This window comes from Cygnus atratus, chromosome 6 (assembly GCF_013377495.2).
Source record: "Cygnus atratus isolate AKBS03 ecotype Queensland, Australia chromosome 6, CAtr_DNAZoo_HiC_assembly, whole genome shotgun sequence".
In the NCBI taxonomy this organism is placed as follows: Eukaryota; Metazoa; Chordata; class Aves; order Anseriformes; family Anatidae; genus Cygnus; species Cygnus atratus.
The window spans coordinates 4438507-4582685 of record NC_066367.1 but is presented as its reverse complement, the minus strand read 5'-3'; the positions used below and the strand labels follow the sequence as shown (position 1 = coordinate 4582685).

The following is a 144179-nucleotide window of genomic DNA, read 5'->3' as shown; positions in this document are numbered from 1 at the left end:
CTTTCTGCATTCACTTTGGAGTCTCTCAAACTTGTAATTAAAGCTAAATTGCTAAAACTGCATTTGTAACAAAACCTGTTTAAGCCATCTTATTTGGAAAATAGCTCTGTATGTTCTGATTCTTCTGATTATCAGTAAACTGTTATATGGAATAAATAAAGAACAGAGGTTAATTAAAAATAGTAGTTTGAAGATTATTTTTTTCAGCTATATCTTCCTGTTTGAGGAGCAAAGAGTAAAGAAAAAGGTGGTACTTGTTCTGCATTCCTTTCAAATACTGTAATAAAAGCATTTAGCTGCATTATTGAAAAAGTATTAGTTTGTGAAATTGGTGCCTCTGAATATATACTTATTTTTTTTTAATGTGAGCTTTCTTCCTAGGTCACACAAAATCCTGATGTGAGAAAAGCACTGGAACAGAAGTGTTGCAATTTTCAGGCCTCCCCTTCGTTAACTCCGATGGCTCCTCAGCAGAAACAGCCAAGTTTGCTGCTACACAGCTGAGATTTTTCAGTTTTGGGCGTCACATCAGGTACTCACCTTTCATCTTTGCTAGGAAGCACTAGGAAGCACTAGGAATTAAAAATTGTGTTTGGGCTGTATGACTGCTGATTTGCATGAGAAATGCGTTGCCCTGGGCAGGCTGCTGCTGGGCTCCTTTTTTCCCGTCCATACATCTCGCACGCAGCACACACTAACTGTGTGTATATAGGCTTGATGCGCACTTCACACATGCACAAAAGCTCCAGATGTGCTGTGTATCTTGTTTAGTTGACTTTATTCTTCTGTAAAGCCAAGAGAAATATTAATCATTCATTTACTGTTAGGGGATGGGTCGTCTTCTCATATTTCAGTTAAGGGGGTGGAAAAGTAAAGTAAGCCAATTTTTTTCCTATTTAAGGCCAAAGCTGGGGAATGCTTGCGGCTGAGTTCTGTACATGGCCCGGTGCTGGAAGGGCAGGGAACGACCGATGTTGCTATTTTGAATAGATTTTTCTTTCCCCCCCATTTTTTCTTTTTGCACAGAGATTCTCATGTCTAATATTTAGACATGATGAGCTTTGTGCAAAAAGTAACTTTGCTCATTCTTGCCGTGTTTCAACCCTCAGTTATTTTGGCACAACAAGACGGTGAGTAATTCAAGCTTCTTATGATTTAATGTTTTTGTTTTATTTTTTATTTTCACCAATCGTTTAATAGCTGGTAAGAAATGCGTACTCACAGACCTCACCAGAACACTTTTCCTTCGCTAATCCAGTAGTAACGACAGCGAATGCTGAAGCTGAAAGCTGCGGGAGCATGCATTACCCTCCCAAAGGTTGCTCTTCGCTTTGCTGTTTGCCGGTGGTTAAGGGGACTGTGCAGTGCTCACTGCTGTGCTGCATTTCTTCTTGTTCTTACTTGTTTTCCTATTACAGACACTGGAGAGCTTTTCAACTGTTTCCTTTAACTCTTGGAATAGCGTTTCAACTGCTGGCTGGGTGCTGTCTGGAAGTTATTTGTCACAAGCAATAAGTCTGCTTCCAGCTTTGTATCTGGAGCGCTCCTTTGTACTTGCCTGTTTCCCCCCAGCAGCATGGGGCTGTGTTTAAACAATTTGTGCGCGGAAAACAGCCTGAAAAATTCTCCTCAGCTCTGATGAAACAGTTTTTAAGAGCGATATGTGAAAAATATGTCAGCGCGTGGGATTTTTCCTTTGACATAAAGCAGGGGGGTGACTGAATTCCCCTAACCACGATGGTTTCTGTCGTGCGTCTGCAGGCTGCTTTGGTCCCTCCTGGGACTGACCAGCGGCTGGCAGTGTCTGCGAGTGCCTGAGAGTGCTTGTGTGTGTGTCTGCCAGACAGCAAGTGAGCGTGGAATTTGGAGAGAGGAAAAAAGTCCTTCATATAGAATAATTCAGCTTACTGAGGAGATAAGTGTGGTATGGTGATTTAAGTTATACATTCCCAAGTGCATCTGACCTTTTTTGGATGTGTCCTGGTCCTGCTTGCCAGGCAGTTGAGACCAGACCTTCCTTAAGATAGAGCGTTTTTCTTTCTTGTAAATATAAAAGATCTGCAATGTATTTATGCCTGCACTAGGGCAACAAATAACTTCACAAATCACCGGATAAGTGGCAGCCAGTTACACTGCAGCAAAGGAGAGCCAAACGCCTTTAAAGCCACACCCTAGCCCTGTCTGTATGCTGCAAATCAGGAAAACAGCTAGCCAGCTGATAGCAAAGCTATCTGCCTAAGCCTGGCTAGAAAGCAGGAGCTTGCCGTGAGACCAGCAGTCGGCTGTGGCAGCCAGGTAGCACCGCCCGCAGCAGCAGCAGCGTGCCCAGCACCAGCCCACCTCACCACGCGTGGGCATGGGCGAGGCACTGCACGGCACCTGGAATTCTGTAGAGATGAAATGTGGTGTGCTGCAGACCGAGGCTTTTCTATTTCTGCTTTTCCAGCATATATGCTGTGCTTCAGTAATCCTCAGTGATGGCAATATGGGAAAATTTGAGCTAACACATGCTGTGAGTTCTTTCTCTGCTTACAGCAACAAACACTATACATATATAATTTGTATTAAATATTTATAATATATTTCCTCTCTCTCTCTCCAGAGGGTTAAGGAATGTCCAATATGAAAAGAACAAACATCAGTTTTATTTCTCCCAATAAACTGAGGCCAGGTCTCTTTCCTTCCCTCTGGTTGCTTCCCTGGATGTTTCTGAAGTGCAACACATATTTGACTCAAGAGATGGTAAATCTGGGGTTAGAAGAACAATATACAAACGAAGTGTGAGGGAGTATTCTCATTTCTCTGCCACATTCCTGTTTCATGGTGTAGTAACATTTCCTTCCTGGGCTCACTTCCATACTACTTACAGAGATGCAGTTACACAGAGAGATTGATAAAATGCAAGTTAGCCTTTCATATACCCAGTAATATCCTCTCCTTGGAATGCTCCTTTCCACACTGCTCAATTTGCTTTTCTCACAGGGAAAGAGATAATTGAAGTTGTTGGTTATTAGCATTGCGAATCTGTGTGCAGGGCAATGATGGACTGGGAAGCCAAATTTTCCAGGATTCAAAAGAGAATTTCCAGACATGCTAAAATGCTCTCTCTTGTCAAGAAAAATGTTTATATGGTTAGTATCAAATGTAAGTCAATATAAAATTTTCCTTGGGAAAGCCTGCCAGGAGACAAGACTTGGCAAGATATTAAGGAAACTGCTCAGTATATACTAAGCTTAGGATAGTCAGATGTACCTCTGGGCTACGTGTTTCTTTATATGGCTATAATAGCTAGGAATGGAGGTTTGAGTACAGCCTCAGGTCGAACTTCTTCAAAAGCTTGGGCTCTGGATGTTGTGGAATAAGAAATTCTCTGTGACTTCCAAGAAGAAAAGCTGAGTACCCTGGTAATCCATTTCAGCCTGTAAACGAAGTCAGCTTGAGACAATTCAGGTTTTCTGATGTGTGCTGAGAGTCGTGGTGTAAGGAGCTGCCAAGCCCTGAGCATGTTCAGGATGAAATGCCTCCTGGTGACTGACAGCTGGCCTTCAGGTAGACGTGACACATTCTAGAAAGCTGTATTAATTTCCACCATCTGCAGGCACCTTTGCATCCTGCATGCCAAGCTACCAAATAGCAAAAGAACTCTGAAAACAACTTCAGGAGAGAAATCCATCCTCTACCTAGCCCACATGACTTGTATAGTTGTGTAGTTTTCAGGCCTACGTTCATCTCGTTTAACCTGAGTTAGCAGAGTCAGTACAGACAGCAACTTCCAGAAGACGGCTTTAATTTTAGCTAGACTGGCTGGAGGTACTTGGCAATGTACACTGGCTACACAGGAAGCACATGCACAGCCCCGCTCATGTCGGGGCCAAAAGCAAGCTGAAATGGACCTGGGCCTGCCTCAGCTGTATCTGAAATGAGTAAAGGCCATCACCTGGAGCGTGACACTTCTCATACATACATCCAGCAGTCCATGAGGGACTTCCCTGAGGTCACCAGGAGAACACTGCTGCTCTAAAAGCAGGGTGCAAGCAGAGACAGAAACCCATTGTTTTTATTCCAACTAGATTTTTTGCTCTAATGTAATTTAGTGTTTTCATTGTAATGTATTATCTTGGATGTCCAGTCAGGAAGTTCATTTCTAAGATAATGACTGGATCTTAAAATATCACTGGGAAGACTTATTGACCTTTCCTATTAGTTTGAGTTCCAAGTTACGGTTTTAAAATGAAGGAGGCTTTAGGGGGCAACATGTAAAGAACTCTTTATGCTGAGTACTGATTTCTGATTAAAATACCCAGAAAGAAAGGATGATATTTTAGGAACACTTGTAAATAGGTTGATTGAACTATTTTGCTTTCTTCTTTTAATTGGAAGGGATTAGATGGGCAACGGAATAGACAGGTACTGCTCAGATACAGTGGTACTTCCAGACTAGCATTTTTAGCACTTAGCTATATGCAACATTGCACATACTCTTTTATTTTTTTGTTGATAAATTAGCTAGTTTAAGGGTAATGTTAATGACAGTCAGAACTATCTTTCCTGAAAGGTTATGGTAACACAAGCAAAACCTCCTCCAGATTTTTGAAGGTAAAAACAGACAATGTATCTGTGGTGCACTTACTGTGTGTTAACGTATAATTACATACTCTTAGGTCATCTAAACTATTGAAGGTACAGTAGGTCAGGGGTCTACTACTCTTCTTCCATTTCTCCTAACTAGTTTATAGCAGGCACTGTTCTGCTTAGGAAAGTTGATACATCTCTTTCTGGTTTGGAAAAATCATGCTAAATGAAAGCCTGGGGAATCCACCCCCTCTAAACATTATATATATGTCCTTGGAAATATGTCAAATTTCATAAACACATTTCAGATCACACATCCCTGGAAGACATTAGACTTAGGAAAATGAGACCATTAAATATCCTTTTCATTATTTTCCATATTTGTTTTTGATTTGAGACCAAGTCTACACAGACTGCATTTTTAAAGGAGAAGGAGGAGTTGGTTTATTACAGGGAGAAAAGGCAGAGGTAGAAAGGTGTTGTCTCTGGCACTGATGTTATTGGTGATGTCTCAGAGCCATTACAGTTGCTCCCTCCTTTGTGTTGCAGATTACAAACTGGTCCTATTTCCTCTTCCAGCTTCTGCCAAAATTTTGAGGCTTGAAATAGGCAGGCAAAGCGTCACTTGCAGAGTCATACTTGATGCCAACCTTACAGAACAGCTGTGTTAGCTTTAATTAATGCTGTTGAAGAGAAGGAAAGGAATTAATTTCTATTATTTTATCAGACTGGCTGATAAAGCAGGCTGACATGGATCTACTAGTTATTGTCCTGATTATGTGCTAACGTTGTTCATTTCTTGTTTAGACCAGAAATGTGCAGAAAATCGGACATACCTAGCTTTACAAACAGGAAAGCTTGCTGTAGATCAGTAACAGCAGTGATGCAGACAGTCACCTAGCATTTTGGATAAAAAGCAATCTCTTCAGAGTTGAAAGGTTCAGCCTACCAGTAGGGGGAAACAACAACAAAGTGTGCTTCCCCAGGCTAGCCGGTGACCTGAAAGCTACATTGCTCGATGCTCTTACGGCAGGTTAGCAGTCTGGAGAAAAGCACAAGCCACAGCTGCTGTAACAGTTGCATGTTTTAATTTGTCGCTTAGAAGTAATGAGTCCTCAAAAGTCACAGAACTGGAAATTAGCACAATTGTCATGTCCATTAATACTCCAGATTGTGTTATGCTTTAGTCATGCTTAAGCAACAAGGCAAAAGATCTCAGCTGAGAAAAGGAAAACTATTGGTAATAGCAAATACATGTTGTTAGCAAAGTGTTTTGTTGAAGTAACTAGATTAGATTCCCAGTTCACTGCAGAAATTTGATGTGATGGAACAAAATTCAATTTATTGTTGGCAATGCCCAGAAACTAAAGCTCAAACTTGAAAAGGACAGAGTAAAATCCTTTCTAATGCAACACAAAACCTGTTGGTTCATTCTCTTTGAGGTAGCTTGATAAATTGTACTTGCACAACCTTCAAGTGGCTTAGAGTTCAGTACCTATCACCTACCTGTATGCTTACGGTTTAAGACTTTCTGGGTTTGATTTTTGGCAGTCAGGTAAATAACCTTCAACCCGAGGTGGAACAAAAAGGGAGCTATTTTAGTGTCATCATTTTACCTTGAAGTAGCTGCTACAATACTTTACCAACTTGTCCCTCCTTCAATACATCCATGATGATATGTCTTGCGCACATGGAGAACTGAGCATGGATGTGATTCCTTCTTCAGGAGTTATGCACAGAGAGAGCTATTTTGTCCCTGTTCCTTTGGGAGAGGCTGTTGAGGAAGGTGTAGATGGATGCAGAAGAGCGTACTGCAGCCCCAGCCCTCCATGTGCTGCCCATCACCAGACGGGGACCCAAGGGACTGCTCCCGCAGAGAAGGTTGTCTGGGGCCATGCTGCTCATGGTGATGTTCTCTCAGTTACAGGCCGCATGTTGACTCACTGCAGTTCTCTCCCAGGACCATGCTGTTAACAGACAGTGCTCTGGCTTAGTAACTGTTGTGGGACGGCTACTCCTGTATGGAGTTTCTTTCTTCCATTGAATCTGTTGATGCACAGGGGTTGTGAAGCTTTGCTTTCTGTCCTCTCCGTGGTTTCTCTGACAAGAGGTGCTTTGTGCCTGCAAAATCTAGAAGGAATCCCCACAGAGTTTTCTGAGCCTTCTGCATTTAGCCCAGTCAGACACTTTGCATTTCAGGCAAATAAGAGTCCCATGCATAACTGTAGGGACAGTGTCATTAATATTTCTTGCATTGCTTGACGCTGCATAGTAGCTTCAAAGATTAACCCTTACTTTACTCCTGGTTGTGGCTACCGGACTGATAATCCCCACAGACATTAAAAAATAGAGTATTTATAACACCTTACAGGAGTCAGAAAGTCTCTTCTGTAAGTATAATAGAGAGGTGTGCTTATCCTGTCTTGAATGCCAGAAGGGTGCAAGGAGGAATGAGTTCCATTGCCAGCAATAACCAATACATCTTTTACACAAAGGCACAGTACATTGTACGTCACATTTATACTTTCAGACAACCATTTCTCTTTCTCATCTTGTAATGCACAGCAAAGGTTCTCCCCTTTTTGCTTGAGAAAAGCTACCCTAGTTCCAACCACTATATATTTATTTTCACTTCAGACCCAATATCCTCATCTCTGAGTGTGCAAAGTTGAAGTCTCTGCCTGCTTCTTGTCAAAATGACAATGGAAAACATGATATAACCCCCTCCAACAACAATCGTTTGTTGGCTTTAGTTTGGATAAACTTCAACTCTGGGACTTCTGGCTTTGTTTAGTGAAAGGACAGCAGAAGAGATTCCTTTCAGATTAACTAAGAGTGCTTCCATTTTCCCTCATTTACGTCAACCCCTTCATTTAAACATGAACTATCAGGATGAGAATGGAAGCGGTACCTCATTTAACAATGTCTGCACAGTTTTGTCTTTCTTTGAATCACACAAATACTCCATGAAGAGATGGCTGTCAGGGGAGAGAAAGCATGCACAGGACATTGAACAGGAATGATGTGAAGATAACGAGAAGATGCATGTTTTAAAGCTGAATGTGTTGTGTTATTTTGGAAGCCCAGGGCTTCTCTTACAGTTAAAGGGGGGTGACATTTGTAAATTTAAGACTAGCTGACTTTGTACAAGAATGGCCTGCAGCATAAGCCAGAGGAACACAAAGATATCCGTAGCCAAAGGAGACCAATCCCTGTCTGCTGCTGCTTTTCTCTCTCAGTTAATGTGCATCCTGCCTCACAGGGTGGCACAGGCACCTCTGCTCTCCTGCCAGGACAGCCAAAGGTCTGCTTCCATGCGGAAAACTTCTGTGGGCTGCTATGGTGGCTTCAGGGTCTGTGTTAGTCCCAGCCTCAGCACCGTGAAGGGCAGCAGAACCCAGGAACAACCCAAGCATGGTTGCAGCAGTAGATATCAAAGGATGATCTGTGTCTGGAAACTACTTCTCACAGCAATTCAACACTGGCAGGTCTTGGAAAATTTCTGGACGTAATTATTTCCCACTGAAATTCATGCCCAATGCCCAGGCATCAGCAGGCCATCTGCTGCAAACCTCTATTTTCCACCTCTTCTTTCCCGTCCCCTTTCTGCTGCTGCTTTTTTTCCTCTCTTTTCCTTCTCTCCATTTTCTTTTAGGAAAAGAGGCAAGAGCAAAGTTGCAGCTCCTTTTTCAAACAGACACGAGAGAAACAATTGCTCGCTTGGATACAGCTAATGGAAAATATGGGCAGCATCACTCATTATTCCTTTGATGTTCAGGATAATAGCCACACTGAGCATCAAAGGAGAATGAATTTCATCCCCCATGTTTTTCTTCAGTTATAAGCAGTGAAAATAGCCTTCATATTATCTTGGAAAACACTTCTGCATTCACGAGAGGCTCTTTTAAAAATTTATATTTTTTCTGGGCTTGGCTTTAAATCTGCTGTATGTTTCTAGCTCGTTTCCCTGCAGAGCAGTAGTTGTTCTGTGCCAGTTGTTTAAGAGAGGAATGTTCTAGTGAAAGCAAACAATGGGCTGTGTGGTGGGAATTGCAAATCTTTGAAAAGAGTAATTGAAATCTGCTCAGATAGTTGCAAGATTTTTTTGTGCAATGTTCTGAGCCTGTTGGTGGCTTCGCAGTTGGCAGGGTGGTCCTCTCGTTAGAGCACTCTTTTTTTTTTTTTTGTGCATAGACAGAATAGCATAAATATGGAGGGGAAAAAAAAAAAAAAAAAAAGAGTTTAAATCCAACCAATTCTTTTGCTGCTAGAGTAGCTGCAAGGAGAAATAGTGGCTTAAACTTCTTTCAGTGAAAAGGAGGAAAAAAAAAAAAAAGAACAAGAGGACAGAGCCTCTTCATTTATCAGGTTTCCTCTGGCTCAAGCTCTTCCACTCATACCTTTTAAGGACTCCAACAGATTAACTGGTGCATCTGGCTGTGTCTGCTCAGGATGTTACAGCCCTCCTCTGCTCTGGGGAGCTGCCTACCCTCACTCCATGCCAGCTGGCTCTGCGGCTGCGTGGGGCTGGGCGAGCAGGATGCGTGCGAGGGGCCAGGCAGGCACCGCAGTAAGCGATGCTGCTCAACTCTTGTACGAACAAAAGTCAGGTCTGGCCTTGCAGGTGCTTTGCTACACCTAAAGCTTGGCCTTCACCTGACAAGGGCTCTAGTTTGGAAGATGCTTAGGGATTTAGAAAATAGGTGGAGAAGTTGTAAGTGTCTTCAGAACCCTGAGAAAACCCTCGCAATACCAGCTTTAGTAGCCGTAGCAAGTTGACAATAAGAACATCGTGCTCAGCATACAAATAGCCAATTAATGTCCTCTATGAGAATCAAATACTGCCATCTGTATCCAGCAAACTGTCCAGAATGGCTGTGAGGTGAATTGGTACAAATTGGAACGAGGAGTGAATGAATACAGATCCTTTTGCAGATGAAACTAGGCTAGTGATGTTCTAGGCATTCAGAAATGCCTGCTGCATTTTGTTTTTCCCCTGACCTTGTGAATTACAAATACTTTTAATTTATTGTCAAAGGCATGATTCTTTTCTGTGGACTGTATGCCAGAGTTCTTTAATCCATCACTGGAGTATGAAATACAAGAACCAAAGCCTTCATTTACTTCCAAATGCTGAAATTACAGGGAAATCAATAAAACTGTACAGGGAGTTATGTGAGCGTAGAATTTGACCCCCTGTTTTTTTACTCATCTCTGATGCAAATCCACTACAGCCACAGAGCTATAAGAGGGCTGACTTTGCCCAACGTATCTGAAAATATAAATGTTATTACCATATGTAATACACTGCACTATAACATTTCCCATCTGTTCCAGCCTCAGGAGAGAAGTATTGAATCAAGCTGGTCTTTTCCAAGGAAAAGCAGAGAAATGGCATTGCCTAAAGTCATTAGCCCTCTCACTGAGCTAAGGGGGAAGAGAAGATCATGGGCAGCTCAAAACTTTAATTATCTGGAAAAAAAAAAGTTGTTTTAATTTTAAACTTAGGCAATGAAAAGCAAAATCTGGTTGCACAGCCTGGGCAACTTGCTCATACACAACAACTTTCCCAGATTTTCTTTATTCTTCCCAGAGCAGGCCTATGGCAAGAATGGTGCAAAGAATCCTTCAGCATTATAAACAATTTGTGATCTGGTCAAAAACAGAAATGCAGAAGAGAATGTCTTGGAGATACACCTTCACCTTGGGTGATTTTTATCTCTCTGATAGAATGGTGTGCTGGATTTTGGTAATTTTTTCCACTTACTTAATCCTAGTAGTAGTGAACATGAAGCTATTGCTCTCTTTTAGAAAAATGTTAGGCCAGTTTTCGATGGGATTAAATTGAGATTAACTTGACACTTGAACTCTGACCATACAAGCATTCATTGACTGCCCAAAGACGGGGCAGGATGTATGTTTAAAGAAACCAATAAATCCATAAAATCACATCAGACCTTGAATTTATGTCAGCTTCCGTCTGGTTGAAGTTTTAGACACGGGTCTTTGTGCCATTTGGCATCCTTTGCTCTAAAGACAAGGAGCACATCAAAACAGATTACTGCAGAGCAGTGAGAATTTATACCAGCACTACAGCTAAATGGCCACAGATAAACTGATTGCAGCCTGCTGTTTATTTTTAGAGTGACACCAAATGGCACAAAAGGTTATGTGCAAAAAACATTTTAATATAAGAACAGGAGATGGAAAAACCTCATAGGCGTTTTACCAGTAATGGTAAGAATGACTGAGAAATTATGCAATGGCCCTCCAAAAGACACTGACTGCACTGAATTAAGATGAAATTTTTACTTGCTATGTGCCCTCCTCTAATGCAACCAGCTGATCTTGTCAAAATGCTCGGTAAAAGCCCAGTAAAATCAAGGGAGTTTCTGATCAGATGCTGTTTACCCTTGATCAGGAATGAATACACATTGCAGATTATAGCAAAACAAGTCTACCTCTACTTAAAAAACAAGTAAAAATGTAATTGGCTGAGTTGACTTTGGAGAGGAAATCCAAGATTAACATCCCAATACAAATGGTCATTCAGAAATATATTTCTCCGTTACAAAAAACAAACAAACATATATATAGGCCATGAAGTTGTCAAGAAATAGTTAACAACAGAATTGTTTCTTGTGTCCGTCAGGTGGTTTTCCCAAAACAACTCTTACCGATCCAGAAACAGGAAAGAAACAATTCTCAGGACAACCTTAAGAAATAAAATTATTGACCCAACAACACAAACTAAACCAATTTGTTTTCCCATTAAGAGCTTTGAAACAAGAAATCTGTTCTGCCATTGTCCTCCCTGCTGTCCTGCAGCTGAAGGCAGTGGGGCTGTTGAGCAACAGCATCCATGATGGGATGTCACTGGTGCCTGTTTCAAAGCAAGGCATCCGTGGCAGGGTGACCTTTAGGAGTTGCATGGAGAACATCATTCAAGGATGTCACCACATGAGACTGAACAGAGAAACATAAATGTTGAACACAGGGCACTGTGACAGTCCCAGTCCCTTCAGATCACATCACCTTCGAGAAGAGCAGCAGCCTTCAGAAGATATGGAAGAAAAGTTGGAGCCCTTAACATCAATCAAACTTTGAAAGATTAGGAAAGAGCTATAACCTGTGAGGAAATTAAAGCATTTTGAGTTTTACTTGGTCACCAATTATGCCCATAAGGATATTGTTTGGCAAGTGTTTCAGAAATTTCTAAACACCACAGAAAGGTTGCAGCATTTGGAGCTTACAAAGAAGAATGAAGGACACAAGCAGTGATTTGCTTAAAACACAAATACTTGTTTGTACTTGTGCAGGCCTGTTGGGTTTTTGTTTGTTTTTTTGTTTTTCCCGTTTTGTAATGTGACAGACTGGGTGGGTCTCAGAGCAGGGACAGTCTGGCTACATGGCATAATGGACCTTTGCTTGAGAATCCAGCCTTCTCTATACATTGCCAGTGAAACAGAGAGAGTTTCCTTTCTCCAACACTTCTGACATAAAAATACAGCATTATGGTTAACCAGCATTGTTTTATGCTGCTTTCTCTTCCTTGCTCTGCAGCTGAATAAAGAGGAAAAGAGCTGGGAGTGGATCAGTGGCACTGTCCAAACGCCAGCTTTTTTGGCAGATGAGCATCCCTAGAAGCTTCACTTTCAGTCTAAAAGTCTTTTTTGCTGTGAAACTTTGGAAATCTGGGAACCATTCAGTTGCACTCCCATCCTATTGCACCCAGTAACAGCTCTTTCTCCTGCAGGCAATGGAGAAGGAAAGAATTTTTAAGACGACACCTCTGATTTTTCACAGTCTGCAGTTGGTGTTTTGTCAATGGAGGTTTCATCCCTGACGCTTCTATTCACCCACACAGGCAGTACAAAATTCGCCAGCTGTTTTAGGACAATTCCAGCTGAGCAAATGTCTGCAGGCTCAGCAGTTTAAAAACCATGTCATTAACCCACTGCTTTTCTTATATTTCTGCCTCTTTTCCTGATGCCTACGAAACACAAACTACTTCAGGCTTTTCGAGTACTCAGCACTTACCTTGCTGGAGTCCACATGGGCAGAGCAGGCCCGTCTGGCTCAGCAAGCCAATTAGTTGATGAGGAGAGTCCATTTGTTTCCATTAGTGATCACACCATGGAATGAGCATGTTTGATTTTGTTATAAACACCGCCCTAATACCAGACAGCAAGGCCAAACCACTTGCTTTGAGGTAGACACTGGCATTATTTTTCTGCTCAGTAGATGGAAAGCAGGGGTGCTTCAGGAGCTGGGATGGATTCCTCAGGCTCCTTCAGTGTAGGGGAGAATGGGGCATTTCCACTGAAAATGAAGTTTGTCCTCGTAAATTGGCCTCTTGGTTGAATAACATACAAAGTATTGCTGGAGTATACAATAAATAGATGCATTTAGTCTAGAAGAAATGCAAAAATACTTTCTGAAGTAGTCATACAGTAAAGCAAATAACCCAAACCAGGTCAGCGTAAGAAAGCATAGGCTTTGTACAATTAAAGTCCCTTCCTGTCTCCAGCAGGCTTTGGATCCAGTCAAATTTAGGGGCAAGGACTCCTTCATTTCAGCCTGTTAGGGTTGACTAGATCCAAGGTAAATAAATGCAAAACTTTTGCTTGACTGGTGGTGGTGGTGGTCACCAGATTCTCACAGATCAAAGCTCCTCAGCTCTGCTGGCAACTGGGCTCTGCTGTGAGTTTGCCACTAATGCAATAGCTGGTCATCTGCTTTGTCCAAAGTGGAAAAGCCTGTGGTGTTGGAGGACGCTGTTAGGAGATTTTTTTGTTTGCCACATAAATGTGGTCAAGTCATAATCACAGCACTTGCACAGGTACAAAGCCGAAAGCAAGTAGAAAGCAGGTCAGCTTCTCAGGTCATAGCACTTGCTAATAGATTTCCCGGTATCAATACTTATGTAATGTATGACATCTGTCATCCTCCAGGCCTAAAATGACCGTATTTGCTTCCTTCTCTACCTCTCTGGGCTCCTTAATGTTCCACTCTTAATGTTCACTTTCCTTCAAGACAGAATGGTGATTTTCCTTTCAGCTCTGCCTGATTTGTCTGCTTCCATATACAACTGCTAGTCTGCTCAGAAAATGGGAAATAACTCAGAACCAGCATATGACAAAGACTGTTACCATTTTTTTCTCCTCCTTTTTTTAGGCTGGTCCAGAGAAATACTACTCACAGCAAAATACAAAAATATTTTTAAATGTGAATGCTCAGTAAAAGTAAAAGGCATAAAAGCCAAGTTATTCAGGCTTTCAGATACTCTACAAAATTAATGATTTTTAAAATTTATCATAGATTGACACAGCTCCCAACAAGCCATCGCAATAACTGTCACAGAAACAAAGCTTTCCAGAGCCACCGCATTCAGGGCTTTCAGGAGCAGAATAAGATTTTGCATTGCCTTAGGCCAACGCTATTCAGTTCTAATATATTTTTGAAATCTTTGGCTTATATATATGTTGAGGAATCCATCAGAAAAGCTGGTTAAGGCAAGCATGCGACTGTTTTACCACAAGTCGAGGAGCAGGCAAGTCAGCTTTTTTACAACCTTATGCTTCCTATATGTTGCTTGCCAGTGCTTTAGCACAAATCAGCTTTCCAAAGCATTTCAGAGCTAACATTCAATTTTTATGAGCAATGCAAAATGCATTATGTCATAACATGCTGACAAACGGATCTACATCTGAGCACAGAGGGGGTGTCTTGAATGGACTAAGTCTTCCCAGATGCAAGTTTCCTTTGGAAATCTATTTAATACTTTCATTCTGCCAAAGGCCACAACGATTTTCATTGCAACTCTCCTAGCTTATTTCTTAATTCATTTAACAATGTCCAGAAAGTTAGAAGCAAGTATGAATGTCATTACATCCAGATGCCTTCAAGCTTTATTTCCTCTTTCTTCCTGTTGAATGATGCCATCTACTGCAGAAAAACTGAATGGCAATCTTGTAAAAACAGAAATTTGCTTTATTTTTTTTTTTCTTGTACAATGAGGTTAGTCATTTAAGTGTACATTACATGTACACACAATAACAGCATTAAATTCTTCTAGATCTGAGTAATGGTGTTTTTATTTAATAATTCTGTGCAAAACTGTGTTTTGCCCTAAGCTAAACAAAACTGGTCTCTTCCCTTGCTCATGATGTTTGTAAATGAGAAGGACATTTTAACCTGTGGAGGTGGAAAGTGTGTAAGTTGAGGTGATGCTGAGTACATTCCTGTTCAGCAGATCCATGCTCAACTGTGATTTCAAGAGCACATCCATCTACCTACTTTCTTATGGACAGCAAGCTCTGGTCTTCCTATTAGATTTGAATTTATTCTACTCCATGCAATATAATGCCTTCTGGGTCTTCTTGTATACAGTGAGCCACTCACTCATACACTGACCTACTCAGCTTCTGGTACTTCTAATTCAGGTTGGTTTGTTTGTTTGTCTTATGAGTCATTAGATCCAAAAAAAAAAAATCATTTGTAATGCTGCTCTTGTTTTGTAAAGTACTTTTCAGCCTTCTTGTTTATTGGGAAGCATTTCTAATTTGTCTTGTCAAGTTTGGTATTTTTTGTTTGTTTGTTTGTTTTCAACACAGTGAATTATTGGTGTCTTCGAGGAGGAAAATGTTTCTTAGAGAGACAGTCAGCAATTAATCAAGCAGAGAATCAGTTTATTTACCTGAGACGCTGACGTGATTATGCAGGATGAGAGCTAGGAAACCAAGCAACTATTTAGAAACTAAATCTAGCCTGAGAGACTAATGATGGATGTCTGGATCCTACCCTGAAATAAATATGACACTTCTTATCAGATATAGTGGCTGTTAAATGTTGTCCTCTGAAGCAGCACCTGATGCTGTGACCCTGTGTCCTGGAAATAAGACGTTCTTCATCACCTCTCAGCCAGACAGGAGGTCTTGGTGGGCTTCCCCATTGCCCTCCTGTTTGAGCCCAGATAAAGTATGAGTATGATGACATGAACTTCATGGGTGATACAGAGGGAAAAGTCAGGTCAATAGGGACAAGGAGATGCAGTGTCTGAAAAACTCATTTCAGTTGAGTGCAGGGCAGAAAAGTAGGTAGACTGTTCAGCTCTAAGACAAGAGGCTGAAGGGAAGATGGAAAGTAAAGTTATGTATTATGAGAAAGATAGACCTGAGCAGAGAAAACAGGGAAAAAAAGAAAGAAAAGAAGCATGAGAAGAGTAGAAATGTGACCAAGAAAGACAGAAAGAAAAGCAAAGAATATAAACAGAAAATTAGGCCAATGTGCCAATGTGGTAGTGGTACAGAGAATTAACAGAGATGAAAGATACTGCATCTGAGAAAAGAAAATAGGGCTGCATGACCAATAGTAATAAGCTGCAGTATAGATTTAGACTCAGTCTTGTCCTACGTAATTAGGACAATTACAACAATTTGATGGTATTCATAGTTTTCAGTCCGGAGCCAGCAGTAATTTTAATGTCAGAACTCTAAATTACATGTTTTGGTATCTTTTTGTTTTTCTTTTTGAAGAATGATGCATAGTAGGCAACTTTTCCTGGTACCAAAGTCTTAAGGACCGTGTAGGTACACAGATAGCTATTTCTCTATCACTATGTGCTTGCAAACAGAATTATTTTGAATTATTCATGGAAAAAAAAATCTTATGTCATTAACGAAGGCATTCACTGATACTTATATTTGCAGTCTGAGAGTCTAATACTTCTACAAAATTTACAAGGAACTTTGTTGATTATCTAACTTTGTAGCGTTATTTGTATATTACTTTATTAAATGGCTGAATTCTGGATCTGGTTTCTTAAAGAATACACAAACCCAAAGTTTAATGTTCAAATCTGTTTCCCATTAGTCTCCTCAAATTCATTATCTACAACAAATTTGATCAGTGGAATAACTGCTGGAAGGAATTCACATAGCCATGGATATTACAGATGAACAACTTTCTGAAAATAGAGACAGCATTTGAGCAGTCCAGATGACAAATTTATGGCAAACCATTTGAGCAATTAATGCAAACATTCTTTTAGATCTATTGCATATGTCAGCTTTCAAAAACCATTTTGAAAACTCTTGATGCTCTCTATTAATGCAAGATGCTAGCAGCAAGAGCTCATGATGGACAGACCACTTATTCTGCATCCATGTGCAAGTGCACTTGTTGGCACCTGGGTGCCAATGGTATGCTCATTTGAGAGATTTGGCACACTTCCTTTTTATCTGCATCAGAGGATTCAATTGCTAATTACACTCAGTCTGACACTGAAATTACTCTAGACAGAAGATTATCACAGATTTAATTGGGCTTTGGATCAACTCCAGGAGGTTTCTATTGATGTCTATTCATAGATTCAGAGCAGACTCTGTAGTTAGTGTTACAGATCCTCCCAGTGTCTGAAAAGAAGCATTTAGCCTTTTACTGTACACAGATAAACTATATTACAGTAGAAAACAGACTATCTGAAAGCTTTCATGTTAATCCTCTTTGATTTGTAAAATACATCTGTAATAATACTGAACATTATTTTTTTCTTTCTTTCCCATAGTCCTAGGAGGATGTACCCATCTTGGGCAGGTTTATGCTGACAGGGATGTTTGGAAACCAGAGCCGTGCCAAATCTGTGTGTGTGACTCCGGATCTGTTCTCTGTGATGACATCATCTGTGACGACCAGGAGTTAGACTGCCCCAACCCAGAGATCCCCTTTGGAGAGTGCTGTCCAGTTTGTCCACAAACAACACCACAGCCTACAAAAGTAAGTCCTCAATACAGTTACTTTGATGTCACCTTCTTCTTGAGCTAGGCCAATCTCAACTGATTTTCTCTTAGATAGTTTTAAATACTTTTCTTTTAAATACAAAGCATGTCACTTTATGACTCCAGGCAAATACTTAGAATGAGCAAATTTTGCCAAATCAAATAAAAAACACTGAACTTTCACTGAGTTTTATCTTTATTTTGGTAAATTCAAGAATATATCACTATGTCTGTATTCCAGCAGTGGATTGGTACCAGATCTGATAAAATACTTGTTAGCCCTTTGGATCATGCAGCTGAAAGCCTGAAGTCCTTCAACCCACTTTTCCATAGCCAACAGGCAAATAGAAATAGAAACGAAGAGGGTTAGAGGGCAATGATTAGCTATTCATTTTTTCATTTTATGGCAAAACACAAGAATAATGCAAACAGCTTATTTGTCAACATCATGCACAATGTAAATTCATGAAACTATTGCCAGCACAAATTTCACAGCATGCTGTGAGCCTGCATTTCTTATCATCTCAATTCTGTATCTTTGTATAGTAAATTTATTATTGCAGAGTTATTGCGTGACTTACTGCACTGTAAAAGAAAGTAAGCAGTATTAGCTAAAGCAGTTGCATCAACTTAACCTCATGAAAAAAAATATTGTTAGTGCATGCCAAATCTACCTAAACTGCCTCAGTCCTTGAGCTAGCTATACTGAAATCTGCACTGTAGAAATACTCAAAGGTCATCTGAACATTTCATCCTTGTTCAAGATCCGTGAGATCTTAAAAAAAAAAAAAGTATTAAAAAAAAAGTTGAAGTATATTGAGTTCCACAGGCACATTGACAGTTCTTAACCAGGCATTTAAATGGGACAGACTCCTGAGATTTTCATTGCTTCAAGGGTTGGGTTGTATTAAAAGAATTCTAATGAATGATCTGTCAGTATTTCAGTATCCCATCTTCCATTACGAATAAGAAATACAGACTCCTATAGAGTGATCTTTGTGTTCGCGTATGGATGAGAGGAGAGACTGTGTGTAAGAGAAAAAGAAAAGGCTGAACAGAGATGTGTAGACAGAAGAGGAAGGCAGAAGATACACAATTATGGCTTTATAAATAGTGTTTCTCTTTAAACGTGAAAAGTAAGTCGCATACAAATGTGTATCCTAGTGTTGGTTCCATTATTCTAGTGCACTTATACGGCTTCCAGAATTGCCTGAGCTGCTTCACTGAACAGTTTGTAGCTGCACAAATGAGTGGTCCATACAAGCATGATGGAGATTCAAGCACAGCTTCCTTTCTCCTTGAGTCTTGGAGCTGCTTTCTGTTCAGTTCCTGGAGTAAGGGGTTGTCATTTCAGGACTGAAATCCCCAGGCAGGTTCAAACCCTATTTAATCAGTTCTGTGGTACCTTGTAACAAAGGCCATGTGGACTACTTCCTTCAGTCTTCAATTTGCAAGAGTTTGGTCAGCACAGTGGAAGCTGTCCTGCTGACCTTGGGTAATGGACAGGAAATCTCCACCTTGAAAGATCCAAGATCGTTTCAGCTGAATATCCTTTGCTATCACTAGCAGCTGAATTCAAGAAAAAAAAAACTGTTCTAAAATGCTAATTGAGAATCCAGATTGTAACCTATAGATGAGTTACTGATTGAAAAATAAATTAATTGGGGGAGTAGGTCTGAAAGAAAATGAAAGTTAACTATGTTATCACATGTATTAATGTGCTTTTTAGTAGACAAGGATGCACATAATTTGTCCTTTACAGACTTTCACAGTGGACATCTGTCCCTATCGTACTAAATGGTAAAGCTCTACTGACTTCATTAGCACCAGATTTTTGCCTGCAGTAGATGCACACACTTTATGGATGCACCATGAATATAAAGATGAAAGACTGACTGGAAAAAAAAAAAGGCTTTTAAATGTTTTGAATAAGAACAATTTTAATTTATTTGATAAAACTATATTTCAGTATTTAAATGTATTTTCCTCTTGTTTATTTTTTTCATATATATATTCAGTTTTCAGTTTGACTTTGTTTTTCTTTCTTAATTTAATTGCTTTTCCTTTTTTTCTAGCCTCCAGTCCCACAAGGCCCCAGGGGAGAACCTGTAAGTGCAGCTTTTTTTTTTCTTTTTTTTTCCCAAGAAAACTAAAAAAATCAAGAGCCAGTTCTTACAGTGCAATATATACCATTCAAGCTGCTGAGATACCCGGCTTTCCTAGATGTCAGCGCTGTCTGCAGCAAATCTGTGCAGTGTTGTTACTTTGAAGTAATCTCTTTAGCTTCAACAGAACTCTTAATGATTCCAACTGGGGAAAAATACACAGTGAGGAGAGTTTAGTCCAAACTGCATTACATGTTATTTTTGTTGTTGTTGTTGTTTCTTCCCAGTAGAAGGAAAATCTATGGTCTCCATTTGCAGTATTACTTTCATATTCAGGAATGGACCTGTTTAATATTTCTGGTGCGCTTGATCAAATATTGGATGCAATAAGGCTCCAGCAGCTAATAAAGGTTTCCTCATTCAAATTTGCCTACTGTCTGCATCTTTCCTGAATGATCAGGCCTGTCCCTAATTATAGTTAATAGAGAACGCTTCCCACCACCACAACCCCACAGACTTTGCTACAAATAGAAATATTCGTCCCACGATGCCCTTGCACTTCGAGGCAAGCTTTGATGTCTGTATCTGCTGTGTTTGTGTCCTTGCAGGGCCCTCCTGGTCCTCCAGGCAGAAGTGGTACCCCTGGATCCCCAGGACAGCCAGGGAGCCCTGGAGCTCCTGGTCCCCCCGGCATCTGCCAGTCATGTCCCAGCATCAACGGAGGTGTAAGTCATCATTGTGTTCAGCTTCTACTTGTTGCCCATGAGCAATACTGTCCTGTGGACACCCACAGCCCTTGCCATAAAGCAGAGAGGCTGGGCTCTTGGGCTGGTGATGACTTCCAGAGATGACTAAAAAGTAGATGGGGAGGGAGAGAAGCTTGACTGTCTCTCAGCCTTTTCCAGTCCTCAACAAACCATCAGGAAGGTAAATCGACACAGTTGTGGCAAGCAGTCTGCAACTGGAAGGCACCCATGCTGAGGAGAAATTTTAGGCATAATATAGTCAATAGCAGCACTTCATTGACTTCAAAGGGCCATTATTTCACCGGGAAAGCTTGGGGTGAACTGGAAATAGGAGACATCCTGTGTCATGCAAATCACAGGATTGCCCTGATTGTTTTTGTTTTAAATAATACATAGGAGGGGGATTTTAAAAGGCAGTAAAGAATTTATCGCTTGTACCTTCACACATATGTTGTTTTCAAAGGCATCTGTCTCTCATTTGTGCCTTTGAAAAACACAGCTGAGTAATAGGTCAAGGTTTTGTTTCTCTGTAGTTTATTTGTTTTTCCATGAAATTTGGCTGGAGCACAATTAAATCTCAGTCTTATCTTATTTTTAAAACTTTTGGGCCAGATTTGATGAAAGACCTAGATGACTCAGAAATAATCTGACCAGAAAGAACTGTGCTGGAGAAGTGTGTCCCCTCAAGCTTAATGACAAAGGAACTCTCTCACTTTCCTTTATTTTGCATGTTTAACAAAGAAACATTCCTAGGCAACTAGACTGAAACTCATGTCCCCTGCTTGCAGAGAAGTCCCATTTTGGTTGCTATTTGTTGTGTTCCCTCTTTATTTTTGGCTCACCAAATCTTGAATTCTCTTCTGAAGAGCTGGGCAGACACAGAAGGAAAGCTCCTGAGGTCTTATTGGGGTGGTGGTCAAAACCCCTGAGTCCCCTGTGCAACACCAGCATCACCAAGATTAGCTGGCTAGTAAAGAGGAGACTTTAATATTGCAATTTCATCTTTAGATGCCTAAAATTCTGTCCAAGCCCCATTTTGGACACCTTCCAGATGTACAGGCCATGATTTTTAGGCACAAGTGGCCTTGGTAGTTATGCTTAGCACTGTAGTATAATTGAGGAAAATATTTTCTTCATCTTAATTTTTTCTGCATGGGGCAGTGTTCTTTTTTGCACTCTAAGTGGTTCATGTTGTATTGCGGAAGATTTTAACTGCAGGTACTGTGCAGCTTGATTTTTAAGGTTGTTGATTCACAGTTAGCACTTAGTCAAGTGGTCCCGTTGTCTCCCGTGCAATTGAGCAAGCCCAACCTTACAAGATGGAATGGCTTTAATGCAAAACTGTTAAAATGTTATGATAAAACAGTTACTTTTGAACACACGCCACTGTTCATCTGTTCATAGCTTCCACATACTCTTCCCACTCACAGGTGAGCCAAAACACTGAGGAAAGATGTCTTGGTTTTATTTAGTTCTGAAAGCAATCGTCAGGGAAGGACTGAGCTGCTGCAAGATGTGCTGTAGGTCAGCTAACCAGCCTCAGTGGACATCACAATAATATACCAAGATAACTACCACTTTTGGCTTGGCAGATGCAGATACAAGAGAGGCTGAACTAGTCTCCAACTCCAATGCTGTTAAATCCTGGCCTGATGGCTGATATCAATAGCACAGGATCCTTCTTGGGCCTGGCCAGTGGAAGAGCTGGGTCCAAGGTGGTTTGGGTTATCAGACAGAACTCTGCATGTATCTGCACGTCAACCACCTATGTGCACTAATGCCATGTTGTTCAACTAAGTTCCCTAATATCTGCATAATAAAGTCAATGTTAAATAGAAGACTTACATAAGATCTCCCTGAAAAACTGATTGTAAAATTCAGTGGTTGGGGCTTTTTTAAAGCAGTATTTTATGTAAGTGGGCATGTCAGAGAAGCTATCTGCTGTCACAAAGCCCCACAAGACATGTTTTCTCTAAATGCTTTTGACTGAACTTGCATTGGTTTCCAGACAAATTGTCAGAAGTGTTTAAACCAAGAACACAAAAGTTATTGGCTGGGCTTCTCTTATGGATGATGGTACTCAATGTATACAAATGAGTTCTTTCTATTACTTTGCCATATAAATGTAAGAAAATACTTATTTGATTTGTAGCAAACATTTTTTCTCTCTTTTTTTTTCTGTTTTTCTCTATTTCTTTTACAGAGTTTTTCTCCACAGTATGACTCCTATGATGTGAAGGCTGGCTCAGTTGGCATAGGTTACCCCCAGCCCATTGTAAGATGATAAAGCCTTTTATCTGTCCTTTTTTTTTTTTTAAAGAACAAACTTTTTGCTTGTAGATTATGCCTTGGATGTCTATGTATCCTGATTATAATTTAACAAATTATGTTTTAATTTAATTATTGCCTGCAAGTGGAATGTGGTGTAAGACAGGAGTTTGCTTGGCAGCGTCATTCTAGAAAGTTACTATAGATTATCTGTGGGTGCTTTGTTTTGGGGGTGTTTTTTTCTGTTGTATTTTTTTTTCTTTTTCTCTCTCTTTCTTCCTTTTCATCTTTCTAATCTCTCTCTGATTCATTTTCTCATCCTGCCCAAGAGTTTACTTCTTTCTCCCTTCCATACCCTCCTCATTTATCTGTTTTGGTATCTACTACTGATAGCTTCCCCCAACCTCCACCACATTTTTATCCCTTCTACTGTCCCAAATCTTCCTTTATTCTTTCAACAGCATCCTGTCCTTACTCAGTGTGATTTTCCATACTTGTTCACATTTCCACAACTCAAATTTGCCTGATAACAAGTGAGAAAACCCCTGCTATAATCTCCTTTTCATCCCAGGCATCAAAGCTTTTCACTTTTTCTATTATTATGATTTTTTTACCCACAGCTATTCAGACTGTGTACTAAGGATGCTGTATCTCCCTGCTATGCCTGGCCCAAGTTTTTCACAATTTTTCTAGTGAGCTAAAGCTTGGATTGCCTGAAAGAGTTATGCATGAGCTATGCTTACTATATAAATTAAATGGTAAAGGTGTACCTCATGACTTTTCTTTTAGGCAATAGGATTTATAGATATTCACCACCATTGACATGGATCGTTCTTGCAGCAGTGATATCATACTGATATCTTTAAGTGTCTTTCTTGATTCAGGCAATCTGCTATGTGATGGATGTGATGAATTGCTATTATTTGAAATAGGCTGCTGCTTTGTTTAAATGTAATCGTGATTGCTAATCTTGTGCTGCATAGCAAGGTTTGGGTACCATATATTGCAATATATCCAGGCATTCCCAAGCAAACGTATTGTTTTTCAGGGTTCCGTCAGATCATCTTGTGCAATAAATTTTACTTAATCGTTGGAGCTGTTTGTCCTGAACCGTAGTTCGTTATTTTCTCACTTTTATATTCATCTCTTTATTTCTACCTCATTCGTTCGCTGTGGTCATTCATCCATTTGTCTTATTCAGTCCTTTATTTTTGTATTTGTTTGTTCATTTATTTGTTTTCAGCTCCTTATAGTTTTTGCCCACAGCTTGTTGCATCATCTACATTTTGCTACTTGGTGTCTTAATATGGGATGCGCTGAACCATGCTTGTTACCAGGGTTTCTTTCAGTTAACAAGCATGGTTACTCCTCTCTCTTTTGGCATTTTTCCCTGAGGTGTTTACTGCTTGTGCTTTGATCACAATTAAATTAACAAATCAAGTCAAATTACTAAACTAAATTAAATAATAATTTAATTGGGCATCCTAGAGTGTTTTCAACCAGAATTTTCTATATACTGTCACCTGTTTTTTTTTTATACTGCATCATGCAATACATGACTGCAAAGTAAGTAGCAGAGCAGTAACAGGCAGATGTGACTAAATTCTCTAGAGCTATGCAGCATTTAATGTTAACATTACATAGATTCTTCCGGTTAATTTTAATAAATATCCAAACTGAAATAAAGTGGATGCATAATAAAATGAAAAATGTCATTTGTAGCACTGACATTTTCCAATGGGTGGTTATTATGCCTTGTATTTCCTCAGTCACACATCTCCATTCCTGTCTTTCCAGTGGCTTTCTACTGCATGTAGACTGATTTTGTATTTTACATCTCCGTTTCTGTGTACTTTCTCATATAACCTCCACATGTTGGCTTTGACCCTTTCCACCAGTACACACCCTAACTAAAATCCGCTCATTTATCCACAGTCTGGAGACACTGGCAGTGAGCAAATGCCATTCCTAACAATGAGTTTATCTCTCCAGTGTGCACCCTGAAAAAGAATGACATCTCATTTGTTTGTAGCCGTATGTCTGATGGACGGATTGCAATTGATGAGTTGATGATTCCAATCCATGCTGAATCCAGACTGAGTCTGTGCCAAATGGGTTGTAACAGTGAACAGAGAGGGGCTGCCTGTTGTATTCATGTACTGAAGGCAACCCGGTTTAATATATAGCTATACTATTAATCTTGTATTACAAAAATAAGTTTTGTGTGACATCTGTAATGCCTGACCTATTCTGACACCATATAACAATATCCCATGAAACAAACACTGTGCCATATTAAGGTACAGCATGTATTTGCTGTACTGCAGCACACTGTTTCTCATATAATGCCTATACTTCATTTTTTGGGCTGTATCAAATCCACAGAGTTAAATTTAGCAAAAGCATTTTTAAAGAACCACATACAGCTGCAATAAGTCACTGTGCTAGTTTTTAAAAAACGTTTGCATATCAAATGCTTTTGTGGCTGTTGCTACTAAAAGTAGAAATATTAACACTTTTCCCAAATTGCGAATTTCCTTAGTTTTTTTATTTTACTCCATTTTTACCAATTAAATAAGGAACAGTGTTGCTGATTTGAGTTACTCCATGGGTATATTGAGGTGTTATCCTCTGAGTCCTTTGGTTAGTCCAGGTATAATTTATGCCTTATGGCTTTGCACTGTTAATGTTCAGAAAAGGGCTCATTGGCAAAAATGCTTGCTTTGCTGACAAGCAACAAAAATATGGCCTTAATTCAGTAAGTCCTATGGTCATAAACAGAGTTCACTAACTGCACCAAGTGGATTTTTCTCAGTACTAATAAGCATTCACATGTAAAAATTTATTTCAGTTGTTGGTGAATATTGCAGCTGCATTAAGCTTTGTAAATATATTACACTGATATAATGACTATTTTTGAATCTACAATATAGAGTGGCTTTCCAGGACCCCCTGGCCCCAGCGGCCCCCCTGGCCCACCTGGTCATGCAGGTCCCCCTGTAAGTAAAATTAATCTTTTCATAAACATCTGACTCTTCTATCTTAGCCTCTCCTTTTCTCTTTCATCAGTATTTGGTACATTTGCAGCCATTAAATCTAGATATTAAGCTGAAGAATTTTATGGATAGATGTAATTTCTTATTAACGGGGCTCTACCATCTCTGCAGCACCAAGACTCAATGGCTGAGGGCTATTCTCTGTGTTTATGCCTAGGGCTTACTGTGATTCTGTGGAGCGTCACCTAAAGTTGAATATTGCCCTTAAAATATACCACTGGCTATGAGTCTCTGCTAATATTCCCAAATGTTTGTTCACACAAAAATTTCACATGAGAAAAAGGAAACTGGAAATCCTAGTGCACATTCGGTAAACACACAAAGGATTTGAGGTTTTCAATGTATATCCCCTTTTAGAGGAGTACTTTTAGTTCTGTTTTCATGGAGGCATATTCTGCTTGGTAATAAGATCATTACAAAATACAGTAGCACCATGGTACAGTGCATGGAGTTATTCACATCCTAAACTGCTTTTTGCTGCATCGTAGGGTTCTAATGGATACCAAGGTCCCCCCGGAGAACCAGGACAACCTGGCCCTTCTGTACGTATACACTACATATCATTATATATGTCAAAGGCATGCTCCTACAAGCATGAATCTGTGTCATCACTGGAGTGGATTGAAATCTGGCAGTTCATCCTGCCTGTTTACTATTGTCTATGTCAATAGTACAAATATTTTATGGCACTTAATGCATTTTTAATTTGAAAGAGACTTAATATCTATTATTATATTTAATATTCATTATTTTTTTTCAGGGACCTCCAGGCCCTGCTGGCATGATAGGCCCAGCTGGTCCACCAGGAAAAGATGTAAGTTCACTACTAATTAAATTATTTATAGATTTAAAAATAAGAAAAACAAATTTCATTAAATGTTAAGTTAGCAGAGCACATTGATACCATTGCATTTAAGAATTTTTAACGTCTCCCAGTTTCTCAATTAAACAACATGACTCTAAGAAACTGGATTTGGCTTACGTCAGGTATAAGTGTCTATTCCAAAAAAAGTTTCAATTTTAGCAGGATATTTGACTAACACAATTAGGAAAAAAAATAAAAAAGCAGACAGTAATGGTGGTTGCCTGCTCCCTTCAAGTCTTGCTGTGAGAGTTGAGGTTCTTAAAACCATCTTTTGACTCACAGCTGGAAATCCTGGATATGTATAGTACAGGGAGAGACAATCAGCTAAAGTTTTTGTCCATTTTGAGTGTTTCACCATGAAAAATATTTTTTTCTATGTTGATACAATTTCTAAAATGTTGGCTTGAAATATATTAGTTGTTAATCAAAATCTTGATTTTAAAAAAAAGTGAGTTGATGAATTCTGGCAATGTTTTTCAGAAGGCAGTCATAGTGTGTACCTTCACCCTAGAGTAATTTTCCTTGCTGTCTTCAGTGGAAGTTTCACCTCCTTATTCCAACTCACCTTTATCTCTCAGGGCCAGATCTTTGCCAGTAACTGAAGCAATAGCAAAGAAGTCAGCAATTTACTTTCTTTCCACAGGGAGAACCAGGAAGACCAGGCAGAAATGGAGACCGTGGAATCCCTGGATTACCGGTATGAAAAAGCCCCCAATAACAGTGATAATCTAATGATAGGTTTTGTTTTCCCATTTTGTATTAGTAAAGTGAACATGATACTTAATGAGCATCGGTTTGTGCCCTTCATACAGTAGGTATGTAAATTTACTCATCTTTCTGTGTTTGTGTGTTTAGGGTCACAAGGGACACCCTGGAATGCCTGGAATGCCTGGAATGAAAGGTTCACGAGTAAGTATTTATCGACTGTACTGGGTGCAATGGAGTCTGTTGCTCTACATGAGCCATGGTATTGCATTGTGCTCCTTAAGTCATCAATTTCCAGCTAACGAGATTGAATCATAGTAACACAGACCGCTGAATTTTATATAGTTACCTCAATTGTACTGCTCCATACTGCACGTTGGGTTAAAGCATGTGTTCCAGAAAAGCATCCACTCTTAAATAATGCAAATAGAGACACGGAGGAATAAGAATTTTCTTTCAAAGACTGTTCCACTAGCTAATAGCACTCATTATTTAAATGTGCTCCTTTATGTCTAACATCAAGTAATGATGACTGAATGTGTTATAACATGTTTGTCTGAAAGCTCAGCAACGTGCTTCCTTCTATGTCAAGTAATGTGAAAACAGGAGTGCTACTTAAGTTATAAAATCCTAGTATCAAATACCATGTCTCCATCTCTACAGCACCTAGCCCAGGACCCCAATCTAAATGAAATTATTTCGGTAATAAAAACATAAGTATATGATATGATAATTCTAAGTGATAATTAACCATTTAATAAAAATATTATTAAACATTATTCAAATATTTGATAAAAAAGAATAGTGACAGACATACAATTTATGCTATTCTGTTAAAGTCAACAGTAAGAAACCAATGTGTCAGCAAGCTAACCCATTGTGATATCATTTATTAAATTATAAATTGTAGAAAGTGTAAGACAGTATACAGTCTAAAACTATTATAAAAACAATTGCAGTAGCAGAATAATTAAACAGTATACTGTATAAACTTTACTGACAAGGTGAAAGCTTGATTTAGATTAATAGCTATTTTATAAACAGCTGTCTGTTGTTTATACAGTCTGTTTCCATCCACATCACCGTTTCTTAACATTATGACATTATAGCTTTAAGTATAAAGGAAAACAATATAAATGTATGTAAAAGGTAACTGAAGTCAAAGATAAATTAAAAGCTCTGTTTCCACTTCTACTGTTTATACTTTGGAAATTAAGATTAATCAATCATAACTATAAAGTTATTCAAGATTTTAGAAATAATTGTTTGTAATCTCTGCTCTAAGTACTCAGCTTGCACCTGTTATGGTAATAATATAATGAATATTTGTATTCAGCATTTATACCATGCATCTTTATAACAGGACTAACAGGATTCAGTCAACAGTATTTAAACATCTCTTTTATCATAAATTTTAGATCTGTGTGAAGGCTAGAAAACTAGCTGAAAAGAGACAGAGTTCTCAGCCGTGTAAACTGGAGCCCACGATTTAATCCATGTACACAGAGATTCCTGTCACTATTTTTTTTCCCTGTAATTCTTTCTTAAACAATCTCAAATTTCCTACTGCCGTTCTGTAAGAATGTGTAACATACCTTCCTATGGTTCAAAATCATTTTCAATCTTCTTCAAATTTAAAATATTCACAAAAACACAATGTACTTGAAGCTCAATAATTGGCCAAGGGGAATCAGATTTTCTAGACCACAAGAGAATTAGTATTCACAGATACGGTTTTCCTTTCCCACAGGGTTTTGATGGAAAAGATGGTGCCAAAGGTGACAGTGGTGCTCCTGGTCCAAAGGTAAAAAAACTGTAGTGTAATCTTTTTAATAGGTGCAAAAATACCCTCCATTATTTGTTATGTAGCTATGCATCGCATATTATGCTATTCTGAAAAGCCATTAAGCATTGAAGAAACTGACTGAAGATCTCCATGAAAAGAACCATTCCAAAGGAGTTAGACTTTCTGATCTATGTCATGCCCTGATCCTATAGCTGTAACAAAGATGAGATTCTAAAAGGACAGGACATGCCCAGATCAGTTGACTATATTGCATAACAGTAAAGGACTGTGTCTTCCTAATTTTTTTTTTTCTGTTCAAATATTTTCTTTTGGCATTTTTTTTGGTGGCTCAGGCCTCACAGATGTCTGTTCATGCTGCAGACACACAGTACCACACAGAAAGGGGCAAAGGGGTGGGCTGTCTCTTCCTCTTGAATAAACCAAAAAATGTTCTCACCAGAGTTGATTCTGTAATTGTTTGTGTTGTGTTTTTTTTTAATTTACATAACAGGGTGAAACTGGTCTTCCTGGAGCAAACGGATCACCGGGCCAACCGGTAAATATGTGTACCCTGTAGCATCTAAATGGAAGGGCCACTGGCACTTTCCCCTTAATAGATTTGTTCATCTTTTCATTTTCATTTTTTATTTAATTATTTTTTTTAACCTTAGTTACCTTACCACATACATTGACCAATAGTAAGGTCTGCAAATAAAAGCAGTACCAAGCCATATGTGTTTAGGAAACCATGTCACAAACTAGTTTTCTTATGTTTTCTAGGGGCCAAGAGGACCAGCTGGTGAAAGAGGAAGACCTGGGAATCCTGGTGGCCCTGTAAGTAATTAATCGCAGCTGTTGTTCTTATCAGCAAGCAGCATATATCTTGTTTCAATATGTTGGGAATTCCTTGCTTGTTTTAAGATTTATCTTAAAACATCTGTAATGCAAAGGATTAGAAAACTGCATAGCATCTGTAAAATCATATATGAAAACATATCTGTCCCCACCTAACCAGCAATGTTTGCACAAATACTAGATAACCTGAGCAGCGGACCTGGTCTAACATGTCTGTAAGACAGGCAATTTATGATTTAAATCATACTGTTCTGGTATCATATTCTGTTAGGCTTTTGGAGTGATCTTTTTGTCTTTTATGTGAGTTAGAAGTAACTGTTATTTTGATCTTACTTATTTTTACTTTTTATTTATCAGCGAAAACTGGCCACAGGAGATTCTTGTAACTGTTATTTCCTAAAGAATTCTCAGAAGAATATATTTTCGTATCTTGCTGTCTCATCATTACAGTGCAAGTCACATAAAGTGATGGATATTCCTTCAATAACATTTAGTTAATTATTATTCTAGAATTTCACACTTGAGGAATCCTTGGGGTTTGGTAAACTAAGTGGGACTGTACAAACACAAAGAGATGCTTTGTGAGTCATGGGTGTTAAGGCATGTGGGTTCTGTGCCCAGGTAGTGCTCTTATCAGACCCCTCTGTTTTTTCCATAGGGTGCCCATGGCAAAGACGGAGCTCCAGGAGCAGCAGGCCCACCTGTAAGAAGACCTAGAGTTGTTTGAATTTGAATATTTGTGTTGATCAAGATGCTTGAGCCATACAGTGAAAATAGGAGATTTTTAACACTTTAAATCAGAATAGAATTGCTGTTCTCTATGCAGATAAAATTTTGAATGCTCTTATCCAAGACATTATTTTGCTGAGGTATGCAAAAGGTTATTTATCTTTTCCATCTGCATGATGAAACCTGAGCATGCCCATTTGTATGTGTAGCACCTTTATGGGCTTATTTTTCTCCTACACCTGTTTTTTATAATTAAAACAAATCTGGAACAATTTTATAACTTTATTTCTTTAATGATAGCTTTCATGTGTTTTTTAAATTGACAACGAAGAAATTTAGCTGAACATGAACATGAAAGTCAGGATAACAACATAAAGTGTGATATGTTAGGACTAGCCAAACTTCATCTTCTATAGCATAATTTATATTTGTTATTTTGCCAGGTGTTTCCTTATTCAGAAAAAAATGTCATAATCAGGCTTTTCTTTAACTTAAGATTAATTCTATCCATATGGCTTTCACCTCTTGTATTAATAGGATTTCTTTTACTTTTTAAGGGTCCCCCAGGCCCCCCTGGAACTGCAGGATTTCCAGGCTCTCCAGGTTTTAAGGTATTCAGCTACAGATACATGATAATACAGGATTTAGTGTTTTATTTTGTATTATGGGAGGGTCTCGAGTGAACTTTCAGCATCTAGAAGAGCTATGCATCATACATTTGATGGATTGCACTGGGACCATGTGTCTCAGCATTGGGTAGCTGAGCTGATTTGGCTCTTGCACTCAGGTGATGGTAGTGGTAACGTTTTTCTCAAATCACGCAAAGGAGAGGAAGAGGCCGTGACATTAACACTGATTTCCATGGAGATATGGCTAAAACGCATTCATTTTTCCCTTTTTTTCCTTAGGGTGAAGCTGGTCCTCCTGGTCCTGCTGGTGCTAGTGGTAGTCCTGGAGAGAGAGGAGAACCTGGTCCTCAGGGTCATGCTGGGCCACCTGGGCCTCAGGTATGTAAATACCACCTGAGAATGGGGAAGTGGAGTGCCAGCTGCTCTTCACAAAGCCTTACAGCTCCTTTGGTTTAAGGATGATAGGTTAGCAGCATCAATTCAGACATTTCTTTTTTCCAGGGTCCTCCTGGAAGAGCTGGAAGTCCTGGCAACAAGGGTGAAATGGTGGGTACTTTTCATATCAGTGTCTTTTACTACACGAAGTTCATGAGGGTCACTGATGACCTGGGCAGAATCCAATCGTGCTGAGCTCTGTTCATCCCGGTCATCTCCTTTTGGCTCTCCACAGGGACCTTCTGGTATTCCTGGTGCTCCTGGTCTGCCAGGAGGCCGTGGTCTTCCTGGCCCACCTGGTGCAAGTGGAAATCCTGGAGCAAAAGGCACTCCGGTGAGTTACTAATATTCATTACACTGTTTGTACAAAAAAGCATGGTGGAAGTACTTCTGATACTGTTAAAAAAATAAATAAATTGAATTTGTCCTATTAATTTGAGATGGTCTCATAAATTATTTTATGGTAACTATAGATAATTATTTTTTATAAATATATTATTTATTTTTCACACATTATCTTGTATATTGGTATATATGAATTAAACATATCAATAATACTTATTCACTTTCCTAAATCATGTATCAAATCAGAGACACATAACAAAACAGTATCTTGACTAAAACTGTTGCATTAAACAAAATCTGTCATGTTAAAATCCCAGTTTCACCTGCTAAAATTCCCATTGTCCTGAGTCTGCAGTCCACTACACCTAATGAGTTGTATCTACTCTTACCCTGTCGTTTACCCTGATATGCTCTCTCCTGGCAGCTATACACCACACATAGTTCTTTCTCAACAGACATAAAATTCTTCTCAGTGGTGCTTAAGATTACATCACTTCTTTACTGAATTTTCAAAGAACACCATACATTCAACATCTAGATCCAATTGGTTTCTACTAATTCTGTTGCAATGAATTACTAAAATAATAAAAATTAGTCAATATATTGAAATATGTCTATTTCTTAGTATTTTAGTACCACCTGATAGCACTGGAATAATACCCTGTTGCAATCCATAACCCTAATGAGATTTTCTTCTGTTTAGGGAGAACCTGGTAAGAATGGTGCAAAAGGAGATCCAGGCCCAAAAGGCGAGCGTGTAAGTGATTTTTATATGCATTCAGAGACTTCTTCCCAGGAAGTTTGAACCTTGAATAATTCCACGCACAAAACTAGGGGGTTTCTTTTGGAATCGTAAGGTTACTGGTGGCTTTTGTTATTGTTGCCAGGGTGAAAATGGCACCCCAGGTGCTCCTGGACCTCCTGGTGAGGAAGGCAAAAGAGGTGCAAATGGTGAACCTGGCCAGAATGGTGTCCCTGGAACACCTGGAGAAAGGGTAAGCCACTGTAGATGACCATGCATACTAGGTATATTTTGAGTTAGTACAAAGGTGAAAAAAGCTGGTATTCAAAATTCTTTGAGATGAAATTTGATTCCATATCAATTCTCACCAAATTCAACATGTGGAACAGGGTTACAAAACTTGGGAGTATTCTTATCTAGTTCCTAATCTCAGCTGCAGAGTTTGTCTCTATCTCAGTCTGAAATACTTTAAATTCTTTTTTTGATATTGAAGAACTAAAGTGGAAGTCATATCTAAAGCTTCGTGCTGAAAAACAACTGTAAACACCACATAAGAATTGGAAACATTTTTTAATTTTTATGCTACTTTCAAAATGTCTTCTCAGTTTAAAAAATAAAAAACAAACAACTATTTGTGATAGCCATCACAAAGCATTAGCTTTGAAAAGTGAAATTTGTGCAAATTCTTCTACATTCGGGATGTGTCATTATATCATCATCTTTATTGTCAATATGTCTTCAAGCATTGATAATGTCAATAACAATGTGGTCAGGATATCTTATATCTTATAATGTCATTATTATCAACAGTTTTTCAGCTACTACATTCAGTAACTTTCCAAAGAGCATTCTCACAAAGGAGTTCTTGAATTGATTTATTGAATAACACAATAGCAACAACATCACAAATTTTATATTTCTGTTCCTATCTACATCAAAGGAAATTGTATTCATTTATTTATAACACCTAATTTAAGAATCGCTTGCAGTGCTTGCTGAAGCTATGAGGAAGCTATGATCTATGTGATGCACAGTGAACAAATAATTTTAAATATATAAATTAGGCTGCAATTTATATTTTATAATTAAAATTCTTTGTGAGCAATAAAGATAGTAGTAAATATAATTATTGCAATAACACAGTAGAGTACTTTTCAGTATTGAATTAGAAGAAAATAGTTCTTCAATACTGACCGTGTTGTTTTATTTTTTATATGTATTTTAAAAAAAGCTCATGAATAAAGGGACTAATGTAGGGCCTGTTGAAAGAAAATGAAGGACTATCTATTATATCAGTAGGGTTATGTCCTTGAGAAAATTCTTCTTCAGACTTTCTTACCACAGTGAAATGTCATTTCCGTGCATTTCTTTCATTAATTTTCTGAATGTCTAAAGGTAAATAGTTTAGAGAACATATTTCCCATTACCCAAGTTATATTGTCTAAGATCCATATTTTTTTCTTTTATTTCACAGGGCTCCCCTGGTTTCCGTGGTTTACCCGGTAGCAATGGACTTCCAGGCGAAAAGGTATGAGTCTTCCACTAAAACCATCCCACGCTTCTGTTGAATCCATGTTAATTTGAATGGACAATTTCAGATTGAATATGATTCCAATTTCCTTCCTGATTTTTTTTTTTTTTTTTTTTTTTTTTTTTTTAGGGCCCTGCAGGTGAACGTGGCAGTCCAGGTCCCCCTGGCCCAAGTGGACCTGCAGGAGACCGTGGACAAGATGGAGGCCCTGGTCTTCCAGGAATGAGAGTAAGACAAGATATCTACAGAAGATAAGATAAATTCTATTAAAGATGCCTCATCTGAGCTGATAAAACAGAGAAGTCCAATTAGAGAACAAATTCTAGTGATGTTATTACTTCCTTTGAATCTGGTACATACATTCATAGTGCTATAGATAACCATGCAGGAATGTGGAGCTTTCAGAAACATCTGTCACAAGTGAATGTATGAAATTTATATGAAGCTGAACATGCTCCACAGCTCTCATGCATTCTTACGAGATATGGCTTTAATATGAATTAGCATTGGATGAATTTCTGTATTGTCTTTTTATGTTTTAATGAATATTAAAGTGTATTATAAGATGTGTTATGCTTATAGCATTTAATAGATAGTTGGTTTATTGCATTTGATATTGTTTTACTTATTTAAATAGAGCTAAATTTGAAATTTAAATACATGTTTAAATTATGCATTAATATGCGTGTTTTAATATACTTAAATATTTAATGCTTTATATATAGTTTATTTGCAATTAATGCAAATTAATATAAATCTGATCAGATTTTCATAGGATATATATCAAGAAGACTTTCAGAGGTAATTTATAGTATAATGCACACAGAACATAGTAACATTCTGTGAACTGTACTAAGAATTAGAAACCGCCGGCAAGAAATGCATTGAAATTTGAGCTTGAATGCAGGCTTCTGGGAGTTAAAATTTTATTGGAAATGAAAATAATGACTTAAGATATAACATAAATAATCTTATTTTAAAATATAAAACAAAATATGTAAAAATATATTATAAGTTGTGCTGCTTTTAAGTACAGGGCACAGTGAAACTTGTTTCATTCTTTGAATTTTTACCCTCTGAAATGAGTTTTTTCTCAAATAATGAAATACTATATTTTTGTGCATGTTGTTTGATGGCTTGATCATATACTATGAAAATCTATGAGAAAGGGATTAAATCATAGCAAAATTATTTGTTAGATTTCTTCAATTTTCCCCTTAATGAGAGGATTTTAATAAAGAAGTTAAAAACAAGAAAATATTTTTAAAAATTATTTATTTATTTATTGTAACTCAATACTACACATTTTAAACTGAAGAATAACAATTTTTTTTCTTCTATTGCAGGGTTTGCCTGGAATTCCAGGAAGTGCTGGAAGCGATGGGAAGCCCGGCCCTCCAGTATGTACAACGTGCATATATTTTATACTAGTCTTCCTACTGGCCTTACCCTGATCCCACAGTATCTACATGACACTTTGTTGTCATTGTCAGATTGTCTATTGTTTGTTTGTCTGTTTGTTTTAATTACCAGAGCGCTTCAGGTGCTGTTTCATTGTAATAGCTTTGTGCAGATCTTATACTCCGTATTTCAAATATATTGAATTATATAGAAGCTTGGTTGAAATTCAAAGTGCATGAAGTCGTGAATACAAATGTCTCTAGCCTGATCTCACCTTGACTATTTAATGACTCATAGATAAGCATTTATTTCACCTAAGAGATGCCATGTCTTAATTTCTTTTCTGCTTATCCCAGGGTAATCAGGGTGAACCTGGCCGTTCTGGTCCACCTGGCCCAGCAGGCCCACGTGGTCAACCAGGTGTAATGGGTTTCCCTGGTCCTAAAGGAAATGAGGTTAGTGGTATTTCTCCACATCTGTGCTTGAGCAATCAACTGTTATGATTGCTTCGTAGTGGAGGAATTTGGTGCTAGAACTTTGAATTTTTGTATTTTGACCAGAACAGGTATTTTAAATGTGATCTTACTCTTTTGTAAGGGTGCACCTGGTAAGAATGGAGAAAGAGGCCCTGGTGGACCACCTGGAACTCCTGTAAGTTTTATTCATAATTTTTTTAATAATATAACAAAAATATTAATTACTAATAATGTGGTGATTTTATAAAAATATCAACTCATAACCGTAGCCAATTTTGCCTTTGTTTAGGGTCCTGCTGGAAAGAATGGTGATGTTGGCCTCCCTGGTCCTCCAGGACCTCCTGTAAGTGTGGGACTCCCATGACAGTCAATTATCAGCTATTGCCAAGGTGGTCTGCAACCTACAGAAAGAGACTGTAAATTTAGGAGGGGGGGGAATGTTTTTATGATATAAAGAAACTTCCTTTTATGAAGACAAATACCAGAGCTCTTCTTCCCCATTATTTCCATACATCAAAACTATGTTGGGAAAAACCTGAGGCAGGTATACCTGGTATGAGTTGAAATGAAAAGTCAGTTCACAGCTGTTACGGATATATCTTCTCTAATTAAGACATATTAGTGCTCCCTTCGAAGTTTATCAAAGCTAGCAATTTTGGACTAGTGTCAAGTGACACAAATATTAAGTGAGATAAATATTTCTCCTAAATTACATCTAATGGTTGGGGGTGAAAAGAGCAAATACCAGAACACTGAGATACATTAGCCTTTAGAATTGTGAAGTATCTTCTCCAGCTCAGGATAAGGAGACATAGATTAGAGGTGGTGTGGAGGCGTTTCTATGTTGAAATATTCTCAGACGGTTTCATTTTTTCCTCTTCTCTTTGATTCTAGGGTCCTTCTGGGGAGAGAGGAGAACCAGGGCCATCAGGTTCTCCTGGCCTCCAGGTACTGTGCGTTTGTAGTTAATTTCTTTCTGATTATTTTTAACAGACAAACAAAACAAAACAAAAGAGAGAGACAAAAGAGACCTCTAATCACTTTCACTAGCATGCATGTCATCATACTTTGAAGTAAAACAAATCAGTTGATAAAATGTATTGCTCAGTATTTCGTAATTGCAAACCAGATGGCTGGCTCAGTGGATATTAAACTGCTGACTATCAAATTAGCTCCTCCTCCTTTGTAGAGGATGGGAATGAGTAGGGTCCACGTCTTTGTGTCAAAACATTTTGCTAAGTAGGAGAATGCATATTTTATCTATGTAACCTAGACTTACATTATGATACTGTTCCTTCTTATAGGGATTGCCTGGTGGTCCAGGACCAGCTGGAGAAAATGGAAAGCCTGGAGAACCAGTAAGTATTATTTCCTTTCAAAGCTCTTCCCAGATATATCAAATTTCCAAATTCAGACAGTCATCAACATTCTTCAGAGCAGAGAAATCTGTTTTCAGGGATAAGAAGAGGGACAAACAGGGTGCCAACCTTACAATGCAGATTTATTAAATAAAGTGCATGGATAACTTGTGTTTATTTTCTCATAAACAGGGGCCAAAAGGTGATATTGGAGGACCTGGATTCCCAGGCCCTAAGGTAAATCATACAGCATCATTTCTACAGTTACATTAATAAATCGACAATTATGAACCTGACAACAAAGAATAACATATTTCTTTGTCACAGGGTGAAAATGGTATTCCAGGTGAACGTGGTGCACAGGGTCCTCCAGGACCTCCTGGAGCGAGAGGTGGGCCAGGTCCAGCTGGCTCAGAAGGTGCCAAGGTACCCACAGACTTGCCTGCCTTGCTGTTGCTGTGTGCAGCATTCAGTCATGCCCCACAATGCTTTTTTTTTTTTTTTTTCTCCTTTTTCTAATTAGTTTTGTCACTCTTTAGGGTCCTGCTGGCCCCCCTGGTGCCCCTGGAGGCACAGGGCTGCCTGGCTTACAGGGAATGCCTGGGGAAAGAGGACCTTCTGGAAGTCCTGGACCGAAAGGGGATAAGGTAACGCACCCATCTCGCGCACCCTGCCAGTTTTATGCTACCTCAGTGTCAGCCTCCCATAAGGCACGGGGTTTGTTCACGTGTTCACTTTTGGCCTGATTTCAGAGGTACTGATTGTGCAGTATTGTTGATTTAGCAGTGTTATATGGACCATATACATTTTTAAAATACAGCATTTTACAGCTGATGTAATTTGCTAGCTATTTTGTTCTGCTCCTTCTCATGAGGGAAGGATAAAACAAAACAGGTCCAACGAAGCTAATAAACAACTAGAATAGTTTATGCCAAGTTGTCTGCCCGTAGTATGGACTCCATTTTGAATCAGTCTGGAGTTTTTGCATCCAAGTATTCTGTATCTGATGCTGAATACTGCGCAGAATGTCATCTTGTTTCAGATTTGTATGACCACAATAAGGAAATATGGTTATTTGGATACCCTCAGTAGGAGATGCTCTCCTCAGTAATGTGTGGTGTTTTTTTGTTTGTTTGTTTGTGTTTGTTTTTGTTTTGTTTTTGTTGTTTTGTCTTTTGCTTGCTTTTTGCTTATGCTTTTTACATCTTCTGCTTGCTAGGGTGAACCTGGTGGCAAAGGTGCTGATGGCCTTCCTGGTGCAAGAGGAGAGAGGGTGAGTAGTCTTTCAACTTCTAACAGTTTATGAATTAGCTTAATACAGTCTACGCTTAGAAGGCGAGTGCACTTACAGTGAATAAATACGATCTAGGAGAGGTAAAATAGTAGCCCCATTGTATTTCATTCTGGCTGTGTGAATCTGGTTTTGTGAACTAAATTAGACATACTACTATTCTTTGTGATCATGGCTGCCCAAGTAGATATAACAGTTTTTGCAAGTATAAGATTATAGTTAATTGGTGCTTTCCCTCCAAAGTACTGTCCCACTGCAGAAGTAGGAAAAATGTTATTAGCTTCCTTAAGCTAGCCAACTGAGAAGAATGTTGGTTATAATGAAGAACAAGAAGACACTGTGACAGCAAGGGCTCTCATACAGACTACAGTTTACTATGTATGATATATTTATACGTCTATATAGCATATGCACTTGAACTGTATACATAAATCCAACAAGTACATGCAAGCAGTATATACATCAAAATAATAAGGGATAGCAAAAATATTAACGCAGCTTGTACGAGTGGGAGGAAGTAGAAAAATAGATTTCAAACCATAAGGTACACATCCAATTCTCAAGGAAAAAAAAATGAGGGCATTGGTCAAGAGATGTTGAATTTATCCCAAAGAAATATGGACCAATTATCTATATAAGAAGTTAGAGCAATAGGTGACTTTTATTGTCTGCCATTGAAAGAGACTTACTGACTTCAGATGGCTTTGGATTAGATTTATATGGGGGGAAAAAAATAATGAGAAATGAATTGGAGATGTCTCACATCACAAAATAGTGTGATGTCAGTATATCACTCCAAAATGTAGTGTGCAACTACATGCTGGCACTGTAGAGCTGCTTTCATTTAAATATCATTATGAACATGTTTGCACTGAAACACATATGTTATTGATCAAAATAGATGAGATAACACCGTCATATTTTGATACAAAATTAATTATTTTCTAATTGTTTAGGGTAATGTTGGTCCCATCGGTCCTCCTGGTCCTGCCGGCCCACCTGGAGATAAGGTAAAGTATCCTCCATAAAGATGTGTAATACCATGAACAGTAGCATCACTGTCTCCTGGGAAGAGGAGGAATTCCTGGTAATCATTCTTGTTCCTTACAGGGAGAGACTGGTCCAGCAGGTGCCCCAGGTCCAATGGGTTCCCGTGGCGGTCCTGTAAGTGACAGTCGTTTTCTTCCAGCGTAACTTTACTCAGCTAGCCTGGTTGTACAGGTTTACACCCATGTTGTAAACTGTCCCTATCAAGAACACACTCAGTTGAGTCCATAATAAACTAAGTACATTCAGCTCTCATTGACTCTTGGGATTTACACGTGCTAAGAGCTTCAGAAAGTCAAAGCTTTTAACGTTGTAAAGGGATTGGAGGGCTGCAATGACAGATCAGAACAAGAGTTTGAACCAATAGTTGCTAGATAAAGCAGAGGGATGTCTTTGATTTGTTTCCATCTTGCCTTATGGTTAAGTAAAAAAATAATTATATATATTCTTATATTTTAATATATTTTAGATTAATAAAACCACTTGTGGCTCTCAGTTGCATCTAAGAAACAACATGGACTGTGATCAGGGTTTATACAAGTGTAACTGAGATCAGTTTGTCACACTTTAGACAGTTATCATATAATTACTGAACAGTTGTTTTTAGAGCTCAGGAGCAACTGCTGGCTTTGGTTGTTTGCCTTTTGTCTGGTCATGTGTCCATCTGTTCCCCTACCCTAACCCTCCCCCGATCCTCCCCCTGTTAAGGCAAAGAAACTTCAGCTGTATTCATGAGTGTTCTCTAACTTCTAATATGAAGCCTATTTTTCTGACATCTTCCATTGCTGACTTGTTGCTATCTACAGGGTGAACGAGGAGAACAAGGTCTCCCTGGACCTGCTGGCTTCCCTGGCGCTCCAGTAAGTATAAATACTTAAAAGCAATTGAATATGATTATCAATTTTTCATATCTCTAAATTAATTTTCATCTCAGAAAGACTTGGCTGTAACCACTTTAATGTTAATACTTACTGCATACATTTACTTTACTTGCTACTCTCTTTTGTACTCAGTCACACAAAAAGCTACATTTTCTTTACCCTTCCCTTCCCATGCCAGTAGACCAATAAAGGTCATCCCTTCAGAAGAGTGTCTAGATAAGGTTTCTCATTACAGTGGTATTGTCTGCATTGTTTTGTTGTCATGTCATAATATAACAATACAATTTTTCTACAGGGCCAAAATGGTGAACCTGGTGGGAAAGGAGAGAGAGGCCCACCTGGTCTAAGAGGAGAGGCTGGACCCCCTGGAGCTGCAGGTCCACAAGGCGGCCCTGGTGCACCAGTAAGTATGTGCTGTTCCTTACTGCTCCAAATGGAGACACTTCTTCAGTTCTCCCTCAGCCTCCAGGTGGCTTGGCCTAAGTGCAAGCATTCAAACCGCCTGTAACTTAATGGTGCAGCCTATAGTTTCTTATTTATTTTTCACATGATCTGCTTTACCTATTTCTTTCCATTTAGGGTCCACCTGGTCCCCAAGGAACAAAAGGAGAACGTGGATCACCTGGAGGCCCCGTAAGTGTTTCTTTGATTTAGTAACTGATGAATGGTTCTGTCTGTTAGAACAAACATGATGTAAATGAACCACAAGGCCTTCAGTGACTTTAATATTTGTATTTCAAGAATAACTAAAGCCTTCCACAACGAGTAATAAAGGCTGAGGCGTTTGTGAGCAGGATTTCATAGATTTTAATATAAGTAAGGTGCCAAAATGGCTTTTGGGACAACAACACAAAGCTATAAAGTGGTTTATCTCAGCAGTTATCAGATTTATATGATATCTATGACAAGTTTCTCAGAGATGATTAGTTCACCTTTGAGGGACATGTGGGACCTTACCATGAGGTATGGGGGGGGAAATTCCGCACAGAGTTGATAGTCAGTTGCAGGCTGTTTAATTCAGATTTTATTAAAAAACAAATATAAGTAAATGATTTCTGTACAAAAGCTGACTTTAATTGGATAAATTGCCATTTTTCTAATCTTCAGAAACTGTTATTGGTGTCTTACAGGGTGCTGCTGGTTTCCCTGGTGCTCGTGGTCTACCTGGTCCCCCTGGTAACAATGTAGGTTGTATTCTTACCTTGCAGATATCTTTAGATTTATTAATCTTGATTAATCTGGATGTACCTTGATATGAATAGTGCACAATCAAAGTTATCTTCAATATGATGTTTGTGCTTAGAGAAAAACTTCTAGTAAAGAGAGTTTACTCTCCCTCTGTAAAAAATCAATCTGTTTTTATTTGCTTTAAAGATTAAGCAAATACAAAGAATAAGATGTATTTATCCCTTTTTAATAAAAATTACAAATTATTCATTGTACTGTAACTAAGACCTGAGAAAACTTCTATTTTATTTGAATAAAATAATTTTATTTCGGTTTTATAGTTAATGACAGATGCAAATATTGCTAAAGTATAAGTAGGGTTTTATTTAATGTTAACATTAAAGTCAATGCAATTCTTCCCATTGATTATCTAAGCTAAGAGTTTTAATGAAAAACATCATTCAGCACACGTTCGCGATAGCAGTAAAGTTATCTGGCATGAGTGACTCTAGAAATCAGCTAGGACTGCTACTATTTAGAATTGCTGTGGCAGAGCCTTGGGTAAGGAACGTGCATCCTGTCTTGGATGCATAACAACCACTGGACATCCCAAATAGGCAAGTGTTTCCTTATGCCTTCTGAAAGGGTTGTTAGGCATTGGAATAGGCTGCCCAGGGAAGTGGTTGAGTCGCCATCTCTGGAGGTCTTTAAAAGACATTTAGATTTAGAGCTTAGTGATATGGTTTAGTGGAGGACTTGTTAGTGTTAGGACAGAGGTTGGACTAGATGATCTTGGAGGTCTCTTCCAACCTAAATGATTCTGTGATTCTGATTCTGTGAAATGCAAATTGTATGTCCAGACAGTTGGGAGAAAAAAATGTGGCTTGAAAGCAGTAGACAATGGGACTAATTCTCTTTATAAGAACCAGGTCAGAGTTGGGTGCATAGGGGTTGCGCCTTAACTCTACCTTTAGGCAACAAACCAAGTTTGATTTGCTTTTGTGAGGAAAGATCAATGCAGTAAGTGTGTAGTGCTGTTTCAGATACTACAGCTCATGTGCTTCTTTTTAAAATGTTTAGGGTAGCCCAGGTCCCCCTGGTAATGCAGGGCCTGCTGGCAAGGATGGGCCTCCTGGACCCCCTGGTAATGCTGGTCCTCCTGGCAGTTCGGGATCTCCTGGAGCAAGAGGTGAGCCTGGCCCACCAGGTGAAAAAGGGACACCAGGCCCTCGTGGAGAAAGGGTGAGTACGTGGCAAGCTAGGGCCTGTTATACCAATAGGTAGGGATTGTGTATTGTCCCCTTGTACTCAGCCACACCTCAAGTACTGTGTTCAGTTTTGGGCATCTCAGTACAAGAAGGACATTGAAGCTCTGGAACATGTCTAGAGAAGGGCTACGAAGCTGGTGAAGGGCGGCTGAGCAAACTGGGGTTGTTTAGTCTGGAGAAGAGGAGGCTCAGGGGAGACCTTATTGCTCTCTACACCTACTGGAAAGGAAGGTGTGGGGAGCTGGGGGGGTCGGCCTCTTCTCACAGGTAACTGGTGATAAGACTAGAGAGAATGGCCTCAAGTTGCACCAGGGGAGGTTTAGGTTGGAAATTAGGAGAAAATTCTCCTCAGAAAGTACAGTCAGACATTGGAATGGGTTCCCCCAGGGAGGTGGTGGCATCACGGTCCCTGGGGGTGTTCAAGGAAAGTTTGGATGTGGTGCTTAGGGACGTGGTTTATTGGGTGACATTGGTAGTAGGGTGAGGATTGGACCAGATGATCTTGGAGGACCTCTCCAACCTTAATGATTCTATGATCAAGAACCAGAAGCCACCTTCCTGAATGTCAAAGATGCACAGTGTTGACTGACCTTTCTCTTAAACAGGGGGCACCTGGCGACCCCGGTCCTCAAGGTATCATTGGTAGCCGCGGTAACACGGGTTTGCCAGGTCCGCGTGGCCTCCCTGGAGCAGCTGGAATGGCCGGTAGCAAGGTGAGCGTACATTCACTGAAATGATAGCCTCCGAATTAGTGTAATGACTGTAATCCAGCAGTCAAAAATAGTCTAGAGTCACAGTAATTAATATGTTGTACTTCTTAATGCTTTTTAATCCCATTATTATTTGCATTTACAACCATAAGGTCAGGCTTTAAAACATCCATTGGACAGCTATGGGATGTGAGGTTGTCTTTAGTCTCTATTACCAAGACTTTTGGACCAGATTACTTAGAAGTATATAACGAGACAGCAAATTTAACATGAGTCAGCAGTGTGCCTGGCAGCCAAAATGGCCGACTGTACCCTCAGGTGCCTCAGGCACAGCAGTGCCAGCCGGCTGAGGGAAGGGAGTGTCCGGCTCTACGCTGGTGCGGCGTCACCTCGAGCACTGTATGCAGATTCAGGCACTAAAGTATAAGAAGGACATTAAACTATTAGAGAGGGTCCAAAGGAAGGCTGCAAAGATGATGAAGGGTCTAGAGGACAAGGTGTATGAGGAGTGGCTGAGGCCCCTTGGTTTGTTCAGCCCAGAGCAAAGCATGCTGAGGGGAGACCTCATGTCTGCCTGCAGCTTCCTCATGAGAGATAAGGGCCTGCCCCTCTGCTCCCACTCTTTGGGGACAGTGACAGTACCCAAGGGAACAGCATGGAGCTGTAACAGCTCCATGGGAGGGTCAGGCTGGGTCTTAGGAAAAGGTTCTTCACCCAGAGGGTGGTCAGGCACTGAACAGGCTCCCAAGGGAAGTGATCGCTGCCCTGAGCCTGCCACAGTTTATGAAGCATTGCCCCTTTAAGGAGAGTAATGGGCCATAACCACTCCTTGAGAGAGTTTAAGTTACAGTTCTGCCTACTGCCACTTGTTTATCTTTGCTTAATTCCCAATATGCTTCTTGCTTAAACTTACAACCCAAACAGGAAAATACTTACACTTGCCACCAGAAAAGAAGGTGTGAGGCTTGGTTTGTGTTGTACCACTAATATTGTGATAGACGGTCTTTTTTTTTTTTTTTTGTTAAATGCTTTAGCAATTGTTTTTGGGCACATAAGAAGAGACACACCTACTAGTTTTCTAGTTGAGAAAACGGTAAAGTACACTGCTCAGGTACAATGGTCTTGCATAAATATTACTAATGATGAAAAGAAAGTTTGGGCAAGCTGTTTTCTTTTTCTTGTTCCAAGTATTCAAAATCACCAAAGTCACACTGGCACTTCATTTTATCAGGTCGCCATCATAATCACTGTATATTTCACTAAAGATGTATAACATGATGGCATTTCATAAGCATATTATCTACAATTAAATTTCTTCCCTCCTTCTTTAGGGTGAAGACGGTAAACCAGGCGTCAATGGTGTTCCAGGAGAACGTGGTGCTCCTGGTCCACAAGGTCCTATGGGACAAAGAGGCTTACCTGGAGAGCCCGGCAGAGATGTGAGTGGATGTGTTAGGCCTTCCTGATAGCTTGTGAGTTATATACAGAAGACTCAGGAAGTAACTATGTTTGAAGGTTCACAAAGCTTCCCTCAAGCACCTGATGGACAATGTCCTGTACAGATTACCTTCTCATGTTAGGAGAAAGTACGATCTCTGTTTTTACCTTTTCCTACCACTAGATCATGTCTCTGTCTCACTTGGAACTGAACAAGAGACTTCACTGCCCATGCACTTACAAAATAAAATGTCCAATAAATATTTTATGGGCCCCTTCACCTCCAGAAACACTTCGTTTTTGAAAACCCTTGCTCCGATGAGCACTATTTCAGTTTACTAGAAAACATGGTCGTTGTTCATAATCCAGTTTATAAACAAACTGTACCACACTGTGTTTTTTCCAGGGTAACCCTGGCTCGGATGGCTTGCCTGGACGCGATGGATCCCCAGGAGGCAAAGTAAGGACTGAACACTGTCTTCAGATTGTCATCTCTGTGTAATATTGGCAATATAGATAGCTAGTTCTGTGCCGCATAACTTGTTCCTCAATCCTCTTACATTCCAAAGAATGCAGTCTTTACGTTGAAATTCTGTAGAACATTAAATTTCTTGCTCTATTTGCTGTCACCATCTGCAGGGTGACCGTGGTGAAAGTGGCCCTCCTGGATCTCCTGGACCTCCTGGTCACCCTGGGCCTGCAGGTAACAACGGTGCCCCTGGAAAAGCTGGTGAAAGAGGATTTCAGGTAAAACCAAAACAAATAGCCTACTGCTTATTTATATACCTTTCCTGTGAAAAGTCCATTTCGTACAGTAATAGAAGCGGAAATTTGGAAGACTGATACTATAGCTATCTGTATTTGTTCCTGCCCTCTTTTCTTGTCATTGAGGGCCACTTTTATCAAAATATCAAGTGGAAAGACATCACAAGTTATATTGCAGATAACTATGTATACAGTAAACTCAAAATTCACATACTTAAGATGCCAAAAAGCACATCGTCCCACCAGGCCATTAATTTTCATCCCATATGATGCTCATTCAGCATAAGCAGCCTTATTTATTAAACTAAGGAAGTAATTTTGGAAGTATTCAAGTTATTTTTCTGAAGTGCTGACACCAGCACTGGGTGTACTGAGCACCTCACAAACTGAAGTAGTAGTCTTCTGCACAAAGTATGCATTAGTGCATATAAGCAGCTGAGTAAGACTAACTTTGGTAGAAAAAGCAACTGATCAAAATTCTTATTGATTATATAGTGTATGTAGCTTTTCATTGTCTCTGAACAGTTTCTGGCTTTGAACATACTAATCTGGAAATAAAAAGGTGGTCTAGTCGATTGCAACTGATCCATTCTATCTTGTTCTTATTGTGTCACAGGGTCCGCCTGGCCCTCCTGGCTCTGCTGGTCCTGCTGGTGCTCGTGGTCCTGCTGTAAGTCATATTTAAAGTATTTGTGATAAAACACATCATTCACTGTTTCCTGAGGTTTCGTCATGTTTCTCATTTCTTTCTATGCTCCTTTTATTGCAAATCTACTCTTGAAGGGTCCTCAAGGTCCTCGTGGTGATAAAGGTGAAACTGGTGAACGAGGCAGCGCAGGCATCAAGGGTCATAGAGGATTTCCTGGTACCCCTGGTCTCCCTGGTCCTCCTGTGAGTATTTTGCATTGGATTGGGAATTTTATCTGTGTTCTTAATGTATGTGGTTTGCATCTCAGGTAACTAGTTGGCTTTAGCTAATTCACAGAGGAAAGAAAAAAATGCAAAGAAGAAATGACTTGTGTAATTTAATTGTCATACATGTTGAAAAGTTCATGTTCCTGAATCAACCTGAAAAAAAAATATTAAAAGAACTGGAAGAAGCTGCTAGGAGCTAGAGCTGAGTTTGCTAAAATCCCTTTTAGTTTTGTGTCTTTCTGACTAAAAAGAAAAAAAAAAAAACGCTCTTCGTATTCATTTATATAGGCTATTCCTGATTAAATTGTCAGAGTTAAAAACCTATGCTAGACAGGCATCTAAATCCGTTTAAAAAAAAAAAAAAAAGAGAAAGCTGCTTGGAGTTTAAAGATGTCTCTTCTGTCAGGCATCTTTCACAGTAATTAATTCCAGAGCATAATGGGCATGAAGTTGTAAACTACTGACTTGTAAACATGCATTACCATTTGGAACAGTTCTTAATAGCTAAAATTGAAGGGTAAGAGACAAGCTTGCCCTAGGTATTTATGACAAGTAAAAACTTACAGAGGTGGTTATAGTGGAAAGAACTCTTAGTAGCATGCATGATAGAAGTGAGAATCAAGAAACCAAAAAGCATCTAGTTACTCTACCAATGATGGCAAGAATATGGAAGTTTTAACTATAAATGCCACCTTTATAAAGCTATTTAATAACACACCATTACCCTATTGAGTCACTTATGAGTAAAAAGAAGTCTGATAAATTCTCAATTATCCTATGACAACAAGATGAATCATTTTAAAACACATGGTTTAGCTCTTTGAATACAAGATACCATTCAAAGCTTGTTGATGTCCGTTGGCTCTCTTGCATTTTGGATATCACTAACTTTTTTTTCATTAAGAGAACATTTGGTAACTTTTACTGGTAAAAGAGTGACAACTATTCTTTCTCATATCTGACGTAGTCCTTTCATAAACTTGTGTTTCATATAATCATAAAGATGTTTTCAGTGTATTTTTTTTAAGGCACATCCAGCTAGTTGCAAAATATTACTGGAATGACTTACTTACCTGTTCCTCATAGGGTCCCCTGGGTCCACAAGGTGCAATTGGAAGTCCAGGAGCTTCGGGTGCAAGGGTAAGAAAAACTCCTTACTTAGCATAACTGGAAGGAAGATTCAGCATGTTTGAAAAATAATAATAATAATAATTTTAAAATGACCATCTTAACAGGCAACTGCTGAAGAAAAAGAAAACACCTGATAAACTGTACAGAAATTTTAGAAAGCTCTCACAAATATTTTTGAATTAAGACTATCTGGTAAGCTATTTTTACCATAATATATTACCATAACCTTTGTTCTAGGGTCCCCCAGGACCAGCTGGGCCCCCTGGAAAAGATGGTACAAGCGGCTATCCAGGTCCAATTGGTCCTCCTGGCCCCCGTGGTAACAGAGGTGAAAGTGGCCCTGCAGTAAGTAGACTGTGCACACTCAAATACTTCTTTAGTGATTGTTCATTAAACAAAAGCTCTCTCCCATTTAAATATCTCCCTCAGAAAATTCTGTACTTCATGGACTGAGCTTGTGGTAGGACAGATCTAGCTATCAAGGCTAAGTCCAAAAAAATACAGATAACTTGTAGTTCAGTGTAACTACTGATGCGTTGGGTGTTGTTAGTCCCAGATAATTATTGACTTTTTCTTGTACAGTGGGAAGATAGAATCTCCACTTCGGAGAACAGCTTCCCTTTGTGTCTTAAAAAAGGGCTTTCTTAAATTCCTCCAAAGAGACCAGCGCTGCAGAGGTCACCAGCACAGCTTATGGCACTACTTACAAAGCCAAGAAATACTCCATTCTCTGGAGTTTGGTGAAAAGGGTTCCACCTTCCTAAAGCTTAAGTAGAAGGAGGACAGTCACAGCCTGACAAAATCAGGAAAAGAAAATTCCAAGTTTAGGAAAAGAAAATTTGTCTAACAAATATTTATTCATAAACAAATATTTTCCTGTAATGTCTAACATTTATTCATAGCAAGTGACATTATAAAAAAAAAAAAAAAAAGTAAATGAAATGAGGATTCTTTTTAAGATTAGGATTCACACAGATTTATAGTTTTAACCTGTGATCTCTACTCAGCATCATGTTCCACTGTTTCTGTTTAGGGTCCACCAGGCCAACCTGGTCTTCCTGGGCCTTCTGGTCCTCCTGGTCCATGTTGTGGTGGTGGTGTAGCTTCCCTGGGTGCTGGTGAAAAAGGTCCAGTAGGCTACGGATATGAATATCGAGATGAGCCAAAAGAAAATGAGATCAACCTGGGTGACATCATGTCTTCAATGAAATCAATCAACAACCAGATTGAAAACATCATTAGTCCTGATGGATCACGAAAGAATCCAGCTCGTAACTGCAGAGATCTGAAATTCTGCCATCCTGATCTTAAGAGTGGTATGCTAAATTTTTATTTGCGCTAATGGTAGCAGATCTAGATCTTTCCTGAATACTATTGTCTCTGAATATTTAAATACTCAGAGACATGCTATAAAAAGTATTTAATTTGTTCAACAAATGTCATGATAAAGTTGGTAAACACAATAATCATTTAAATACCCTGCATTTACACAGTATATACACTGATTTCAATTCACTCCTTACATGCTTATAAGTGAAAATTTTTTTAAATCCCTTTCAAAAAAAAAAGTTCTATATTAAGTCTTTTTACACTATTCACATAAAATCAGTGTATTTTTATATAGTCTTATTTTCTGAAACAGAAATAAGCCTAATGTCATACAGTCGCATTCTTCTCCAAATATACTAAGTCCCTGAACACCCTTTTTACCACCTGTAGGAGAGTACTGGATTGATCCTAATCAAGGCTGCAAGATGGATGCTATTAAAGTATATTGTAATATGGAAACTGGTGAGACATGCCTCTCTGCTACCCCCAGCACTGTGCCAAGGAAGAACTGGTGGACCAGTGAAAGCAGTGGAAAGAAACATGTTTGGTTTGGAGAGTCTATGAATGGAGGCTTCCAGGTGAGAAATTAACACTGTTAGTAGCCGAAAAGGTAGTACATATAATGTACTAGTACACATCACAATTTGCTAAGAAATAATCCTGAAATTAAACTGAACTAAACATTTAATGGGTAAATAGTAACTATATAAACCAGCTCTAGGCATGACTAAATGAAAACCTTTTGCTTACGTTTTGTGCTCTGCAGTTCAGCTACGGCGATCCTGACCTTCCAGAGGATGTCTCAGAAGTTCAGCTGGCATTCCTCCGCATCCTCTCCAGCCGTGCCTCCCAGAACATTACCTACCACTGCAAGAACAGCATTGCCTACATGGATCAAGCCAGCGGAAACGTTAAAAAAGCTCTGAAGCTGATGAGTTCTGTGGAAAGTGAGATCAAGGCTGAAGGAAACAGCAAATACATGTACGCAGTTCTGGAAGACGGCTGTACTGTAAGTAAACAAGACTTTACTATGGTAGTCTAATAAATAACTCCTGCTAGAGTACTAGGCCCAGAATAAAGGGGGGGAGAGCCTTGAAAGATCTTGGTCCTTGGAAAGGAGACAGTTACAACTGTAGAAAGTTGCACGCGCTCCCAATTAAATCTGTACTTTACAGACATCTTGCTCTAGAGCCAAAGACATTTAGAGGCCCACAGTGAAGTCGTGGGTACCAAGCTTTGATCCCAATCTCATGTCAACTCTAAAACTAACAGCAGCAGCAAGTGAATCATCTCAGTCATTCAAGAAATTCAAGGCTAGCGGAGTCAAGCCAGTCGCACAGGCTATGATTATGAGAATGCGCAAACCCTAGTATTTTGCATATTCAACTGTGCCTCCCTCACTGCAGCAGAAAGTACTGGAGAAAAACAGTAACATAAATGAGCATGCTCATCTCTCACTATCTGCTGCCTTTTCAGTAACAAATACTAAACACGAGATACCATTTCTGCCTCCTGCTAGGATCCCAAAACACTAACAACCTGTAGATTAGTAACATACAAGGATACCTGCATGCATCTACTTTGCAGCCATTTTGTGACCATTTTTAAAATATGAACGTGAAGAGCTACTTCATTACTGCTAGCACTCTTACCTGTGGCCAAAACAACTTTCCAAGCTGCATAGCCATTTGTACAACCTCTCAGCACACCAAGCGTATTTCAGTATTAAGTCAGGGCACTGCTCCAGAGTACCCAACTGTCATCAAGGATCCCATCCATTCTTAGCAGAAATGTCTAGAACACCACAATACCACAGAAGTGTCTGACCAGAAATTGAGAATGTCTATCAATGTATTAATTTCTAAGGAGATTGTGGGCTGTTTTTATGATGCTGAAAGGAATAAATTAATATGGAAAGCTAAAGTAGAAAATGCAGTAAACTATAGGATAACTCTTGTATAGCCCAACATTGATTTCTAACGTTTTTCTACCTATTTCATTTCACAGAAACACACTGGTGAATGGGGTAAAACAGTCTTTGAATACAGAACGCGCAAGACAATGAGGTTGCCTGTGGTTGATATTGCACCCATAGATATTGGTGGTCCTGATCAAGAATTTGGCGTGGACATTGGCCCGGTCTGCTTCTTATAAATCGAAGATCCTGCTCTTTCTGAAACCCCAGCAAACAGATTCACACTCCAACTGTGCTCCTTTGTTTTAACCTTGTCAGCTAGTACAGATGACCATCTGTATCCCAGTTATTTATTAACAAAATTTCTGGGGGAAAATTAATTTGATATCAAGGGTTATTTTTTTTTCGCTATTACACAAAGTACAGTAAAAATGCTTTTTGCTCTTTTTTTTTTTAACCAAATTCCATCTTCAGAACATGTCTCCGTGGTGCTATAATAAAACTTCAACACTTAATAAAACAACACTGTGTTCTATTAGTTGAATGTTAGCCAATTTACAAAGCACTGATTGCTCCCAGTACCAAAGTTTACCCTTCTTTCTAAGATGCAGTCCATAAAGCTAGAAAGATTTCCCTGTTTCAACTACCTCAACATGGACAGAAACTGGGATGTCTGATGAGTCAAACCAAAAAAAAAATCTCCATCAAATCAGTCAAAACACATTAAACCCATTGGTTAAGTCAGTGGAATCATTTGGTACAAAATTGTGTTGTTTCTGTACTGATTAGCTGTGAAAAAGTACAGTGTATTTTAAGAGTTTAATACCTTAATGGCAGTTGTCACCGTAATTTTATTGTTGGATTGTATTCTGTTATCAAAGGTGCTTCTCTACTTTCCTGTCATTGCTGGTCAAGACCACTAAAATTAGGGAAGTGTAAAAGACTAATATGATGGTGCTAATGTATTTTTTTCACTCCTAACTCTGCAAGTCAGGGTTATTGACTTGCTTTTTTTTAAAAAAAAAAAAAAAAGTAAAGGATTAAAAGCAATTGTAAATGTCTCCTGTCAAAGATTGTCATTGGCATGTCATAACTCAGAATTTTTTTTCCCTTCACTCTGTAAAAGTCAATAAAAAAGCAAAATTGTGAACTTCTTTTTTCACATTAACACATTTATAGTGTTGAAGGTTAACCATCTTTGTAAGCTTTTATATGGTTGTTGGTCTATTCCTTACAGAGACACATAATAAAATATCTTAATAAAACTCCTTGTTGTTTCATAAAACTGACTTTTTAATTTTACTGTTTGTACTTTTTTCCTCAAAAAAATTAATAAGGTAGGACACAATTCTTGTGCTACTTTAACTGTTTTTCTCAGATAATTTTGCTTAAAGGAGAACTTTGTAATCCTAAGGAATGCAATTTATGGCATCATACAATGTAAGTTTCTTACTTTTTCCACTCTTCTTCCAGAGGCTCATGTTTTCAAGCATGGTGAACTTCTCTGCCTATCAGCCTGGATTCAATTCTGACAGAAAGAACCAAAACAGTACCCATGCACCTAGACAGTTCAGTTTGGAGGAAACACAAGAGCTTAATTACTTTTCCCCTCAAAACCATGCCTCAATCTAAACAGGCCGTTGTAGGCTGCTTAAATAAAATGGCCCAAGGGTCTTCTACAGTGCAGGCTAGTGGCATTGGTTATTTTGATACAGCTGACAATCTAAGCAGCTCCATATTTTTTATAGCTGATAGAGATGCACAGCTCAGTCATCCCTTGACCTTAACAAAAGCTCAAGTAGTTGCAATTACCTCAATACTTTGATGGTGTCTGAGCTTCAGGCCAGAAGAAAGAAATTAGCCGCACACCAGAATCCTGGCTGTGAAACCTCTCCCAGAGGTAGATGCTGATAGACGCGACTCAGTCTTTAGCATGAAAGAGGATCCAGAACAAACAGCCAGAATTACTGCACCACCATGCATCATCTCAGAGTCCAGGGTGATGAAGGCCCCCTCCTACAACAAGGTCAGACAACAAAACTTAAGGGAAAAAAATTATAAAGTCTTAAATGCTCTTACTGATGACTGCAGATCTGGCATTCTCTGAAAATACTTTCTAGATTGGACCAAGCAGGAAAAATAAGTAGAGAAATGCTGAAGGTTTTTTAAGAAACCTCACTAGGCTTGGGGCTGAGCCAAGACACCGGCCTGCTCTAGCTTCACAGAATTTGGACAGGCCCACACAGAACCAGAGCAGTGAAGGTCTGGGAAGACTTTGCCAGCACAAATACAGTATCAATGCAGACATGACTGTACTTACAACACAAAAAAATAGTGCCAGCAATTCATAAAAAAATATTGGCTCTCACAGGAAAACTCCCCATTTTACGATGAAAATAGCTACCGTTTGTGGAAGATGAGAATTACATGTAATATTAGTCTGACATACATTACATGGTGGGAAGGCTAATAATTGGAACTGAACTTTTACAAAAGCAGTTCGTAAGAATGCTAGCTGATGGAAAAAATGCATTGGAAAAGCCTGTTCTCAATCAACATGGCAGAAAAAAAATAGCCTCTAATCTCCAGTACTACCATGGCTGAGTGTATGACGACCAACAATTACTCAACATAAGTAATTTACTTAATTCAAATAACCTTCATTTTTTTCCAGAAGGTCACTAATTAGGCCAATATTGATTCTGATACTTCTGCACTTTTATAGGAAGGCCTTTGAGACAAGGGAAATATGAAATAGACTGCGTTAATAAAAAGAGTTATCCTAGAAAATAAGGATAGCCTTTGGAAGACTTAGCTTTCTAGTCCCATTTCTTACTCTTATTTCATCACTCTGCAAAAGGCTCCAATTTTTATTTTACATGGTAAATATAATAATAACAATATGACAATGACAACAACAACAATAATAATAAATCTTATCTGACACTTTAAGGCTAGCAGCACCGTTACTCACCACTATAGACAGCGAGCGCATCAAGATCACAGACTACAGCAGTTCTGGAAATAACCCCATTTTGCAGAGGTTACAACAATTAGAGAACTTTCAAAGATGCACGGAAACACCAACACTTGCTTTCAAGCTCTAAATTGATTTTAGCACATATTCAAGCATGTCTTCATTTGGTATATAAATTTCAATTTGTACCAGGGTCACCAAATAAGAATGTTTTGCTTGCAATGGATAACACACCCATTTCAACCAAGACAGAAACCTTAGTGGCTCTTTGAAAAATCATATAAATGTCTTGTCACCTTAGAAAGCACAGGAAAGAAATCAGGTCTGACAGGTTATGATTTTTAAATTAAGTGCTTCTCTTCCAGAACTGTGAGTAAGGAGGCACTTGTTGCACAAATCTTAGACTACAAAAGTGTATGAAATCTTTTTCCTCATATTTAGCATTTTAATTAAGCATGTGGTTGTAATTATATCTTATGATCTTAAAGACAATCTACAAACCTAGATTTAAAGTACTGAGAAAGATATTTTGAAGGATATTTTGGGAGATAGGGAACCTTCTCAGCATAACATCTTCTCAGCTGTTTCTGCCCACCTGCTTACCATGAGGAGGTAAGATGTCATCCACTCTGTGCTGAGGGATTGCCACTCCAGGATGAATTAAGTCTCATAGAAAAAACTCCTGGTGCTCGTCTTCTTACCCATACTTTGTCCTGCAATAACTACAGCTTAAAGGGTGTCTTCTGGAAGCATTGACTGTAACCTGCCCTCCTGCTTTCCCATCACATCAGCCACTCTGCTTGTGACATCTCCTGCCTAGCAGGTCTGCGGTCATCCTCTTTTCTTTTCCCCCACGTTGCCTGTGACAAAGCTATGCTCATTCAAAATTGCTCTATTACTGCCAGAGGAGATTCATGAGATAAACTGCATAGTCTCCTTTCAGTTTACATTTAGCCACGGACACCTCTGGATTAAGGATCAAAACTTGCATTTTGTTGCTGAATTTCAGGTCCATGTTCATATCCACTAAGAACACAGTTAACAAGTTCCAATTCCTGAGGGGTTTTGTGAATATTCCTGTCATGACTCACATTTCAGCTTTACTGTCTTTGTTACAGTACCTCCAAGGTACCCGAAAAAGCCTACTGATGCTTCCTTGTTCGTTTGGTTGCATCTGCAAGGCAGAGAATAGGATTGCTGCCAGGAAATGGCTGAGTTGATATGGCAGCAGTAAATGCTTTGGGTTTACTCATTTTTTATGTAGAATAATATATGTTCCTTAGAGGACAGAGGTTCCTAAATTACCATGATGGATCCTATAATTGTCACAATGTTCCGTGAATGTTGTGTTTCTGTGTCTCTGGGAAGATTGCTCCCTACCATACAGGGAAAAATATTTGACTGGAGGTTCCAGAACTACAGAAGTGTTCTTTTATTACAACCAGCTGGATTTTTGACTCAGCTGACTAAGGTCAAAGGGCAGTTCTTTGATGCTTTGTCAGACACAAACTTGCATGTTTTTTGTGCACTAACATTCCTAAATAATGCTGCAGTTTTCTCTGGAGGATGCATAACTATATCTCAATTAAGGAATAAAGTCTACAATAGAAACATTTGATAGTGCTCCATCTTCAAAACTGAGAACACAATAGATTGTAATGATTATGAAATATTATTATTTAGAGAAACCTTGAGCAAGAACTTATAAAAAGATGATTTCTTATTCTAACCACAAGGAAACAAAAATGTGCAAGAAATTAAGGTGCAGGGGACAGAATAGAAAGAAACTCCTCTATAGCCTTAGGTTCAATTAGAATGTTGCACGATACCTTAGTACTTTCCCAGATCTTCTCCCAACAAATGGTAAAGCATACACGATAGCACAAGAGGTATACTAGCAATTAGTCTCTCTGAATTTTCTCCTATATTGGGTACACATATAAAGCATCTCAGTTTTAATCTTTGCATCATTCTGCTCAGGTCCTCCCCAAAACTCACTGGTTTTACCACAGTATGTCCTGTTCCTCATGTTTGACACTGTGTCCTTTCTTATTCTGCTCACGGAAAAACAAACAAACAAACAAACAAAGGTTTCTTTATCTATTCCTACAGATATTTTATTTTTTCCTATAATCAGCTCCTAGGAGTGAGTAACAACTTCACAAGAGAGCTGGTCTTTTGTACTTAGTTTTCCCTTTGCAACCATACATATGCTTTTGGGGCAGTCAAGGGCTCTTAATCATAACTCATTATATTCTTCATAATGGTTCTCATGCTATTTGATACATTAATAAGCATTACCTCCAATTTTAACAGTAGCTAAATTACTGAACTACAAGACAAGTAAAACATGTAGGCTAAAGATGATATACTTTTTAAGAAACTGAATCTAACTTTATGGTACCCATATCTATGACTGCATGAAGTCACAGGCTTTAACAAAATCTTTAAACTCATAGCAATAAAATAATGATCTACTGGACACGGTAATCCAGAATCAAAATCATATATTTTTTTCTAGCATAAACACACTAACCGGGTCTATGGCTCCACAGTTTCTTTAGCATTTCTATTTAATGTATTGAACTGATGGTTTGCTTTTACCTTTTGTCGTGAGGGGTGTGTGATAACACCATCATTTTCTATTATAATTTTTACCTTGTTTTCTGTATGGTATTTTCCTGCTTGATGGGGAATCTTTTTCTTTGCATTGCTATTTCTACATTCACGTTTAGTTCTGCTATTAGTTTTGCATCTGTTTTGACATCTTCCAGACTGCCATTTTTTATTATTATTATTATTATAAATATAGCCTCTCTCATTGAGTCCAACTGTCTAGCAAGTATTAAGCCTTTAGTGTATCCTCCCTTTCCTGAAAAAAATAATAATAAAAAAAAATTAATCTGTAGATTGAGAGATTTAGTCAGTGAGTAGATAAATTATCTTATCTGTTATTTTAAAACCTTGCACATTTCTGAGCAAAAGGCTGCTGAAGGCCACCTTTGTATAGCGGGTTCTGCTGTCTGGAAAATCCTAATCGCTTTCTTAAATTTCATGTAGGATTCGAATAATTTTTTACCCAGTTTTAGAACTGGGAATTCCCTCTGGAATCTCATCTGAAATTCCGAGAGCCTTCCAAGGGATATTTGACTAAACTAAATCAAATTCAGCAGGTCACAGGAAGTGATCCTGCCTGCCTGTTCAGCACTGCTGAGCTCACACCTAGAGCATTGTGTTCAGTTCTGGGCTCCCCTGTACAGGAGAAATACGGACTTACTGCAATGAGTCCAGCACAGGACCACAATGATGATGGAGCATCTTTCATAGGAGAAGGAGACAGAGCTGGGACTGTTTGGCCTGCAGAAGGCTCGCCTGGGGCTCTGGGGAATTTATACATTCATGTGTATAAATAGCTGATGGGAGGGAATGCAGATGAGGGAGCCAGACTACTACTATTTTTTATTTTTACTGTGATGGTGTTCAAACACTGGTACAGGTTTCCCAGTGTCCACCCACAGAGACACTCAAACCCTGACTGGACACCTAATATAGATGATTTCTTGAGCAGGGTTGGACTAGGTGTTCTCAGGTGCTCCCTTCCAACCTCAATTCTGTGATTAGAGCTTCAAACTCTTCCTTATTTTTCTAATTTCCAACACATACCTCATATTCTTCAACCGTGTCACCTCTCAGCGTGCAATACTCTTCCCACATTTACCAGTCTAGTAACTGTTTTGCTCAATCTCAGCCAACTACAGAAGATAAAATAAACCTCAGGGCCCTTACCCAGCAGTAATAAGAAAAATAATACATTTTGCTTTTAATCCATTTTTAGACTCTTTACTTGCCTTCACAGAGAAAAGCTTTTCCTCATTCTCCTCTCTTTGATTGCTATGCTCTGCAGACTTCGATTGTGTTGCCTCTAGATACAATGCTATCAAATTTCCTTTCTTAAATTTCCATGTTGCTTGGTGCATTCTTCTACTGCTGTGTAGCACCCTGGTACTCTACAGAATGATTTCAGCATTAAAAACTTAAAGTCGAATGTTTATCGTAGTTACTAAGAAGCTAACAAATAGTTAAGGAAGCAGCTTGAGAGGGAGAGGACATGAGATTTGAACTTCTGGTCCCATACACTCAGAGACAAGAGTAACCACTGAGCTAGAGGGCGGTGCCAGAGCAGGGAGAATTGAAAAGGTCTGTAAGGAAGGACAGTGGAGGGGAGATACCTTAAGCTGCCTTTTAAAAGGGCAAACAGTTCATGCTAAAAGTAAACTCCTTTTCACAGTCACTCTATAACTGAGGTGCATACATCCAAAAATGCAAGCCAAAAAACCTGTCTTATTCAGGCAGAATTAAACCATCAATTCCTTTTCTGCCGCACATATTAAGCATACAGAACTGCTCAATATAAAGAGCTCTCTGTGAGAAGGCTCTGATCACATTTGACACATGCATTCAGAGCTGGGCTCATCAGGAAATACAGAAGGAATAAGAGCACTGTTTTTTAAAAAGCTATAATATTATTCATTATACAGTATACAAAGCAGTATTAATATAGCTCAGCTAAACCACTGGGCAAGTTGACTGATATGCTCAATAAATTGTAGCACCACGATCAGTCCTTCTCCGTGACCCTTACCGCTCCCAAAAAATTAGGAAGAGATGTCAAGCAGCAGTAAAGGAAAACATCTTGGAGAAAGCATAATTAAACTCCTATCAAAGTATAAGATGAAAGCTTACTAAAACTAGTCAATAGCAAAATAAGAATAGGCTGAGTGATACTTGAATCTCAATTCCTTGTACATTATGCTTGCAGAGAAATACACTTTTTCATCTCTGGGAATATTTACCAGACCCTTCAAGGCCTACTGAAGATATCTGAAAGATCTTTCACATTTTTTCATACCTCAGAATGAAAATATTCTCTCAAAGATTTAACTTGTAAAAATCTAAGTTAAATACTCCATAAAAGTCATCAGTGTTAGGAGTCACTGCTCAAGAAAAGACATCCAAAATGGATTCTATCGTATAGAATCAAAGCCCCAAAGGTGAAAAGTTAAAGAACTCATAGCTCCACAGACCAAAGCTGCTCCTTTTCTTACTCGGCTGCTTTTTTCTTCTCAGTGAGATATTAAAAAGGATGGGATCCCATTGCACTGGTAAGGCCCCTCACAACAGACAAGCTCTTCTTGGTCTCAAGCCTGTAATAAGCTGCACAATTGCACAGAGTCAAGTCGCATATTTTATAGCTATTGTTCAGTGACACGGGGATAAAAGCTTAGCAGTGATGATACGAGCTTAAGAACAATCCAGACAAGTTGTTTAAAATCAAATTTGAAAAAAAAAAAATAATCCAAATAGGTCTTTCTCTGAACATTCAAGCTAAACTATTGTATCATCAACTCCACCATTCTCAGCATACAGTAAAGTGCCAATTTGTGAGTAGTGGATAACAAAATTTTACCTTCTAGATGAGATTTTAGTGACTATTTGCCACACTACTGCTGTACAGCTGCTATTGGGAGGTGTCAGCTACTGGAAGCACTGGGATTCCTTTCTCACCGAGGACAGCACTCTGCGGGACTGGCAGTTATGAAAAGCAGAACAATAACCAATTCTTTTAATTATAAAATTGATTTAAATGCAGCCTCTGACATTTTACTGCCATAACTGTTTTAAAGTATCTTTTCTATCATCCCTGAGGACATTAGCAAAAAAGACAGGAGAATTGCACTAAATGCCCTAAATAGCTAATATTTGATTAATGCTATTTTAGAAGCAAATCAGCATTTTGCAAATTATCAGCTCTTTCATTCTACATTCATGGAATTAAATCTGTATTTATACAAGGCTATGCCACGTGGCCAGATGAGAAGAAAAGTAACATCAAGCAGAGAAATCCTGCCCCAACTCCTCCCATCCACTCCCCCACCTTTTTTTTTTTTTTCTTTCCTTGCTTAAAAAGGTTCTACATTACTTGGGGAAAGTTTAAACAATAGAAGAGAGGTAATACACACGTACAAAACAGACATTGCTATTCCAGAGCAGAAAAAAAGCATGTCCAACTATTTGCATTACAAAGACTCTTTAGTTAACTATTTTGGTTTCCTGAGAGCTCACACTTCAAGGCTTTGCCTCAGCAATTCTCCAATGATGTTTTTTACAAAATATTATTTTAGGGTGCTTCCTAGTCAAAGCTCTCTTTCTGTGCTTGAGGCACCCTCCTGAGGAAATATTGTGCATTTTGTATGGAAATAGAGATGCAAAGAGAGAGACTTGAAAAGAAAGAAAACATATATCCCTTACAATTAGCTACTTTTCTACTTCAACAACCTCGCAAAACATTTATACTAATCATGGATTATGATATTCTGATGATGAAAATCACAAATTAAAAAAAAACAAAAACAACAAAACTTTCAAACGTGCTTTTATCCTCCACATGTTCTTTACTTTGTGCTTCTGGATAAATGTCCCTTAGAGACACGATCATCGCCATCAGATATCTACCCGTCCCCAAGCATGTTGGAGTGAGCCATCATACCTCAGATCATTCCCTGTAGTTAATATTATCTAAACATTTCTTAAGGCTACAATATGATATGCTGACTCCTGAGCCACATATTAACAGAAATCATTTCATAATAGTAAAAAAGAAGTCCTAAGTGTTCCAGCATGGGTAATAAAACAACAGATAATGACAGCATGGGTAATAAAACAACAGATAATGACAGCATGAATCTGATGACTCCCAACTCCTATGGATGCGCCTATGGACAATAAGGGAACTTCCAAAGCTCCTGCCCTTTCAGGAGGAAACAAACAAATTCTTGCCTGCCTTAATAAAGTGCAACTTTATGGCTTGTCCAGAAACTGTTTTCTGTCAGAGATAACTTACATTGACACTTGGAATCAGATAAATCACATTTTGCTCAGTTTCAAATAAAAAATACAAATCTCTGGTGTCTCAGACAACACAAGTTTGGCAGCCTTAGTAGTAGTTCTTGTGACTACTCCAAACAAATCGACACCTACCTTGTGAAAACTGTCACAAAGTATTATTCAATATACTTTCATATTCTTTGGTGTAAAATACTTCAGGTGAACACATTGCAAAGGAGTTTTTCAAACAGCAACACAACAAAACAAAAGTTAAATACTTACTATTTTTACTTTGGAAACAAACTGATATGGGACACACTGGAAGGAATTCTACAAAAAGGAAACCACTTCCATAGCGAGAAGCATGTATTTAATTAAATGCTTTGCAAAGATACATGAATAAAGCTATGTGCATGACTTTCTTTAGGGATGGCCCCAGCTGTTTATTTTTATTTTTTTTAAAGAAACAAACAAAAAACTTGGAGAGCACAGATGCAATAAAGAAATAATAATAATAAAAAAAAAACTACGTAAGTTTGTATCCACATACTTTACAAAATAAAGCATGCTGGTGGCACAAAACATTTTATATACTGCATGACCAACAAATAAATGCACTGCAACATTGTTCTCTCAAACACCGTAAGCCTAACAGCTAAACTCTGAAAATGACATTGACAGTCAGCATCTTTATTTCATCGGCCTTCTACAGAGTCATTTAGCACCATCACTTTTTTTTTGTTTTTGCCCTGCCTATCTCCTTTCTCAAAATAATAACAGAAGCATAGCACCTTTTAATATCTAAAATAAAAATAGGAATATTAAATGCATCCCAACTTCCAGAGATGAGGTAGCTCATGCTAAGAAATGATGGAATTTTCTTGCCTTGACAGCTCAAGACCAGTAAGACAAAATTACTGGTGATGCATGTCTGGATGTCAGCTAAAACCAATGAATTTCTAAATTTTCTTTCTCTTTATTAGCAATTGGTCTGATATACATGTAAATGATTTGCAACATACATAAATTGGCACCATATATAAGACACTGGTATAATTTGATATGTAGTGGCTTATTAGATGGGCAAGTATCGGAAAATCGACAAGTATTGGGTTTAAAATGTATTTTGAAGCTTAATAATTTTTTAATGGAATTACACAGATACATTGTGAGAAGTGAAATCAGGCCTTACAATTTAAGATATGGGACACCTCTACTGAAATCTTGTATTTACCCCAGTAGTATTTTTGCTTCATAAATTAATCATGGCTGTGGAATACTCTTATGAGCAGACTATTATATAGGAAAGTGCAGGAAAGACAATGCCAGATTCAGATGATTTTGTCTGAGAGATTTTCTTCTACAAGAGACAGATATCTGTGAATGGCTAACACACTGGCAACCACAGGAAGATAAACTGGGGTAGAGAGAGTAGATATGATTGAAATATTGCCAACAGTTCACAAAAGTGCTCTACTTTTCTGTTATTCAGTATGCATCCAAGCAAAAGAAATTATTAGAGCTTTACATAGTCCCACATTAAAACTATCTATTTTGAATACCTGTAAATTCTGAAGTTATCTGAAACAAAAGCAAGGACAAATATTCATGTAATTTTTAAAAGGTGGTCATCAGTTCTCTTAAAATCGTACTGTTGTACTAAAAAGTTGGTTTCAATCATTTAAAACGGAACGTTTATAAGTAAAATAAATATTCAAAAGGAGGCCGGGCATTTAACAAGAACTGTATATACAATGCTGATCCAATATCAGCCATTACTTCAAGAGTCTCAGGATTAACTTCAATCAGTCTAAGTTCATGTGTTTAATTGCTGCTGTGGCTGTGTAGTGTGTTAATCTCCCCCCTTCCTCTTACACAAAACAAACTGGCCCAATTTCAATTCCGAATTCCTGGTCAGTGCTGCCAACATCCACTGGTGCAATATCTATGATAGGTAAGCGTGCCACATTTTGTGTTCTGTACTCAAAGACAGTCTTGCCCACGTTCCCATTACGTTTCTGGAAAAAAAAAAAAGGGGGGGGGGGGGAGGGGAGGGTGGGAATTAGTCCAAATCTCATCTGAGAAACAGCCTGAATTCCAGCTGGTGAGTCAATTGTCCGAGATATGTCAGAATTATCTCATTGCATCTCTGCTGAGTAACGGCATCCCCTTCTGCACTGCACCTTGATTATTTTACAATGCGTATGTCTTTCTTTTACAGTGATGAACAGATCCTTCCGACTGACAGCAGGATTCCTCCCTCAAGCTGGATTGATTGTTCTTTTTGATATTAAATTTTTCTTTATGTGACCTGCACTCACATTCTTGAAGTACATTCCTTTAAAGTACAGAGAGTAGTCTGATATATATAAAGGGCAAAACAAATTTTAGGCATATTTTGCTGTATATCTTGGACTAGGCTGAGAATGCTATTGAACTTGACAAAATTTAAACAACCTCTACTTTCTGTTTTTAAGGCCACTAAAAAGTTTTGGGGGGAACATTTTCCTTTCCTATTCAGTCAGCCACAATACCAATGAATTTCCTCCAGGGTATTGCTGCAATAATCCTACCCAATTGGTAGACAGATGCTTGAAATTAACTGACTTCTTTGTGTGATTTAACACAGAAGTAAACAAATATTGGGAAATGCAAACTCTGAAGATATCTATTTCCATATGCTCACTAATAACTAGTAAGTTATAAATATCCTCTAAATAATGAAGACTTCTATTATATAAAATTGGAATTAGTAAAATACCTATGCAATCACTTACTTCTATAATTCATGGTGAAATTCTGCAGCATTGTAGTCACCCTATTCTATGGATTTTTTTTTTTTCCAAATTAAGGAAGAACTGCCATTACTGCCATTGTTAGAAGCCAAAAGTCCTTTTACCCCATACCAAGTGACAAAAAGACAGAACTTACTGAACAGCTGTCATGAAGCACAGTGTATCTGAATCGGCTGTTTCCTTCTGCTTTGATCTCCAGGTCATTGGCCCCTTTCAGAATTACTGCTTTTTTCAGGTTCTTTGTCTGGTCATCCATGTACCCAACACTGTTCTTACAAAGGTAAGTGATATTCTGGGATGCTTCCTTTGATAAGAGGCGCAGGAATGTCATTTGAGTGACAGCTGTATCCCCATATACAAACTGTGAAGATATGAAATAGATCACCATTTATTACATGAAAATTGATTAGGATCTTGTAAATTTTATAAACGTTTCTGAAACACTATGACACACATGACAACAACTTTATTTTCTTTAAAAACAGATTAGGTGACAGAATTAACAAAGTAAAACTTGTAACTTTAGCAGTATGGAGCTTTCTGAAAGAAAGTATAGAATTCAATTAAACAATTACAGCAGTGATTTCAATCATATATTAGGGTAAATATACACCCTAAATACAAAGATAGTGAGTTACTAAAATAGGTTGTTAAAAAAGCTGGAATTTTTAGGGTCAAGAGAAATAAACATCTACCAGAAGTGGTTTATTTATAGCCAATCCTGCCTCAGATGTTCTTTCATTGTTCCTCCCAGCTCCCTTTCCTATAATTTCTGTATGATTACAACCAACTGTATATAACCGAGTCTAATCAAGAGTTAAAATGTTCTGACTGTTGCAGAATCTTCTCAGTAGAGCAGACGAAATTCTAAACCAGAAGGAATCAATGTTCACAGTAGTTAATTCTTGAAATAAAATATATTTAGTTACCTGTGAACCCCTGTTCATATCAAGGCCATACCAAATGGGCTTCAAGTCAGATGATCTGCTGGTCCACCATGTTTTACGTGGGATAGCAGATGGATTTGCAGAAATGCAGGTCTCTCCAGTTTCCATGTTGCAGTATACTTTTATAGCATCTTCAACACATCCCTGGTTAGGATCAATCCAATATTCACCTACAAAGAATAATAAATGAAATATAAAATTCTGTTATGTTACTAAAATTCTTGAAATAACAGGGGAGTTATATGAAAAAGTATGTCTTGACAGTACAAAAAACAAGAAAAAGCATGCATATCTTTCATGTGACAATCCATTGTGTGTTTTGATGTGTGCTTCGGATATACACAATAATGGTGCTTTAATTGAAAGCTGACAAGTATTTCAAATATTTCCAAATTGGGGAATTCAGACTTGAAAGTTGTTTAAGGTTATTTAAATCCATTTCAAAGCTCCTGAATGCTCCAAGCACATAAAGTACACAAAAAATGCTAGAAGATATTTTTCTCTGCAGATTCTGAACTGATGTCAGCCACTCCTAAGCTGATGCTGGAGGCAACGTATCAGGAAACAGGTGAAAAGTTGTTAAGGCCTGCAACAAATTGTCTCTACCTTCCAGTCTGTTCTGATTTATCACTGGTAACCCATATTAATTAGGAATACTCCTAATTTGCATGTTAGAATATTGCCACCTATGAATTGCCAGTATGGAGCAGCATCAGAGAATTCTGGATGGAAAGCATTCATAGGACATCAATTCACAGGTAACATTTTGAGCTAGTAACAATTAAGCCACTATTCACAACTGATGTACCAACTTGCATCTATCATCACGTAAGTGGTACTCCATTGTGCTAACACTTTCAGAATTAGTAGTCCATGGAAGTATAAAACATTTCAGATGTAAAAAATACATCTGAATATATATTGGATAAATGAATATGCAGCACAACATAATACATACTTCATAGGGAAGAAGAAATAATTTTTATGAGAAGTTTTTGAGTACTTAGTGTTAATGTTGATTTAGACCATCAAAATCTGTACTACACTTTTTTTCAGTGACCAAGTATATATCGGAAATAAGACGAATCATATGGCTCATACAGAAGGTGGTGTGTTTATACGCACCACTTGTCTTGGATGGGTGACACAGCTTCAGGTCATCACAAGTCCGTGCTGGGTGTTTCTTTGAACCATCCGGGCTGCGCATAGTCTCAATCTGGCTGCTCAGTGACTTCAGTGTGGCATGGACTCCTGGGTCTGTTTTATTGTGGTCATCTGGAGCTGCTTCATCTTCAGTAAACTCTGGGAGTGGATCTGCCATAGCATCATCATAGTGTCCCATAATGTCACCAATGGCAGCAGTGAGGTGGCCTGGAGGGCCTGGAGGGCCTGGAGGGCCAGGATCACCTGGTGGACCCTAAGATAAAACAAACAAAAAAAAGGCAATAGAGGCACAGCAGAGTGAATACTAGGCAAAATGATATAGAAACTAGCAACTAAACAAGCAAAACTTCAAGGCCAGTCACCTTGATGTGCAGGGAAAATTCAGATATAGGTAAGCAGTTTAAATTTCCAGGATCAGAGGTAAGAGATTAGAATGACACATGAGGTACCACGCTCTGAGAAGAGATTAGAACTGCACTCTGCTTCATGTCCTCACTGACTGTCTTAATACCTTGCTCAATTTTTTCTTACTCTAGCTTGCAGACAACAGCTGGAAAAAGTCATCAAGGAACAGCCTCTTGATTCCAGTTTTTTAAGCCATCTGTCCCTCCTTGTTCTCAAACCCCAGCCTAATTGCTTTACTTCATAGAATCCCAAACAGTTGCAAGTAATTTTTAGAGCAATCTAAAATTCCTGCCTCCCCTGAGTCACCTCAGGCACACTTGCAATTGGTAAACCTGGAGGGAAAATTTGGAGCCATCTATACGTTTTTCTTTCATAGCGCTAAGCTTTCTGGCCCCAGGTCACCAAAGATGTGAAACAGAATTCACATCATCCTGATTTGACACAGCAGGTATTTTCCTGAATAAGAAGATATCCCTGAGTGGCAGGTTTTGAGGTCCTTCTGTTAATCTGGACTGTGCTATGTGGGGAGGTAACTGAGCCTTGAGACAGAAAACATCTGTCAATAAGCATTATATGTCCATGTGCAGGCTCTGTGAGCTCCTTGGCAGTGGAAAGTCTGCAATATACCTTCACTGTAAGTTTGATGCTCTGGTGCATCAGAAGGTATATCAAAATGTAGCATTTCCTTTGAGATTAATTAGTGCTCCAAAACTAGTGCACACACCCAAACTAATACACTGTACGTCTGGCAAATGAAATGCTTAACATTTATTTCTTATTGTTTCCAATTAATAGTGGCATGCAAGTCACCATGAAAAGCAAAACTGAAAATATTGGTATGTAGTATTTCTTGTATTGCCTCATTACACGAAAGAAATATTTGGATACACATATTATTCTTAAACTTTACCACAGACTATTCATGCAATATTGATGCCTCAGGAGAAATGGAAATTCTGAAAACTGGCAGAAATTCAAATGAAATAGTGTAAACATTTGCACAATAAAGACAGGAAACACCGTAAATATTTGTCTTACAAGACAGGAAAACAGCCAAAAGTGCCACCTCTGTCTTGCTCGTTGTTTTAGGCATCTTTCTATCCATGCTCCCAAAATAAGCAATGTCATTCTGTAACTCTTCACATGCTCATCCACGTCACCCCTTTCTCAGACCACTCTAATTTTCAAACTACCCTCCTTGGGATGATATAACATGTGTTTTATGATTTATGATTCCTATACATAGTTACCCCAACTAGTTGCTGGAGAAGCTGTATCTAGTATCATGATTTATCTTGAGCTCATGGACATTTGAGAACGTGCTGCAATGGATTGCAAAAAAAATCTCATTATGTGAAGGTAACCTCTTCCCTCCATATTCCTAACAGCTTACCTCAGGTCCAGCTTCTCCTACACTTCCTCTAACACCAGGAGGCCCAATTGGCCCAAGTGGCCCAGGACTTCCATCTTTGCCTGAAGGACCAACTGGACCTGGAGGACCCTAGACAAAATAAGAGAAGGAAGGAATCTGTTTTAGCATTTAATAACAGTTGTATACAAAACAGCCTTTTTACAAGCAATACCTCTTCAGGAAGCAATACAATCATCTATGTCTATTACCAAACTTTAAAAATTGCCCTTTTTCTTCTCTAAAATTAAGAAAACGGTTTCAATGCTGTTCTTCTAATGTTAATCACCTCAGACAATACATCCACTGGATCCATGGTATTTCTTTTCCTAAAACGTTTAAGTGAGTTCAATTCCAAGTGCAACACTTTGGAGTAGCTTCTGTATGCCCACATGTATACAGACCCAGAGACATTTTGTCACTTAGGAACATACAAGGATTCATATTTCACCTTTACTTTTGGGTCAATGATACCCAGTGGGTGTAAGAAAGGCAGAATACCAATAAGCAGAACTGCCACATGTGGCTTTGCATCAGATGTAGCATAAGTGTCTATATAAGCAGACTGTAGCCCTATAGTTATTCTGAACCTTTTATCTGGCTATAAACTACACTTACGTTAATGCCTTGTTATATTAAGCAAGGCAATGCCTTTCAGCAAAAGATATGGTAATCAACATGATAATGAAATCAATAAAAGCCAGTAAACTAAAAATGAAACCCAAATAGAAATCTATTCTTAGGAAAAACAAGCAAGAAAAATTCCAGGCTGAAATCTTATACTCACCCGAGGACCAAATGGGCCTGGAATGCCAGGACTGCCCTGTTCACCAATAGGGCCCTAAACAGAAGAAACTATCATTATCATCGTGATATTTACAGTATATTCCTTTAGTCTTAAAGAAATAGGGAGTGATATACAACATTATGTACAAATAAGGTTATAATATACAGGAACAAGGGGTAGTACCTTTCCTCTTCTGATCAGTTTTCATCTTATTGTTCTCTTTTGTCACAAAGAAACAGTAACTACAACAATCATGACTGAGATATATAGAATGATGCTTAAGTATATATAAAGTTGTTTCTCCAGGAGATCGGTGCTTCACAACACATAGAATCAGATTGGCTTACAAAAGAGTAACTGACTGCTATTATGAAGTGGAAAGATGCTTTGGGTTTTGTTTTGTTTAACTCTGCCTACATGCTGAAACTTTCAGCTCTTGAACATGATCAGTGAAGAACTGTCAAAAAATTAAGTTTTTGATAGTATTTCCAACCAATTGCCACTGAAAACATGAAGTTCTTACAAATATTAGAGAGACAGTCATAGTCCTCAGGAGATTCAGCATTTGATTTCTTGACGGTAAAGTGTTCAAATACGCTGACAAAAAGTATTCCACACTCTAATGTGATTATCAGAAACTATCAACTTTTTTTTTTTAACATCTTGTGCTGACACATTATAGACTGTCAGTGATCGGCCACTTTCAGGACTGGTGCAAATGGAACAAGAAGAGGAGAATGCAGATCTTGAAAAGCACAGGTTTACTTCACCATGAAGCAGTATTGTAATATTGCATTAAAAATGTAATACAGACAGACAGGCCACTCACAAACACCTACTGGGAAAAAAAAAAAGGAGCTCTTGTGTACTTGCTTTTTCACTTGTTTTGATTTTTTGTTTGTTTTTTTGTTTTTAATATGTGTCTAATACATGGTTTAATGTATTAAACCAAGGAAATAAAATTAGAGTATAAACAAAACAACTTACAGGAGGACCAGGAAGACCTTGAAGCCCAGTGAAACCCCTGTGTCCTTTCTGGCCCCTGTCACCCCGATCTCCATTGTCACCTTTGTCACCACGAGGCCCTTGGGGACCCTGTAAGAATCAGTAATGAAATGTAAAATTCGTAACTGGGAAAAAAAAAAAATCATTTTCTTTTAGACACTGTATTAAGACCTATTTCACTTCTAAAGCTAAAAAGAAGGTGATGCTGAGGCAGCTCTAGGAATCTTAATTTTTATGAAAGAATAAGGAAATAATTACATAAAACTGCTATACTTAATTTCAAGTGTGGTAAACTTAGTCTGTTTAGTTTCATTAGAGAGTAAAAAAGAAAACAAAAAAAAAACAAACAACTGTAATAATGGTTCTAAACAAATTACATAATGAAATTGCGAAGTATCTTTGCCTTACGGGATATGGCAAATGATTTTCATGGACAAGATTGAAGTATTAAGGATCTTTCACACACTTGTAACAATAAAACCTGTTTTGAGTATGAAAACCTCCATGTTGTATACTTCGCTTCTCGCAGCTCTTTTTGCCTTCATTATGAGTAAAGTACAACTGAAGTTACATTCTCTAACTACAGATAACGGTGTTCAGGCTCCCCAGTACAAATAGCTTGGTTCTATTGCTGTCTTAATTTCATTCTTGGTATTTTAGATAGGTTGAATCTTTTCATACTAATTCAAGAATCATTGGAAAAAAATGGCTTCTGCTTCCAATTCTATATTTGTTATCCTTAATTTCATTCTAAATTTCTCAATGCCAAATTCCAAATAGTTTATCAGTGGCATGAGTATCATTAACTACCCAATAAACTTTCCTTTCTCTCATATGACTTCTGCTTAGGGACTGGACAGCTTTCTTTTGAATTTCCCAAGTTTGCAATTCATTTTTTGTTCCAAGCTTGGACTGTAAAAAAGTTATGTAACACAAATAGATGGGTTTTGTTTGTTTTTCTGTTTGGATTGATGTCAGAATCTCATAAGCTGAATAAGGCAGTTTCATAGGAACAGGTGATTTTTTTTTTTAATCTTTAATATTTCTGCCATTTTGATCCTAAAATCTGTCTTTTTGTTCAGCATTCATTGCTTTACCCCTAATTTGAATTGTCAGACAGACTCTAGCAATTTACTAACTCAGGTCTCCCATCCTCTGGGCAGTATCACACTCCAAATAGAGAGACTTCCAAAGCATTTGTTATTTCTCTGCAAAGTATTTTTAAAGAAAGAGTAAAAACACTGGTGCAGTGAAACAGATTTGTACACCTTTACAGTTCAGAAGACTACCTGTATTCATATGCAGTCAGAACATTAAAAGTTGAAGCCCTGTTCAGCATTGTCATTTGGGTTCTGTTTCTCACACACATTCCTGTAAAAAATAGCTCAGATAAAATCACAGCAATTGTGGAGAACTTACAGGCAAACCTCTTTTTCCTGCACGACCAGGGGGACCCATCGGACCTCGAGAACCCTACAAAGATTGCATAGGAGATGACAAGTGAAGCAATGTACAAAAGTAGACAAAACACTTCTCTTGATAAACAAAATATTAAAAACAAAGCAAACAAAACAAAACCAGCCAAACAAACAAAAGGTATCACTTACAGTTTCACCTCTTTGACCTGCATCTCCTGGAGGGCCAACAGGACCTGAAGTTCCTGGGCCCCCTGGGGAACCCGGTAAGCCTGCAGGGCCAGGTTCACCACGATCACCCTGCAGAGCATAATTTCAATATTAATTATCTGAAGAGGACTGGACTAGATCAAAGCAATAAGTCTTTAGCATTCCTAATCTATTTTCTCACAGTTGCAATCTACAAAGATAATCATTCTGTAAGAACTCAAGTCTGAGTTTGTGGAGGCAGGCGTTCTTATAAAGATTTCCTCAACTTTGAGAGACATTTATTATTCAAAGCTATAATATGTTTTTAAAACAACTTCTCCATGGCGGTTAACTGAATGAAGAACAGAAATCCACTATAAATCAACAATAAAAATGGAGATTTACATAATTGACTTAATAAAACAACGTATTCTTACACGTTCTCCAACAGCTCCATCTCGTCCAGGAGTACCATCATTACCAGCAGGTCCCTAGAGTTGTGAAACAGATACAGGGCTATCAATTAGCTCCATAATCTTACATTTCTACAAGAACTAGAAAGCTGTTCTCCATCTTTAGCTTCAAGTATAGGAGAATAACCACTAGACTACTCATTTTTGTATATTAGTAGGCTCAAACACTTACTTCTGGGCCAGCTTCACCGACGGGACCAGTGGCACCTGACTGGCCTATAGGTCCTGGGGGACCTTTATCACCTGGTGGCCCAGTGGGACCTTGTTTTCCTGGTGTACCCTAAATAGATGAGAAATATGACATCAAAATTTTAATCACTAAACGAAGAAAGCACCAGGAAAAAGGCTGACTATAAAACACTATTCATGAATCTGAACTACCATCAACATTCATAGTTTCCTAAAACTGAGAATTAAGTAATGTGTTCTTCTTAAAGATTTTGACTATGTATTTAATGTAATGTGTATTTTTAAGCAATTGAATTGTGTTAGTCGCTTTTGAATAGGCTTGTATTGTCTAGAAGCTTCACAAGAAGTTTATCTAGTAGCAACTCTCTAAGCGCACACTCGCCTTGACATGTCAATATATCTGATGGACTTATCTGCAATAGACAAGGTCTTCCCAACTCTGCAAAAATGTAATGCAGTTTGAAATAAGTAACTTTTTTTTTCCTTTGTCTGTCTCACCAACAACATATTTTGTTAGCCTGGAAAAATTTCTGGCTGTAAATTGACTTTATGGATCAAGTGGTAGTGACAGGTCCTCCATATCATCATTTTATTAATACTCTATTTAATGACTTGATCTTCTGGATCATTATGCTTTCCAATAAGTATCTATAAACCCCAGAAGAAAGTAAAGAGAGCACAAATGGCAATTTGGAATACTGTAGTTCACAATTTATGAAATAGCAGTTACAGAATATTTACTCACATTCAAGTGACCTTTGGGCACCTAAATGAACAGTCTGGAGTGTTTTTTTCAAAGATCTAGTTTCAAGTCAGATAGGAATATTTTAGCAAGAAGTCTTAACATATTACCCACTTTTAATTTAGGATCAGGTCATCCAATAATGGCAGAAACAAAATCTCCCACCTCATGCATTTTCATGAGATTTAGTTATTCACTATTCTCTCTACATTCACTCCAGGAATTGGAGATTTCCAACCTTCTCCTCACATTAGGGTGCACTATACTCTCAAACCCACAAACATGAGAATGTCCAAGGCTGGTATATCAACTTGGTCATTACTTACTGCAGGACCTGGCAATCCTGGCATGCCTCTTTCACCTCGCTGTCCTGGCATCCCAACAATACCTCTTTGACCAGTAGTTCCTGCTGGACCCGGGGGGCCATCTGGTCCCTGAAATCCACAAAGGATAAAATGATGTTACCATCATTTCTGTAGCAATAATACAAGACCAAGCCTAGAGGGAATTAATAACAACAACCAGGACATACCGGCTGCCCGTCTTCCCCTGCATCACCCTTGTCTCCAGGACCACCAGGAGGCCCGGCTGGCCCTCGATCACCCACACGGCCATGAGAACCAGGATCACCACGAAGACCTGGGGGACCTTCCTTTCCTGGCTCACCGATAGGCCCAGCAGGTCCTGGAGCTCCCTAATAAGATTAAAAGACCTCATTACATTGGACCTTTTCCTAATCAGGACCAGTAAACTCTAAGGAATGTGTTTTGATTAACTATAAACATGCACACTCTAATGGATGACCGCAGTGTGACAGAGCTCAGAGCTAGTACAATCTCAATTTACAGTTGTGCTGGACTCTCAGGGTTTTCAAATTATGTCCAAGCTCTACCCCTCTCCCTCATTCCATTGCCATTCCAAACTCCCTCCTTTAAAAGACATTTTATTTCACCTTTTTTAGCCTCTGGTGTATAACTGCTGCCAGATAACTCCTTGCCCGTTCTTTCAAATATCAAGTAAGTGTTTTCACACACCTTTGTTAATTTCTCAAATACTTTTAAAGAATTTCACATTTATAATATGTTTTCCATAAACTTTACCTTTGGATAAACTAACAATGACTGCAAGTTATTTTGGACAAAATTATCTTTGTGGAGGTGAATTTTCACTTGCAGATCCACAGGTGTTTTTTTTAAAACTACAGTGTTTCTAGAAATGTTTAGACATGAGAGATTTTTGTGTGTGTGTGTTCTTACTTTATTTATTTTAATAGATCTTACGAGTAACTCCATAGCGAGATAAACTGGAAGAGGCATCTTCCTTTCACAAAAACTCTCCTAACTTCAGTCATTGAAGGGGAGTGGAGGGGCACAGGAAGATAAGGTTGCTGTTTTAACTCACCAGAGCAGCTTGAATAGCTTGAAGCCTAACCAAAGCCTACTTAACCCAGTGAAAAGTCCTGCATTAATTTGGACACACTGGATCAACCCCAAGACTAATGAATTTTATTTAATAAAGTCGGATGTAAACATGCAGTCACAGAAGTCAGTGCTCTCTTCCATAGCATCAGGCCATAAACATTGCTTCATCCTTCCCACTTTATTTAGTCTTCAATTTCTCGATGACCAGCTTATAAATTACACCTATGAGGAATATGTCAATTGACTTACAGTTGGTCCTGGAGGTCCAACTCTTCCAGCAGATCCTGGGAATCCAGTAGCACCCTAAAAAAAAAAAAAAAAACATTTTAATATCAACTTTACTGAAAGAAATATAGCATGGATCGCCTAAAGTTTTCTTAACTGAATTAGTGAGCAAATGCTATAGTTACAGGCTGTGAAACACGATCTGAGATGAGCAATGATACACACATCGCATAAATTTGCAGTATTAGATTATCTGCAGTCAGCTCACAAAAAATTAAATCTACTTACAGGGGGACCCTGAGTTCCTCGACCACCTTTCAGACCCGGAACACCTGGAGGACCCTAAGAAGAAACGTGGGGTGATAGTGAACACTCAGGACATTTTAATTAAGCAAGATCAACCTATGCCACTGTTTCTCTGATTATGTTATTTATACTTACTGGTGGACCAGGAGACCCAGCAAGACCCTGTGGTCCTGGAGATCCAGCATCTCCTTTCTGTCCAGGTTCCCCAGGTTCACCTTTCACACCTGGCTGACCATCAGGGCCCTATAAGAGATCGTGTTTAGAAGAGGCATCAAGTCAGAGAATACCACATTTTTCTAACTTAACAAAGACATTTTGTAGGAAATAACTAGAAGTAAAAAATAACAGGAGAACAAATCAGCCCAAAGAACAGTGCATTTGCTCAATGGGTCGACTCAATAGAACTCTAACAGTTCACCACAATCTGCAGATCACAGATATGCTTTCTGAAAACTCTGTGAAATCAGTATTTCCATTAACAATAGTTTCTAAGCTAGTTAATACTTTCAATTTCTTTAGATTTTCTATTTTCCTTGACACCTATTGCATATCTAAAAGTAAAAGAGGCTGAACAAACATTCTTTTTTCATTTCCCATCAGGGAAAGCAGTTGCCTAAGTCTTTGTGAAAGATTGAATCACAATATTTAGACTCTGGGAAAGTTTGGAGGTATTCACTGAAAAGCTCACAATTTTTCTATTTGCTCCATCAATTCAGTCCATCTTCCACTAGCCATGGAGGAAATCTTTTCTACTTTTAGTAGATGACACTTTACAACTTGCCTCATTTTAATCTCAAAGGAGCAACATAGCATATTCATGAAGATATGAAATCTGGTGAACAATTACATAATCTTAACAACAAAATTACTTTTCAACTGTCTAGGGTATTCATTGGCCCTCTTCTCTACTTTATATAATGATGGGAAAAAAAAATCTCTTTTTGAAACAAAAATGTGACTCATTCCAGAACACTGCAGTATTATTCATAATGAAAGAAACTAAAGTCAAAGCATGACTAAAGGAAACTCATTAGTGTTACAAAACACATACCGGAGGACCAGCAAAACCAACAGCACCCGTTGGGCCATTTTCTCCTCGGGAACCCTGGTCAAAAAATTAAGAATAATTGTATTTAACATAAATGTCTTTCTATATATGGTAAAATTTGCACATAAATACAGAAGAAAAGAAGCTAAACATTTCTCGTCATAAGTGTGATTATATTCTTGCTTTATTAATCAGAATCAAATGAGCATTTAATCACAATATAAAGGATGTTAACTATGACATCAAGATCTTCCGTGTGTTCAAGACTATATGTAAACTTTTGGAATTTAGAGATGGAAGACACGTGCAAGCAGTAGAACAGCATTAAGAGGAATTCTGCTCTTAATCCTCCAAACCACTTCCAGTGGCTGCAGGATTAACTGAAGAACATACGCTCTATGGAACCTGCCATTCTCATCGGGGAAAAATTAAAAATAAAAAATAATAATAATAATTCAAATGTGTATTCTTCTACAAGGTCAGAATGGGCTGTGCACTGCTTCAACTGAGCTTTCCACAAACCATTTGTTTGGAAATGGGGGAGCTGAAGTCTGCCAAGCTCCAGCACTCCCCAGAGGGGTGGAAGCTGTTCCAATTTATACTGGAATTAAGATTGTTCTGATTTATGACAGAGACATAATCAATTCCAAGCAGTATGAAGGATCTAGAAGGGCTAAGCTTCTAAATCTTTAATCATTCAAGCCAACCCTCAAAATCTCTAAAATCACAAATGGAAGATGACAAGAACTAACATAATTGGATATGTCCAATAATAAGATGCATCTCTGAGCTTTTTTCCATCTAAATATTCTTATGGATACAGTAGTATCTGGTGTGGGCATGCGTTTAAAAAGATTTAAACAATTAAACGTGGTGTCATACTTTCAGGTCTGAGGTACATGAGGGTAATTTTATGTAAAGATTGCCCTAAAACAAGTGTAAGACAGAGCAACAGGATCTGGCAATACTTCTGCAAGTGCACAGCATCAAGACAGGAACTACAGATTTTGGCTACAAAGGAAGGAGAAGAAAAAGGAAAATATATCAGTAAATGATACAAATGCCTGGAGTGTGGATCAGAGTTAGATATTAGCCATACCTTGGTACTATTTTTTAACTTATGCCAGGAAAAAAACAAATGTTTACTCACAGGGTTTCCACGAGAGCCAGGAGGACCAACTAGACCTCGAGGACCTGGTTCACCCTTAAAATAAAATTTAAGGTTAGTTTCCAAGTAACTTATCTGATGAGTAACAAAAGTTTCAACAAAGCATGATGATTAGAAACTTCAGTAGGGAAATGGCATAAAAATCTGTTTACCTTTTCACCAGTGGGACCTGCTGGACCCATTGGGCCTATTGGACCAGGGAGACCCTTTTGAACAAATGAAGATGAAAAGAAGTTAAAAAAATGATGGTTCTTCAAAATGGTTATTTTAAAACTTTTCATATGTTACTGTATCCATATGCTTCTTCATTCCTTTAAAATTCTCCTTTATTTCTGAATAATTATCGGGTCTTCTTTATCTAAAATTTACTAGCGTTTCCTTTCCCAGTAACCAAAATCGCATATCTCAATAACCTTGCTTTCCCTCATTCTCTCTTTCTTCACTAAATTCATCTTCTTCTTTGCAGCATTTATAGATAAGGCCAATGATAAAAAACAGCTCTGGCTTCATTTGTCCCTCTCAAGAGGAAATGAAGTCATTTTTCACCGACTTACAAGAAGCAGACTATATCTTTTATGCTAGTATTTCACTCTTTAATTTTAAAGTTTCTATCGTTACTTTTGAAGTTTCATATATATCTTGCACACTCCTCAAAAGTTTCCTTTTTCTCTTCATGGGGGAGTTAGGCAAATAGGTTCCAATCTCTCTGTCCAAACCAATCAACTACATTTGATGATCATACAGCACTAGCCATATTACTTTCTTGAATATTTAGAATCCCAAATTAACATACTACTTCTGGGAATCTTTTCCATTAACATCTTAATTCCCATTATCTATTATACAAAATATGGGCTTGGAACACAGGCATACCAGAATACTGTGCACATCTATCTTGGAAAAACTTGAAAACCAAATCTGGATCATAGGCAGAATGAGAACTTCAGCCCATCATATCTCCAAGTTGAGTACTGTTTGATTCTATGACCTGAGTACCCATAACACAATAAACAATCTTCTGTGTGAAGAGCAGGTCTAAAAAGTGAGAGATTTACTTACTCTTGCCCCATCATTGCCAGCTGTACCTTCAGCACCTTTCTCACCTATGCCACCCTGTGGAAAATACCCAGAAAGTCTAAGTTATGACACTGAATGGTTCACACCTGGGACAACTGCAGTATTAAGAGATGGCTGATTCTACTCAGCACAACAGAAATAGAGAGACTTACTCTATCGCCCTTCGGGCCTGGTGTTCCAGCAATCCCTCTTTCTCCAGGCATACCTTGAAGACCCGGCGGGCCTGGATCACCAGGCGTCCCACTTGGGCCTGGGCTTCCCTGAAACAAATAAAGAGCAAGTTGTTGTCTATTCATCTGAGAAGTATCTTTGTCTCTAGGCTGCAGAACATGCTGTGCCTTGTGTTGAAGTCTCTGGGGTAGTTTCAAGTAATAATTTTCTCTTAAATTTGGACCCTATTCATGTCCAAATACTTTTCATTTCCCATTGTGTTACTCAGGAAATCATAATACCATAGTCCTTTCAAATACATTAGCATGTACTCAGTGCTTACTGGTAATGAGAATAGACAAAAATAGAAGCTTGAGCTTCTCTCTAACTTGCCCTTGATGCCACATAGGTCTATTACACAAAGTAGAAACAGCTAAAAGTTGCCAGAGATTTTTAATTATGCTTTGCTTCTCACAGCTCATATCCATTACAGGTCCCACACTGAGGCACTCCCTTATTGGTGTGATCTTCCTAGGCCCAATTAAATCAATTGCGGGTGAAAGAAAGGCATGCAATTTTCAGCATTTGCTTTTAAGCGCGCAACCCTGCCAAGCCTCTTCAAGTAAACTGACATGGTTATTAAAACAGAGCTATTGCTAGAGGTTTTTTTGCAGTTTAGAAATGGCTGTGCCCTGTTGTACTGAAAAACACAAACAAAAAAAGGAAAGATCTCTCTTATGTTCTTGCAAATGAAAATAATTATAAAAGACTTCACTGCAGCAATACAAATTTCCCTACAACTTACCTTTGGACCATCAGGACCATGACCTCCAGCCATACCCTTTTCACCTGCAAGTCCTGATGCACCTGGCTCTCCCCTTTCCCCTGGATTGCCTCGTTCTCCCTAAAAAAAATGGATAAATATTAATTATTTACTAGCTAGGGTACAAGTCTGGTAGGAAAAACCTTTAATACACCATAAGCACAGAACTGCTATTTAAAAAAGGAACCTACAAACATATTCTAGGCAAACCAATCCAATGAAAAAAAGTGTTATGTTTTTATTTTAAAGGCAGGTAATACCGTGTGTTGTTCAGCAAAATAAAGCCATTTCACAAACTGTAAGCCAAACAGTTTTACAGACTAAAAAAGAGTTCAAATACCTTAGCACCTATTAATTAACACTGTTTCTTGAGCTATGGAGCCATTAGAGGTGGTCGGTTTCACAGAAAAACATACCGCCTCAAAATGTATCCATGTTTATAATCATTTTATTGGAGGTAAAATTGAAATAAAAAAAAGACAAAATGTTCATGATAGCTGTTAAAGATCATATAATGAATCAGCTTTCAACCTCAGAGAACTGTTATAAATATTTCTGAAAGAAAATACTTGAAAATACATACCCTAGGGCCCAACGGACCAACAACTCCAGGATCTCCAGGAACACCCTATGCAAAAGAGAGCTCACCATTAGAATGAAAATATTATTCATAGCCTTATAGCTGTGAAATTAGAGAGAAACATTTTCATTTCCAAGGTACTGTAATGTAAATGACTAGTTCTGGGTGCTATCTGTCCACGACAAGAGAAGATGACTATATTCTAGTAATTATTTTATCCAAGAGTAGTCTTGATAGACAGCTTGTCAACTACATCAGTAAATATTATGAAACAGTGTGAGCAATTAAATTACAAAGAGAATAAAAGAAAAGGTAAAACTAGATTATGAAGTGAATTATTGTCAAATTATGCAGAAATTACCTGATCACCTGGTTTTCCTCCCTCACCTGGAGGACCTGGTGGCCCAGGCAAGCCCTGTTAAAATGTAAATTTAAAAAATGTAAAAATAAAATATGTTTAAAAAATGATGAAAAATTATGTAAATCCAGATTTAAGACACCAAGAATATGAATGTATTATACACAGTACAAGATTATGCCAGCAGAGATCCCCAAGTGAAATAGTTACAAGAATATTACATCAGTGTTTCCCCACTCCAAGTGAAATGGCAGCCCTTCTTTAACGTTTGTCAGACATATGTATACTATCCCTAAAAAATTAAGTTCTCTATAAACAGATTGACTTAATTAATACTTCATTATCAAAAAAAAAAAAATATTTTGCTCTGTATTTGGAACATCTTTGGAAAATCTCCAAATAAAAACCGAAAAAAAAAAAGTTGTCTCAAGAGATACAGAGCTGCCATTTAAGCCTTTGCCAGTTCAGTTTAGTGTATAGTTGATGTGAAAGCTATGTATCAGTAATCATTCTAAGCACTATTGCCATCAATTCTGAAGCTGTGTTTTGTTAAACACCACTTGATTGAACTTCTCTAATTTAAGTTGATAAAGACATGGTTTATTTTTTTCTGTTACAAAAATAAATGCACATACCTGAAACCCTGTAGGACCTGGAGGGCCTTGTTCTCCTCTTTCTCCTGCCAGACCCTACACAAAAGGAAATAAAAATGTTAGAGGAATAGAGTCAGGTTCCACATTTTCCTTCTCTCTGAATATGCATATTTACAATTATGTGTTTGTTTATTACACATTTTTACTTATCCCTGGCCAAGGTATACCCTATCTAAAAGATATAAAAGATAAAACTTATCTCCTTATTTCTTTAAGACCCTCCCCCAAAATTCTGTGCTGATAGAAAAACACTCAGTTCCACTGAAACTAAGGAAGCTAGGAAAATAAACTATGAAAAAATTTTGCTCTTGTGCTATTTTTTTTATAATTGCCATAAAAGGAACTGGAATACCAATATAAGCACATCTTAATACAAAGCCCACATTTTTTGTAGGATTTTTTTTTCATGTTATTGAAATTTTTGTTTGGAATCAACAAGTGGCATGAAGATAAATAAAAATAGAGGCAGAAAGATCAATGAGTGGGTGGTAGGTCAGACAGCCAAGCAGTGTTGAAAATGTTGACTTACTGGTGGGCCAACAGGACCGGAAGGACCAACTTCACCATCTTTACCAGGAGCTCCCTAAATTAAGATTACATAGTAAAAAGCCTTGTATAGTGAACATACATAACAGAAATGCACGCTTTCTGTAAGCACTGAAAATGATCACAGTCACACTCACTCTCTGTCCTGGGACACCCGCATTGCCTGCTTCTCCAGGTTTTCCAGGATCACCCTAATTTGCAGGAATAAAAATTACCATTTTTAGGTTTTGTTTTCAGCTATTAACATGTCTCCAAATGGTTAAAGTTAAGCAGACCTTGGGTACTAGATGCAATACTCACACTACTACCCTTTGGACCAGGAAGGCCCATGCTGCCTGGCTGACCTCTGATTCCTATTGAACCTGCAGGACCAGGACGTCCATCTTCTCCAGGGGCACCCTACAGAGAAAAAGCATTTTCCACATGAGATTAAAAATATTATTTATTCACATGAGCCTATTAAACTCTGGAAAATGACTCCCAGTGTAACTAGAGCCCAACCAGCTCTGACTGAACTTAAGAACAACCATGATGTGACCAGATAATCACTTGAATTACTTCAGCAAAATAATTTCCTTAAATGGAATTAAAATATTGGATTCATTTTGTCACAGCTCAGTAATTGAACCCATGCTGTTTCTCAGGAATCATAGAGGGAAAAGGTCAGCGATGAAGACGGACGTCTTTCCAACATAAACCAAACAAACAATCATAACAAAAAAACAGCATTTAATGCTAGAATTTTCTGTTTTAAAGTTGGTGAATATAGCAAGTGGGAGTTAAAACACTTTATCTTATATTGTTTACATATATAGAATAATATTAACGTAGTTTGGTGCTACAGTTATCAGTCGAAGTGTCTTTAAAGCAGACAGAGCTCTAGCCACACTGTTGAAGCTAAGCAAATACGTAATTGTTATAATTGAACCATTACACACAATTATTATATTGTTCCCAAAAAGAGACACTTAGAAAAGATATTTAGTTCACAATGATTGAAAAATATTGCAGCAACTGCTAAGCAGACACTGTTATACAGACAAAATTATAGGAACATTAATTGCACTAATTTTGGAGTTGGGAATCCAAAGTGAACACTTAAAAGAGAAGGTGAACCTTCAGAAATCAAGAAAAATCAGGTTAATAACGTAATTTTAATGAGTTGAGATCTCTGAATTACTGTGGAATTAGCTGAAAGGATCAAGTGTTATGTTGCTTACCAAAGGACCAAGTTTTCCTTCAGGGCCTTGAACACCTGGATTTCCCGTCAAACCCTGAAAGTGGGAATAATATTGGTGTTAGGTTGCACATGTAAGTGTAGGACAATAGAAAATTGTAAATTAACCCAAAAGATATGCTCAGTTAATACCATTGTTAAAGCACTCAGATATTCTTCACACAATTTTCCTCTCTGCATGCAAAGTCCTCATCTTTATTTTCCAACTACTTTACAGCTTCATCATCCACTGTCTTTGACCTTCCTTTTTGCTATTCACCCTTTTCTCACTTTTACACCTCTTGAACTTCCCACAGATTCATCTTTACTTCTGCCAATATTACCCAGTGAACTATATCACCCCTTGTTCTTGATGTTTCCTCTCTCGTTTTGTGACATTCCATATTCTCCCTAAATCTTTTTCCAGAAAAAAATCTCTTGATGACATGCACCACTCAACTATATAAGTCATCAATCACCAATACAATGAAGGTTTAGCTTTTAATTCATATTAGCTGTGGTAACTACGTGCTTTACAAGCACACATCCTTAAGTTGCATTAGCCAGTCTAAATCAGGGCTGTTTCTTTCAGAGACAAATGGAACCTGTGCTTTCCAACATCAGCAGAAAAAAAGACGACAGGTATTTTGGCCTTTACCCTTTAAGTAGTCCCACTGAAATAAATCTGTCCTCGTACAGCAGTTTCTTAATTTTACAAAGTGATGACTGCAAACTTTTGAAAATGAAAAATGTCATGGCTTATAGTGTACTGTTATTAACTACTTACCCTTGCACCTGGGAGGCCAGGTTCACCAGGGCGCCCAGGATCTCCCTGACCTCCTTTAGGACCAGAAGAACCTGCTGGACCACGCTCTCCTTGGGCACCCTACAAAGATACCAGGGCTATTTATTAACAGGTATAACAGCCACAGTAAGAGAAAGTCAAATACAATAGATATCTTTAATTAAGGATATGTATTTATTTTTTTTGAGAACAGACTTCCAAAACATTAATACTCTATTATTATTACTTTTTTTTTTTTTAAACCAAATTTCTACTCTTTCATAACGCAAGCTTATACAAGGACTTCAGAATCCCTGTATTTTTACCAAAAAGTTAAGAATTAGCAGAAACACTAGACAAACACATAGGTAAGTCATTTCCCTGCAAATGTTACAGCAATTAGGAAAAACACAAATAAGTTGATCTGTTCAAGGGACAAGCTAGAACAACTATACCACACACAAAGAAAGGCAATTCTTCAAATAATCACTTATTATAGAGCAATGTGTATAGCAGTATAGTAGTACAAAGAGGTCAATGTCTTTTATCTATTCACATCTGAGCTTGAGGGAGCATTAACTCAGGGGCATACAGTGAAAGCTGAACATAACAGCAATTCAAAGTGATTTTCCCAATAAACTTTTAGTCTCAAAACATTCAGACCCCTTCTTGGCATTTGCCAATTTCTTGTGAATCTACTTCCAGGGATTTTGAGGATCTGCCCATTTATCCAGAAGCACATGTTTTTAATGGAACACTTTCTTTCATATCTGCATGTATGAAAATTTTAAAAAAATGACCAAATAATAGACAGACACTTATTTCATTTACCTTTGGTCCAGGCAAGCCATCAGAACCTGGAAAACCACGGTTTCCAGGAGCACCCTGGGAAAAGCCATAGATAGATTACTGCCTTAATTTTTACATAACTTATTGTAAATAAAGTATTGGTTTCTTGTCTGGAGGTAGGTACAGTTTATTTCTTTATGATTTTCTTACTTCAATACTTTAACCTTGTTTTTTTGGGCCATTTGGAGTGGTAAAAAAATCAGCATTTTATTCATGCATGCTGAACAACCTCTTTGAAAACAGGATGATCGTTTGTATAGGGGTTAAGCACATCATCTGCAGATTAGCTCATCATGTCTACAAACTATTACCATGCTGTACTGTACACTGAATTCACAAATTAGAATATCCACCATAAAAGTAATACATAGTGACATGGATTTCTTTCCCTAAAAATAGTACTAGGAAGTAAGATCGATTCAGGATGCAAAAACCATCTTCCCATATTTTTATATCCTGAGCTTCAAAGTATCATTTTCAAAAAGATTATACTATATTACAGAAGACAACATCCTAAAGTCACTAATCTGGTACAGAACCAAGTCGTAGCCATTATTTGACTACTGTTAGGAAAATAAAGTTTGGCCACACCTACAACCAAAGTCTATGAAAATTAATGGTTAGGTCAAGTTCAAAAGCTTTTCAGATTGTCAGTGCATCTCTCACAAGACATTCTTCTGGATTGCTTACCCTCTCTCCAACAGGACCTGGTGGACCTACTGACCCAGGATCACCTCGAGGGCCTCTTTTCCCTTCTTCACCTATAGGTCCAATTGGACCCTGTGGACCTTGTGGACCCTATTAAAAGTAAAATATGTTTGAAAATTCATTGTTAAGCTCACCACTGCTCATATTGAAACAGATTATCTTCTAAACATCATAAACATTCTTTCCAAATAAAGTAGGAAAGAAAATATAGTTAAGGTTTTGATTCAGTTAAAAAACACGGCATTTCAGGACCAGTTTTTCTCTTTTTTCATTATTTATAAGCAAATTCTTCCGTAAGAAGGTCACTATGAATAAATTGTACTATAACTGTACAGTTTGGCAATACTCTATTATTACTACTATATTATTATTATTACTCTATTATTATCATTACAGTGCTTATTATAATAATCTATTTGCTCAGAAATGATAATTTGTAATTTTATTTATTATGATCAATTGAACAAGTAGCAAAAGACTCAAAATCAATGACATTCTTGAAGAAATTCTCAAAGAAACGAGAAGCCAATCAGCAGTAAGGAAAACATTATTTTATCTGCTCAGGTTTTTTGGTTGTTGCATGCTCACTTAAACTGGTGAGAAAGAAAAACTAAAGATAGATTGACAAACCAAACTGAACCCAACTTTGCAGAATCACTTTTCCTCCAAAATTCATATGGTTACTGCATGAAATTAGCCATGTTCCCAAAGAATAATTCATAAATATTAGCTGTGGGATAAACAGCTATTCATACCATACAAGTATAGATATATTTGTATTATTTTAACAATTTGTATATATTCACCTGCATAAGTATAAAGTGTATTAAATGTATGTTTAAACAAATACTTGTTTATTATGATTAGCACACAGATCTGTGTGCTTTTAAAGGTCCAGAAACATGTGGGATCCATTTCTTGTGTGATGAAGAAATTAGAATAAAGTAATTCTGACTGGTACAGAAACCTCAGTATCTGCTGGTTTCTCTGTCTTTGAGTTCTTTGAGGCCTACAAGGGGTAGGCTATTTATAATATCAAAGGACCTGCTTTACCATTCTTTCTTTATACTGTCTAGCCAGGTTCACTTTGGTTTGTCTTCCACAATAAGTATTTGACAAACAGAAGTAATCATGAGAAATAACATCAGAAACGTCTTGAAAACTGTACCAGTCTATTCCAAATACTCTTACAAGCCTTTGCGATTCCTATTCATTTTACAAAGCTTATACTTACTGGTTCACCTTTGGGTCCTGCTTCTCCCTTGAAACCTGGAACACCAGGGTCTCCCTGAAAAAAAAAAAAAACAATCACATGATTAAACCTATAGAGTTAAAACTCTGCATAAATCATTCGATCATGGATTATGTGATGAAATAGAAAAACATTCTCTAGTTTAGTAACTAGTTGTAGGTAATATAATAGGATATTTTCAATGGTTTCTCTTTCCCTTTAGCATGTTTATTATGACATTTGCACAAAAACTTTAGAGAAGAACTTTTAATTTGGGGAGATAACAGTTACTGTTTTTCAAAATTTATATAGACACACTTAGATTTCTAAGAAAGCCATAACAGTATTTTGGACATGCAGAAGACTCACAAGATCTGACTCTCAGCATACTCATTAATTTATTTAAAGGAACCTTACTGCTAATCACTGTTTTAGTTTCATGGAGTGACACATTTGCTAGATATCGTTATTTCTGTGGTAACAAAGCCATCGTTACCGGCTGCCCTCGAATACCAGGTGGGCCAGTACTGCCTTGGGGTCCTGGGGAGCCAGGTGGACCTGATAAGCCAGGGGGGCCTCCGGTGCCAGGAGATCCCTACAAATAGAAATAACAGCATGGTAAAGAAAAATAATAATATAAATAAGGAAATAAAATAAATCCGCTTACACAATTTCTTCAGCAAGCCATGTGACTACTTACGGTTGGGCCTTTAGCACCTGGGGAACCATCTGTCCCTTCAGTACCCTAAAAATAACACACAAATCATTGAAATTAATTTTAGTTAGGGGGAGGTTGATAACAAAAGCAGAAGATAGCTGTTTGATGCACTTTACAAGAGCAGAAAATAAAGACTATTAAATTAATATATTAACATAGGATCTACTTGTGCAAATGTAAATAGTAACAAAGTGTGCAAGTTAATGTGACTTTTCATCTTCATATCTTAAGCTTTAAAGTAATTGTAGGATTGAGACTATACCACACTGTGCAACTTGAAGCTTTCCAAGTTTTTTTAATTGAATTATAGAAAGTTGTTTTGAACAAAACCAGAAAACAAATAAATGTTACATTTTCTTTTCTGGAGAAAAAGTAATTTGGGCAAAACTCACTGTCTATCAAATGGGGTATTAAAATTCCCTATAAACAGGCAACATGCACACGCTAACTACTGAGGAACTCGATTTAATATACTTACTGGAAGACCTTGTGATCCGGCTGGGCCTTGTGGACCTGTTTCACCTCTTTGTCCTTGAGGGCCTTCAGGACCACGCGGACCTGTTGGACCTGCTTCTCCCTAAGACATCACAAAATAAAACAACTGGAGATTATTTTCATCTAAATAGTAGCGCTTCAAAGTAACTAAGGAGGAATACTAGGTTCATAAGACAAAAACAACTCAGATCTTTAAATACTTCATTATCCTTAAAATATATTTTGACTTAATTCTGCGTCAATGTGAACATAAAACTTCAAAACTAAAAACAGATTTTTTTCTCAATGTATAAAAGGAAACATTCTACAGAGGAGCAGCACTCTATCCAGTGGCCCAAATCAGATCAGATATTTTAGACAGACATCTCTATCTAAAATCCCAGGACAGATTTGCAATTCAGAAGCTTTATTTTAGCTTTGTTACAAGCATTGAGATGTAGGAGTAACAAAACATTTGGTTTTTTTGCACAGTACAAATTAACTTGCTGTTGCAGCACTATATTATATGTTAAACAAACAAATATATATTTATACATGCAATACTCTGTAATACTCTGATTGTCACAGGTTATGCTGGTTAGAGTATGACAGACCAAACAAATGATCACTCCCAGCAAAGCCTTGCCAGGGTGGACTGGATCCTCCTCCAACAAAACAATTTCTTCTGAGATCTCCTTTGAATCCTATTTTTATAAAGGAAATTTTAATTTTGGCATTGATGCTGTTAATATTGCATCTTCAGAACTCAAGTGCACGTTTTCAATATGTACTCTGCTTAGCTTTTATAATTTCAAAGCAGCTATTCCAATTTACATCATCTGATGATCTAACTTGAAGGTAGCTCCTCCTTTTCCAAAGCTTTCGTTGATTCTTCATATGACAGTTTCTCCAAATATTTATTTAGATACTTAGTACTGTTTAGCCATACCAAACCATTTCATGACATGCACTAAAAAGGCCTATTATTTAATTGTATATGTTATATTAATACTATTATTAAGACTCGTTTCCAAAAAAAAAAAAATGTTTCATGAATGTTGCCAGCTTTATGACAACAAAAAACATCTGCTGAACTTGGCTACCTGGCTAATTGAAAAAGAATTTCTTTTTGTATAATTTTTTCTTGTCATGTTTAAGAATTGGAAACAGCTAAGAGCAGTTGGGTGAAGGGCAATTGAAAGAAGTATAAGGAAACTGTATGAGTCATCTTTTCTATCTTCTTTGCAGACTTATTCTCAAGGCTAGGAAAAAAATAATTGAGTGGTTTCTAGAAAAACAAGAGAGGAAATTCCCACAAACACAGTACCAGAACTAATTAAAGTTTTCCATGTTAGCCCAATCACTCAGAACCACAAAAGTTTGAAATCATCATTTGAATTATTACAATAAATTGTGGTACATCTCTGTTGGGGTTTCAGGCATTTTTCCTATCACTTTAGGTCATCTCAAAAACTGTTGTTGGCCAAAACTGGTCACTGGAAGGTGCTGCTTCCATACTAAGTCTTGGATTAGTCATCACAACTCAACTTGCAGAACTCATCTTGTTATTCTTTAAATAAACTGCACAAGATTTTGGGAGCACAGCATGACAGTTATTATCATCTTTTAGTGCAAGCAAAAGTGAAAACAAAAAAAAAATCTTAATTGTGGTGAGTTCCAATTATTTCATTTGACTTCTGATTTCCATCTTCTTTCTCAAGAATATCAAGACTGATTTCACAGCAATTCTTAGTGAACTGTGTACAGGTCATTATGGAAACACTACGTAGTCCAGGGTGATTCTGTGTTGTTAAACATACTAAAAGGTAGTTTTATTTCATACCTTTACACCAGGAGCACCTGGAAAACCTGGAGAACCAGTTATGCCAAGTGGACCCTGTAAAAGATAGACACAAAAAGGTATAATTCCAGTGTTTAGATCATACAGATAAGTATCTAATCATTGGGTAAATATGATTCTGGGATTACATATATTTTCATCGTAAAATAATTTTCATAACAAAAAATAAATAACTATATTTTTTTCTGAGAGATATACACAATTCTATGGAATTGTGATGTTTTAATAATATATTTACTGAATTATAAGCAAATTTGCAGCTTGATTCAGCTATTAATGTGCAAATTGCAACATATACAAATCAAAGTTATTATAGTAAATGTTTTTCAATTTTAGTTTTAATAAAGTCTTGTTTTCTCTTTCTAGGTTTATATTACTGTGGTATGGCAAGGAAAATATATTTGTTCGGTGATCACAATTTGTCCTGTAGAAAGTAGCAGAGGAGAGTTTCAATTCTTTTAAACATAAAACACTAACTTATAAAAAAGAGAAATACTAGTCACTTCTCCATTGAAACAATTGTGTTGCTAGACAAGATTTTTGAGGTGAACAATATGACAAGTAATAATATAATTAAAGGCCATGCAACTACATGTTCCTGCTTCCTACTCTTCTCTCCCATTGAGATTCCCAAACTCACAACCAAATTCATTTGCAAACTTTAAAATGCAGGTTTTGTATTATGTTTTCAAGGCTATATAGACAAAGATGTACAGCAGGAAGTGTTTATTGCTTGGATTTTTGTCCAGATATAGGCAGATATTTCTGGAAGAGAAGGAAAGGCTTGTTTATGGCATACCATGAAACACTATTCCATGCAGAGGTTCATCTTCAGTTCCCAAAAGCAGCACAGCGGAAAGTCTAACAGCTTGAGCAGACCACTATTGATGTCGCTACACTATTTCAAGTTCTAGAGTCAAATTCTTGGTGCCTTGTACTGCAGAGCACAGGTGCACCTTACATTTGGGCATGGATGCAACCAGCTGGACTTGCATTACATGGCAGACTGGCCAAAGTCACTAGACAGCAAACTGCAGATGTATATACTGTAACATACCTGCATGGTATGATGCTAACCCCATTAAACAGAAAGGCTTCCTATTGAGGACCTTGGAATAAATTTATAAATTGTTTCCCTTTCCATAATGCCTCTTGTGCTGAACAATATATTCAACAGAAGAACATTTCTGCTGTATTAATAAACTCTGTGTAGCGGCACACAGTGGTTATAAGTATTCACTACAATTCTGGCTTCCCAGATGATTCCTATCTCTTTTCCTGATTTTCTCTCTTTTTGTAAAATATGATGCATACTGTGAAAAAATGTTCTATGTAATGAACCTCTGCTGACAAACTTAATAAGAACAATTTGTAACAGTGAGTATTAATTACAGACAACATTTCTGCCATGACCTCGCACTTGAGTTCTACAGAACTGATGTAACAGCTCAGTAAGTATAATTCTGAAAACCTATGTCCCAGTTTATTGGCTCACAAATACACGTCTGCCAAATCTCTCTGTCATTTCAAGGAGAATTCCAGAATTAGGGCAGACCACTGTACTGACTCAAATAACAATGCATTTCATTAACTCTTCCTCCAATAAGAAACATATGCATTAAGAATCAGTATCTCCCTTGTGACTTTGTATGGGAATTTACCAAAAATGTTAGTCAACCAGTTATCATATCCAGTGAAGCTGAACTCATGTTTTATGCCAAATAAAAATTTCAAGCTTCGTGTAGAATGGCTTGCTCTTAACTCTATTTTGTTTTCAGTACTGAAAAATCTTTTCACTGGTTCAAAGCTTCTTCTAATAAGTTGCCCTTTTTTTGTGATACACTAAATAACTGAGTTTTTAAGCCTTTAGACAAATACTTATCTGTTTCTATTACAGTTACTTTTTTTTAAAATGAAGTTTGTCAGAAAACAGTTCATTAAGATGACATAGATAAAATAAATGTTTATCAGGACTTATATCACTATGAAAAAAAGTCTCTACAGAATGAAATTTTAATTGTGGTCAGGTGTGTTTGGGGATTGGTTTCTTGTTTGTTTGTGGGTTTTTTTGTTTTTTTTTTTTGTTTGTTTGTTTGATTTGCTTTGCTTTTTAAGTTGAACGTCACAAAGTGGTAAAGGTTCATGTTGGCTGCATCAACAGGCGGAAACTGTCAACTGCATCCCAGCAGTGATGCTTGCAAAACAAACACACAAACAAACAAAAACCCACATTTTTAAGGTGTGAGTTGGCCTAGCACAAATAGCATGAAATCATCATAAACTTCCATTTGCAAAGGCAACACATAACTACTGTATAACTGCTAATAATCACACTGGCTTCCTCATACATTTGCTCATGTGAATTGACTCAAATGCATCTTGCAAATGCACTATGATATTGGATTATTGGAACAAAACTATCACCCTTTGGTATGCTAACATCCACACTTTAAGCTGCCACAGTCATATTCAGCTCAACTGCAATTATGTCAGAACTTCCACAATCATGCATACCAGGCTTTCTCAGTAAGACACTTTTTATCAATTTGGAAAATGTTCACACATATGCTGCTGGTTCTTCAGTTCAGTGTGTGACTGTCTATAATTAAAAGTCTGTCTTTTACATGTTTTGTAATGGATCAATTGCAAGTATCAAGTTTTGCTATTGGTGAGCGCATTTCATCTTGCTGAGAATGGGTATAACCTCATTTGTCAACTTTGTACATAAAGGAAGATAACCTGCAATTATAAACTGTTGTACATATCGTTAAGACAATTATAGCCCTAAAACATGGATCCTACTTCATAAAAGCAGCAAAGCATCATCTCTCCAGGGAAGGTGCTGTATCCTACCCCTCTGCAAATTAAAACCTTTAGATGAAGTAAAATACAGAGCATTGTTTCTCAGCACTAAAGCTATGGTCAGTGCCAGAACCAGGAACCAATTACAGATATTCTAGGGACACTTTCTTTTACCAGCAACTACCAACAGTTGTTTGTGTTTCTTTTGGTGATGTCAAAAGGCAAGTGCTAAATATGAAGTGAAATAAAAATGTGATTAAGAAAGAAACTTACCATTGGCCCTGGCTTCCCAGGCATTCCGTGCTGGCCACGTCCACCCTAGATATGAAAACAGACAACCATTTGTAAGAACTCTTTTTTTTTTTTTTTTTTTTTAAAGTCGTCATTAGCATTTGTGGTAACAGCCATACAGACTAAAGCATTCAAACAAATGCTGGATTACATTTCGAAGAAATTTTGCTTCCTTTAAGTAAACAGATTTCTCTATTAAATACAGAGAGGACGATATTTTGACACTGTCATTGTATGGAACAATAACAAATTGAGCACAGAAAAGTCATGGGGAGAAATGTAAGAAAAAAAGTGCAAGCAGTTTTTGACACTAAATGTAAAGCAACAGAGAGAAATTTCTACTCAAATATGGTCTCATGTCAAGGCTAATCCCCCTTTTTGCTGAAAAGCAAAATAATTTTTAACAAGATTGCTTTCTTGCCTGGAGTTAAATGGGAATAGTTAATATAAATTGAAAGCCTAGATTTTCATTTTAATCTTGTTTCCAAACTTTTTTCTCTCTCTTTCAAGAGAAAAGCCATATTGCATAGAAACAAAGAAGAAATTTATGAATCACAGAAGTAAGTGGGAAATAAGTGGTGGGAAGATATTTGGCTACTTGGGCAATTCTAGCTTGAGAAATTACCATGCAGCTAACATTTTCCTTTTAAAGCTGTTTTTGACTTTTGAAATATATATTAATCATTTCACCCCAAAAACTCTGTCCAGTCTATAACTTTCTTAAGCAAAAGTCACAATGGAAGTGACTAGCAGTCACACAAAAGAAAAGCACTTCCAGGCTAATGGCTTTAAAACAGAAGAATTACAAGGAGACAGAATCAAGACCCTACTTACAGGGGCACCCTGTGGTCCAATTCGACCTCTCTCTCCTGGCATTCCTCTAGGTCCCTTGAAGAGAGAATTAAAATAAATAAATAAAATCAGTATTCAAGAGCTCATCATGGTAGAATAACAAAAAGTGGAAAAAACAGCTCACTTGATTTTTCCTCCATAGAGGAGGGGACGCTCCCACTCCCCTCCCCATTCCACCCCCTCCTTTTTTAATCCATCTTTTTCATTTATTTTTACTTTTTCTTCAAAAAGCCTTGACTTTTATTTTCCTTCAAATAAGTTTTGCACTGCATTACTCTTTAGCACTTTTCTGTTCCATCTTCTTTATGTGTTTGTAACAAGAACATGATTAGTTTCACTGAGACTACAAGTACAATAAGAACAGGCGATGTGAACAATGGTTGCAGAAACCAAAGGCTGTGGTTTTTTCCTCCTGTAGTTTTACCTTTTCTTGTTCTATGGCAGGAAAGAAGTAGCAGCTTACATAAATACTTTCAGCCTCACAGGCTTGCCCAGTGGAAATTTAATAGACTGCAATTTCTCTTTTCCTGCTCCAACAGTATTTCTCATTTTAAACACATTAGAATAAATTCTATATATACTCACTAGGGTCAATAATGCAATCTCATTTACTATGGCTCATTCACAAACTAGGTTCCACTTCAGGGACATTGCATTCTGCATGACATAAGATAGTGCTTCACAGAGATGTCATTAACTGATATCAGACAGGTGCTTTACATCTGTAAGCACCGCTGAAAGTGGATTTTTGGAATTTATACTGCTTACAGTTTTCCAAAACCACATCTGAATGAAAACTACTCTGAGAAAAAGTTTCTCTATTTTTATGCCACACATACTTATCCTCACCATAACCTCATAACCTTCCAAATCGTCTCTCTGTGATTTTCTTAGTTAGTGCATCTCTGACCTAAATTATTCCATTTCTATCACAGAATGTAATAACCTAATCCATATGAAATATCAACACATTGGAGGAAAAAAAAAAAAAAAAGAAGAAGAAGAAGAAGAATGTAGTTACCCCTAAATTTCTGTGCATTGGCAAACAACTACAAAACCTACATTCAAATTTCTGTTAAAATCTTCTGATTTATCATAATTATTTGTATGCCTGTGAATTGCCAGGAATAACAACTTACAATGGACTAAAACTACTCTTAGTACAATAGAAAACAAAGCCTTAGTAAGGAGAAAACTCAGCCTCAAGACATCAAGTACAGATCTCAAAACCATAAAATTCCTGCATATACTACTGGCAATAACATGAACAATCTTAAAAACAGTTGTGTAAGTAATATCCACTACATGTGACACTCACTAGAGGACCCGTTGCACCCATGGCACCTGTTGGTCCAGATTCTCCCTAGAAAGTGAAATGAAATGACACAGTTAGAGGGAACAGGCTAGAGGATAATAGAGTTACGTCTCATTCCCTTCCTCTGCACTTATGTTAGACCTAAGAGGCAGATTTGCATAGTCGTTTGTGTGCATCATACCTGCTCCAAGGGCATCATTTCATATACCCTTGGTATACGGGAAACACTGTCGTCATCTTCTCCCCCAGTGTTTCCCATCTCTCTCTTTCATTTTCACTTCATTCACCAATTAATGGAGTATTGTCAAGTCCAATGTTTCAGCTCTTGTTGCATCCACAGAAAGTGGTAGACAGTCTTAGCAAAGAAATCTCATCTTAGACAAGCTTTCAACTCCTGATTTCACAGTTAAATTTACATTTGTGGAAGATTCCCTTCATTTACTACATTTTTAATCTGAAGGAATAGGTTTAGCCCACCTCTGATTATCACCTTCAGCAAACCAAAATGTTTCAGTATTGGCACTGATTAGCATAGAAAATCCTGAAAAAAGTTTTCTATGCTTTATTAAAATAACTTTTAATCCATCTTGAAAATACTGAATGCAGCTGGCTATCCCGTGTTGTCACTGCTTTGAGCCAAAGTAGTAAAGGTGATGCAGTACCAGTGAGGGTCAAAAATACTAAGAGAATAAAATTGTTAGGTGAGAAATATTTGGTTTGATAAACTATGCTCTCCTCTGCAACATCTGCTTCTTTTAAGCCAATCTTGTTTAAACCTAGTATGGTAACCTAAAAGAAGAAAGTTAGGATTTAATTGTTTAATTTTATTAACTAAAGAAAATATTAGAAAACTGTCCTCACTCTCTGTTTTAAGTTTGGCTGATCCAAGTCACTACAATCAGGATTTCCAAGGGAATTCAGAAAGCAGCAACGGAGCAGTCTCTCAACCAGTTCACACAAAAACAACAAGAACCATATACTAGCCAAGTGGCAATGTGTATGGGCTCCTTGCTAACAGAATTTGCCGTCTTCAACATTGCGTAGGTGTCACAGAGAGACCTTAGTTAATTCACCTCATGATACTCTACAGAACTAAAACTGAGCCCCAAATGAAACTGTGACCAGCAGTTCACTCAAACTCTCTCTTCCTGTATAGAGCCCAGACATGCCAGTTTGTAACAGTTGATGTGGATTGAACACACAGTAAAAATAGGCAATTCCATATAGCCTCTCCAGCAAAAACGTAACTCCATTCAAGTACCACTCATAGGAGAGGGTACAAAGCTTTGTTCTAAAGATCTATTATCTTACACTATTTTGGCATTTCAGAAACCATGCTTAAGTGTTTAGTTCTTTGAGCCATGAAAATACCTTTGCTCCAGCTGCTCCAATTTCACCTTTTGGACCATCAAGTCCTTTCAATCCCTGTAAACGTTATAAAAATATGGAAAGATTATATTGGTATACACACACACACACCATTTCTACTATTATCATTAAAATCTCAATGTTAAAGCCTTAAGAATGGACCTGAGGTGGCAAGAGCAAGAAAGAAGGGGGGAAAAAAAATAAAAAACAGATGGAAAAGGGGAAAAAGTATCTAAATATTTTCTAAATGGAAACCATTTGTACAAGGTACATTTCCTTGGACTTAGTTTCCTTTTTAAAACAAGAGTTTTTTAAAAAAATCCTAAAACAATAGGGATGAGGCTCTGAGCCATAGTAAACCTATTTATTCCTCCCTGAAGTAAAGTTCTGGCCAGAAAACTCAGTAATTTGTAATCAGTCCATCTTGCAAACATATCCACCACTCGAGTTCCCCACCCTACCGCAAGACTTGCCAACAAAGTGAGAGAACTGTCAGGTTTGTGCCTCCTGAAACTTGGCAGGGCTCATGCAAGCTTCTTCCAGATTCCCAGAACATTTGAAAATAAAGTGAAGACACAAGAATATAACACAGAGGTCAGTTTAACTGGGAATAGCGGTGATTTTCTGCAAGGCCCTCTTTCTCTCTAATGGCAATGATTCTGCTGTGATTGGCAGGACTAACAGTGTAGTCAAATTCACCACAAATACAAACCAAGCTGAATGTCTTTGCACTGAAACTGTCTTGAAACATTATGAACAAGGAGAGGGAAACCTTGTTGCTTACCCTGTGACCCTTGAGGCCTGGAAGACCTGGAGCACCAGGAAAGCCTCGAGGCCCCTAAGTAGGAAAAAGGAGGAAAAACAACAACAAAAGTAAAACACTGATTTCTGCAGATAACCCTAGTAATAATGCTGCTAACAGGGAAGACAGTAGTAGTATAAATAATAATATTCCTAATACTCCCTCAGCTTGGTGAACAATACAGCCAAGTATAGAATTGGAGGGGATCACAGACAATACAACATAACATCCTATGAAGCTAGACAATCCTCGTGTTATATGCTTTTTCACTGATACCAAAAGCTTTATAGCTTACATTGGTGTATGATCAAACCTTAAATTTCAACAGAAGTAATGAAAAAAAAAAAAAAAACAAACAATGGTAGATCAAGTTTTGAGGCTTAATATGGAGAAACCTTAATTAAATAGAAGGCAAAAATCAGAGTTATCGTTTAACATAAAACAGAAACTGAGGCCAAACTGCTAACTGTACATGTTATATCAGAATATATCAGACAGATAGCATGACAAACAGCTATTAAAACATACCTAGAATTTAAACCAAAGTTGCCTCGCTCTTTAATTTCTACCAAGTTTCAGGATTTCTCTTTCAGGAAAGGTTAAATAACAAAACGAACTTTTTCACTTCAATGGCAGCTGGGCATTTCCATCTCCCCCAGCTCTCCACAGCTATATGGACCTACAACTCATTCCTTGTTCATCTACAGGTTTTTGAAAGAATTACTGTTATACATTCTTTTAATAAACTAAAAGCATGTACCAGAAGGAGCCTCTCAAACCTATCTAGGAAACCAGCACCAGAGATTAACTTTTTCTGCTTTGAGAGGACTTCACTCCCTGTGTGGTCTCATTGCAACCAAGGACACTTCAGTCATGATTTTCTATTCAAGACAGTTAAGTGCATCAGTATCTTGCTTAGCGAAAAGAATAAAAATAGAGTACCTCTCAACCAAAATTTTCAAAAATAGCATATTTCATGCATTTTGGCATACCAAAAACTCATAAAGATATATAATAGAAAATGAAGCATCATGAAGTAACTTTGAAAAAGAACATCTAAGACCTCAGCATGAGAGAAAAGCACTTTATGTACGCACAAGCTGTTTCCTTGTTAGCATTAAGAAATGTAAGAAAGGTCTTTCCCATAGTCAAGTATGTGGATAATGTCTGATCAAAAGGTTCAGTTGAAAATTACTCCCAAATCTACAGATTCCTAAGGGACAAATTACTTCATAAAGGTATGAATTTTCTGAAATGAGTAAGAAAGATTGCTTGAACTTATTTATACTCAGTGAGTTTCAGTGAAGGACAATCTCAGTCATTGTACAAGGCCTAGCATGTAAATTTGAAATTGTACAAATTATGCTTCTTTAGACTGAATAGAGCCCATAAAAACAATTTATTTGAGCTGTGCTCGAGCAGTGGTATATGTATATCATGTTATACAACCAGGGCACTCAAACGATGAAGGACACACATGGGACAAGTCAGGTGGTAACCAGGCAAACCCTGCACAAGGGGAAATACTCATCAGATATATCTGTAGAAGTCTATGGGGCTTGTCATTGTTCAAGACATTACACACTTCTCTGATATACCAACTGTGTAACCAATGCTGTTCTATCCGGTGTTATGCAATTGCAGCAAACTCTTAGTTAACTTTTGTGGGTGTGCAGTAAAAATACTTCTTTCCTTCATTCAAAAGTCTTCTGATTTTGACGAGAACACAAATTCCTATTCTTTACTAGCTTGTCATTGCAGAAAGAACCTGCAAATCTGTTAAACTGGATTTATCATGAGCAAAGGGAGAAATACTTTCTGAAGTTACTGGCTAAAAATTTCCAGTGTTTCAGTCCTTCAGGACACTTTTACTATACCCTACTGTCCACAATATCCTAGGTTGAATGTAAATGTAAATATGTTCTCTCAAATCAACTTTTCCCAAGATTTTATTAGAGGCTTTAAATGCAGATGATGTTCGATAGTATGCACTATTCTAAAAACATATGAAGCGAAGATGATTTTATTGAGCAAAAATAAAACAGCTTGATCTGAACAGAAGAACACTCTGCTGACTACATTAGCCTCAACCAGCTTATAAAACACTGTCTTTGTGTTTTATAAAAGCTTTGGAGGGAAGCTTAGGAAAAAATGCTGCCTCGTTAAAAGATCGTTTCTCTCTCTAAGAGATCATATCTCCCATTGCTAACAAAATTACCAGGCAAAAGCTGTATGCTTGAAAGAAAAGGAGGCAGTTTAAGAGATGATGCATATCAAGTGGCTTCTGTTCTGAGATGTATCTGTCCCCTTTTTGGCCACACTACAGCTCCCTTCAAGGTGCAGAAATGGGACTAACAAAAACAGAATTCATAATATGGGCCAAAATTATATGTGATAATAAAATGACATTTCAGATATAACCGCTTTCTTTTATTTCTAAAGTTAACCATTATGAGTATCCTCTGCACTGTAAATACCTACTATTTGGAAATCCTTTAATCGCTTTTGCATACTGAAAATAAATTTTATTAACAGTTATGATACCTTCTTTCCCTGTCCCTCAGACTGACTGTTTGAAAGATAGACACTGCCACCCTAACCTGACATCACTTTATATTCTCTCAGCACTCTTAGCACATGACTGTGAATGACCACGTGAAATACTGGGAACTGTACAACTTGCATGCACTGTCATCTGTTTTATGCATATTTCGTCTATGGAATAGTTGAAATACGCACCTATGAGATGACTCTCAGCATTAACACAAGGGTCATTGAATGACCTATTTGTTTCTTAGCTATTACACTGATTAGGATCATTAGAGATAGCTGACACAAGTACTTAAGAAATTGAAAGGGCAAGCTTTACACTTACTGTTAAAACAGATATTGGTGACACAATTATTATTATTTTCTAAAATGTAAATAATTATGTTCTTACTGGAGATCCTGGGAATCCAGGCTCACCAGATTGTCCTGGTCTACCGGGTTCACCCTAATGAAAAAAAAAAAGGAACACATGAAAATAGCAAATAACAAAATTAAGTTCACTTATCTTACCATTTTCTATTCAAACAAATGAGGATATTCAAACGTCCTCATTCAGCACATCAGTATTATAAATTTTCTCTTTACTGTAACAATTTCAATGACATAAATCAAATGTACGCTTTACTAACAATGTGCATTGGGCATGTTAATTTAAAAATGTTTTTAAAAAAGAATTGTGGAAACTGAAGATTGAGTCCAAAACGCACCTCAGCATCGTAAGGTGGCACTGCAATGTGGTTTTCCTGGGAATTAACCAGGCAAACTTTTGCCATCACTATGCTGACAAATTAATTTAAATTTCATTAGGAGCAGCAATCGAAAACCGTTTGCATTATAGCTCATTACTTCTTCTATTCAAATTCTGTTTTTAAATGGGTATAATTTAATTCTAAGTCAGTAACTATTTTCTCCATGATGCAATAGGAAATAAAATATGGTAGAACTAAACAAGCATATTTTAAGGACTATTCAAAGTCCTCCACAGCCACAACCAAATATCCCTTTACGTGCATCAGTTAGTTCAAATACATCCAGGACACTGGACTGCAGGAATATGAAAGGCTTCAGAAAAACAGTTTCTGGACAGAGACACAGTAAAACACATCACAGATGCGATTAAAGTACCCCATACAAACATAAATGGAAATGGAGCAAGTTCTTCAAGTAATATTGAGATTTAGTTTCAGTGCATTGAGGATTGAGAATAAACTGCTTCCAAAGATTCTTATAACTTCTTGTACAGTTTACAGGAAAGCAAAGATTACAGAAACTATGATGATTTCTATACTAAATCCCCTGGCAGCTTCAGGTTTCATCTCACTTCTCAGTAACAATTTACAACTCAGACAGATCTAACATGCTTTGCAAACAAAGAATATATGACTAATGGAAAATTCTTAGGTTACTGTTGTGCAGTACATACATATTTATTTATATCCATGTATTATACATGTAATATAAATATACATGTATACATAGTCATAAAATCAGTTATGGATATAATAAACTATTAAGTTTTTAAATAGTAAAATTTTATTGTCCTGATCTGGGTAAATGTTATCATTACAGTTCTTCTAGCTCATCATGTGATCCCAAAGATCTGGATATATATGTATATAATGCTGTATATAATCAAGCATGTATCAAGGTTGATTTCAAGAGAGATATCTTAATTGAAGAACTGGCTGAGGCAAGAAACAATAAAAAGACAGTGCTTAAACCACAGCTATCATGGTAAGATGTAACGAGAAGAAAGGATGTTCTGGAAAATATCCATTGCTACGGTTATAGTTATGATACTGCAATAATGAGAAGTATGATTAGAAGGAAAAGGAAGTAGAAAAGAGTAGCTGTGACAGGAACATCTGCTGGTTAGTCATTGTCTCAAAGAAGCCAGTATTTTTTTTATTAAAAGTAAAACAAGAAATGAAGAATAACAAACTTACATCTTCACCAGGTTTGCCTGGAGGTCCTTCTGGACCACGAGAACCAACTGGACCCTAAGGAATAAATATATTTGTTGAGAAGTCAATTTAGACATCACTAAAATAGCTATTTGCTCTATCTGAAAGTCGTGTTTTACAAAAACAAGTGTAGAGAAAGGATGACTTTATGCCAAAATATGCCTGCTAAATTCTGTGGTGCTCCTTCTAACCATCCTGTCCCTAAGAAACAAGCATTAAGTTATATAAGAACATAGGATGGATTTTTCAGGAGAAAAAAAAATATACATATCAGTTGTTGTTGTTCCCAGATTGACTCTCCCTTTTACTATTAGTCATTATATCAATTCCAAAAAAAATGAGTATTTTTATCTACCTTTGTGTGATAGAAACACCTACTAGCTACAGTGTTACAACTGCTTAATCATCCTCAGATCTGTGGTGGCAAAGGCATAATGATTGTTTATGATAATCATAATTATCATTCATATACAAAACAATTCAGATTCACTGATACAAGACAACATGCTTTGCACCCCTCAACTCTTGACTGAAGTAGTAGTTACCTGATAGCTTTGGTTGAGACAACATCAAAAAAAAAAACAAACACCTCTTCTATAGTAAGGAGGTATAATAAATTATTTACGTTTTTATTGTAGAAGTGTTTGAATTTATTTTGCCTTACCATAGGTCCTGGATCTCCAGGTTCACCAGGTGGGCCTGTGGGGCCAGCACCGCCCTAAAATTAATGACATAAGTACAATTACAAATTCCAAAAAGTAAACATAAAAGGATGCAAATTAAAATCCATGATCAGGTAAACAACAGACCATGGAACAGTCTGGATTCTAATTCAGAAACAATTCACTCTGCAAGACAAGTGGAAGGTGGATGCTAAGATCTAAAGTTTGAGGGATAAGTCATCAGCCGTACACAAAACCCACTGGATGCTAACACCATCCTAATACTGAAAATAACTCAACAGCCACCATTTTCATTGCCGTTTACTCATTAAAAGATGTGTGTTGGGTTAAAACCTTTTTAAGTGTCTAATTAATTGTTCTTTCCAAGTTAATTTCTGTCTATAGAGTACAACTGGAGCAGAACTCAAGAGCAGTATATTTAGGTTCACATCTAGATGAAGATGCATTCAGCCATTCTTCAAGACAGGTATGTCTCAGAGCTGAGTTCTCTTCTACACATACAAGTTGCTATGTGATTTGTCTTCTTTGTCCAATTATCTTAAATCCCATGATATGAAACACTTACTTGTTTTCCTTGGAGACCTTGAGGACCTCTTGGACCCACTGGACCCTATCAAAACCATAAATTGTTACACACTGAATATCACACTTGCCTAACTAATGTTCATTCTGCATTGACAGCAAAATTGCCTTATAATGCATAACTATATTGAAAAAAAATGTAAGACTACAAGTACAGTTGGAGAGAATAGTCTCCCCTTGAATTGAAAGTCATTACTTATGTTAATCTAATAATGGAATTAATGTCAAAATAAACTCATGCTGCTGTTCTTGGCCATGAGCAGGAACAAACAGCAATGGAAGGATGCATTTTCATGAATCACACAAAGTACCAGAACAGCTTCTAAATGGTTGATGTTTGTTACAGAAAATTCTCCTTTACATTTTCATGGTATTTTTAGAAAAATTTCATGCCTCATTGTAACTTGTACTATGAAGTAAAAATAATCCTGAATGTAATGCTCTTCTTTCTAGCAATACAAAAAATATATAGCAGGCAATAACTTGCATTTTGACAGAGGTCATCTTTCACACACATTCATTTTTACAAATTTTTACATTGCATTTTAAATCCTTTTTGCAAACTAAATGCAAAAGAGTTACTCATAGGCCATTTAAAAGTTCTGATCAACAATAAAACCAAAACACAGTGGATCAGCTGAATGACAGTCAGTTACTGAGTTTTACTGAGAACCTTTCAAGCAGTGTTAAAATAGTTCAAAGTTTACTGGTGGGGACTTGGATGGATAAGATGCAAGTAGAAAAACTCATAGACAATGCAATCACTGAAGGACAGTTTCCTTGAGAAAGAATGCTAAAAAATACAGGGAAAAAAAAAAGCTAACAGTGTCTTCACAATGTGATAAATACACATAGTACACAGAGTAAAAAGTAAAAAATTCAAAATTAACCAAAAGAGTTCAGACAGAGACAGCTTAGGGTGGCAAAATGTTTTTCACAGATGGTAAAATAAATAAATAAATAAATAAATAAATCCATGTTACCACCGTTCTCGCTACACTAAAAGTGAAGGGCATATCTAAACAGTGAGAGATTCCAATCATAAAACTGGACCCACTGGAGAAAGAGAATGTCCGTCTTAAAATAATAAGCTCACAGCTGGTTTCAGAAATACTCTTTTAAATTGCTACCAAAAATAACTATCTTTGATGTCACAACATGAAAAAGGGCCTTCAAAGTTACATATTTGTTTGTTCTGCTTTGCATTATACCTGACACTATTCAGTTCCTCTGCAGTGACTCAAGAAATGAGAAAATCAGAAGGTTTCTTGTTTTTTTGTTTGTTTGTTTTTCTGTACCTTATTGGTAATAGCTGCTATATTTCAGAAGGAGAGAAAGAAGACAGCAAGAAGGCTAGGCGGATGGGACAAAAAGCTTTCACTTTAACAGAATAAGCTTTTTCCATTATTTTCAGGTACTATGGAAAACCACACAAGAAAATTCTGTATATTCAGGTTCTAGATGTATAGGATGTTGAACAGAATTCTACTTTTGGTTTTTGTATATGCACTTCACTTCAGACTTTTTCTACAGTACAGGGCTAATCTGGTCTTACCACTGCACCGGGCATCAGTCCCATCTGACTACCAAGTCCAGATTTCTCATCCAGTCCTGCCATCTGAGCTGCAAATGGCTGAAAAAAATAGGATGGGTGATTTTAGGTGTCGGTCACATTGATGATTCACAAGGCAAAATTCTATGCAACTAACTTTCCATTTCTTACATTGGCTTTGCAGCACTCACAAGTAAATTCTTATTTCAGTCATTAAAGTCTTCTTTCCTATACATTTGACGTGGTTTAAGGCATCAAAAAAACAGTCAAATGCATCATGCTGTCTGCTTACTATTCTGACTGTACACCCACTTTAATAATAAACAAATGGGAAGATGACCTAAAAAGAGGAAAGCTTCCCATGAAAATAATTAGATTTCTTTCACTGCCCTCAGATATGAATCACACCTTAGCGTCACCTGCAATTTACTTCTTTTCTTCTAAGACTGATTTGTTTTCACTTACTGTGCTTCAAGTTCAGAAACATCTGAAATTAAATGAAAATGTAGCCAATTTTATGACTGCATATTAGTATTTTGACTGTGTTGCCCTTATCCAGCAAAGTCGAAGGCCACTGCTGTTCATTCATGACAAATGAGTTAAAGCAAGGAGAACTCTCAGACATTCTTCCATTTTCGTGCTTGCAGACGTAGTTGAAATCAACAGTTTTATTTTGTTTGGTTCAGAGACAGATCCTCGCTCACGGCAGGTCAGAGCTTAGAATGTCTGAGAACAAGCTACAGCACATATGGATATTCAGGTCTTCTGAGACTCATCTCCAAACACACTTTCTTAAAGACTGGAGATTGCCTAACTTCAGAAACAGAAACATAAAACAAAAATGCCTTAAATTTCTGGCCAGACCTAGTTTTCCGTATTTTTTGTGGAAATTTATGAAGGATGGTGGTCTATCACCCATCCTGGTTCTTCTGCAGTTCTCTGTGCTGAAGAGATTAAATTGGGCTAAACCTGCTAGATTTAGGACTATTTGAAAAGTTGTTTAAATCAAGACATGTTGCTCAAACTTGCAGGCTGTTGGCCTATCTAATATTCCAGCTAATAATCCAGTTTACTGGAGCAGTATAATGAAAGTTTTCAGTAATGTTGCAGGACCAATGGAGGTAAAAATAAAAACAGCTACCTTCCAAATAGAAACAAACATTTAACTGAATATACTTCAGAAATTCACGTATGTATTTCATTATCAATCATAATTAGTCTTCCACAGAATTTGGGGGGAAAAAAAATAAATAAGCCTTGCAGAATGCATTTTCCATATCTAGGGCTGGTTAACATGGCTTTCCATAGATAATTTCTGACTTAATCATCTAAGTGTTGTTCTGATTAATTTCAGCAAGAAATAGACTTGACCACATTTTAATTGCCCCATTGATTATTTCCTGAAATATAATCTTTTTTTTTTCTTCTTCTGTATTCCTGATTTAGTTTATCAATTTCCCTGAACCCTTGCATTTAATAGAACCCTACTTAGATTTAGGCACCTTGGCTTTTCTAATTGTTAAAATACATTGTGAAAGGTGTGTCCTTTCAGAGCTTTTCAGCGTGTTCCAATTTTCAGCAAAACTTGCATTGCTGCTAGCCGCTGCCCCTCATTATTGAGAGGCAGGAATGATGAACATAGTTTTCTGTATTTGCTGAAGCATAGAGAAGTTACTCTGTATCATTTGAACCTATCCAGACACTCCTCTGCTTTCTGTCAAACCAACTGAAAAACTTACCCTGCTTAGTCCGTCTGGTCCTGGGTGGGTAGGATGTCCGGGAGGACCAGGGTCACCAGGCTGGCCAGGGATACCAGGTTCCCCATCAATCCCTTGAGGACCACGAGGACCCTAGAAAGAAAATAATAAATGCAGAGTGTGCGCACAGGTATTCAGGAGAAGCCTTATAAATGGCAAATGGTCTCATTTGTGATAAAATCCAAATTTGCAAAGAAAGATCTTCAAAAAAAACATCCATCAACATCTATTCTTACTTTCAGATCCGTAGCACTGACTAAAGTGAGTTATGAATCCAGCACACAAGTAAATTGGAGCAATTTCTCTCAAAGGCTATTCTAGAAACTTAGGCTTCCTATAACTTCATATTCGGGTATACTATTCCTGATAAACTGCTGTGCATTATATAGCACATCAAGAATTTATTTATAAAATACAGATAGCTCAAGTTTGCACACATACATAATACACACACAGAAAATTCCAGCAAGACTGATTTCTGCAACCTCGACATCACAAATGGTTTAGCTCATACTATTACTGAATTTCCAACACTTACTGCCAAAAATGCAGAGTAACTCCCTTGGTGTTGATGTTCTCTCTAATTAGTGTTTGCAGAATAGGTTGGGAGGCTATCCCATTGCTTCCATTTTTATTGTTCACTTTTGATTCCTAAACTGCATTCATCTTATGATGACAATGCAGTTGTGTCAGAACCAAAATTAAACACAGAAGCAGCTAATAAGACATTAATGGAACAAAATCAATGGCAGTATGGCCAATACATATATACTTCAATCATAAGTATGGACTTCAAATTAATTGTCACACTTGCCTTCTTCATTTGGAAGAAAAATGCTGGAAAAGAGTGAGGAAAAAAATTACACTGTATAATGAGCTCTTCTACATTAAGAATCCTTACACAGAAAACTTTGGAAGCCTGGCTCAATGACTCATCTTTACAAACACAATCAGACAGATTGCTTGTATTTCCATGAGATGAGGAATGTATTGCCATGCAGTGGAACTTAGGGTCTGAACTAGTATAGTTTGAACTAGTACAGCGTGCACTTTAAAGAAAAAGCATTCTTTGGGAAAGAGCTACATTGACATAGTACTGACAATAGGATTCCTGGAAACTCTCAGCAAACAAGCTAATTTTTTCCTCTTATTTCTCAATATATCTTTATGACCTGAATTTCTATATGCCTGGTAATCTAAGGACATTTTTTTCGTATCAAATACACATATACTTGCAGAACATGAGTTGTAAACAGATGCTATTCTGAAACTAATGTACAGATTGCTGCATGTTGGATAGGAACAGAAGGTTCTTTCAAAAAACTTTATTATCTAGTATTTCTATCAAAAATATAACTATACACTGCCAAACCTAAAAGTGTATAATGTCTGAAGGAGGAAAAGCGTAAGCTGTCTTCTTTCCTTTATTCTCAGCACAAAAGGAAAACACAGCTACGCATTACAGAAAAAAAAAAAAACAGATTTGCCTAAAAGAATTCATCAGACTTCTATAAAATAACTAGTTATTTTCAACACCCAAACTGAGATGCATTAACAAGATCTGATTTAGAAAAAGGAATATTCTTTTTAGTTCCGTCTTAGGAAAGGAACTACTTTTTTAGTTACCAATCCTGCTTCAAGAGCAACACTGCAACCACCCCTACCTCAAAACCCCAAAAGTCCCTGAAAAGCTTGTTTGTATTTATAGCTGATAACTAACTGATGGTGTATAACCAAATTGTATTGTATTTTAATAAAATATTGATTATAATTAATAATATATATGAATTTATATGCGTATTAAAAACCTTTCATCATCTTCCACCAGCTCATGATAGTGAGGTTTAACAAATATATTAAAACCGTAGCACAAGCCACAAGGTGGCATCCTTTAAACATGTATTCAGGATAATGACAGTTTAATAATTCTGGCCCGTTGCTGCTGCTGGTCAGGAAACATTAGTACAGATTTTGCCTGTAATGGAATAAAAGGAAATGCAATTCACAGTAGAGCACTTTGAAACTACTATCTATTTTACTGCTACTTCAATTACAATCTAGTATAAAAGCATACTGAAAAAAAATGCACTGATGGTTCTGAGCATGCTCAAGATTATTTTCTGTCTTCAAAGGATTAGTTGTAATTACATGTAATTGTATCACACTCTAAAACTCCCCCTCCCCAGATGTATTTTGTAAATCCAAACACACTCTAGCCTTGCTGTTTCTCTCTCACTGTTATGCTACCAAAGAATTTGAAATAAATTACATGCTAATAGTCCCAAATTCACAAATCCTGCACTAGCAGCCACTCCCTATCTAAAGTACTACTCTTTGCTCTCTGATCTATACCCTGACACACACAGTCTCACCAAAACCTTTGACATTATGTTTTCAAAGAAGCTGACTGGTTCCTAATGCCTTGATATCCCTTCAAAGCACTGTTAATAATGAACGTCAAAGCAACTCAAAACTTTTCACAGCCTTTTGATATTTTAAGTGTTTCTAGCCACCACTCTGTAAAGACACACAAGGAACTCATGGCACAGGACCAGAAATTTAGTGTCTCGTTGATAAACTTGCACTCTGGGAAGACACTTCAGATATCTCTGCAAACACAGTTGAGATTCCTCTGCAAATGACAAGGTTTCACAATTACTCCAAGAATTCTTTTATGTATCTTGATAGCAATTCATCAGACAAAGGTCTTAAGGTGATCCAGAGAGGAGCAGTGGCTTGGCATCCAACTCAAAGAGGCTACACACTTATTCCATGTCTTTAGAAGCACTGTCATTACCATCTATGAACAACAGGCATTCACTGGAGGAACAGCAAAAAGAGTCAATTTTAGACCTATGCCTAAAACACAGCTCTGTTATTCAAGCAAAATACGTTAAGTATTGACTTGCTCTCTCCTGAGGGATAGGAAAATATCCACATAGAAATTACAATGATACTATTCTTTAAAGCCTGCTAAAAACAGCTTCTGCATTTTGCCCTAGCTTTTTCAAAAGGAACGTGTCGTCTTTGGTATTTTCAGCACTCCCTTTTGGCCTTTCTGTGGTTCTCCACATGCAGACGCTGAAATTCCCTTATGAAGTCTTTATTTCCACTGAGCAATCTTGATTATATTATTCACCAGCATACCAACATATGTAGTCACATATTAACTCCTGCTAACTTCCTGAGCTTTGTCTTCTCTGAAATACTGATCCACAAAGTCCACACAGCTGCTGATACACAACAGAAACCAGCAACAAAAAAAACAGCAAGTTCTTAAAACAGAGGAAGATGATGTTCTAGATTTCTTTTTTTTTTTTGTCTTTTAAATCCTGGAGAAAACTGTACTCTGAGACACTGCTTCAAGTAACTGTTGAAAAACTATGGCTTTTAGTGGAAATACTGCTAAGTTTCTATCAGTTATCTCAGAACATCCAGAGATGGTGAGATATAAATATTTTTTCTGTTTGTTAGTTAATTCTTGGAAGATATGAGGAAAGCTCTGGTAACTCTCAAAGACATGGAGAAAGTTCAAAGCCATCTAACCTCTTAAGGTTAGTCCAGAACTTAATTTTTAAAAATATTTAATAACTTACAGGTCTTCCCTTAGGTCCTCGTTCTCCTCGTGGTCCTTGTGAACCTGGAGGTCCCTAAAAGAAAGTTTAGAAATATTGAACACCTCTTAAAGTAGCTAATGACTTATAAAGCTCTGAAGATATGAAACACCATGCTTATTTGAAAATTAATTTTTGATTTTTTTCCCCCACATGATCATAAAGGAAACAGCTATGACCACTGAATATTCAGTTATCTCTTCTCAAATGCACATTGCCTGAATGGAACAGAACCAGGATGCAGAGATCTACAAAATGGTTTCATATCTCACATGCTCCATAGCTTAATTTAGCACAGGTTTTCTGAATGCTGAAGTCTATCAATAGTGAGTTGCACAGGTCTGAGACGCCCTTCCTGCTAGTCCAGAACTGCTCTCTGCTTAGTTGCAGCTGGAGAGCATACTGCATCTCCTTCTACTCCTGTTAGAAAAGCATTCCCCAGCAACAACCTTGCTCAAAGGTCCTCAGACATGCATGTTCTACAAGCACACATTCATTTGTTTAGGGCATTGGCTGACCTGACACTAGTACAAAATCCCATAATTTTGATACCTCCTCAAATTCAGCAGTTTGGCAGACAATGCCCCCTATCACATGCATGGAAGATTCTTCCTTCACATCATTCTCACAATACAAAACAGAAGTGGCAGAAAGTGGAAAATGCTATCATCAGAGAAACAGAAGTTCAGAAAATACTCACTGCAGGTCCTGGGCGGCCTCGTATTCCAGAAACCTAAAGAAGGCAATAGAAATTAAAGTTACCACACAATGTTATGCCTATAACGAAGTATCATTGTTATTCTATACAAAGGGAAAATAAAAAAAAATAAAAAAAAAAGTGAGATAAATAAGTGAATGAAAATGATTTAGTCTCAATTATTTACGTAGTCTTTTGTCTCCACACTTTAAAGAAGGAATGGTTAGGCATTGTAACAGGCTGCTCAGGGAGGTGGTGGGTTTCCATCCCTGGAGGTGTTTAAAAGATATGCGGATGTGGCACTTAGGGACCTGGTTTAGCAGTGGACTTTAGCATGTTTTTGAGTGTTAGATGATGGTTGAAGTTGACAATCTTATGGGTCTTTTCCAACGTAAATGATTCTATAATTCCAGAAATGTATAACAATAAAGATAGAAAGGGAGAATTTGTATCGTTTTCCCTAATGTTTCTACTCTTTCCGAACACTAATATACCACCATACCTCCACAGAATTTAACTATAAAGATTATGACACTTTTAACTCTAAAATTCTTTTCCCAAAATGCAAATGACAGGCATTTCCAATGTTACATATGTGACACAGGGTAATTCATTCCACACCTTTCACTACCAGCCTGTACATTTGTATTGCATTTCTTTAATTGCTGCAATTCTGTCTTAAGCACTGAAATGTACACTTCTAGGGGGTGTAGATAAATGAAGAAAAAATGGACTCACAGGTGGCACTATTCCAGGTTCTCCTTTTTGCCCCTGTAGGAAAAGGATGCAAAAACATCAGATGGCAGAAAACAAGTGAAATTAACAGTAACAGTTTCACCAATATAATTCCTGTGACTGTGACAAATGCAGAGACTTTTCTAAGGATACAACTGTGACTAAATTAAAGTCCCTGCAATAGTTAATCCACACTATTTTAATGAGTACAGACACTGATTAAATGAAGGCTATAAATTAACTGAGTTTCTGTAACTGCTCAACATGCTGGATGAAAAAAAGACACAAAGTTAGAAATGACCATGATGTTTTTTTAAGTAGTAGAAAACATGCTGCCGCTCTGTTATGGGATGATTTGATTCAGTTGAAATGCAAAGCCCACAGCAGCATTCAGATGCCATTTCTTCAAGACATTAAATTAGAATTAATAACATGGACATACAAAACCTGCATGTCCACCCGCAACATAGGGACAGAATACAAAGCAAAGTTGCATGACCTCAGAATGAAGGGGATTGCATTTAGCAGTTGACTTTTCTGTGTGCTGAATGTGTTCACAATGATTACACATTAAATAAAATAACTGGATTTAGACCTACTGGTGGTAACCATTTTATTAAGAGAAAATGAGGGCTTTGTAAACATACAAAATTTCCTGCCTCATTTAGCAAGTAGTGAGCTGGTCACAGTCCATTTATTTCCACAAACTACCTCTCCAGAGAGAGATACTCAGTTTTAATGAGAGTATATACTTGATAACCTAAAATTAATTTCAATTACTTCTTGAGGCTGCTTACCATCTCAGAAACTCATTTATCAGAATGCATTTTAATTTCTCCTATAAGAATAGATCTTCTCCGCATTTAATTGCACACCGTAAGCTGTGATGCCTGTGGAAGCGTGGCTCTTTGCAGGAACACATCGTTGCAGTCCTTTGGCAGTGCCAGGACCACGCGTCCCCATCCTGCACTCAGACATTCCCAGCACCTACAGAGCTGTCTGTCAGAGGGGACCTGCATGAGCCCTCAGGTACCAGCTGCCAATGTTTTACTTAGCGGTGCCTCAAACATAGTCATGATGTGATGCAAGCTGCCTGGGGCACCCTGAACTAATAGCACAGTGAAAGCACGAAGGGTGTCAAAAAATTACCATTTTTAACTATGGTTTCGTACCTTTAAATATGGCTGATGAGTATTTTTATGATATTTGGGCAATCCTCTAGTGATTTATACAAAGCCCCATTTATTCATGGCCAAGTATATAGATTTAAATATATCAGCAAATGTAAGAAAAACAAAGTTATTATTAAAAACATGATTTAGATCAAAGAGCGGTGTAAAACATTTTGAAAAACTTGAATTTGGAGGTATAACTTTATGATAGAGCTCATCACATCAGTGCCCTGGGATACCAGAAGTAAGGCAGAACAGATCTGGGGCATGTTTGCCTACCAGTAGAAGGTGTCATATAGGTTCCTGCAATTACATCTGGCCTTAGGTGCAGCGATAAGCAAGATGGGCTGCAAAGCTGATGATGTACCAGCCATGCACGATATCTCAGGGGCTGCTCTGCCCTATATGCAGTAGTGCAACAGCTATCTTGTGATTGTTACCCGAATTACGTGTAGTTTAAAGCCAACACCAGGACGTCTAGACAAGATGCAGTAATGCCTTGCACCTGAATATAAGACATACCTCCAGCACAAAGTGTCAACAAATACAGCAGGAATGTTTAAAGAGTGGTTGTGCTACCTAGTGCACACTGGGCAGCTAAGTTTCAGCAAAACCAAGCTGAAAGTTTTAGGACTTTGACTTCTAATAAAATGGTGGTCCCTTCCATCATTCTGTGGCACTGCTAGATATGAAACAACCAAACTACTTAAACTGGAATTCCTTTGATGTAGACAGCAGGGATTTTCAGTCAGGGGATTCTCTATATTAAGGCTAGGATTTTTTGCCTGCATCCCAGGATTTTTTCCATGAAGATTTGCTTCTTCCCATCTTGAGGAAGAATAAGAGAAAAAGAATTAATTCCTTTTACAAGAGCTTATATTTATTTACTGTAAAGCGCTCCAAGGAGATGCAAGAGACTTTTTAACATTTGTAATATGTTTAAAAATAAGTAAATAAATAAAGGAAGTCTTACCTTTCTTCCTCTACCTATTAAAAGGGATAAAAGAAGAAAAGAGAAACAATTAATGTTTTTATTCCAAGAGACAGACATGGTAACAGTTGAGTGAAGGTGTTACAACTAGAACCATCCCAGATCCTGGATGCACAGAGGCCTGGAGAAGGTCCCAGAGATACACATACTCCCTCGTTTGTGTGTGAGGAACCAGAAAGGTTTCAGTGATGTCCCTGACCCTCAGCCTTTTTCAGCATTGCAAAGATAAGAAGCGACACTTCAGGAATGCAGAACGCCCAATGGGGAACTCTCAGAAGCTTTTAGCACTGGCTGAATGGTTGGCAGTCAAGTCAAACAAAGTTTTATTACAGATTTGCATACAAGCAATGCTGATGGATCCACAACATACAACACAGTATTTTTCAAAAGACAGAGCTGACTGGAGGGTCTGTGACTTTTTTTTGTTAAAGTTTTGCAATATCACACATGCCTGAATTCAGAGCCATGTAGCCACACTCATATCCACAAACATCCTTCAGAGGAATATTTTATTAACACCCTGAATAACAGTAAGGAATTCTGGAATCTTTCCATACTGCTCTTATATCTTATGGGTGTATCTGTTGGCCTTGGCCTAATGCCTCCCAAAACACAGCAGGAGGCACCATCTGTTTATTAATGCTTGCCACATCTTGCTCCATTGCTCAATTACACAAGTCCCTACCACACACTCTTCATTGCTACTTTGTTCTACACTAATTTAATCAACAGTAATTATACCTCCTGAAAAAAATAAATAAATGCTTTAATTATCATATACAGAATAGTTCAAATAATGCAACACACTGTATTAATGAATATTAATTGCAAGTTAAGAGATTTTCTCTTAGGAAAATATTTGGAGGGATTTACTTCATCCAAGTCTCTCCCAGAATTAAAAATGGACTGGAAAAGACATTATCTTGAAGGTATATCACAGAAAGTATGCAAGCAGGAAGTTAAGAATATTTTATACTAATTTTTTTCTGATGTCTCATGAGAGAATTGTGCGTCCATGTTTCACCTTGGGGAAACGCTTTATAGTGCTTACATTTCACCACTTACGTATAATGTTTACATTTATTCAGCTATTGGAGAGGCCTGGAATTGAGCTTGCTATCAAAGCACGCTCTATTTTATTATATGTCTTAGCATATTCATCTTTCAGTTCCAGATGAACCACAAAAAGAACCCAGAAAGCAACCTCCTTGAAATATCAAGATGGAATTCAGCTCAACCTCTTAGCTATAAAGCCTTTGGGCTTAATCAAATTCACAGTCAGAAGAGAACTGTTTCCAGAGCCAGCTCAGGTGCAAACCAAGACAGAAAACAGCTGCCAAGTATTTACTCTCTTCAGATTTAAACTTTCACAATGGAAATACTATTAGAAATTTCAGTATCGTGAGATTCCTACTTCTTTGGGCTGATTTTAGGGAACTTTAACCTCACCACCAATCTTCCTGCATATTCCGACTTGAAATTGGGAACAGATCTAGATTTCATCAGGGTCTCCCTATCCCATTTTGAACCCCAGCAGAGCAAATTTCCTTCTCAAGGCCAGCCTGACTGGTTCTCCTTTCAAAAAAAAAAGTGAACTGGAAAGCAATCTTACCAATGCCATTGTCAAAATCTCGTGTTGTATGGGGACACACAGGACAGCACTCCCCTGGGGGCACCTGTGGGTTCTCACACTCCAGCACATCTTGACACTGGATTTCATCGCAAAGAATAGCTCCGTTGTCACAGACGCAAATTTGGCAAGGCGAGGGCTTCCAAATATCCCTGTTCAGGTACATCTGGCCATTCTGAGTGCAGGCGATTTCTTCACCATCTTCTCCTGGAAAAAGAGTGAGGATATGTAAAGCATTTTCCAACTGTGAAATCAAAGGAGCATTAGGACGAGGATGAGGAAAGAGCAGGTCTGGAGATGAAAAGCAGCACCACATACATGAAGAAAACAGTCCACCAGCATAGTTGAAGTTAATATATAACCACCATATGAAATACCAGTCATCTTAAATGTCTTTCTTATTTTACCATCTTATTTCTCAGTCAAGGGGAAGTAAAATGGAGTTGTTGTGGAGAGGCACAACCCCACCACATGGTCTCAAATGTATATTGCCTTAGGAGTCTGGGTGCCTTTCTGCTCAGTGAGGTACTAAACTCTGCATTGACAAACTCCTGCCACATGCCAGCTCTCTGCAATGTTTGCCCACAGGGCATTAGGGCATTTTCTGGGAAAAAGGAACCTGTGATACTTTTGTAAAGAATAAAAAAGTGCTACCTGCTCCCTGCTGCAAGTACTTTACACAGCCAGACTTACAATAGTGTGGAACGGACATGGTAGAATGTTTGGTGGAAAAAAGAAAAAAAAAATCATTTATTAGGACCTTGGCATAAGGTAATATCAGCATGGAGAGTGAAATCTTCCAAATAGGACAACAGGACACCAGTGCATGCATAATTAGTTGCTATTGATATATGTTAACTACACACAAAATACCTCTTAAATATCTTAACTATACATAAAAGAACGTCCTACGTGGCCATTTATATAGGTGCAGCATCTACTGACTAAACGAATGTCCTATCTGTGTATGTATTTCTCATGTTTGTATGGAGCGCGTCCTATTTTACTAAAGTTATGCATCCTTTTTACCCTATCTACCCTTTATTTCTTTTTCTTGAATTCCATTAATTCCATTTAGAAATCCATTCAATGTAGTTCAATGTAGTTTTCCAATCTACTGTCACCAAGACGGAACGACTTCTCTAGGTTGAATTCTCTTCTCTCTCTCTCTCTTTTTTTTTTTTTTTTTTGTTCTGAGAAAACTTAAAATTTTCAAAAATTTGCCTATTTGAGGGGACATAACTGTCCCTTTAGGTATATAAGCAAACAGTCCAGATATCTGTAGTTTTTTGTTTTGGGTTGGTTTTGGTTTGGGGGCGGGGAGGAGGGGGAGTTGGTTTTTTTTTAAATAATGAAGCAATAATCTCCTCCTAAAAATAAAATACAATTTTAAAATAAAATACACTTTAAGAAAAAAAAATTCTTTGGTTGTCCAACATTTTTTTAAATGCCCTATCAGCAGAAAAGAGACTTTTTCACTTCGGCCTAATGAATATTTCATCCTCTAAAGCTCCACACAACACAAGCTCCAGCAGAAGGAATGAACTGTCCTCAGACAGTCCCCAGGCAATGGGTCCCAAACCTGCAACACAAAAACCCCAGTGCCAAGATTCCCTCCTCAGAGCCATAGGCAGCAGAGCTCTCACATGCAGCTTCCTGTGCTCCAAACAGCTCTCCTGACCTTGGGATACCATGGCAAGGATTAATCTTATTCTGGGTGGCAACTCCAGCTGACCACAGAAACCCTTCTATCAAAAATGTCTTTGAAACTGGAACAGTCTGGTTAAAATCTTGGTCTGAAGATTCCCAAACAGCTCTAACTTTGAACTGAAGTAAGACTGGGAACAGAGGTAGCTCTACATACATATTCTGGGTGCATCCCAGTAGTCAAAGATCACTATTGGCATTTTTTAAGAAAACCTGTTATTAGCATAACAATTAACAGCACTAAGCACAAGGTCAGCTTCACTGTTCTATGCATTTCTGCCCTAACTTGAACCAGATGTAAACAGAAAATCACAAAGCAATAAACAGGAACAGATTTAGGATTTCAGCTTCATGCCTTAACTCAAGTCCTGTTACTCCATCAATGTCAAAGCTCAGAGAAACGGAGCAGATGTGTCATTAACTGTTGCCTGCCATCATCAGCTTCTGCAGCTTTCCAACAGAAACTGAAATCCAAATTTATACCAGGTCATCTCCTCTCTTCAACTGGTTCATCACATACACTGACAAAACAACTCAAAGGGGTGCCACAGAAGCTCAGGAGGAAATGTTTTCAGTGTGAAGTAAAGACATCAACCAAGTGTGGTGCACAGCCCATTTAGGATACTGTGAGAATCACTTTCCAAACTGCAGAATGCATTTTGAAAAGCACTCTTCTCACTTCTCCCTTGTGTGCATGACATAAAGCACTGTCTGACATATTTAGCCTTTTTCCCCCAGATGTCTGGCATATGGTCTGTGTCTTCCTTAATGCATCACCAGTAGAACTCGCTGTGCTGTTCCAGAGCAGCAGTTTGCATAAATGAAATTTCTGAGTTACTGAGCCCAAAGTCAGCGTTCTGTCATGACTTCAAATAAACCACACAGCAACTGCTTTGGCAAATCGGAGCTGCGCCAGGTGGTGACTAGGTTCTGCCAGAGCCCTGCTCGGTGGCTGGGGAAGAGATGGGCAGGCAAAGGGAGGGGGAAAAACAGCACATACTCACTTCTGGAAATGTATTAAGAAGTCTGACTTCCTCTCAGATTGCAGATACACTGATAACTTTAAAAGAAAAGTAAATGTATTTTTTATTTCAACTCTTTTTTATCACGTTTGCTGTCTCTAGTTTTCCTTTGGGCTGTGACTGTGCTACACTAACAGTAACCTGCAGAGAGCAGATACTGCACCTCCAACTCGTCCCACAAGCACCTTTTGACTTTTCACCGTCAGATCCAAACTGTAGGCCTGTTATCCATCCATACCCAGACCAAGAAAAGCAGCAAAGGAAATTGTACTATTCTGTTTCTTCCCTGGCTTGGAAATGAACAAGTTTTTTTAATTATAGAGACTGAGTAACAAAGTATTTGTTTCACATGTTCTTTCTACCTCTGCAGTTGTAACACAAGATGCTGAACGACTCCAGAAGTCGCTTTGGAAATTGTTAATGTGGCAAAATGATTTGGTAGTCCATTAACCAATTCCTTTCTCACCAACAAGAAGTACAACTATTATTGCTATTGGACCCGACTACAGAATCCACAGGGTCACCGATCCATCTGAGTCAGGGAAAATGAGTCTCAAAGCAGCCTGCAAACACAAAAGGCAAGGTACAAAAAATACCCTATGAAAAATTTAAAGACATTCATTTGTGTGCTTGTACAAAAGGACCTTTCTGAAAGAGGTTTTCAATGAAATGCACCATGATTATAATGTGATTTTTGTTCTGTCATACATTGATCTGTTGGAATATCATTTTAGCATGAAAGAACTGCTCAACCAGAAGTCAAAAGTCATCCCCAGCTGATATATCAAATCATCATATTCAGAGACCAAGCATCAACTCTTTGTAAGTAGAAATCACATCATGGACTGACATACCCAGGCCCAGCCCCGACAACACTGAAGTTGTATACATTATTGAAGGAGAAGAAGAAAAAAAAAAAAAAAAAAAAAGAACCTCCCAGCCACTAGATGGCTGTCAAAGCCCATGAGTCACACGAGCAAAGCCCAAAGGCATCCAGCAAGGGCGTGCAAGCCACACCCTGCTTTGGGCGTTTTTGCTGGGCTTGGTCTCTTTGCAAGCAAATATCCATGTTAATTCCCCTCCTCAACGAGCCAAGGACAGGAGGAACGTTTTAAGAGAGAGCATACAAAACCACGTAAATCTTGCACTACCAGCCGTGTACCATGGTGCAAGTGCACCTGGAGATCCACCACTTGCTCACTTTTATGGCACACGTTGACTGGTGAGCAGAGCCTGGACACCAGGCTGCTCTTCCAAGGGCTGACGCAGGGGAAAGAAATGGAAATCAGAGAGTAAAGTGGGAGAAAATGGGTCTTGGTTTGTTGATAGATGAAATGGTAGGGGAAAGGGAAGGATTCAACAGTGAAGCAGCTCTATTTCATTTCACTTTTACTCGCTCAAGCAGTGACATAATTAAAGGAGCGTAAATGCTGATAGACCTACAGAGGCAGAGAACACAGCCTAACAGAGCCAGAAGAGATGATGGCTGGTCCTTTAAGCTCCGGCTGCCAGTGTTATGCTTTCTTTCTGCCAAGAGGGACTTTTTGATGCATATTCTACACTAAGTCCAGTACTTTTTTACATTGCTTAACATAAAAAGTCTAGAACAGAAAAGGAAATATTACTGAATGAAAAAGACTGGAGACAAAACAACTTCTGCAGGTAGCTTCTCATCTTTGTCAGCCTGATTCTAGACTGTGAAAAGTATATGGAAATATAAGATTGCAGTAAAATACTTAGTGTTTAAGTTAAAAAAAAAAACTGCAAGAAAACTCTAGAATATGAAAAGCTGAGTTTCAAGTTATGCATTACAACTATCTAATCCTGCTGACTCATAAAGCAGAGGTGCAGAAGAAAATCAAGGTGAAAGATAGTACGTGCTAACAGCCATTCTGCAGATGTACTGTTCTGCATGTGGACGGAGTGCCAAGAGAGGGACAAGAGTAGCTTGGTGTTAACAATGCTTGATTGCCAGCCTGCTACAACATTAGCATAGAGCTTGATGCATTTCTCATTAAATCAATGGAAAAAAACTCTTATTTACTCTTATAGGATTCACACTGCCTGACATTTTGTCTTTTGATACCTTTTTTTCTCAGTATTCTGAGTAGTTTTGAGCACTAGCCAAACCACTGTATCACACAAATTCTAATGTAAGTAACAATTATTTTGAAAATCAGATACTTCTCAGGAGTGCTGAGAAATATAAAATCTATTTTGCATTTGTTCCATAGAAAGGATTCTTCTTAATAGTGACTAGCACAGACAGCTTACAGAGGAAAAACATATATGAGGAGGAACCTGGAGTCCCTTAGCAATAATAATAATAATAAATCGATTCAGTATTCACTTAATGTGAAATATTTGACTGGCATTATCAAATCAAATTTGTGTTCAGATGTTTCCATTCAAGATGCATCATGCATCTCAATGAACTAGAAGTAATAGCAACAGCACAAGGATGCACTTAAATGCAAATAACAGCATTCTCTTAGAAAAGCTCACCAGTAACAAGGTCTTTAACACATCGTTAATTCCCTAAGAGTTACAGAAGATGAATGTCCTCTCCATGTCTTGAAAGTCAGTTAAATTCCCCTGCACAGTCAAGACAGTAAGTTAGGAATGACACATACAGACCCATCATGAGTATAGCACAGAGGACTTATTCATTATAGGACCTCAAGGTCCTACGAGGTGCACTGTGACATCTGTGTCCCCAGGCAAATCTGGTTCCAGGGACTGATTTCAGCCACATTTGAGAGACCTTGTGAGAGAGCAGGTCACTAAGGTATTGCGCTCCTGCAACTTTTGTGAATGCACAGGTTGGAAGAGAAGACAGCCCCAAGTTAGAGCCCCACCGAGGTTCCCTTGTAAAACAAGGGGATAAATCCCTTTCACGACACTTTTGGGAAAGTATTTAAAACACAAACATGTAGGAAAACAGGCTTCATCAGAAATGTTTCTTAGGAAAAGAGGAGCTTTGTGGTTTTTTTTGTTTGTTTGTTTGTTTGTTTAATTCATTCCATAAGTTCCTGCTTAAACACCTTACAGGATAACTTGCAAAGTTCATATGAAACAAATATTTTTAGAAGCATTCTACAGATTAAAGTCCAGTGGTCTTAGTTCATCACGAGATTTCAATGTGACTGTTTAGTCAGTCATCTAGAGAAAGAGCTGAAGCCCTTGTGCCTTGTTTGGGAATAATAAAAGACCCAGGGTGTATTCCTAAATAACGCAGGTAATTTTAAAACGTGTATTTTAGGAATGGAAAATTACAGAGACTCAACTGTTTTTCTTGCAAAATCCACTATCATAACATTAAGTATAAATAAATACTGCCAAGTATCAAGATGTAAGTCAGCTCCCAAGCAGGGAGTTAATTAACTGCTGAAATTGCTACAGCAGTTAACCAGAGCCTTACTGAATACATGCACTTTGCAGCTGGCCAGCTGTTCTGGCTGGCACTACAGGGAGGGATTTCACCCACCAAGGTTTGTCAACCAAGAAAACCCAACCTCCAAACTCTGAAGAGCAGTCCAGAAGCAAAAATCAATGATAAACCAATATATGTTGACTCAGGAGAAGAGAGAACCTCCCAGGTAAAGGCCTCTGAGTGTGATCTGGCTATTGGTTTTGTCTCTTCCAGAAAATTTTGCCAAAATAAATAATTCTGTTTTCCATCTCAGCACTGTGATTCAAAATTTGGATGAATGGGGAAAGCTGAAAAGCAAGAACCACGCTTAGGATATTGTTAGACTCCTCTGAATGAATTTTAACTTGATATTCTAAGAATATAACTGATTCCCCACATTTCCTTAACTGAATGGGAGCAATACTACCCCAACATTTGGTTTGTTGGTCCAGATTTCCCCTCACTCACAGGTTCACGTAGTTATGGCTCAACCACTGAGAACGATAGTTTTGCTCTTTTTTTGAATGGAAAAAGTTGATTTCCAAAACACAACAATCGAGAACAATATTTTAATTACGAGGTCCAACACATGCTGGATATGAAGGCAGAATATACTGGGAGCCCTTCTGGTAAAAAGGATTTCTCTTGCTGGTCCTACAGTGTTATCCACTGTTTCTTATACTGCTCAATTCATTAAGAGTATCTGATGGTGTTGTACCTGCATATTGACTTCATCATTCCTGAGCTAATTAATGAACAAGGCAGCCTTTCTAAAGACCCCATCTTATCCTATGGACAGGGCAGTGCACTGTAAAGATTGGTCACATTGATCTTTTTCTGTGGGTAACCTTACAGCCTTGGGTCTGTGCATAGCAGAAAAGCATTTGGTTTAACTAACTCACTAGAGTCATCCCGTAAATAAGGACAGGTGTAAAAATGTCTTTATTTTTCTCCACTGTTACTTTGGTTCAGAAGTAGAATGGCTGGTCAAATTCCTTGGTAGGAGAAAAGGTTGAAGAGGGAGTTTGAAGAGCCTGGCCTGCAGCAGTGCTCATACAAATAGTCCCTGATGACAACAATCAAGCCTCAAGTATACAGTGAGAAATGGAATTACTTCCAAATGTCTGAGGCTGCACACAGATCGTTATGTGGAGGCATTCGGGGCATGCCTGAGAAAACACTGTAGCAGATTTTGGCAGTCGGAGGAAATCAGTCAAAAGCTCAAGTCCGTAGTGGGGTGCCTGGTTTCTGCTGGAGCCCATGCTGCCACAAGCACACTGCTTGGACTTTGTCCTTCGAGGTCATCGCGGTGCAGCCAGTTCAGCCATATCCACCTGTCCCACAGTTTACTTCCCAACTCGGGGCAGGCAAACCCTAAAAGCATGCTTACCCTGGCAAATTACTAAGTTTTACTATTTCAAAAGAGGCTTGACGCAACAGAGGTCATTTGATTTTCTAAGCAAAGCATTTGAACATAGTCTTGACTCTGGTATGACAATTTTAAGTGGAATCACTTTCATTGCTGGACCCGCAGGAACAGCAGATTCTTTTGATGGAGGCACTTACAAAGAGCGTGTGCAGAAATAGTTCCAGTCTGTGGAAGCAGAGTAGGGCCAGGGCTCGGCACTGCTGAATTTTCACAAGTTCTACAATATAGGCATTGCCTTTAAAATTAAAACAGTTAAAACTGCAAGGCTGAATGCTTTGGCTTTGTTTTTGTAGCAACCATGCTCCGACAGAGGGAATTCTGGCCAACCTGATGCTGCAGATCTTATCAGGATGTAAGGAACTGTGCCTAACGTCTAAAATAGCAACATTTTAAAATGAAAATGTAATATTCTCTGTCTACTTTGGCACACTATTCTGGAATCTGTGAGCTCTTGATTTGGGTCTTTCCGAAGTCCAGTCTTAGGCTGCTGTGCACCAGTAAAAAAAATGATGCGTTTTGGCTGTGAAGAAACTTGTATCAGCAAGGCGCAGTTTCCACACTCACAGGACGTTTGGATTCCTGCGATAAATCTACAAGTGCTTCACAAGCAGCCCTCCTGGTCATCCAGCTGGCCAGAAACCGACTGCTCAGGTGATGGGGTGAGATTGCGCTGCGTCAGCTCCTGGAGAACCATTTCTGAAAGCACAAAGGGAGCTGCTTGCTGCGCAGTTGTACAGGTGCCTCGCACTGCTTTGTGTTTTCATCTCATGTCAGATGATGAGAAAATACATTTTGACACCTGAGCACTGTAAGTAACCCCTTCTATAAGCATATACTTTGCAGATTACTCCTAATAAAGAATCATAGAATAATTTTTTCATGTATATATTAAAGAATACATTGTACCATTCTCTGACAAATGAAACAGACATAAAGAGGATCCTTAATTTTGTATTAAATGTTCTTGTAACTCCTCTACCTATTATTATATTATCATCAATATTATTCCATTTTAACTTTTTTTTTTCCAACTCTAATCTTTCCTTCCTGAAGTTATATTTCATCATAGGCCCTGTAGAAATCTCCTGCCTAAATAACTTTACTCGCTTCTTCATCAATGTTTTAAAGTGTCTGATTAATGACAAGAATATAGCTTACAATTTAACTCAAAAAAAAATCATGTCAGATCTGCGATGTGTGTTTTAAAGAAAAATTACTCTATGCAGTCTAATTAGCTTAACTACCTGTGGTGAGGCTGGGAAGTAAGCTGCCATCTGCTGTGACACTAACAGTGGAGCTGGTCTGTGTGAACACCATATACCACAGCGTCAGCCTTAGCGGACTAAATCCCATGCTCAATTCTGATGGCAAACACAGAACAACCTCTTTGCTCAGGATGAGCAGATCCAGATCACTCGACCTACAGCACGTGCATCAGCTCCCTAATTTCTTGGTGGCCCATCCATTTACACACTCTGGTCTTGATCTTGACCTGAACGGCCCAAAATGGACATCTGAAAGAGCTGAAGAGTGGGCAGAAATCCCTTCTCTCTGCCTGCTGACTGTGCTCTCACTAACACAGCCCAGTACAGTTTACCTTCACTGCTGCAAGCTCACATTGCCAGCTCATGTTCTACTTGCTGTCCACACAGACCCTGGGTCATTTTCTTCAAAGCTGCTCCCCAGCAAGTCAGTCCCCAGTTCATCCTCTTCCAGATGCATTTGCCTTTGTTAAACATAGTGAGGTTTCTGTCACCCCATTTCTGTCTAGATCCCTTTAACCAGCACCCCTGCCATCCAGCATATCAGCCATTCTTCCCAATTTAGCCACCAACAAAGTATTTAAGGGTGCATGCTGAAAAAAATTAATCTTCTTGGCCCCAGCACTGACCACTGTTGGAGGTATGCCACTATTAACTAGCCACCAGCTGGTCTTTGAGCTGCCAGCCATTACTCTTTGAACTCAGCCAGCTTTTCATTAACCTTGTTGTTTTCATTCACCTTGGAGCCCTTCAGTCCATACTTTCTCAATTTGGATACAGATGCTATGGGAGACTGCATCAAAAGCCTTGCTAAACTCAAGGTAAACAATATCCACTGCCTTCCCTTTATTCACCAAGCCAATTATCTCACTGTAGAAGGCAATCAGATTTAGCCAACTTGACAGCAACAGGAAAATTCATGAAGCAGCTAGCCCCTACCTGCAAGCTGATCTTGTCTGTGTACCCACCTACCAAGCTCGGGCAAGTTCCGCTGTTCTAGTTTCATATATGCAATAATGCTCAAAGTTTGACTGACAAATTAACTACTTTGCACTGTGAAAGAGCTGGTTTGCCTTCCTTATTTTGTAGGATTTATGTCCTTTGAAGTCAGACAAAATGGGTATGGATGTTGTCTTATTACATCTAAGAGAAACACACTTGCTGCTGCCCAAACATCCTCATTCTTTGAAGCCATACACATCAAAGTTCAATAGAAACGTATCATTACATTGCCTTTTCCACAAAGCTCTTTTACATTGCGGTTTGCAAAGTGTATTCACGCAATCCCCTAAATGCATCCTCTGCTGACTAATATCACCCTCTTTTTTAACTAAAAATAAAGATTTGTAATTAGTAAGAAAAGTAAATTCCATAATTAAAAATCCTTACATTCCAACAGGCTCAGCATTTCAGACTGAAGAGAAAACCACCCAGTGCGTGGGTGGAGGAGGAAGGTACTGCTGGAAAGCTATACTCATAATATGTAGTTTGTACAGCATAGCTATTCATTTGCTGAAACTTTGGGCCTCTGAAAATAAAAAAAAGAATAGTAAGCAAGAAAGTCTTCAAAGATTCCAGCAACAAAACCTCGGTTTCTTTTCTGCTGCCATTACCTTTGCCACACTTCAGGCGGCTCGGTCAGCAACTTCTGGTTTCAAGATTATATGGAATAGGCTTTGGCAGCCCTCAGGGCATTCTAGCTGCTTTCTGCACGGCATCAGGGATGAAGGTTATAAAGGAGCAGCTTAGTTTCAAATGCAATCAAAAGTCAGTCACATATGTGAGAGAGAAAGATGGTGATTCACATACATCTCATGTCCAAGAAGAAATTTAACTTCTGCAGAAATTAAACTTGTTACTTACAGATACAGGAGTAATAAGCAATTTCCTTCTCTCAGTGTCTAAAAATAAGTGTCAATAAGCAAGAAGTGAGCAGAATCCAGTCCATTTCAATAAAGAATAGGTATGAATAATCAAAATCCTTGGGACTGAATGTCAGAGCAGGACAATTAGCATCAGACAGGAATTTTTCTACATTTTTTTTTGATTGTTGGAAAGCACCGAATTACTGAAATACCAAAGACGGTAATTTTACCAGATACATGCACTTGAAAACCCTTCTTTTTATTTTCAGAATGCTTGAAATAACATATTTCAGTCAAGAAAACATTGGCTTTGCTACAGAGATCTTTATACCAAGAAAGCCTTGTAAAAACAGACACCCAAGTCAAGTTGAGGAAAAGTGTTTTCATTGACCTGACCTGATTCTACCTTATTACTGAGTCATCAGACCTCTCAAGGTTACCTCAGTTCATCCTGAATTTCCAGCTAGGAAAGCCATGGATATTTACAAGCGGCTTCCTCTCTAACACAGACCGGTGTTTGCAACTCGCAGGATGTCTTCAAGTAGAGTTTTACATTTGCAGACCAATTTAATTTAATGTAATTCCTACTAGAAGAAGGATAAAACTAGGTCAGGGAAAGAATATCCCTACCCCATTTTCAAAGTGTTGTATAGCTTCCTTAAATTTAAGGAAGGAAGACACAGTTTCTTATTTTGCCTTTATGTAGCAGGGGGATATGGTAACATTAACTTATGCTTGTTTAAATGTACAGGTAGAGGTTGTAGGTAAAATCCACTGTGAAAGCAGAATTAGAGGTCTCTCTGCATATCTGGAGACTCCCTGTTACTGCATCTTGTGTTTGAAAAAGGTTACCTTTCTATTTTTTTTTTTCAATTTCATTTTTAACTTGGCTCTGGTATTGCCCCAATTCTTGGTCCATACATATTAAAAAAAAAAAAAAAAAAAAAAGCGATGAGCATAAAAAATGACATTGAATGTTAAAAACAAAAGTCAGCAAAGAAAAAATCCTGTCCACCCTGTCATTTAGATGCATAACATTAATAAATGTTCTTTAAAAAGATACATACCAGCCTTTACTTTGCTCTCCTGCAGGATTAGGATTTCTGGGACAGAGGAAATGAAAGGCTTTCCTGCAGGCTCTCCTGCTTTTATTCATTGGATATCCTTCCATGCTTCAGGGATGAAGCATTATGAACTTTTGTCAGGCAAATTGTCCATGGTAAAAAGGGTTTGAATGAATTAAAATTCAAGTAGGGATCTGTAGTTTAAAACAAACCAGCCGTCATCACCTCCAGCAACTGTTTGCTTTGAACTTCATTTACTTTCTATTTCCCTTAGTTCTTCCTTTCAAAAACTACTTCATCATTTTTCATATCTTTTTAATTTTATCCTTCCATTGTTTCTTTGATACAAGCCTTTAAAAGCCCAGGAAGGCTGCATCCAAGCAACTTTTTTTTTTTTTTTCCACAGCCAAGCTCTATAAATACGGACGTCTTTCTGCAGCAGTTAACTCTCCCAGCAGAGGTGGAAGCTGCAAGCAGGTGCCCATAATGCATAAATCGTGCAAACTTGCCTTATTTTCCCTTTTGTAAAAGAATGAAAATCCGTGTGGTGTTGAGAGAACTTAAATATTTGACTGCAAGTCCATGCTCCACATAGACTTGAGATAGCTCTGTGTGGGTGTTATGTGGGCACTCTATAATTCGAGTGCCTATGCCCTGTCATTGGTGTAAATGCTCGGTCTTCCACTGCATCCAGAAATCTGCAGGAGCTACATAGGGAACCCTGGCCCACAACTGGGCTCTTCTGTGACCAGTCCTGGTTTTGTCTTTGAAGTGGAAATGACGAGCTGGAAGCTAGAAGTTCTGTGCACCACCTTCACCTTGGTTCAGCAGTTAAAGTCTGAGGCCTAGTTCATCTGTCTCCCAAGCCACATGATTGTACTGCAGACCCAAATGGAAAAACAGAAAAGAAAAAAAACACCTGGACTGCCATTACTATTACTTGGTCTTCAGTGCTATTAAATGATAAGATTTGGGGGATCAAGCCTCTGGAATGAAAAGACACACAGTAATGCCCAAGGGCTTAATGCTTCTAATGCAGAGCACTGTTGTGTTGGATTCAGAGGCACTGAAATTTCTGATGCCTCATATTACTTCAGCTCCTTCTAAACACCTTTCAGTTTATATGTTTTCTCTCTAACATAGTAGATGGCTAGAAGTGACTATTAGTGGTGAATTAATTGTGTCACCAATCATATCTTTCACACAGCATTCAAGACCACAATGCAACCAACCAATAAGTGCAGCCCAATTACGTCAACTAACTTTACAGATTAGGACTTTTCTTGAAGAATGGAATGGAATAGTTCATAGAATCATAGAATATCCCGAGTTGGAAGGGACCCATAAGGATCATCAAGTCCAACTCCTGGCACCGCACAGGTCTACACAAAAATTCAGACCATGTGGCTAAGTGCACAGTCCAATTGCTTCTTAAACTCTGACAGGCTTGGTGCAGTGACTACTTCCCTGGGGAGCCTGTTCCAGTGTGCAACAACCCTCCCGGCAAAGAACCTCTTCCTGATGTCTGGCCTGAACCTCCTCTGCTGCAGCTTGACACCATTCCCGCGGGTCCTATCACTGGTGATTAAGGAGAATAGGTCAGTGCCTGCCCCTCCACTCCCCCTCGTGAGGAAGCTGTAGGCCACGATGAGGTCTCCCCTCAGCCTCCTCTTCTCCAGGCTGAACAGGCCCAGTGACCTCAGCCACTCCTCATACGTCTTCCCTTCTAGGCCCTTCACCATCTTTCATAGCCCTCTGGACACTCTCCAACAGTTTCACGTCCTTTTTGTACTGTGGTGCCCAAACTGCACACAGTACTCGAGGTGAGGCTGCACCAGTACAGAGTAGAGCAGGAAGTTGGAAGGGACCTTCAGAGATCATCTAGTCTAACTGCATGACTGCTTCAGGCCTAATTAAAAGTTCAAGCATATTACTGAGGGCATTATCCAAATGTCTCTTGAACACTGACAGGCCTGAGTCATCAACCACCTCACTAGAAAGCCTCCAGCCTCCAATTCCAGTGTTTGACCATCCTCACAATACAGAAATTTTCCCTAAGGTCCAGTCTGAACCTCCCCTGGCGCAGCTCTGTGCCGTTCCCAGGCATCGTGTCATCGGTTACCAGAAGAGACCAGCACCTGCTTTATCCATTTCCTCTCCTCAGGAAGATGTAGAGGGGTCCTTTTTAGGACCCTGTGGCCTCTACCTGAGCAGGAAATTATTGCAGACTTTGCATGTAAACAGTGTTCTGTGATTTTAAAAACATCTTGACATATGAGCGTGATACAAGTCCATTCACCAGCTCTCTCTAGCAGTTTCAAGTGACTTCCAGGAGAATTCAAATAATGTTTTGCTAAACTCCAACATATCACAAATCCACCTGAGCATTTCAAGATCTTACTTTTCCTCAAAAAGCATCTCCACAGTTATTTTTAGGTTCTTATGTAATTCCATTTTCTGAACCACAAAGCTCTTCCACCTTACCTCCTTCCTCCAAAAACCAAATTTCTCCTCTGAACCTCTGTTTCCTTTCCCTAAGAAAATAACACATCTTTCCTTTACTTCAGCACCTTACATCTCTTGGAATGTTAAGGGATCCCTTAACATTACAACTCCCCATTTGAGAAATGTCCAGTAAAATTTAGGAAGAATCAGTAATTGCATTGGCAAGAAGTAAAGCAAAATGCCTCATCCTCTTGGAAAAAAAAAAAACAAAACCATGACAGCTCATTGATTTAGTAATAGACAACCCTTTAACATCCCTTACCATCAGTTTAGAAATAGGAATCCAGTTCAGTGAGGTATGAAATATATGGGAATATGCTTTTGGTAACAAGAGGAAAGTCTGATGCTCATTATGAGTGAGAGGACATAATTGAGACCATTATCTTGGAACCTTAAAGCCTGTAAGATATTTTTATGTTGAAGTCCCTTAGGAGGTGAGGTTGCTTGAGTCACTACTCCCAGTTCTGTGTAAAATAAGACTAACATCTATATGTAAATAAATATTTTTTTGTTCTACCAGCCAACTGAAATGCCTGAAATACTGTTAATTAATTAGGAACATTATACTTCAGACTTAGCACAGCTTTAGAACAAACTCCAATCTTTTACCTCCTTCAGAATATCACAGTCATCAAAGCATCCTTGAAGATACTCATATTTCTTATAGCTGAAGAAAAATGCTGGAAATAAGGCGTTGCATTCTCAGCTGGTACGACAAGTTACAGCTATTAAAAATCAGTAGCTACCAGTAAACTAGATCTTCTACCATTTACACCAGCTAAAGATTTTGACTTTTGTCCCTCAATGAGCATCTGTTTTTTATATAGATATCCATCATTCTGTTCTAAGAAAGTTCCCAGAGGATTAGAAATAGCTGGCATCTATCCACAAAGTACACTAGAGGTCTGTGATAATTTCCAGAACACAGTGTCTCATTGCTAAAATTATTCACAGTATTGAAGAAATGCAATATTGCCAATGTCCTTCCTCAGCAACTCCTTCTCCACCAGTGGTTTGTGCTCTTGTAGCCTCATGCAGCTACTTCCAACAATCTTTTGTGCAAGTAAAGCCAAGTATGTTATCATTGTATTTTTAAAATATGAATTCTACCAGGTTAGAAGGGTCATACCTGGAATCAAATTTATTAACAGGTTGCTAAAATGAATGAATTTTTCCAAAACAAATGCACAGCAGGAAATGAGTTATTACTTTAGAAATTAAAAATGCACACCAGTGCTTATGTCGGGCAGACCTTTCAAATGCTCGATGAGCATCCAGTACGCAAGACCAGCTTTCTGACTCAGTGTAACTTCAATTTTGCCTTAAATAAAACAGTGATCTAAAAGTGAAATACTAACACACCAATGCTTATCTCCTTGCTTTGCTGCCCGGCTCTTTACAAAAAGCGATGTGAGATTTCAGACTTTCAGTAACAATGCGAACTGTACTAGGATGCTCTTAAAGTGATAAATTTATTTCATGCTCCTAGCCCACCCACCTGATTTTTAGGTTGCACTTTTGAGCATGAATGGGTTGACCTTCAGTTGCACTGAAGCTACTGGATCAACAGCATCACCCACTGCTTATATCAACCCTTCAGGGCAGCTGCCTTCTACACCAGTTTGAGCAGAAGGGCTGAGTTACAATTTTAAGAGCTGCAGAATGAAATGCACATCTAAATGTGGTCCTGTGTGCTGTATCCCTGAAGAACCACCAACACTGATGAACTGGGGGAACAAAAAAAGAAGCAACTTTCTGCCTCTGGTAATGAAGTATGCGTAAATTGATATATTAACTGCATGGTATCAAAATGGACAGCTGTCTTTCATAAAGCTCATTCTCAGCACGTCAGTAACTGCACTCCTGTATGTTACAGACACTGGAAAAAAAAAGAGAGCAATGTATTTTCATAGTGATAGGTTTGACAAGAAAAGATAATAACCACGTTATATGAAACAGATGGTTTACACTGCTATGCTATAGATAAAGTTGTGTCAGCAATTCTGTAACAGGCCTCCCTGTTTCCAGTGGTTTTCTAGCTGGCAGATGAAATTTCCACATCAACTAGCAAGATACAATCCCAGGAGTTATTTGGTAAAGCTGGGGAAAAAGTCATTCTTGAGCTACTATTGGAAAAGAGAGAAGGTAGTTTGTGTGGGAGCAGATTGACAGAGGAAGTGGGGGGTTCCCAGCAGTTCTCCAACTTCTACCAGAAATGAGTTTAGCAAGCAAGGTGGGATCTCATCCTGCTGCTCTTGGTGTTCCCGGCACCACTGCAGAACGATAATGCATATCGTATCTGTCGTGTAGTGGCTCTATAGGTACAAATGTGTGTGTGTGCAATATGCAGTTTTATGAACGGTTGTAAACCAAAGATAAGTGTGGTTAGAAACTGAAGATAACACAGATAAAACAGCTATTTGTGACAGATTTCATTGCTGCTGGAACTAACCCCAGATTTACAAACAATGTTCAGATACATTTCAGAGAATATTAGCTCAGCTTTGTCCTTCCCCAAAGCATTTAACCTGAATACTGTTCTAAATACAGAAGTTAGGGTCCATTGTGTGCTCCCAACTACATAATGGGATTTGTGCAAAGAGACACAGAGGCACAATTTGATCTAGAGCTGATGATTATCTAAGATAATTGAGTGCATGTATGCTAAATGTATTTGTTGAAAATGAACTGATTTTTTTTAAGATCTATGTTAAAGGTAGAACTAACAAAGCTTCCAATGTTAAAGGTAGAACTAACAAAGCTTCCATTTCCACTCAGTTCTGGATCCAATCCCATCATGGTTTGGGCCGCTCTAATTTAACAAACACAACCACTTTTCTTAATTTCAGTAAATGTGGATTGGGCTCTCCTGTGTACACGTACTCAATTTACTTTATATTGACTAGCTTCGTTCTTCTTGTGCTACAAACTTTGGGGTATTCCAATTTCCTCTTATATTTAGGCCACAAATTCCTTATTGACGAGGAATTTGCTCACTGCTTGACAGGGGATTTTTTGGACTTTTTGTTTTTTTTAATCAAGGTTGGGTTTTGGTGGTAGTGTTGTTTTTATTTTTTTTTTTTGTTAGAGGGGGTTGTTTTTTCCTTTTTTTCTTTTTTTTTTTTTTTTTTACTGTTGTGGAAGGCACTGAAAATGAATAATAAACTAAATATTGCCACCGTGGCAGACTAAATTTGTATCAGATGCTCTGAACTATCAAAGTTACTTTCTTATTTAAAACAGAACAATGTACAGAGTAAAACAAAGGTTACACCCATCCAAGCTAGGAAATAGTGTTTCATATATTTTACATATATTATACATATTATAAATATTACTTTTATATTTATTATATATATATATATTGTACATATATATACGTGTATATATATGTATATATATAATTACATCAATTAAGCGTCTGGGAAACCCTCCAGAGAGGCAATTTTTAGAAACTTGAAGACTGTTGCTTTGTTTCTGAGTGACTGAGTAATCAAGGCTGAGCACTGAGCTGTGTGGCATTTTGGCAGGGTATAACCTCTGTGTAGTTCTGTACAAGGACGTGTGACCACAAGAAACTGATACAAATTTGTGTTTACTTTGGGGCATGGGGTAGATCTTCCCTGTTGCTATATTGCAGGACAAGTGCACAGAAGTCTGCTTCCATGATGAGAGGCACCCCACTGCACACTGCTGACAGAAACTGCCAGATAAAAATGCTGTGATTTGATTTTAATGCAATACCATCAATTTAGAAATCCATCAACTTAAAACTACTGTGGAGTATATTTTGTAGGTTTTGGTTATGGATTGTTTTTTGTTATTTATTTGCTTCTACAAGGAAGAAATATAGAAGGTGAAAATGAGCTTTTCTTCAACATCAGGAGTAAATCTGACTTAGTGCTGAAATGCATTATACCAAAGCACAAACTATTCCTTAGTCACATCAAAATACACTTTATTACTATTATCTAGCCATATTTGTAAAACTGTGATTCAATAAATGTCTGTCAAGAAGGTTTGGGGATGCAAAATGTCCTTTCAGTGTATTAGGAGATGAAAGTATTTGCTTTTGTTTTTAAATAAAATTAACGACATAAATTTATGTCATTTCAGGTCATTCACTGACCCACATAGCACAGTTCTGCGTCTTTTGCTGCATCATTTCAATAAACAAAGTTAAAAATATGTTGTGTTCAAAAGTAAACCTCATTCTGAGGCATTTCTTGGATATGAATGCTTGAAGAATATAACAGCCTTGTTGTTTCAGAGTCCCCTGCACTTTTGATATTATGCAGAGCAGGGTAGTTTACACTCGATACAGTCTGTAATTCAAAAATAAAAACTTACAAAAGCACATAGCTCAGGCATTGTTCTTTGTACTATATAGCGTCTTTCCAACAAAACAGAAAGGCAACTGTCGAGTGATATACAGTTATGGCATTTATCAGGGAATAATAATAAATAAAAAGACCATTTACTTCACCCTAGTAAGATTACAAAATGGAATTACAGAATACCGTCAATTCTAAAGCAATAATCTCTTGCAGCTGCTGAGCATCTGACCATTAGAACTAGTTAAAAAATATCATTATTAAATTTAGAATTAAAAAAAAAAAAACAGAAATAACTCACTAGCTATTATTTGTCAGTTGTAAACACAACAAACTAAATATAAAAAAATCTCATGCAGACCAAATTTTTTTTTTAATGCAAATAATTTTTAAAATAAATCAATCTACCATAATTCTTAGACATTGGCATTTACCAATTCTACCATGCAACCTGCCACATGGATTAAAAGGTTTGGTTTGGTGAATGTCTGCTGTGTACACTGCTAGAAACATCAGGAGAAATCATGTTCTCCACAATGACTATAGAGCATTTCGTAATTACATTTCAAAGCTTAATTCAAATAACATTTCAGTCAATGGTGTTAACCTAATTTTTTCTTAGTTATTATATTAGTAGACCTGCAATGCTCATTTTTGATGAAACAATATTAAATATGTAATTAAATCTAAGCTTATGAGTTAGATTGTCAAAATATTAAATTCTTTGTCTCAAAAATAATTTAATCTTCTATACTTCCTTCATAGGTGATTTCCTTACTGAACTTCAGTAACTATCTTTGTGCATTGCCTCTACAATTTAATATAATTTACTTGAGACAATATTTGGAAAAGTAGAATGGATAGATATTACAAGACAGTGTGCACATCTAGAAATATTATATATACTATATATAGTGTGTACACTAGACATGTAACTGTATAGTATTTAAAAAAATAAATAACTATAGGAAAAGTGCTGCTACATTTACCCTACTTTTGAGATAATTCACGAGTGGACTACATGATGCATCCCTGATCCATATCATCCTTTGGAGATGACATCAGAACCGACTACAGTGTCTCATTTATTGAGAAATTATTTTAAACTGAATTTCTGGGTCCTCCACAAGGTGCTCCTGTCCAAATCTGCCTGAGGACTCACTAGCCCCTCTGGAAGCTAGCTTCGCATGCATGCAACTAGATTGAAGAAGCAAGTTACAAGAAGGACAGCAGGCAGGAGCAGAGGAAGATCACTGATGGTGCATCCCTTGTGTTAGTGACCCTCATGCTCGTGCCCTATCATGTCACGTTAGCAGCAGCTCCATGACTCTCCCACAGGCAAAGAAAGCTCTTTATAACCTAGCTGATCTGCGTGCACGAAAGCAAAGAAAGCCTAACAAACAAGTCTGGCTGTCATTACAGATATAGCCCTTCTCCCAGACCACGCTAAATGTCCCTGAAGGCGATCCACTAAATCTCACCAACATCCTTTCCTCCTCTGTAGGAGCCGTTGCAGCCCTCTGAGTTGTAATGGCTTCAGCTCCACATCCCTGAGCAATCTGGTAATAACCAAATTGCAGTCAGCCTTCAAAAACAAACACTAGGACAAGATTTCTAGTATGAATGAATACTGACATACTGTAATAGGTTACAAATTCAAGTAACAGAAATCTTTGTTGTATTTTAATGCTTTTACTGAGGCATGAGAGAATAAAGATTGTGTCATGGTAGTCAGTGAACAGTGAATAAAACAGGTGATAAATTCAAATTATATATTTGCGTAAATACTAAGTGAATGCTGTGGTTTCAAAACTCCTAACGCCATGGAAACAGACAGGGCATCAGACCCCACTGACATTATCAAGAAGCACAGATGAGAGCCAAATGTCGACAAGAACCTCACCTGTGCCTCCCAGACTGCGTTTTCTAATTAGACAGATGAGGAACCACCAAAAAAACTGAAAGGTACCTTTGTAGTTCTTGAAAATCAGAAGAAAGAGGTGTACTAAGGTTTTTAATAATGATGTAATCAATAAAAATGGTTTTGTCAAACAGAGATTACTGGGCTCAAGGATGAAGTGGTGACAATGAATGAAGTGTGATGTACAGAGGGCCAGAGAATGGATGGTCTGAGAGTCCCTTTCACCTCCAAGAATCCAACAAATAATCTTTCACAAACTTAACAAGGTGCTACAGAAATTACTATTTCATAAATATCCACACATACCTTTGGATAACATGATAATCATTTTCTGGATTTTATTCTAAACTACAGATTTTTATAGTGACCTGTACTGCTGCTATAGAATGAGTAGTTCACTTAAATACTTTAGAATAATTATTCTTTAAATACTGCAGAAAAATTCTGGGATGGAATCCCTGCCTTGCAGATGAACAACATACTGGCTTCTGCACAGTGGTGAAATCCCCTCTCCAAGACAGACTGGCTGTTTAGGTTTCAAAGGGGCAAAATACCCAGTGACTCTCCCAGTACTTGGCATTGTGCAAATGCCTTATATATTTATCATATACAGAACTGAGCAAGGTTTATTCCATGTTCATCTTCTGAAACCCCTGCTTCATCCTGGACTCAATGTATGCAGCAGTCTTTGACATTAAGGAGTCATTAAAATAGCTTGGGGTTCAGCCTCAATGTGCCCACGTTATAAGGCTCCTTTCAACACGTGAGAAGTTTCCAGTCTCCACAAAGTGGGGAATTATATTAATACAGCACCAGAGATTCAACCTCAGATAACAACAGAAGGAAGCAAAGCTTCACTAAGTCACAACGCCTCCAAGCTTTGAAATCTAGGTAAGGTTTGTTGCCACTGCAGGATGCAATGTAAAATAAAATAAAAGCCATTCATGACACTACTATGCATTTTCACAAACAGTGATTTCTATCAATTTCTTAGCGCAGGGGATGCTACAAGAAACCTAACTTGAAATGAATTCACCATGGATAGTGAAGCAGTCCTAAGCAATAAATCCACATCTCCTAATCAGTCAGTAGAGCAGTAGAAGAGTTCTATTTTAAGGGCTGCAGAAGCAGCCCAGGCAGATGGAGTTTCTCGATGGACATCTTCAAACACACCTTCACTATGCCAGTTATTTTCAAGAAAAGTGACATTTATTAGGCTATCAGTCACCAATGCTTTTGCAGGATATATTCATCTCAGAAGAGTTTATTAATGACACTGAAACACAGAAGTACAGAGGAATCTATTTCCAAAAAAAAAAAAAAAATCCCCACCAAAACCTTGTCCCGTGGTTATGTCATTTCTCCTGAAACAGTCTCAAAGAGAACTGGCATGAGTGAGACACAGATAACTAATGACTTCTCCAGTCCAAAACAAAACCCCACGGATTGTCCTCCAAATCACTCTACAATTCCCAAGCTGGAAAAGAACAACAACAAAACAAGTCCACATTTCCAAACCAAACCTAAACTCTAGTTTATTATTCTTCAATGATTGTTTCATGCTGCATGAAAGCTTTAAAACCAAAACTAAATCCTCTAATAAAGTACTTCTGAGAAGGAGCTGAGCTTTGTTTAAAAAAGCCCAGTTGTGTTTGTTTCAGGTAAGATTAACTTGATTTACAGTACGATTAGACTTTTATTCAATTATTACAGATGTATTTTTTGGCTCCCAAATCCCCACTGGTTCAAAAGCCACTGTAAAGCTATCGTTTCATTTTTCCTTGGTGCTAAACGTCCAATCAGTACTTCCAAAAAGCCTTTGCATGAATTCTCCTCCTCTCAGAGAACTTGCCAGTCTCTACAGACAAATGAGCTTTTGTGCCACGTTTTATATCTATTTTTATATCACCAGAGGTCATTTTCCTAGGATCTAAGTGGTAGTTTCCTGCCACATCCACCCACTCACATTGCAGCTTCTCATGGTGAACTCTTCAAAACACCCCAGAGGAGGAATTATGGTTTAGCAAAGATCAAAGTGCTCTACCTATGAAAACCATTGATCTAAGTTTTGCAACACCAAGTTCTCCCACACGATCCCTCCTCTTTTTTATTTATTTTTTTTTTACATCAGCTGTTCACACCAACGCAAATTAAAGGACATCTCTGTGGACTATTGCCGCTGCTCAGTCTCTGTCTTGTATTTACTACATTCACATTAATTGCTAAAACTCATTCTGGAGTATAAGAAACCAAACAACCGCCTCCGTTTTTATTCCCCATTTTCCTTGCTCTGCCTAGGACTTCAGATAGCTTCAGTCACCTCATCACTAAGTGTAATAAATACACCTACGAAAACTCTCCCCAGTTACCAGAAATTCCAGAGAGTCAAATTTAAGACATCGACTATACCAAGTGGCACTTGAAATATCACCTTGAAAAACACTTGCCCCGAGACATAAGTAACTTCTCTACTAAAACAATCCTTCCTCAGTAATAACCCATGCCTTAGGGTCAAGAAGGAATTAGCATCCATCAGCTTTTTTGTACTGCAAACAAGTGGTCAGTGCTTAAACCTTACGTGCTTTCCTTGGATTTCCATTGACACAATGTTTTTAAATGGTATATTTCAATTCATTTGTAATTTTTCACATCTGTTAGAGAGCCTAATAAATACATGCTGAGATATCTAACAACAACAAACCAAGCCATCGCTTGCCAGAACAACCTTAAAACTTCTGGATGTATAGCAAAATGCAAAGCAATTCTGCAGGCATTTATCTTGCAGCCTCTTCCCCTCACAGCTCACTACCCAGAAATAGAAACAGAAGCAAGAAATAGGCCGTGCTGCTGTTTGGTATCCCCTGGCACTGCCTGCTGGACGCAGTCATTTCACCCCTAGGGCTCAGGTCAGCCCCCAGGGGACAGTGACCGTTCTGCTACAGGGAACTGGGGACTCAACCCTATAGCGCACTATTCCCCTGCTGCCTGGCTTTGAAACCCTTAGCAGCTGGAGGAGACACACACTTACACCTCATCCTGCTAAGGATCACCACTGCAAATGCACTGTTCACAATGTATTTTTTTTTTCCTAAACTGCTTTTTAAAAGTCATTTTAGTATTAGACATCTAATAATGGCAAATAGCATAAACATGACTTTTCTTTTTCTCTTCCCATTTTAACCTAACCTGAGTATCGCCTCACAGTTACACAGAAAATTCTGAAAAGATGGATCTGAGCCTAAAACAGAATTTTTGAGGAACCTGAAATAAAACCTTCTGTTTGTCAATACAAATATTGATAAATTAAATTATTGACATAGTACATGATTTAACTGTTTACCAAAGAATATAAACACAGGCAGGGTATTGGAAGCTGCCCTTGGCGTAGCCCCTTACCGCCCCATTACAATATCCATAACTGTGCCAACCTTCCTCCCATGAGGATGCAATTTCTCTGCATATTTGCAAATCAGTGACCGCAAGGGATGGGAGCCACAGCCTGAAATACTAGTTTCCCTTTTTCTTTCCATTAAATATAATACTCCATGGAATTTTGGTTTATGGCTTAAATGAAATAAATAAATAAATGGAAAACAGACACCATCAATCTGGGATTTCATCCATTCTGATTTTTCAATAGATTTATACGCATAGAATGTATTTTTGTCTTTCAGACAGTTCAGTCTGGAAATGTACCAGGTTCAACATACTGTATTTAACAGACATTTCGTGCATGTTCTCAGCAGTTAAAAGACAACTGGACACTGGAACAAAATAGCAGGCCAGTATCAGCTTGGTTTGCATTTAAAAAAAAAAAAAAAAAAAAATCAAATTCATTCCAGAGCATGCAGAGTGCTTGTGTTAGGAATAGACAATATTGTTGTTAATCATTCTTCTGTCCTATCTATTTTTGAGTGATTTATCAAAGTCTAGCAAGACAAAGAGGCATTAAGGACAGAAGTAATTAATTTAGCTGTGTGAAACCAGCTGTTTGCATGTCATAAGGACAAAGCCTATTTGGGGCTCCTGTCTGGGAAAAAACTGGGGGACAAATTACGAGCAGCGAGTGTGTAGTGGACTGGAAGCTTCCCTCCAGAAAGAAAAAAAAGGAAGCAGGTTGGGGGGGATTCTTGGAAAGGATTTTTTTTTTTTTTTGCTGTGTTTGGATGGTGTTACTGTCATGGCCACCTATTTTTGGCAAGACTCAACTCAAACACATTTCTTAATTTAATCATGTAAATCCCCTTCCAATCCACTTTCCATTGTAATCTTTACAATGATTATAAATGTCTGTACCAGGCTTGAATTCACAAAATCACCTATACTGCCCTGCAATCTCTATGCAAATAAATAAATTCTATATCAATCACAGCCCATATTAAATATATACAATAAATTTAATATACATAAATATATTTTAAAACCAAATATTTGCATCATTTCCCTAAATAGATCTCCAGATAGATCCCATGTAATCCATAGTAAAGCTCAGAGTAAAGAACACAGACATAATATATGGCTGCTCCTGGTGAGCATACAGTATTAAAGCATACAGTAACGACAGAGTATCTCTACATGAATAGTAATATTAAATATTATCTTAAGAAAATAACCATTTCTACTGTGCCTCAGTATCTATTTTCTCAGCCAAGTAACTTCAGCTTACAAGAATGAGACATATTTTGAACCATTACCTTTATGTCAGGAGGTATACATCCATATATCTGAAACATAGGCAATTAGTTGGTTCTACTTTCAAATCTCTCATTTTCCTTCCCTGCAGTCACTGCACCCCTGCTCCACATATATTTTGTATCTTCCACAACGCTAATGAGAACTAGGTATGTATAAAGAGAGATAAAATAGACTTTCAATAAAGGAAAAATCCCAATAGCAATAGTTAGCAAATTAAGCATGGAAGAAAAATATACATTTCACATGTCTTTATAATCGATTACATCCCACCTTAGCACTAAAGAACAGGGCACATTTTTTCCAGTATTTTAATACATATGGGAACCTGAGACATAGCCAGAAAGGCTATTTTGTACGGAAATAGCTTTTCTTCCAGAGTTCAGGAAACTATTCCATTTCTTTATAAATATCTCCCTAATCCCAAGGCAAATTGAATTCAAAGAATGTGGAATAAAAATCCAGTCTGAAGGCCCAGGCTAGCACAAAGCTTGACGTGATTTGTTTTCAATCCTTGGCCAACACTTATTTTCCTTGCCATTTACACTCAACAAATCAATGCCTCTGCATTTTCTTTCTATTTCATGTTATTACTGTCTGACATACTCAAAATAAAGAAAACCTCCTGATCTAGGCTATGGCACCTAATACAGAACCTGCATCACAAGAGAAAAAGATCATCCAGCGGAGACACATTATTCAGTTTCAGCTGCTTGTTTGGCACTGCTCGTTTTAAATCTCAGAGTAGAGTTTATGGGGACTAATAACTCTAGTTAGACTCTAGGTTGACATTAGCAAGCACCACCAAACAGGTAGGGAGAGGACAATATTGTCATTGACATTTGGGGCATTAGCTGACAGCCTAAACGTGCATCACAGGAGAATGGCACGGTGATGCCACATATCTGTAGGAACCCATGCTGGGTTCAGCTGGCCCTGCAGGAAGAGCTCCAAAGAGCCTTTTATCAAATACAGTCCAGTGTTTCCTAAATGCGGTGTCTGGACGCTCACCACACAGTGTATTTGGAAAATGAAAAGCAGGCACAATGTGGAACATTTTCTTTTCAGTAAAACAAGCCCCCAGCTTGTAGCTATTAAGTTTCAGGTGCTGTGAAGACACATTAGCGAGCTGGAGCAGCGTCCAAGATCCCCAGCTCTGCCAGCCACCACCTTCAGCCCATGAGCTGAAAGCTTCTAATCCCATTGGGACAAACCCAGATTAATCCCCTACGCACACGTGGCATTAGTTCATCTATAAAGGATGGTACATTTTGGAAAACAGGATCAGAAGTCACCATTCCAATGCTTGCTGTTCTACCCCTCTCATATGCATCAGTTTAACCTAGAAGGAAAGGTTCTCTCTCATTCTTCATCTCTGCACACTCAAGCAGCCTTCCAAGCCCTGCTGGCAGCTTTCAGAAATCACTACGTTACCAAAAAGGAAAAGGCAGACAAATCAGTTTAGTTGATGGGGTCTGGGCGCATAAACACAACACAGCTTGTAGGAACAGGTCTTTTACTTGACCTCTGAGAACAACAGACAAGCTCAAGTCTTAAATAGAAGCCACGGATTTGAGAATAGTTGCCCAGAACTTATTTAGACAGATATCCATTAGACAATTTCTCCCCTTTTCATTAAAAAAAAAAAAAGGGGGGGGGGGAAGGTAGTACAATACCAAATACTTCCCCCCCCCCCCCCCCCCCCCCCCAAAGAATGTTTCAGACTAGCTATTTTAAAACTCTTTAAAAATATTTCTTAGCTACAATTCACCTCTGAAGCCAGGCAACACCATCTTTTCTTAAAGGAACAGCATAGCTGAACAGATTTTGAAATTTCTGAGAGCAGTGGTACAAAAAGCCATTTGGAAAAATGTGTTAAGCCATGTTCTATTTAGTTTTAGTCTGGTTGGACCTTTCCAGAAATATGAAATGCATGAATTATAAATTCTAAATTGTTCTTGTTTTGAGTAAGTAGGTATCCTACATAATTCAACATATCAAATAAAGTGTGTAAAACAAAACAAAACAAAAAAAACAAATAAAACCACAAAAGTTTTAAATGTTTCACTTAGAATTAAAGTTTAACTTATAGAGAGCTAATAGATATATGCTGACAAATCCAACATTTCTGGCTTTCACCACGACTTAGGAAATCATCTATTTCTCCCACTATTCATGAGCAGAACATGTTTGTCATAACTATAATAATAGAACTACTTCCAAGGAATATTAAACAGAATTATTATTGTATTATTACATCATATATTAATATGAAGTATTGTACGTCCTCTTTCTACCTTACCTATACTCCAAACAAAACCCCATCTTTCAGTACTAAGGAGTAATGAATAGGGGATGCGTTACCCTATCTGTTCCCATGTTTTTCTGGTAAGTCTGAAGATAGATGGTATTTTTCTTAAGACTATAGATTCTGGATTATTTGTGAGGATTTAAGCTGTCTTGGAAAAAATGACAAATCTATCCCACAAGCTTGCTCATGGAAAGATGAAAGCTGTAAAATGTAAACTCCAAGTGTTTTTTTTGTGGTTTTGTTTCTTAAAGGGGGCTACAAACTCAAACAAACCCAGAAAACACCTAAAAAAAACTAAGCATACAATTATTTTAGCATGACTCATGATTCTGGAAGACTTTGGATTGGCAATACTGATGTATTTTTGTTCCAGAAATTCCTTTAGAAGCCTGTATTCAGGATGGTATACCCTTTCTTACTTAACACAACTACACAGTTTCTTCTGTCTCTTGAACTTCAGTTCCATTCATCCCATAAAATAGTCCTTCACCATCCCCTAAAATTCTCTCGTCCTTTCAGAAATAAAATAATCACCCTAAGCCCTACCACTTTCTTCTTCTCCAATTACACTACCAAGTTTCAAGCTACTCCTACTCTGTTCATGTTCTTTAACTGACAGAGCTGTAATACAGTAGGAAATGACTAAGTACAGATGAAGGCATAATTTGTACTGGAGAAATACACACTGGGTTTCTTTGATTGTGAGCAGGACAAGCTTTGGTTTTTGTTTTTGTTGCTTTTCTATTTTTTATTATTCTTGTTGTTGATTTTTAAACATTGGAAAAACTAGTATTAGAAACTGCACTGTAAAATACCACTGGAGATAAGATCCCTGCAGTAATGCTAATGATCTCGGACAGTTACCTTACAGCAAAATCCAGGCTGTTTTTCTCCATTAGCAAGAGTAAATACATATTAATTATGTAGCATTGAAAACGCATCTTCCTGGCATTAAGGACAAAGCTACCATTTCGTTCACTTAGGCACAAAAAGAAAATCAGTTCCCAAATTAATTCCATTGTATATTATTGAAAAATTTTATAGATTCACTCAGAATATGCAAGCTTTCATTTTGGGAGCTGATAACCCAAAAGCACCTTTGGTGTTTATTAAGTGAAACACTGTACAAAATTCCTGATATCAATACACTTGCTAACCATTCAAGCATGCAGATTTAAGCAGATGAAACTAAAGACAAAGGACATTATAAAAATAGCCTGTCTACCATTATACAAGGGTTTATTCAAGAATTTGCCGTTTCAGAACTTCATTTTATGCCAAAGACTGAATCAGAGAAGAATATCAATCTAAAAGTCTAGAAATTAAGATAAAAGTGCAATTGTTCATAGACAAGCATACATTTGTCTGCCACCATAAATCCAACAGGGTTCCACCTAAATCTGAAGCCTGGAAAGAGGTCATCTCCATTTGAAAACTTTCAGGCTACTTTCTACACTCCGCAAGAGCTGACATAATCTGGCATTATGTTCCTAAATTATACAGTGTCTTGCAAGAAATGCATCCTCAACTGTGCATTTCTAAGGTTTCTAATATTCCAGAAGACTCTGCTTTGACTTATTTTCTAGAATTTCCAAAAAATAGACCGTTCTCACGTTCCCTGCAGCCCAACTACTTGGCACTCCTCATGCAAGAAAAAAAGAGCATGAGACAAAGTGTAACTAATATATTCCAACAACCAGACACATTCCTTATTACTGCATTAAAAGGACAACCAGCAGCCAGAATTTGCTCGTTAACCCTGCAGTTAGACAGCTGATTGTGTGTGCTAATAAGCCATGAGGAAGACCAAATACGCTGGCCTGCTGCCCTACCACTGATGGCTGTGAAGGACGGAATAAAGCACAGAGTAAAAGTTTGAAAACTCTGAATTCCTCCTGTTTACCTTCACTTGGGCCTTCCCTTCATGAGATGATTGTTTTAATTAATTTATCGTGTACTATGCCTACCTTTACTTTTCCTCGCTTGCTTCAATGTCCCACAGCCTTTAAAGCCTCAGCGGCTGGATCACACCTCCCTGCGAGGTCTGAGCCACACCAAGAGCAGGAGGCATCCAAGGAAGGTGTGATGTGGACACGCTGGCTCAGACAAAGCCATCCCCCTCTATGGCTGGCAGGGGAGGAGAAGGCAAATGACCAGGATGCCAACGAGTTTCACCCACTGAGAGGCATGCTGGAATTACTGCAAAGTCCCTTCTCACAGGGCTGAGCACAGCTAACTCTGGGGGAAGGTCTGGGCTGTGCTCAGCTGTGTTTCATACACTGAGGCGAGCAGTCCGTGCAGTAAGTGCACATGCACGTCTACAAACACTCTTGCTTATCTTCCCTGCAGATTAAAGTACGTAACCAGAAAACTTCCTCCCCCGTTTTGGCTGGAATTAGTCTATTGTTTCTAAGAGGTTATGGTCTCCTACATATAAAATATGGGCTTAATAGCAGTCATCTTTGGCAAAAGGTGTCCTATC

General features: G+C 38.0%; 2 protein-coding genes across 3 annotated transcripts; one reads left to right on the top strand and one right to left on the bottom strand.

Annotated features, from left to right (window-relative positions):
• Window positions 1-703: 703 nt before the first annotated feature.
• COL3A1 (collagen type III alpha 1 chain) lies at window positions 704-52524 on the top strand. 2 transcript variants are annotated; one of them, XM_035536824.2, is made up of 51 exons: window positions 704-1130; window positions 17141-17349; window positions 19427-19459; window positions 20065-20181; window positions 22406-22477; window positions 25404-25469; window positions 26015-26068; window positions 26287-26340; window positions 27035-27088; window positions 27247-27300; window positions 28847-28900; window positions 29394-29438; window positions 29663-29716; window positions 30396-30440; window positions 31024-31077; window positions 31375-31473; window positions 31597-31641; window positions 31766-31864; window positions 32579-32632; window positions 32763-32870; window positions 34092-34145; window positions 34278-34376; window positions 35495-35548; window positions 35906-36004; window positions 36147-36200; window positions 36315-36368; window positions 36920-36973; window positions 37330-37383; window positions 37576-37620; window positions 37711-37809; window positions 37923-38030; window positions 38603-38656; window positions 39631-39684; window positions 39785-39838; window positions 40528-40581; window positions 40898-41005; window positions 41182-41235; window positions 41733-41786; window positions 42850-43011; window positions 43643-43750; window positions 45079-45186; window positions 45591-45644; window positions 45824-45931; window positions 46566-46619; window positions 46733-46840; window positions 47951-48004; window positions 48233-48340; window positions 49029-49311; window positions 49715-49902; window positions 50091-50333; window positions 51332-52524. In XM_035536824.2, the coding sequence occupies exons 1-51, from the start codon at window positions 1052-1054 to the stop codon at window positions 51476-51478; spliced, it is 4380 nt and encodes a 1459-aa protein (XP_035392717.1). In that variant the 5' UTR covers window positions 704-1051; the 3' UTR covers window positions 51479-52524. The 2 variants fall into 2 exon arrangements, with proteins under 2 accessions (XP_035392717.1, XP_035392718.1); XM_035536825.2 differs by lacking the exon at window positions 22406-22477 and having other exon boundaries at window positions 928-1130.
• An 8930-nt stretch (window positions 52525-61454) lies between these two features.
• COL5A2 (collagen type V alpha 2 chain) lies at window positions 61455-115867 on the bottom strand. Its single transcript, XM_050711644.1, has 54 exons — window positions 115756-115867; window positions 114156-114380; window positions 112526-112539; window positions 110384-110440; window positions 109649-109681; window positions 108931-108984; window positions 105317-105427; window positions 103581-103658; window positions 102009-102053; window positions 101425-101478; window positions 100743-100796; window positions 99188-99241; window positions 96229-96282; window positions 95448-95501; window positions 94080-94124; window positions 92744-92797; window positions 91892-91936; window positions 88799-88852; window positions 86960-87058; window positions 86464-86508; window positions 86260-86358; window positions 85767-85820; window positions 84515-84622; window positions 83807-83860; window positions 82979-83077; window positions 82196-82249; window positions 81276-81374; window positions 81113-81166; window positions 80959-81012; window positions 80412-80465; window positions 79780-79833; window positions 79422-79466; window positions 78821-78919; window positions 78018-78125; window positions 77848-77901; window positions 76941-76994; window positions 76771-76824; window positions 75624-75677; window positions 74708-74815; window positions 74555-74608; window positions 74291-74344; window positions 73153-73314; window positions 72947-73054; window positions 71862-71969; window positions 71654-71707; window positions 71220-71327; window positions 71032-71085; window positions 69595-69702; window positions 68608-68661; window positions 67806-67913; window positions 65969-66260; window positions 64826-65013; window positions 64033-64257; window positions 61455-63119 (listed from the first exon to the last, which is right to left on the bottom strand). Exons 1-54 carry the CDS (start codon window positions 115865-115867, stop codon window positions 62973-62975), a joined length of 4524 nt encoding a protein of 1507 aa, XP_050567601.1. The 3' UTR covers window positions 61455-62972.
• Window positions 115868-144179: the final 28312 nt, after the last annotated feature.

Coding starts and splice junctions, on each gene's coding strand:
- COL3A1 (XM_035536824.2), top strand. CDS start 1,052: ATGATGAGCTTTGTGCAAAAAGTAACTTTGCTCATTCTTGCCGTGTTT. Junction 36,369..36,919: donor CTGGTCCTCCAGGACCTCCT/GTAAGTGTGGGA, acceptor CTTTGATTCTAG/GGTCCTTCTGGGGAGAGAGG. Junction 37,810..37,922: donor CTGGCTCAGAAGGTGCCAAG/GTACCCACAGAC, acceptor GTCACTCTTTAG/GGTCCTGCTGGCCCCCCTGG.
- COL5A2 (XM_050711644.1), bottom strand. CDS start 115,867: ATGGTATCCCAAGGTCAGGAGAGCTGTTTGGAGCACAGGAAGCTGCAT. Junction 86,359..86,463: donor CAGGTGCTAAAGGCCCAACC/GTAAGTAGTCAC, acceptor TTCTATTTGTAG/GGATCTCCTGGCACCGGAGG. Junction 74,345..74,554: donor GAGGAACTCAGGGTCCCCCT/GTAAGTAGATTT, acceptor TTTTTTTTTTAG/GGTGCTACTGGATTCCCAGG.